Source organism: Pieris napi, chromosome 4 (genome assembly GCF_905475465.1).
Source record: "Pieris napi chromosome 4, ilPieNapi1.2, whole genome shotgun sequence".
Classification (NCBI taxonomy): Eukaryota; Metazoa; Arthropoda; class Insecta; order Lepidoptera; family Pieridae; genus Pieris; species Pieris napi.
In genome coordinates this window covers 8,061,937-8,179,218 of record NC_062237.1, presented here as the reverse complement: position 1 = coordinate 8,179,218, position 117,282 = coordinate 8,061,937, and the positions used below count along the sequence as shown (strand labels likewise).

The following is a 117,282-nucleotide window of genomic DNA, read 5'->3' as shown; positions in this document are numbered from 1 at the left end:
ATCAAATTTGTACGTGATTGTACTCACTATTAAATCAATGCACAATATTTATCGCGTTCTTCAAAACATGAAATTGTGAACGAATAGCTTTTATTAATTTTATTCTACTTACGAAACACTTTTATCGTAGTGACTATAGCTATTTTTTTATATAATATATCTGACAAATATAATTTAACAATAAAGTACTCTCTGAATATTTAACTCTGATTGTTCCTATTTGAAGGAAACTATGAATAACGCAAAGTTGTATACAATTTAATAATATTACATTGTATACCACGCACTATAATCGTTCTATAAGAAAGGTAAAATAACAAAAGATATTGTGTGTCGACTGTCGCAATTTTTAAATTGGCTTTGATTTTAAAAGTATGCATCCCAGAAAAAGGGTTTAAGTAAGAAATACTATAACATTTATTTATTTATTTATAATCCAAAATAAATATAAAATTATATATCTAATAATCTATATTCAAATAAGGGGTAATACATTAATAATTCAACGCTAGACGCATTGCAAAACTGAGCTGTGGAAGCGGTTTTAATTACAGATTAAAGCGAAATTAACTATAGGTAGAAATCCGTTAACTGAGTATTCCAAATTTCATTTCGTGAGAGATAGTGTTTACGTTGAGTTTCTCTAAAACAAGGCTATCCCACAATTGGCACCCGGACTAACTTCGTTATACTGTTTATAAACAACGTTTCAAAAGACAAGCGTAAGCCGTTACCATATTTTTAAAACAATATTATTGAAGTTATACTTCTTTAGGCGCGTTATGAAAAATTGATGAGAGTGAAATTTTACGATGCGCGCGCACCTGAGACACAACATTATCAGTGTGATTATAGCCGGTGCGAGCGAGATGGGAATAAGACAATCTACAAGTAAAAATAAATAGAATATGCGTGAAGTTAGCAGCTATGCCAAGAATTTTGAATGACCATGCTGACATTTACCTTTTAAACAAATAAAGGAGTTTTAATTATTTGTTCAAGTTAAAAGGTTATTACCTTGTTATTTTGTTTTGTATAGAATACAAGGATATACAAGTATAATTAATACTAATGCAATTACTAGATTCCCTGAATATCTTTTTTTAAGAACATTAGATTTGTTTTGCTCATACACTTGGCTATTTTATTAATGTCAAGCTCCTGTTTCAGTTCTCTACGTAGTTTCTGTTATTGTTTTATGTGTATACTTATGATTGTACCAATAGTAAAATATTTTCACAGTTCTTGAGCATTCATTTAAATTATTAGTATCGACATTATCCAAGCCTAAGCATAGTAGTAATTGGAGTAGAAACAAAATTGCATTTGTTTTTACTGATATTCTTCTAGCTAAAAGCACTAAGTAACTATATTTTTTCATTACGTCCACAGGAAAATGCTCACTTTTAACATCGTTATACGTAGATTTTATTTTAATATATAGTACTCGCGTCGACAAATGATAATTTTACCAATAAATAATGCTCGGCTACACCAGTTATACTTAATTAATTTGCTAATAATAAATTTGAAACACTTTTTTAATCAATATAATGCAAGATCATATCATACTACTTTATTTTTCATTTCATCCAGCTTCTAACATAAACATAGCAATAAAGTGACTTTTGCACTTAGCTATGGTTCTTACACAATTCTCATTTAATAAATTCACCAAATACCATATCAATACAATAAATTTTACAGAAAATAGCTGATATCATAAAACATCTATGTTGTCAAGGACTCGACCATATTTCTTCTAATTTATGGAGATTATTTAATACTAAGTGAATGAAAATGTTAACTCTTGTTAAGATATTAACATGCCGAAACATAACGAAATTTAAAAAAAAAAATTTTTTTTTTTTTCTTCTTTATCTTTTGTATAAAGACTAGAGTAACTTACCGTTCATTAACAAAGACCCTAAAGAAGCAAAACTAATACTTATTTAACAACCTTACCATTAATTAATTATTTTCCTACTTTTAATTTATAATTGTTTACTGAATAGAATAGAATTTCTTCTAACTTAAACCACAGTACACTTAGTGGCAACAGTTGTGGTATGTATTATTCAGCTGCACACTGCTACTCATATACTATGTATGTATATTATGACGTCATTCAATACGACTAGCCAGCCCTCTCGTAGGGGCACTTAAAGAAACTAACGAGATCTTTTCGGTAAATGATTTGTAAATCAAAAATGTAAGTTATGTTTGAATGGTCATATTAACTATTATCAAATCATTTCAAGTTTTAACAGTTGACTGGGCTCAGAAAAAAATGTGTGAAGCTGGGAAAATTTAATTGATTCAAATAAAATGTTAATTTAATTTTTAAGTAATTAAATCAAGCTCTAATTTTCTTTCATTTTTTATTTGTTGTCTTCATTAATAAAAAGGTTTCAATCATTATAATTTGTATTAAGTAAGTTTCGCACTTCTTCATAATTTTTTACGGAAGAGATTACTTAATAATTATGAGGGCGCCGTTTCAATATGTATAGTTTTTTTGGTTTCTTTTAAATAGTATTATGCAATACAGTGTAAATTAATAATATATTATTTCTCAGATTCGACAAAACATACCAATGTAAGCTTTCTCATAAAAATATATTCGAAAACAAAACTTGGCCATATTCACAAACACTGGTTAGTTACTGTGCGTATATTTTATTCAAGAAGTACACCAGCCGGCCATCTGTTTGCACACTTTGTGGCCAGTGCGTGACGATTTCGTTATGTTTCGGAATGTTAATATGTGAAACTTGGTACGCTTACGTGGTAATGGGTAGCTAAGGAGTTGTGGAAGTTTGAAAGAAATCCTACAACTTCCTACGTGTAGGTATAATTCTGTACACATTGAAGAATGTTTACGCTAAACAATGGTGTCTTAGTGATATATAACGCACGCAAGCCATTAACGGACTAGTAAGCCAAGGTGTTTCAGGTGTCCATGGGCAATAATTCTGACTATTAATTCTGACCCCTGCTCGTTTGCCTTCTTTCTCATAAAAATTTACATTTTGGTATCAAGTACTGTCATGTCAAAAAGCAAATGATGTGGTTGTTGTTAAAGTTCTCCGGGCTCCGGCGGATTTGTTTTTTTTTTTTTTTTCATTGAGACTATGCAAGACATATATTCGGGCACTATTTGTTATAATATTAGCAATAAAGCATGAAACCTTAGTATATTGTAGTAATGTTATTTTTTCGTATAAATCATTACAATTCATAATTTTTTTTAACTTTTTCACTTATAATACCACAAGAGCTTCACCGTCCGAGCTTCTTCGTCATGACGACTATATTTGTTTGCAGGGAACCTTGAGGGAAATGCCCGATAATTTTGAAGCTCGTGTGGTATTCGGGGGATTATTTTTCCGACCCAAATGTCGGCCAATAGAATTGCACCATGAGACGAAATGTACAGTTAACAAATAAGAATTTCATAATGAATAAAACAACTACTTAATACTTTTCTTGAAGCAACGACCAGAGAAAATTTTCACAAAAAATTATCAGTATAATACCATGTAGGTTGTACCACGTGACGTCGAATGGTGCAATTCTATTGGCCGATATTTGGGTCGGAAAAATAATCGTGATTATTTATTTTTCTTATCAAATTAAACACATGCCGGTTTCCTCAATACATTTTCTTTCACCGGACTAGCGAGTGATAAATGCGAATCTACGACATTAGGACTGAGAATTTCTCGTAGAAACCTAGGCCAAAACTGCTCGCAAAGAGTAAAGTAGTTTCATAAAAGTTGCTTACATCATACTCAAAATACAAATAGTTATTTGCGACAACAGACCAAATAAACAAGAATAAACATCCTAGGTCCTAAAATCATAACTCTGCCTTTGTTTCATGAATTTTTATTTAGGCCGTCTTGCTGAACTCATTTAGGAGGAAAATAATATTTTTCCTGAATATTATATCGTTTCACCGCAGACGAGAAAATTTCATTATTCTGCGTTATGTGTTCCTTGATAAGGTTCTTTATGTATTCAATAAATGTAAAATTATTTAGTGCTTTTGATAAGGCATTTTGTTTTGTTGCAAATTCTTTTTGTTTCAAGTCATGTAATCGTCCAGTTATACTCGTAATAAGCAGTAGCGTGTAGCGCTTTTTTGTCTGATCCTCAGATGTCTGTATCTGTTTCGTAATCATATGTCTTTTCTATTATGCAAGGAGGTGGTCAGCCTTCTCTGCCTGACACACGCTGTCAACTTTTTGGGTCTAAGGCATGCCAGTTTCCACACACCTTCCTTCACCATATGAGCGATTGATGACAGCCAGAGATCGAACCTATGGCCTGAGGGATGATAGTCTCCAGTTGGGCATAGCGCAAAAACATTTCTGCGTATGTCTCCTTTGTCTCGTCATAATTTGGCGTATGTATGCTGTAAATAAATAAATACTTGACGATCTATGACTCTACACACACTACCACAACAACCTACAAACTATTTCTGACTCTACATGGTTGTTGTGCCATATGGAACCAGACATTGTGCGTAAATTATGCCACAGAAGTTCTAACATTCAAGTATCCATCGCGGGTATGCGTGTTATCGAATACACCTGTAACTGCGCAGACACTTGTAGACTATAATCTTCAGTATCAGGTCGGACATTAATGATTCACCTCACCTCAGCCTTATCGATCGCTTTGTTTTTAATTTTAATTTTGAAAATAATAGATTTGAGGTAAAATAAAGACTTTGTTAATTCATTTGGTGCACCTGACTAGAATTAAAACGTGTGTAAATTAAATTAAATCTCTCAGTGAACACAGCATTAGAATAAACAATTCGATTTTACTGTTCAGTTGTAGTAAAAACCCGTGAATCGAGCAATTATCCATCCAATAAATAAACGGTTAATAGGACTATTTCAATGCACATTCCAAATACGGTGTTAGTACATAAATATTGAATATTTTTTTAGGTCTGGGCCTCACATTTTATCTGTGTCATGATCATTTATTTTTCTTAATAGACAAGTAGGTGATCACGCCGTCGACTTTTCGGGTCTCGGGCAAGTCGGTTTCCTCACGATGTATTCCTTCGTTCGAGCGAATGTTAAATTAACACATAGTCCATTTTTGCACAGCCGGGGATCGAACCTACGACCTCAGAGATGAGAGCCGCACGCTATTGCCAATACTACTCATATATTATTATAGTTTAATATTATATTAATTACGATAAGACAATAAAATAATAATACAGTAATATTATAACTATTACGTAATGTACTTTCAGTCCAGAACTGTCTACGTAAACTATAAAACCTAATACGCGGATAGAATAAAGTCTCGCCGTATATTTTCGAACGCCCCACTCAATAACTGGACTTGGGAAGCTTTTTCAAATATACCTAAGATATTTATCTTCAGATTATAGGCGATCCCGTTTTCCGATTCTGGATAGGTCACATTCGAATCGAAGCTAGTTTTTTTATTAGAAAGATGAGTAATGAATAGTGTTTGAAATTAATTGGTATAATTATTTGTTAGCAAATTTAAAAACAGCCCAGCACACTTACTTCGTTATCAAATATCCACCCATCTTGTGATATTGACACAGTAATGTTTTATTGACAAAACTATAAATAATGTGTGAAATACATACAATGGACTTGTCTAAAATGCCATTAATTTAGTCCTGTGGAATATTATTATATACATTGATAAGTTTAGTATAAATCTTAAATATTTATTTTGTAGATAATTTAATAAATCTATATTATATAAAAATGAAACCCGTTTTCCGTTGTCACGACATAACATGAAAACGGCTTGACCGATTTGTCTGATTTTTTTTTATAATATACCTTGAAGTACGAGGATGGTTCTTACGGAGAGAAATTAAAAAAAAAGTTTTTAAAAGTCTAAAAACAACACTTTTCTATATTCCCATACAAAATATTCGTAATAATACTTAAAAGTCAATTTGAACTTTAATACCATACTATAAAGTTCAAGTGTTAGCCTCCAGGGTTCCGGGAAGGTAAATTTTTATTTTTTGACATAATGTATTTGCTGTATTATCAATTTTCTTTTTTTTATCTTACTAGCTAGACCGGTGTCCCGAATAGCAGAATAAGTATTTTAAACAAATAAAGAATCGACTGTTAGGCGGTACGATGTTCGCCAGGCCAGCTAGTTACTTAATAATATTATAATCCATAGTATTATTATGTAATACATAAGACATACAAGGTATGAATTGGGCGCGGCAAGTTAACTTAAACCCACGCCAACCGTACCCTCAAAGTTCATGAAACAATGCTGGCTTTATTAGGCCTCCAGCTAAGCAAGGAACTTTCACCCTTTACTTAAACTACATTCCAGAGGCTAGACCAACTTAAGTAATTTAACTTCATTCCCTTATTAAAATGTCATCCTTGCTTGAAAATGATTTAGTTAAAATTGCATGATACTGCACTCGCGATCGCATAAATTTCAATTTCGCTAACACGGCAGAAAAACTTTTATAAAAACTTGCTGCTTTTCTGCGAAGTTTAAATTTCGAACCTTACCTACATTCGTATCATAAGGTGCCTCTAAAATTTGTTTTAGGAATGCTACTTTCACATTCATATTACATTTATATACGTTTTTCTAGACTAAAAAACCTACACTCTGACGCTGTTAAGTTTAGCAGTCATCGCATTTTCATCGCTCTTTCATTTTATCGCATTCAACAAAGACAAAAAGTATGTTTTGGTATTTCCTTTAAGCGTGTAAAAAAATATTCTGTTAGCTTAAATGTAAGGTCTAAAAACTTTCCATTATCGTTTGATTATCAACGACCCATTTTCTCGGCTCAACAAAGGCTTATAAAAACGTGCTCCAGGTTAAACGATTCCCCAAGCAAAGACCTTTAAGATATACCATTAAATTCAACAGTGAGGTAGGTAACGTTGATATTGGCTTTTCGCCAGAGCAGAGATCTTGAGCTGTCTAACACGTTGAGATAGATTGCCGTAAACAGGTGGACGTGAAAGCCAACCTGACACTTTTGGTATAAACTTATAAGTAAGTTATGGCACTTTTGTTGACATTAAAGTTAGTCACGAAAGCTTTTAAAATGAGATTTAGATCTATTTTCGTAAATATGAAAAATTTTATAATTGTATTATTTTGTCCTAGATACAGATAAAGGCCGGCAACGCACCCACTAAAAATGGGTGTCTACACTCCGACTGCCCTTTTTGGTCGTCCCGCAAGCTCGTTTGCCCCCCTATTATATAAAAAAAAATATTTGAAACACTCCCTCTAAAAATCTTAGCAACAATCCTGTGAAACTATTAAATGATAAAGTTTTAGGAATGTTATATGAATATGTGTTTTCTTTTTCTTAGCAATAAAATCCATTGCAAGACAAGGTATTTATGAAGTACAGAGCATAACATAGTATATGACGTATCCTTGTTAGGTAACTGCAAGGTGGACTGGCAAGTCGCCAGTTTTAACAGTTATTGTGCGGGAAACAAATGTTCGAATCCACTTGACCGATTCTGACGATTGTTTTGGAAGACAGCCTATTAATTTGAGGCTTAAACTGAACCGGTGCCAGAGGCGAAAGCTGATTAGAAATGCACTCCTATTTCATAAATTGTGAAGTGCATTTTTCCAATCCGTCTGACGCTTGTTTGGAGAAATGAGCTTTTTTGACATTAATACTAACCTATTCGCTTTGGCACGGAAATGTTATTTATAACATTTTATTAATGAATTGTAAAATTGGTATGTAAGTACTGCAATTAATTAATTAATATACATGTGAGTTAAGACATTTCGTTCAATCGATCGACACTAATGACTTATACATGACATTGTTATAATCAAAGTATATCTAATAATAAGACAGAAACAATGTTATGGTTAATTTAAAAGAAATTAGTGTTGCGTACAAATGCAAAGCCAAATTTTAATATTAAAGATGCGTGAGCAAACAAAATACGTAAAACCAACAAATATTACAGCAAAAAATTTACTGTCTGAGTAAAAAATGTAAAATTCATGAAATCCAGTAGCCGTCAGAAGCAGTTACGCTATAAAAATGGCGATATGAATAAAAAATCGAATTATCGGTTGAAATCATGCGCTCTGTATGGGGTATAAGTCAGCAACCAACGCCATTCAAAAGCCAGGCACGGTCATTTCACCCTAACAATTAGGGGCTGCCATTGACATATATACGTATAAAGAGAAATTATTTGAGCCAATAAAATAATTTTCAGCCATAATCATCTTTCATGGCGATATCGAGTCAGTTCTGTGAATGAAGGTTCAATTTAAATAATAATACAATACAGATAAAAGATTAATTATTACATTAAAAATATAAGGATGTTAATTTATTATGTATAAACAATATATTATTTAAAATAGCCTACTATAATGAATTATTTGCAGTCCTTATTATTTTGTACCAGTGTTATACTAACAAGACCTTCATCGGCCAACCAGGGTTTATCTATTTATTTATTATAGGAAATAATATTTATTATATAAATAATATTTATTTATTACTAGCTGGCCTGGCGAACATCGTACCGCCTAACAGTCGATTCTTTAATTTTTTTAAATACTCATTCTGCTATTCGGGACACCGGTCTAGCTAGAAAGAAAAAAAAAAGAGAATTGGTAAGACAACAAATACATTATGTCAAAAAATAAAAATTTACCTTCCCGGAACCCCTCCACTAATATTTGAACTTTATAATATGGTATTAAAGTTTAAATTTACTTTTAAGTATTATTACGGATCTTTTGTATGGGAATATAGAAAAGTGTTGTTTTTAGACGTTTTCACTCGATTTTTTAAAAAAATTCTCCGTAAGAACCATCCTCGTACTTCAAGGTATATTATTTAAAAAAAAACAGACAAATCGGTCAAGCCGTTTTCTTGTTATGTCGTGACAACGGAAAACGGGTTTCATTTTTATATATATACATAGGAAGCAATAAATCTTTAATCAAATGGGAACTCTCTTCACTACTAAGTAGCATAATTCTAAGCTGTGTATTTAGCTGCACATTACGTGTTCTCCACTCTCACCCGATGTTATCTAAGAGATAGTGGCAAGAACACAAGGTATGCCACCTGAGCTCTGTGGACCATAAACAAGTGACTGTTGCGTGCACTTGAATGCTATAAGCAATGGGAGGTAGCGAGTTTTCATAAACCAGATTAAATTTGTTCAAAATTTAATGAATTATAGGGCATCTAATAAAGACGTACGAAATGTGTGAGATGTCAAGCTTAAATAAAATAATATAAAGATTATTTTTTTTGCTTTTTACGGGGATGTTACGTTTATGTAATACGTTGCTTACATGAAATTAAATCAGTTATAATTGAATCAGTTTCTTATATAATATTATCTATTTTTTTATAATAATATATGATAGTAACACTATAATATAACATTTTGTCTAGGACTAAATAACTAAATAATTCCATTGATTATGCAATTCACAATTGTGACCAGCACAATGTGTAGCCTGTTTCTTTCGCCCAATCAATCGTTTACTAATTTAACAAACTGCTTAATAATAGTTAAGCTTCATGTCTGACACAAAAACTCCTTTAACATAAATTCCCAGTTGATTTATTGCAATTTATATAAAAAAGCTCATACGGTGCAAGGACGGTCGCCATTCGCTAACCACTTTCGCCTCAATTTAATTGGCGCAATTCCAATCTGAAAACAAAACACTGGCGTGCTCTCTGATAGTGGCGAGAAAGCCCAACGCTGTGAATTAGTGTCCAATTCTTCTATAGTTAAAACCTATATTGAAAAAGTAATTAGAGCTTCTTAAAAGCTCTGTTATTATCAGAGACGACATTGAAATATTAATATAAATATCCATTGTGAATTTAGTTAAATAAAATTAACTCGAGGTTCCTCAGTTCATTTCCCGGCAAACTGTTGCAGATTGGATGGAATAATAATAATTAAGGGAAGGAATCTTTGGTAGATACTTTGAAAGGAAAAGAAACGAACGGCTACTAGGCAATCCTAATTTACAATTTTTTATTATTCCGGTTACCACACGCTGGCAACGCAGCAATATGAATTTAAATAGTACCTATCACTATCGACTGTTTATTTGTATTCAGAATAACTATTTATTTTTGTACATTATGATGTTGTGGTGTTCTATGCTATGTCTATTAATAAATGTAATTTATTCTATCATTGCTTATATTTAATGTATTGTCAATACAAAAACACCACGGTTAGTCTTGTTTTAGCTGCAATATAGAGGTTTTTACAAACACTATACAAAATGGGATTTTGCTCGCGTATTTCTCTGTTATTCTTAATTGTTGCTTACGGCACTTAAGCTTGCGTTAAGCGTTGTACGTCATTGTTAACATTTAGATTTAAAATTGCACCTTTAACATTTCCCCCGTGTATTTTAAACGGTGATTATAATTTTTCCAGCTGCGCTCATTGTGACTTTATCCAACCTTACTAATTTTGCTACGTGGGTAAGTTTCGAAAGAATTGTGACCCAAATAACTTGAGATAACTTTTTTATCAATGCTTTTAAAGTAGGTAAGTTAACTCAAAACAAACATCTTTGTACCATTTTAGTTTTTCTTATATCTATGAACTCCATTCGATACGTTCGTAATATAGAAATAACTTTGGAAAAGAATAACTCTGTTTCTCTTTATGACAAGAAAAGCATTTCAAAAGTGGAATTTTGATATGTAATTTCCGATAACCGATGTTCTTCGGTCCTGAACTTTCGAAACTTTTAGAAGTATATACAAGTTATTTTAATGATTGCTCAAACGGCGACTTCGTGTAACTGTCCCAAATAGTCTAAAATATAGACAAATTGCATTCCAAAATAAAACGAAGCAGCGTCTTTAATTAAAATAATTTAACGACGTAAAAAGTTGAAATCAATCGAACGACAGAATAAAAACGTAAGCTCGCATAAATGTGACGCCCCAATTAGTGGTCGCTCCCAAAACTTAATTGGTAGATTCATTTGTTTATTCATCAGTTTGCAGCGACGGTCAACAGTCATCTGTTTATGTTGAGTGCAAAGTTAATGGAATTTTTGTTACAACACTAATTGTGGACTAGATTGATTGCATTTTTAATACACTGAATTTAAATGCGGTAACAACGCAAACGACCGATCGACCGAATTTCGTTAACATTTGTATAAATCCGAAAATTGTTCACATTTTAATACATTAACAAGATTCCATTGCTCTTAATGGTAATGAAATACACTAGTACATTCCAGCGACATGTCCGTATTTTTTTGATTTAAATTGTGTTTGATGTGCTTAATACAAAAAGCGGCTTAGGCAAGTTCAGGCAAAAATAAAAACATAATCTTGTGTGATGTTTCTTTCATTCATAAATTTTTACTACAATAATTCGCGTCGGTATTTTATTTAGAACAGAATGCAGGCGAGCAGAGCACTTACCTGATGTTAGGTGATACTGCCCCCCATGGACGTTTACGCTGCCAGAAGGCTTTTTAAGATGGTAGGTATAATGAAAATGAAAAGTTACGACACCATATATCCTTTTTAATTAAACTTGTCCAGTATCAGCAACTAACATCTAAATAGTTGCTGATATTACTTTTTACCAAAACAGAGTTTCCTTAGTAACGTACGTTCCAAAGACTAGTACAATCTCAAGGTAAATAATTACGTAAATAAATATCGGTTGTCTGTAAAGTCGGTTTAATGACGATAGTTGCACGTGACAACGTCATAAGAAAATACTGATGGAATGGTTGCATTATTCAAAAGAAAATTTTAATTTTATTTGTTAGTTAGATATTTTGTATGGATATAGAGAAGTAAATGGAAATCACAATTGAATTGATCAAGTTACATTTATTTGTACGCATAAATACAATTATGTCATTTTTGTGTGCAAGCGAGAGTGCGAAATGAGTGCTCTCGCTTGCACTTCAAGCCTTAAATGGAATGCCTCAGAGGTAACGCCGCATGAGTCATGTTTTTTCGTGCGTGCAGCCGGCTCCATCGAATTATAAGACGTTGTCACGTCAAAAAAGAAAACAAATAGTACTATAAACCATCAAATAAACCAATGAGTAGAGGAAGTATATCGAGACCCGAGGCACTGATTTAATAATACATCCCCATAAAAATTCCTTTCCCCAATATAAATAATAAAAAAAGGTTAAAAGTAGACAAACATAGAATATGTAAAACGAGGAAACGCAATTTAACGAGCTCAATAAACAAAAGGAAAATGTGAACAAGCGGAAATTAGCTTAGAATAAAATAAAACATGTCACGGAGAATGGTGTTTACACATTACGGAGATAAACCATAAAGATATATATATAGGAGTTTAGATGAACACTAATAAAAAATCTAGGCATGGATTCTATTACAAAAACAAACGTTATGAAAAGACATTAGAACGGGTTTTAAATTATAAATCTACGACCCGTAGTATTTGAATTTAGAACGCGTTTTTTAGAGGCAACCAAACGCTGCTATTTGAAGAACGTTCTTCCCAAATTGATTGATTTACGAAATAGATTTAGCTTCACGGATTTATTTCTCAGGTCAAAGAAAATCACGAGTAATCCCCAGTGACATTTACTAAGATGTACATAAGCTTTGACTTATAAAGCTTCTGAGATCCTCTATCGTAGTTTTTCTGGCAGTAAAATGAAATTTTTGTCGTAATTTCTTAGATAAAAATATTTTCTTATCTTACTTTTAACGTTAAAACAAATGACTCGTGGTGGAATATTACTTTGGCGATATATTACACTTCTCATCGCTTTCAAGTCCTGGCTTAATCATAATAATTATATTATAACTGACAGTTACTTTATTTTGCGTATAAAAAATGGTGTATAACTACGACAAAAGTAAGGACAGACTAGTCTTTTAATTTTAAATTTCAAAGAGTTGTAAAATTGTAATACAACATGAATTCATTTGATTTATACTATTGAATAATCATATATTATATAGACCAATTGCTAAAAGAAATCTTCAATATAGAGGAAATAAGCTTGAACGAATAAACAGCGATATGTATGAAGACCTTTATAAAACACAAAAAGAGGTATTGCAAACGAGCGCCGACAGTCTGCAAACAGGTGCGTCTCGGAGCCGTGTTGATGTTCCGATTTACATTAATACTGAATGATATTAACTCGATTATAATATTTAATGTTATAGCTTTGCATTGAGTAGGGTAAAAGGGATATAGTGATCAATGTAAGTTCTATGTCTGTATTATAAAAATAACTTCTATTTAATAGGAACGAAACGTCCGGATAGTTTTGTGATTGTAAAAATACAACTATATGTAAAATATCGTGACTTACTTGTTAACATAAGTATAAAATTCAGAGACCTATCCGACCGACCGATTCCGGCGAAATAATAACTGTTTCATAATAGTACAAAAGAATATTACTACCTACTTGTCCAAAATCCCAATAAAATAGACGCAGAAATTTGCCATTTTTCGATCAATTATTAGTAATTAAATACAACGTAAATCGCTACGTAACACTCAATGGTTTTACCAATAAGCTGCAAACTTGACTAATTTTAATCATATACGAAGCGTCGTCGTAACAGAGCCTTCGTTTAAGCCTTAATTCTTGACAAAGGCTCGATCGATATAATGTTATTTAGACTGCAACCTGCTGATTTTCACAGTACAATAGATACCCTAAGACAGGTCTATTTTGCGTGCAAAGGCTTAGCTTAAACATAGACAATATTTTAAAGATATTTTTCCTTTTTCAACAAATGAGATTTGTTGGAATTGCACTCAAAATGTTTAGTGATATTACTTACAACAATATAAATAAATATTTTTGTAAACTATGGAGAGCCTTGGTTAGATACAAATGTGTGACAGACCAAGTATTCGAGTATAACCATCGAGCAACTTTTTAATAGTCTAGTCGACAAGTTGAAAATGGAACAAAATAGAGATACTGCTCTTAAAATTATGTGCGATAGCTCATTGGATCCGGAATGACGTCTAGAAAAATGTGCTAAAAGCGTGTATTAGCACATAAAAAATTGCAAAAGTTATAGACCATTAAAGATGAAAAAAAAATGGCATTTAGTTTTTTGCCGATATTTAATAAACTATTAATATAATAAAAGTAATATTCATGATAATCAAAAATTTTTTTTTTTCTTTTTTTTTCTATACTTTGTTATATATGGTTGTTTTTGTTAATTTTAGAAGTTTTAGAAAAAAAATAAACAAAAGTTGAATATTTGTTTATAACAAATTGGTAAGTTAATAAACAATAGAATTGTTGATTAAAAAAAATGTTTTTTCTGTTACTTTATAGAGGACTGTCAATTATGATTTTTAGAAAAAAAAAAATTCTTAACTAATTATTTAAATAATAGAAAATTTAAAAAAACGATTATAAACAATTAAAAATTGTTAATAAGGAAAAAATTTTTTTTTAAATCATAAAATTTTTAATGTAATAAAGTTGTGTTAAAATTTTTTTTTAAAATATTGATTTAATCAATTTGTTTAAAAAAAATTTATCAACAAATGGCGGGATTTTTTTTTTTTGCAAATCAATAAATATCTTGTATTAATAAAAAAACGATTATATGATGATTTAGAAAAAAAAAAATTTTTTAACATCATTACATGGATTTTTAAGTTTTTGTTTAAGTAAAAAAATTGTTATAAACAAAGTATAAATATTTTTTTAACTTTTATGGCACGATCTTGTTAAGTATGTATGTAAGAAAGGCTCTACGAAGCGAAATATTTTTACGACCATTATTTAAACATTTTTTTTCACTTACAATTAAGACGGTCGTTCGAGAAAATTTCGTTTGTTAACAATTATTTAACTTGTTGAAAAATTAACTTTAAGTAAAATTTTCAACGGGAATAAATTAATTATAGTGTTCAGAACACACCATAATTTTTTCAAATTTAAAAAAAAATATTCGATACCTTAAATAAATTAATTAATGTGCCGTAGTCGCTTTTGACGCCACGCGCGAATCCTAAAAATGTCACCCGCAGACTTATTTTCAGCGTTAAATTAACATTATAAATAATGGAGATAGAGTTCTGGAAGTCAGGAGTTTTTTATTGGAAATTTCCTCCTCTTTCAGAATCTTTATTTGAAATTTCTTAAATATTAATAGTTTATTAAATATTGGCAAAAAACTAAATGCCATTTTTTTTTCATCTTTAATGGTCTATAACTTTTGCAATTTTTTATGTGCTAATACACGCTTTTAGCACATTTTTCTAGACGTCATTCCGGATCCAATGAGCTATCGCACATAATTTTAAGAGCAGTATCTCTAATTTGTTCCATTTTCAACTTGTCGACTAGACTATAAAGAGATTTATTAAGTTGTAAGCCTTTATCTAAAAAAAAAAAAATTAAGTTAGTAGCCGAATTTTATTTTCATTCGACTCCAACTGGATTAGCAAACCTGTCTAAATATAGTATATTATTTGTTAGTATTGCTACATGACTTTCAAAGCAATTATGTTTATAAAACGTATATAAGATGATCCTAATCCTTGGGATTGATTTGCTCCAGTTCAAACAATTTGTATTGCAGTACTTGGCGATTAAAAAGAGTAGCGGAAAGTTTCTTGCTAGTTTCTACCCGCTTAGTCTTCTTACCCGCTCTACGCCCTTGACTTGCGAACTGGTAGTAAATGTAAATTTACAATTAATTTAACTTGACAATTCATAAGTTCTTTATCTAAATGAATACAGATATTTTGAGTTTGAGATTAATATATATTACGTTATTATAGTCAAACTGACATAGTTTTACTTACCTCAGTACCTTGAACCTTCAATTTCATGTGATCTTCTCGGGTTGTCTTTCCGTCTTTCCGTTTCTTCCAGCAGTATCCATCGCGCCTGTACCGGACCTTCTTTCGACTGTACAGTAGCATGGAGCCGCTTTTTGGCCTGTAACAAAGAAATTATGTTTCTTAAGATCTGTAATTACAAGTGTAGCAACACTTAAGAGTTTTAAGTAATTAATAAGTTTTTTGACTATAGAACAGTGAGGCTGGTAGAAGGCTCAGGTAATGATAAGTCATACTGCCGGTCACGGACACTCACACTGCGATAGCGGGTGCGTTACGGCCTTTATAAACATTGCAAAGCATTATAAAAGTTTACGGTTAGTATGTTTTTGAAGTTTACTTTAAATTTTAGTATTTAAAATAATGCATAGAAAATCGAAAATCGAATCGCGTGACTTAATCAGGGCAGCATTAATCAAGATAATTAAAAAAAAATTACATCAGAACCAAGTTCTGTTATTAATAGTGCGGTTTATTTCGAAGTGTTAAGCTGGAAACGAAATGAGGTAATAGACAAGTACAGATGGGGGCTATCGCTCCGTTTTGATTTGGCGTTGTTTCAGCTCCCCTATCAGTTAGATTGTGAATTTTTCTAGCACATTCGTTGCCAACTCGATTCCCCTATAATCCATTCAGCCGTGAGGCTTTGTTTCTGAATGAACCGCTTTAAATCCGATTAGAACATTTGGTTTGGAAATTTTTGTTACGATGAAATTAATCCTTGTTATCTTAATGAGAATTAAAAAAAATACTATTTAAAACACTACAAAGACGTTCTCTTATTCGATCACAAGCAAGAAAAATCTTTAAAATGTGGGTGGTAATAAAAATCCAAATAAAACGTAATTACTACTGGACAAAAGTTATTGCTCAATACACCGATAAAATTTTTACACCAACCAGTTAATACTTTTATTTAAAGGAAAAAGTACAACCTTTTGGCAATTACCTATTTTACCACAGTTAAATTTTGCGAATACAATACAATTATAAAGAAGTAATGTTTGTGAGGTTGTAGGGGCCTGTAATCTCTGGATCTACTGAACCGGTTTTGTAAATTCATTCACCAATGGGCACGTTATTTGTATTTATCATTGGCTATGTATTAACACGAAACCAGAAAAGTCGTGGTAGTCAGAATTGCAAGGAAGTAGGTAAAAAAACGGTTGAAGAAAAACGTTTCTTACGAGGGTTGCCTTAACGGTGAGAGTTGTAGAACTTGATAATGCTTACAAAGAAGTCAGCGACATGATGTGTCTAATTTTGGTATATAAAAACAAGTACTCCGCCGCGTCTAACCCGAAAAATAGATCATTAATGAGGTGATCATTTTTCAAGATTTACTAATAGATCACTTATCGTGTTGCCCTGGCCGGATTGTTAGTAAATTATAAACTGAATCTGTTGAAAAAATGTTTAAGAGAAATTATTAAAATTGTTCGAACGCGCAACAAAAATATATGTATAAATATATTTACTTCCTTCCTGTTATTGCTTGCTTATATTTACTGTAACAATTATCTGTATACAAAAAGCAATTAATAAAGAAATCGTTTAGAAAGAAACGATACATAAACGATAACATCTACATCACCCTATACCTCCCTAATGACCGCGACCCATTTTCCCGAGGTTTACCGCGATCTCTATTAATGGATGATACGTTACTTTTACACTCATTTTTCACTTTTGAAAAGTAGGTTAGTTATTAATATTAAAGTGATCACGGTAGATAAATAGCTAATAAAGACTCTTAAGGCATCGTCGTGGGATGAACAATATACTAAGCAATAGATCATACTTTTAAATAGTTTGGAAAATCCAAAAGTGCACGCCTCATAGCGGTCAAAAAAAAATCATTCGTTTACATTTTTTTTTACCTCTTACTACTTACTTAATATTATAAAAAAATATATAGTGGCGCCATAACTGTAAGGTGAGGAAAAAATATACTAAAATTCGTATTTTAGTTTTTTACAAATTATAATTAAACGACAGTACTTAGAACGCTAATATTAACTAAGAATCAGCCCAGGGTATAACTTTATATAATAAGAAAAAAAGTATTCTGGTACGATAAATTTTTCGACCAATTTCTCTGCCACATACATGGATCCATAAACACAGACTGAGGGACGTCCCAGAATGATTTTTTTAATGTTATTATTTACTATGTTAAACAAAATAATTGTTCATAAAAAATACCATATGTGCTTGATAGATTATTTAACTCGATTTTAGTGCACTCATATTATCCTGTAAATGTTATATTAGTGAGAAAAATGTAAATCAAGTTTCGAAAGACTGGGTTTTTTGACATGTCGAGAGTAGAGCACTGCGAGGCGTGCAATACATGTGAATATGCTCAGTCAAATGTAAATTTTTAAAAATTCAAAATACCTATGTAAGTAATTGTACGTTTATTGATAAATGAACAAAAGAATTGGAACAGGAATTGCTTTAACTCTATACATTGAGTTAATCTAAAAGACGTTAAATTCAGTTAGCTTCCAAAGGAGCCTTTAATTTTCTCCACACATTAAGTGCAGAGTGCATATTATGCGACGCGTGTACCAGGCTTACTCCTAACAAAATAATTCGATTAGCCGCTCGTGAGCCAATTACTAATCATATTTCACATTAATTTCGCTTGCGTTTCACGGCTAATCGTGTGCATCACACTAAACGAAGCTCCGTTGCCAAAAGGCTGGGATAATCTGACCGGGTAAATAAAACTCTTAATGCGAAATAATTAAAGTCTATTTTTCGACAGCATATTTTCGTTATAGCTAATAAAATTACGCTTAACGATTCTTGTGGGCGTTCAATTGAGCAATAAGGATGAAGGTAGTTTCTTTGAGTGTTAATAACTTTTGTTTCTTGTGTTTTTTTGAAAACGTTTCACTTTATAATTACTTATCGTAATTTAGAAAACATTATTGTATCTTTAATAAGAGATTTAAAGATACAACAAAGTTAAATACTTTAAATTGAAAGATTAATATAATAAAAACAACAACGGGAAAAAAGGTGGATGTGAAATCTCTTAAACAATTTTTAACAATTCAAAATTTTGTATTTTTTATATTTGGTATTTTCGTGACGAAAAATTTATTAAACGGTTTTTATGAATAGAATCTAAAAGTTTTTGTTTAGGAGCTATCTATTTCGAAATAGTTTAACTGTCGCAGTGAGACGTGAGAACGGGCAATAAAAACTAAAACTGCGTGCTATGAAATTGAAAGAGTTTTACAAATTATTTATAAAGTGTAGTAGTTTGAAGATATTTTATGTTGTATTCACTTTTAGTGATTAAATTGCATAAATCATTGCATTGTGTTAAATCCAAAATAAATTTACAAACATTTAAGGTTTTTAAATAGATATATAGTGTAATATTAATTAATTACCAGTCCAAAATGTGATTAAGAAGAATTTATGTAAAAATCTATTTTAAGTAACATTTTCGTACGCGATTGATATTTAATGCTCTTGGCAAGTCCATAGTATCCTTTTTTGTTTTGAAATTACTACTGTTTTTTTTTATAATTTCTTTATAATATTTTATTATTTCTCTTGAACGTAGAGTTGGGATATTCTTACATCTTATTAAATTTGTATTACTTGCATGCTTATCCCATGATAACCGTGTAAAACTAAATGAATAATCTCAGCTCGCTTTTCATCCGCACACAAGTGACGTACCACAATAATAACGTGCATCTATCACTCATCCGCACTTTACGCGCCATATAGCATCCACAACGCAATATTTTCCTCCATGTCGTTATATCTGAACGGCGGCGTCGGATACATGGCTTTTCGCCGACTAATAAATCGCGTATTGAACGAATAAATCAAGCCAATGTTAGTTTTTTTTCGATGCGTCAATGGACGTTTGTTCAGTGTAATTGCATTCTTGTGAAGGTTTTTATCTGTTGAAAGTTTAATACAGTTTAATTATATTTAAAATGTATTAAAGAGAAGAATTTAAATATAATACTATATGTATTATATATAATAATAATCAGTGGCGCTATAACCTCTATCGGTCTGGGCCTCAGATTTCTGAATCTGATTCTGATTTCAATCCAATAGGCAAGTCGGTGATCAGCCTCCAGTGCCGGACACACGCCGTCGACTTTATGGGTCTAAGACATGTCCGTTTCCTCAGGATCGAGCAAATGTTAAATGTGCACATAGAAAGAAAATCCATTGGTGCACAGCCGGGGATCGAACCTACGACCTCAGGGGTGAGAGTCGCACGCTGAAGCTACTATGGTAACACTACTCTCATGTATTATATATAGTATACGATATATAAAAATGTAAATCGCAGACCTGCAAAACAAGTAAATGTAAGCCCAACCTTACTGATATGGACCCATTTTTAATTTCTTGGTAATAGTTTATCATCTAACTATTATTCACATAAGGAATATTCGAGGTCTAAAATACAGGTTTCTGGATTAGTAATTATAACTTCAGCCCATATCTTATATTTTATTAAAATGCGAATTAAAGAAATTCCATAAGAAATTTACCAATATTGGAGAACCCTTAATTGACCTTGAATTGGCCAAGGTTAAAAGCCGTTCATTACAAAAAATCAAAGTGGGTTGAGTTGACGGATCGTTCGGTAAGGCGCCTTTACGAGCGGCTATTTGTTCAGTGTGAAGAGATTAAACCGACTTATGTTTCACCATAGACATATATGGCTAGGAAAATGGAAAATACGTATAAGGTTTATTTAATTCTACGCGTATAAATTATAAGGACTGGGTATCCCTAACATAGATATTACTAAGCATATAATATACATTTTATTCTTGTCTTAAAGAAATATGAAACAGCCAAAAGGTTCTTTAATTAATAACTGTTAAAATACTGAAACCTCTGTACCGATTTGTTCTATCTTCTGATTTAATATCTTTTACATAAATCGTAATTCCGATACGACAATGTATCATCATTACATTCTTGCATAAGATACCCATACTTCGTGTATAGATACGTACTCCAAAGAAAAAGCACTTGTACAAGAATAACTATTGATAATTCGTATTAATAGGGCATTTAAAACCATATCTAAAAACACACGAAACAGTATCGTAACGCTAAATCCAAACAAATTTATGTCCGTTATACCTAAACATACTAAAATGCAAATAGCCGAACTAATGAGGCCGCCGAGAACATTAACAAAAACTTAGTAAAGCATGCGAAACGCTATAATCGCATGATCAAACACCAATAAATCCTTGATTCCTAACAATTTCGCATTTCGGCTCAGTATTTATCGTTTAAAAACGAAAATTACAGCGTAAACCCGCGGAACTTGTGAAATACTGAATATCTCAATCGGTAGAGTAAATTATGTGAGGCCTACACGGAATGGCTGAATTTTTATACCGTTTAATTATCGAATTTTTATCGAAGGCTTTTGTTTGTTTGAAGTGGACTTGTATATTCAAAAAATAAATTAATTAAATACCTAGGCGGCCTGCAAAATTTTTGTATTAAACAAAAAGTCAGCCACTGTTGTCACTATAGGTGAAAATTATACAACTAAATAAAAAGGAACATAATTTAAAAAAAAGGAAAGGGAGCGCTGGACGATTCCTGGAAGAGAGAGAAGAAGCCACTTTTTGGGTCGCAGAGTCAGAATTTAAAAAAATAGAATAAGTTTATTTTAACAGTAAAAATTAAATGTCAACTTATTTATGTTCTAAGCTATTAAATTTAAGTTCCTAATCATAACGTTACTAAGATTTAAGCTATATGTAAAGTTCTGAATGAAACTTTATCAGTTTTATATGTAAAACACGTTTTAAAAAAGGTTTCTTAAAAGATTCCTTGCGCTTAGCTAACTGGATTTCCACCAATTCTCACGGGGAAAGCATGAAAATAAGCATAAACTTATGATGCTACGGAGTTTGAGCTAGTTTAATAGTCAACAAGAGTTTAAAAAATTCAAGATTCTGGTTCAGCATTTTAAAAATTTTCACACCCAATGAAATCAGTTTTATTCTTCGCTATTATGAATTTTAGTATGCTAATTTTATGCTTTGCAAAAATAAACTATCTAATTACAAATCAATTCAGCAAGACAATAAGAATATTTGTATGAAGTCACATAACCGTCGAATGGGTCCAATGGTCCAAATAATTCCCATAAAGCAGTCCCTATTTTGCGTCTATTTCTTTTTCAGTACAAGATGATCAGTGTTCTATTAATTTTGTTTGTCTTGACAATTAATGTTTTAGCTATAAGGTATACCGTTTTTGTAAGAATGAAAAATTAAATTTATTTGATAAAAGCAAAATTATATAAAGAACAATACAAACACAATCACTTTGTGCCCAACTCAGACTTAAGTTGCTGTCAACATTGATTTTCAGTGGGCCCATACTGTCTCGACGGGCACACACACTGAACAATACAAAATTGTTAACAGTTCAAATGGGACTATGCAACAAAATTTCCAACCCAGGCGACAGACCTTCTTAAAGATAACTTTATCTTGAAAGATGACGCGGATTGGAGATGGCAGGTTGTTCCAAAATTTTGTACCGTTGTATTGAAAACTACCGCGAAAAGAAGCGGTTCTATATGTACAAGTTCTTACCCCAAGTGTTTTCACAAAAAAACTGCTGGTGCACATCATGTTGAAAGCACGACGATTTGAGTTCCGCTCACCACAAGCCTAACACGCTACGGAGACCGTAGTAGTAGGAGTTATGACATACTGGTTGCTCGCAATCAAACGCAATATTTATAGAATATAACCAACAATAACTAACAGTATTGTGTGAGAGATTTAAGTATCACCGTAGTTACATTTTGACGATGACATATATATAATATTATTTATGAAACATTCAGCGATCATAGAAAATAACCTCCATACATTTATTGGGTTAAAAGTTATTATCAAAAACATCGCATCAAGTGCATTTAAACTTCAAATTTTCGGTTGAAAGTTTGAACATGAAAATGGAACTCAAATTCACTGACACTAATAATTGCATTCGTGCGATGCGGTTTTCCAAAACAAAAAATGATAATTATGAAGATTATCAGAAAGTTAGATCGAATTTTCTATAAATCCGTGAATGGTTTGCTTTCGCGTGCGATGCAATTAGCTTAGATGATATAACCGTGTCATTGGTAAGCTTTTTACCTTCTTAAATTTATAACAATGTTACACGGATTAACATCTTATGTTAGTACCCGCATTATGCGTACTCAACCGGCACAATAATGAAGGAAATCGAATTATTACCTATGATGAAAAGTTATTCATCACCACAATTATTAATTTTCAAGTAGGTTGGTAAGCCTTTAGTGTGTTTAGGCTACCAACCCGAAACAATTGTTTCTACACAGATAATATAAATCTACTGGTTATACATGCTTTATAAACTTATCCACGGAAGCTGAATATAGTCCTTATTTTATATAAATATTTGGCTAAAAGACATGTCTTTTGTATTTTAATTGTATCTGTAAGTACCTTTATATAAATTTAGTCTAAACTTCAATCAGACATTAATATATACGTAGTTGATACTCATTTTATATTGCTATATGCATTAATATTTGTAGTGTTAGCAAATAAATCCTAAATTCATAGAACATTATATCAGAGGTATAAAGCATAACCACAGTGCCGCGAAGAAAATGTTAAAGTTCCTGAAAATTCGTGAGGGCTGTTTTCACCTGTCAGACAACCTGTAATTGGCTTGCAAGCTTACGTAATCATGTAACTGGCACACAGTGGACCTGTTGTTTTTTGACAGCTGATGTGTTTAAATTTTTCGCCGAATTCGATTCTTTTCGAAGAAGTGATTTATGTGTCATATTGTTTTTTTAAACAATCGAGAAAATTAACTGCCAGTAACTTTTTTGTGTATACTGTATATATTTAAAAAATACATTCTCTCTAGAATAAAAGCAATTATAGAAAAACAAGATTTTTAGATAATTATTAAAATAATTTAATACTTCGATTGATATCAATAATATTATAAAGAAGAAAAGATTAGTCTTTTGAAACTACTGGCTCGATTTCAAACATTCTTTCATCATTATAATGCTCAATAATGCTCTTTTTTGTTCATGTAAGTAACATAAAAATAATACAATAAATAGTGTTAAGCCGGGATAGACCTATCAGTTATCTAAAAATCCCACACAGATGGTTTAATAAAATACCATTTAAGATGCGCCCTCCATACTTTAAAGGTAAGAAGGTGATATTATATATAACGTACAGTATGATAAACAAACTAAGATGATAAACAACTAAAACTTCCCCATCAAAAGAACTTTCAAAAACTTCAAAATTGTTTATTTTATACCATAAGATAGTAACTAAAATTATATGCAATGTTTTGGACTCTTTCAAATAATACAAATTACTTGTGCCAGAAACTTGGCATAAACGAAAATTTCAAAAAACCATTGAAAACTGTTTTCATAATAAAAAGCTCAGTAAAATGATTCTATGTGGCTTAAATAATGATTGCACGCAGATAGTCATCGTAGGTATTACATGGTCATCCATGTACTTGCCATGTAGAATAATGATTATGACCAATTACGGTAACAAAGCCTGACAGGGCTTAGCTTAAGTAATGGAATATTAGCATGTTACACTGACTTATGGGTGAAGTATTAAAATGTATGTGCTAAGTGACGTAATTTATTATTAACGTCATTCCGTAATTAACTATGACGTCGCAGTATTATGAAAAATGGTGAATGCCGAAGACAGTTTTCATAAAAAGACATTTCACCCTATATATTTATACTTTGAATAAGCCTAGAGTTTTGTGCCAGTTATTCTTGTCCGTTCTGCACCTTTGTTGTAAGAAATTCTAGTAAATGAATATTCGATATTATTTTTATTAACCCTTGTATACTTCGTACATAACGTTAAATCTTTGATAGAGTAAGTTTTTGTAAAACATAGGCACAAAACATTCAACATTTATATGATAGGATAGACTGAAAAACAGTTCCTTTCCGATGGTTTTATTATAGACAAGCCGTTGCATATTGCAACCAATTTTTCGTGATTTGTCTAAATCATCATCTATAGTATACACCGATGATGCTAAAGAAGGCAAAAACCAACCTTAAATTTGAGAACTTTTAGTCCGTCAATATAGGTGTTTTTTCTAAAACATTTCCTAATCCAATTATTGAAATCATCCTATATTATTATTAAATTTACATTGCTTAAGGGATTTATTGATGTAGAAGCATTAGATTTCTAAACTGTATGCTGGTTTTGGAAAATCTATTTTTTTTTACATTATGGTATCGATAAAGATTTGCTTTAGTTTCTTGTGTCACAAACATCCTACCGCCGTCTTATTGTGAAGGCATTCTGGCTTAATTATTAAAAATACTAAGCGTGACCCACGTGACGTCAATTAAAAAACACTTGTCAAAGGAGAAATTTCAAAGTAAGGCCCGTTTAATTATAAATTAGGCCTGCGATAATTACGCGCCGAATGAAAATGCAATGCCGTGAGCTTGTGACAAATGACTTTCCTCGACTAATCACCTTATTTTTCTTACTTCGGAAAATTTGCAATTTTCTTACAGTAAGTGATGTTATAATTAAAAACGAAATTAAGAGCCTTTAAATTACCTATTAATTCGGCCTTTGATCCTATACGTGAGTGTTAATGTATAATGATAAACACGTTTTTTTTAATTAAAAGTTTAAACAATAAACGGGTATATACAATTGTCAAACACGTTACGATCACATAAGTAAATATTATGACAGAAATGTTAGTTTGATCTTAAGCAAATCGACAAAACACCGAGATCAGAGATTAAGCCTCAATTAAACCGTTCGACCCTAATCCAAGCCATCGGTAATAGAAAGCAATCTAGCGACAAACCACAGCTACGATATAAATCAAGCTACACAAATAAGCCACGGCCGTCAACGAATAATGCTTTGGATCCGAGCTGTCCCACAAATTATAGAGGGCCAATTCAGGGGATAGAAAAGAGTTTATTACCATTTTTCCTGAAATATATACCATGTGCTGTTTAAAAGTGACAGCTGTCATTAGCAGACAGCAGTCACAATGACGATAACAGCTGTTACTTGTAAAAGATTTTATCATATATTGGTCATCACAAATCATAGCCTATTCAAGTTAGTCTTTACGAAATTGTGTAAAAAATTCTTTACAAGGCATAATCAAATTTCTACTAAGTATAATTATGGCTTAGTATTAAACGCTGTATAAAATATTTCTACGTAAATTGTTCGTTTGTCCATAAAACGCACTGTTAGATATTTCATACATATGTTTTACATAGTGTTAAAAATCGTCAGTCTGCATAAAACATTTAAAATTGTTGTCTATGTAATCGGCGACTAATGAATTCAATTCAAATTGTCCAATAAATTATAGACCGGCGCATCACGAGAAAAGAGCGCTTTAAAACTTTAATTGCAGCTGTAGTTTTTGTTTTTTGTACTATTTTATTGTTTAACTCATGCATTAACTCAAAAGTCACCTAACTTTTATCTTGCATATAAAATTCTCTAGAATTACCTGAATAAATTGTAGAAATAGTAAAGGTGGGTTTAAACGGTTGTCAAGCAATGATTTGGAGCGTTCCACAGATTATAGACTCCGGAAGTACGACGAACGTGTTTTCCGGGATACCGGAAGTGCCGAGATCGTGTGATTGTGGTCGCTTGAAATAAAATTTAAGTCTAGCCAGCAAAGTAGCTGAGGCACGCAAAGTAGAAGTTTAAATAATACATCATTTATCGAATATTAAAGTTCGGTTTTAAAATCCACTATTTAATCCATTATTTTACATTTCGTCCGCCTAAACCTATCGTATTTTACTAGTAGTTTTTTATTTAGAAAAGTTACAATGATTTTTATTTCAAATTTTCTCTGATATCCTATAAGTTTCGAGCTCTATGTTAGGGAAGGGCATAGTAAGACAGTAATAATTAGAATAAATGATAAGTTTCAGGTACATGTTTTACATACGATTAAGTATTTAATTCACCAAATATTATTACTTCTGTGTATTTCAGTTATTATTAAATTATGTCTATTTTATTCTAGTACATAATTATCTAGGTGTAGCGTACCCTGCACTGATAACATTATACTGAGAATAGCATCCTAACAACGCAACACCTAGAGCGAGCTTAATTCAAACTGTGCAGAATTATGCACTTGTGATAAACCTTTAATACCAGACAACAATTTACATCTAAATTATGATGTTTCGAGTTCAGTACCCGTATAACAAGACAAATTTAAATTCAGTTAAGCTCGTTGCACACATTTGCTGAATTGCAATATTCAAAGTCATGAGCCGGCTTCGGAAGCTTTTAATTAATAAGTTGAGCTACTGTTGAGTAAATACTGTACGAATCAATGAAAATCAAATGAATTCAATTTAACTTAATTTTTAATAAAATAAAAGCAAAACTGAAACGCTCCAAATTTAGTTCAACAATATAATTATTTTCTGTAGTAAAAAAGGAATAAACGTGTATCAGATATTTCGATATTAGATCTACTAAGTGGAAGAGCCAGTTATTAAAATTTACTTAATAGATTCAGTGCTCCATACCATAAATCAGGCGTTGACTAAAAGGCTGCAAATGTTCTAGGTGCACTCTTTCGGTTTAGATTTATCGTTATTAATGTAATATTAGAAATTTATATACTTGCAAAGTAACTCACAATCTGTTTTTTTGCCTACGCGGCATAGATGGCGTTAATATGACAACATTTTAATAGACTCTAAATCATAATATCAAATAGTTAACTGTAATATAGCAGTATCACGTTGACCGCGATTGCAATATAGGCGACTTACGTAAATAATGTAATTGTTGCGGTTGTTTTAGTAAAAGAGGTTTTATTTAAATTTAAATCAAAACTGTCCTGGAATACATCCGATGGTGTAAATAACATAAACACATATTCACATGCTAAATACCCAATTTCTGTCCGCCCTTAATCTTGTCAACGTTTCACTAAACTGTTGTTCAAAAGAGCTCCATACATCAGTTGTAATGCGGGAGTTTCATCTCCATCAGAGTAATCGTTGCGATAAATACAGCACGAGATTGGCCGTGATTCCAGTGATTTAAGGCATTTAGGACAAATTAGTGTTCACGTCCAAATATCACGATATTTACAAGGGCGATATTTTAGTGGCAGGATGGACGCTAGTCGCAAGCGGTTTCATAGGCGTGGTGGTTTTTGAATTTAGAACCATTTGGAATACCAACTCGATTTCTAAAGCATATGCAAAAGAATTGCGTTAAGTCAACATTATAATAGCAAGGTTTTTATGAACGCAGCTACAGAGTTTAAAATTAGAACCATTTGGATAACGAATATTATAGAACAATCGTATCTACGAGTATATGCAATACTATACAGTTAAGTCAACATTTTAGTAACAAGTTGATTGCCAGACATTTTATTGATCGTAGGGTTTTTGAATTTGGAACAATCGCAAATACGTTTTTAAAGAGGCAAAAATAAACGCAAGTTGTAAAGGCAGCCTCCATTGTTAAATTGGCATTTTAAGAGAAATTATATATTACAAAGCACATAGTATAAATAATGTTTCTTCTATATATTAAAAGTTTTATAAAATTGATTAAAAAAAACACAGTGTAAAAACTCAAGAAAAATATTAAATCGAGAACTACAATCATAGAATTCATTAACATCACAACCACAAAGCGTGAACGTATAAAATTTATACAATCAATAAAAACAATTTTTGACCGACATTATGTGTGAAAATATTATTTACTAAAACTATTTTACAGAAATTAATTTTAAAATTGTTGTCTTGAATCCTTGTAAATACTTCATTTCAATTCACGTAAACATACGCGAAACTTTACAAATAAATTTGATCCCCGACCTTCGCGATCTCATAAAAGCTATTAAGATGTATTACATTTCCTGAGTTAGGAAGTTAAATAAGTTTACGAACTCGTTTACTTTGTACCCAGTTTGAGACTATCGTGTCGATAAAAGACAAGTTGTGTCCGCGGTATAACAAAGTCGGAAAAATAAGAGGAAAATTGAAATATAAAGAATCTCTATACATATAAATCTTCATTTAGTAAAATCCTTAGATATCCATGTGGATATATTATGTCTACGTAGACATTACAAGATCGGAAGACAGATTTAGGTGCAGTTATGTAGTGTGTTTTTAGTTATAAGATAATTTTCCTTTAAGAAAAAGGATTATTAAATGTGTTAATTTTTTTTTATCTAAATGGGATTATTAAAATATTAGTTATTTCTGCTTAATAACGTTGTATTTTCGCAGAAAAGTATTGCAGAATAGGGTTAATTTATTTTATTTTAACACACATTTTGATTTTATTAATAAATTACATGTTAGAATAATAGTAATAAGTGTAACATTTTTCTCAAATAAGTACCTTTTAAATAATGAAACTCTTTATGAAAAACCTAGAACAAATCACCACAATGAAGTATAATTAAAATTCATGTATATCTTAAATGAGCAGTGTGACATTCCGATAGCTTTACATAATTTCAAATGATTGGTTTTCATAAGCGATGATAATAACGGGAACACAATAACGCAGGGGTTTCGAATTGATGACTCCAATTCACTGGATTATTAATGTGAGTTGACACGTTCATATTGAATCATGTCAATGGCCAATAACTATCATTGGTTAAAATGATCATCAATATCTACCATACAGAGGCGGTGAAACACTTTATGGCTTTTGTCTCAAATCGCTGCATTTCTCTATCATTGTAATTTCATGCAAGTGGGCAGTCTCTGTCATCTATTTTTTGGTCAGATTTCAAAAAAATAAATGAAATGTAATAACAATATATACATATTAGGAACCATGTTAACAGATGTAGAAGACCACTGGAGTTTGCTGAAATCACGTTAATACCTATTTCTAACACCCTTCACTTTTGTTGTGAACATAGAGGACTATTTATATATTTTACTTTTATAATATAAAGCTAAAGCGTTTTTTGGTTTCTGGATTAACTACATATGGACTGAACATTCAAATTGTAAATTTTTTTTTGTGTTTGATAATCCATTTACCGAGGAAGGTTTTACCCTATATTATATCATCGCATATATACCTTTTGCCATACATTACTAGCATTTCTTTAACTACTCTTTGAATGTCTACTTTATGATAAAATTATTAGCATTTTAGAGGTGTCTTAAAAATGGCAATACATTTGTACATCAAACGATTATTTACGTTTCTTTCAATAAAACTGACACTCAAGTAATACTCGTAACGTTTTAATAGAGCTAATTGCAAAAACAATATCTTTGGAGATAAAATTACAAATTAAGCTTGTTTATTTTGCAATTAACTTTGTCAACGATATATATATTGCCTCAAAATCGTATTCTCTATTAATTCCTGTAACGCCCGTGGGGATAGAGGCACACACTCGGTGTTTGCTTTACTAAGATTTTTTCTATAGATGATGTAGGATTTGTTTAATTCTCAAACGCACACAAATGATACTGAGCCGGATCCGAACGGACGGCCTTAGGGGTAATTTTTTTACAATTTTGCTACCAAAGTTTCATAATTTCCCTAGAAAATTTATTTAAACATCCCGAGTTTTTAATATAAGTGGTGAAAAATCGGCAGTTGATAAATATGAATTTAATAATTAAATAACGTAGCATAAAATGTAGAGATAAATTCAAATAATTTTTACATAAATATTACGGCAAAAGTTTCCAATAGAAAACGAAATAAGTTGGAAGTATTGAAATAAAGATATTTTTTCGAGCACGAAGCTTTGATAAACAGTTTACATTAACGGAAAATAACACTTAATCGTCGGTAAAAAGTCGAGTTTAACTCTTATATTTTTTTCCAACTAGGTTCGTTTGAATTATATTCTTTTTCGAAGTTCGCAAACAATTTAATTGGCTTGACTTAGCCTCAAAGAAAATAATCGTAAATTTAAACAATTTACTGCTATACTTATAAACGTCTTTTAATTTCAAAAGGCTGTTGCTAAAAATATAGTTTGCATATTAATGTTTTTGGCAGTATGTCATTATTTCTTTTAGCTTAGATACGAGTAGCTATCTAGATTTAATATACCTTGCAAAGCGGCAATAGAAGAAAATTTATAAGATTAAAAACTATATATATGAGGTTGTCTGCTCCTCAGGAAAACGATATATTTTAAGTACTTTACATATATTTGTTACTTTAGCACTTTAGTGTGTTTTCCTATGTCTAAAAGTTATGTCAGTAAAAGACAATACTATGGGTATTTATACCTAAACATAACATAAAAGCCAACTTTTTCATAGACAGATTTGATAATAAAAACACCAAAACATAGAAAATGATTAACAAGGTCTTCGTTTTGATTATAATGTTTTATTAAAATCACATCCATTGTCCGGATAACTGACGGCACAATAACGAAAAACTTTCATTCCGCAAACCCGAATAATCCGATGACAAAGACAACGGAAACTATCTTTTACACACAGGGATCCGTATTAAATTTTAAACTAACGACTCGGATCTGCGGGCACATCGAAATTCCAAAAGTACACTACGTCCTCATAAAGACTTAATATTTCAACAGAACAGACTAAGAGAGCAGTAGTCACGGCGCAACTTTTAATTTGCTTAAAGTTGTTACAACTTGGAACGGGTCCCTCGTTGGGCGCCAAATTAGGTACAGTCAGAGACTACAGCATAAAAGTGGTAGACATAAGTCTACTGATAGTTTAATTCATGTTCCTTGGGATAAAAAATCCCCTCTGATTTAGCAATACTTTTTTCTTTTCGTAAGACCCGTTCGAAATGGTCATTAAAATTCATGATCGGTTGTCTCTTACCTGCCTTTGGTCGAGTTTAAGAGTTCGTTTCAAAGGATAGCGTAGGTTTAAAAGTCTATTTAGATTTGAAACTGAAACGAATGTCTCTGGGATATTTCTCGTGCCCGAACCAATTTCTCTTGCTTTGCTTTGAGTCTGGAGTGTGACATTAAAGAGTGCTTTATGTATTATACTCGAGAGATTTTCGGTTTTCGTGGATCGCATGCAAGTATATACGATGTCATTTCAGTAATGGAAAATCAACTAACAGATTTTCCTACTTTAGTTGGATATTATTGGTATAACCTTGATTTATTTAGCCTTCAACCTAACAGTATAATCAATTCCGTTTGTCTGACATTATTTCAATAAGTTTTATCTGAGTTTATTTATTGTTTGTTAAACTTGAGCAATACTAAAAACTCACCGTATTTTGACTTCCTTCGACTGCCATTCCGTGTGCTTGTCAAAGCTAATGAGTATAGCCGCAATTTCCTGAAACAAAACAGATCGTTTTAAAGAAAATATACAAGTATATCCCCAACTTAAAATAGAGCATCGCTTAAAATAGACCATTGTTGACATTTTCGGACTGTGAGTAAAAGTGAGCTTTCAAGGGCTTTATGGTTCAACTTTATCATGTTTGTGTTACAGTTTCTTTCAACCAAAAATATTAATTTTGACGTTTATAATTCGAACACGGATTCGCAATTCATTCTAAATGAAACCGAATTCGGGATACATCAACAAATCCCCAAACAATCACCCGCAGACAAGCGAGCAGGCGTTTCCTCGTTGTTCTAACGAATTCCAGCTACTTAACTATGCCTCGCTCGGCCCAGATTACTCCGGGGTAATAAATCTAGGGTCATGTGGTCCCACGGTGTTTATAAATTTAACGGAGCAATTTGAACGCTATCTCGATCTTACAAGTTTGCGAAGGACGATATTGTGCGTTGTGGGATTTAACTTTTTTAATGTGTTGGTGATACCAAGTTGCTCTAATTGGTGCGTTAGTATGAGTTAGTTTTTCGCGACGTTTTTAGCTTTAAGATTCTTTAAGATGAGTTATATTAGAAATAATATCAATGTAACACATTTAAATAATGATACCAAGTTAGTATATAATAAAAAATATTTAAAAATTAAACAGTCAGTTTCTATAAGTAGCTATTAGAATTCCTAAAATAGTAAATAAAATAGACAGTTTACCCCGTTAAACTAATATCATAAAGCCCTAAATACGAAACAAGGCCGCAAAACAGCTCTAACATTTTGATATCCCCCATAAAGGTCGGTACACGACTCATTTGCATACGATAATAAATGACACATGTGTACACTGTACATCCTATATCCGCGCTTCCTCATTTTTCTGTAATTTTCCGTAAAAATGTTTTTATATTCCCGTATTATGACCGCTTATTGTCGGCTCTGAAATATCGCGAACGTAAAATTCGGCCTGAGGCCTCGTTGACATAAAACTCAAAAATCGGCCCAACTTATCTTTAATAATAATGAATAAATTATACTTTTATTACACTTGGAGGAGCCCTTTTATTTAACGATTGATCGGATAAATTGCGTTCATGCGGCTGAATAAAATTTTAACGCGTCCATTTCAAATGAATGTTATAAAATGTAGATACTGATTTGCTGCAGTCTCTGAATAAAAATACCTTCATTGCGAGTATAATAACTTGATGGTAACAATAGTTCTTTGTTCGGCGATATGGTTTATTAAATTGACTTTATATTACCTTCTCAACACAGTTAATATGAACTCGAAACAATTATTTAAATATTTAATTATCGTTATGAAATAATGGCAATAAGTATGTTTTAAATTAAGTGCTAATCTTTACATACACAATAACAAAATACATATAACGGCATATATTTAATTCAGTATGATATCTGTTTTGATCAGTATTTTCCAAAAAACGAAAGGAACGTTAACCTACAAATTGTAACAATAAATCGTACTTCCGTGCCCAATTTTTACTTTCTATATCGTATTGTTGACTTATGAAACAGTTAATAAGGGCATATTTTCTAAAACATTACTCGAAAATAAGGGAAAAGTCATTAGAATTTTCGCCCTCAGGGAGTCGACATTCTCCGAGTAATAATTGATAAGGGTGTGGTTTAATTAATGCTAGATGAGCGTTTTAATACACTTAAATCAATATTTGTTTCTTAATTAAATTAAGATTGTGCTAGGGCATTATCTTTCTCTTTTATTAATTAAACCAAATCTACGCCGGTGCAATGTAAATACTTAATATGTCACATACACAGAAATATGTTTCTTATCCTATTCTTATCATTTCATTCAATAAAATACAATATTTACAGTTTTTACAAAACATTAAAGAATGCGCAAAACGCAATGCCATCACCAAACAAATTTTTCTGCCCATCAAACACTCCACTAAGCCACTCCACTGTTAAAGTCTAGCATACACCAGTACGGATCTGAGATTTTGTAAGGCTCCTAGAAACACTATAATCCCATAAGAAAGTAAATTGAATGCTGAAGAGAAAGCTGCTAGTCAAACTCTTCCTCCGATGAATGTGCTCGCAACATTAGACGACTGAAACATCGAATAAACCCCATTGAAATTTTATTGCCAGACCTACACCGCCCTTCAGTTACGTTAATGACGCAATAAGGCCTGACGAGTGACGTCTGCTATCATGACAATTCACTAACTTTCGGTAGAGTTATTTGGGATCTGCAATAATTTACTTTAAATTCATGTTTCCTTCAAAAGAGCCCTTTAAAGATGTGAATGTAATGAAATGTGAATAAATACACTTTCAAATTCTTAAGTAAGTAAATGGGAAATACTAGAGAGAATAATGAAATAATACAAAATGTAATTTTCTTTTCTGACTTATTTTTATCAGACTAACCTCCTTAGACCCTATTCTTAAAACCTAAATACTTTTTCATTCTGTCAAATTAAATTTTCTAATAAATATTACTTTATTAAAATGGTGCACTTAACTGATTTAGTTTTTATGAATATGAGTGTCAGTTTTTAAGAGAGGCTTGTGGATTGTGTAGTATAAATGATTTTGAAACAATCATTATATATATGGAAACAACTAAACCGAAACTTACACATAGAATATGCCAGATTCCACACGCGCCTCCAAACTCTCATCAAATGAAACTAAGTTACATCTCTGATAATTACCCAAGTTATTCTTAACTTAGATAAAAGCTCGAAGAAACAAAATTAATCTGAAAGTTCTAGTAATTAGTAAGGTGGGATTAAGTTGCAACGTTAGTAAGCGTCGGTTTAACTGAGGCGCCTAACTCTCAGTTAAAGTGCTTGGTTTAAAACTCGGTTAGCTCACGGCCGGTACGACTAAATTGTTTACAAATACCGGACAAAATTTATTGTTTATTAGATTAATGCTCAAAGATAAATCTAAACTAAACTCTTTTGCGTTACATTTCAATATTTCTTTGCATTTACTTTAGCATTTCATAACATTATTATAATTTACCAATTACTTAAGATATACTAATGCCATGCTTGGTTTTACTATGAAATCTGTATAGAGTTAAAATTAAATATACAATTTTTATAATCATAGTAATAGTAAACACGTTATTTACATTATAAACATACTACTTTAGTTCACACAACGCAGATAACAATATAAATCAATATATCAAAAGATGTTGAACCGGCGATGTAGACCTAAGATTCTACTGTAGTTTGTTAAAGACGACCGAAACGGAGATTGTTTAACAGGAAATATTTACAATAGTAAACAAATAATATACACTATACCATTAAAATAACAATTTTTTTTTTGTTATTATTGTTATTTTTTCTTTAGATTTTACTTTATTTTACTTTAGTTATAGTAAGGTGTTATTTTGAGTTTTTTTGTTTGTTAATAATTTTTGCATTACTTGTACTCTACCCTCTGTAGGTGTTTCTTTTTCATTGTTCCACTTTAGGGCTGCCTGGAAGAAATCGCTTGTTAGCGATAAGGCCGCCCTTATAACTTTGGTAACCTGCTTTTTTTATTTTAGTTGTGTGTATGTTTTTGATTAAGGTAATAAAGTATAAATAAAATACTATATGTTATATAAAAGTTATACTGAATTACAAATATAAGCATGAGATACAATAAAATTATAACAAATATATGCGTTTAAAAACAAGACATTTACAAAAATCCAATCCAATATTTAAATCGTAAAACAAACTCTTTTTTATGATAAAACATTTAAACACAGCCGTCTAATGATAAGGATAGCTTCTCAATCTCGTGAGACAAATGTGTTCAAAAACAAGTACTAAACAATATAAAAACTTTGTGGTATATCGCTAAATGACAACGAAGGAAGGCTCTATCGGAGCGATAAGAGTAACAAACGTTGGTTTCCGGTTCGGCGCAAAAAGCCTAGGCTTTCTCGATAACGACTGCCTCTATTTCGTTACCTGTTTATAAATTTAAATACAAGTACATGCTTGGATTAAGTTAATGCTATATTTCGTTCGTGTAGGATTTTTATAACTATATGTTTGTCTACATTAACAAGTACAGCCTTGAACTATTAAAGATCTACTTCAATTGGAACCGAAGTTGTTTTCTTCATACAACGAATAAATATTTTTTTTTTTTTATTGGACAATTCACACCAATTGACCTAGTCCCATGCTAAGCTGGTGAAGCTTGTGTTATGGATACTAGGCAACGGATATACATACATATTATAGATAGATAGATATATAAATACATATTTAAATACTCAAGACCTAAGAACAACACCAAATGCACATCACATCGATGTTTGTCTCAGCCGGGGATCGAACCCGCGACCCATGGATTCGCAGTCAGGGGTACTAACCACTAGACCAATGAGCCGTCAAATAAAATGCTATACAAAATTAAGAATCAAATTAATAATGTATTAGTTTTTCTTAATAATTATTAAATTAAGATCTACCATTACTTTAAATAATGTAACAGTAGTGTAGTTAACTTTACAATACTCGCCTTCGGTATTTTCGTATGTGCTTTCAAGACGAATAGTGAAATAGTTTATATTGAGGCCTGGCCTTGCCTTATTAGTATGCATACATATCTATATTAATAGTAATGAGAGATTAGGATGTAGAACGGTTAGACAAACAGTTATATAACAAAGGGATAGATTTCCCCAAACAGTTGTTCAATGCGTAATAATAGTTGCGAAGCTTCTCCATCATTAGTCGACCTGCAGAATTGCCGCATTTAATGTACCATTTTTGTGTAAATAAACTCTTCTAAGTGGTCTAAGATCCCGCTATACAACGACCTTCACCGAGATGCTTATTTAATGAAACTTATTTTATATATAATTTAATATGTCAATAAATATAATCCATATGGGTTGCCTAGCAAATTTCAGTCCAGAGTATTTTTAATTAATTTAAAAAAAAAATATTTTTTTAAACATTTCACCGGTATGATTATTAGATAAATTCTATACCAATCGAAAGTATGAAGCCCATAGAATATGCAAAAGTTAGGTTGTTTTTAATCAATTAATTATTTATGTGTATATTTTTTATGTGACACTAAAGTATATATACATCTTTAGTATAAAAGAAGGTTATAGTGATACATATATAATACTACCCTGATTAAAAATATTGATTGAAAAAAGTTCAAAAAATTTACTACATGCAAATTATAAAAAAAAATTTTTTTTTAAATATTAATTAAACATACTCTGGACTGAAATTTGCTAGGCAACCCATATGGATTATATTTATTGACATATTAAATTAAATATAAAATATTAAGTTTCATTAAATAAGCATCTCGGTGAAGGTCGTTGTATAGCGGGATCTTATACTAAAGGTAAGATTTAAAAGAAATCTATAACACACCACCACCAGAACAAACTTAACTTAAAAATATATGTTGTCGTAAACATGTTTCACATATCAAAATCTAAAAATGTTATAAAAATATTATGAAATACATCTGTTTTTAATTTATAAGTTTATAAGATTTATAATTTTTTGTTATTTCAAAATTTGTTTCATTTGATGGTTTAAAAGCCACCTCCTTCATAGGAAATCTTTTGTTGGGCAACTCTAGACAACAGAAGTATTTTCATTAATTTCATTTCTATACATATTATGCCAGTTTGTACAAATTATATTATACGATCAGGAAGTCCTCCTTCTCCTCATTATATAAATATAAGATAAGAAAAATACAGAAAACAAAATATTATGAAAATCTGTGTACGTTCTTACCTACTTATGTATTAGTACAAAGGACAGGTTTTTACTACAATTAACAAACATTGACTTCAGAATATTAATGAAACTTTGTATAATATTTAAAAATCGAACAAAGGTAAACTGTCGAGTTTAATTTCCGTTCCAATATGGCGGCATTTCCTCATAAATTTAATTACAACCTGTTTCCGCTTGCTTTATTGCTTAGCATTATTTAAGATAACTTTCTTTCAACTTAAATTGTTGTCTGAGTTCTCTAGTTGATAACTCCGTAGCAATTAAACGGTAGCTTTTTGAAAAGTTCCTCTTTAGCATCTTGAAAACTTTCATAGTTGAGTGTATAATTAAAATCATTTCATTTAATGCATTCTTCACGAGCATATCAACATGTATATTTTAATGTACCTAACTACTAACTACATTAAGCCGTGCAATTATTATATCTTTAAAAGCTAGATCTAACCAGAATAAAGTTTAGACAAGATCCTGGAATTAAAGAACATAACACATAGTCTCTTTAAAAATCACGTGAAAATTTAAAACACGGTTTTTATTTATTTATTTAGTTATCAAGCTTACGACATCACACACAGTCCTAAATTTACTAATTATTTTACAAAATCTTACATCTAAAACGTGTAACAATTAATGCAAGCATAAGTTTCTCAAAAAAAAAAAAAAATACAACTAAAACCCAATAACACAATTCGTGAATAATTAACAACACTTTAACCAAACATCTCGATTTCCTCGCTTTTTTTATATTGTATTTAGGCTTTATTAAAAAGTGACAAATGATTATTATTTATAACAGAGTAATAAGACGGAATTGGTTTCAATAGATAATAAACTAAGATAAATCATCACTTGTGTACACGCGAAACCCACTTAATTATAATTGATGTTCTAATATCTAAAGTGCTTTACATATTTACAAATCTTATCTCTGGCAACATTAATAAAAGACGGTCTAAACAATATACCATTAAAATTACATTAATCACAGCGGAGGCTTTCAGGGCGAAGTTTCGCCTAAAATGCCGCTAAGCGATCCAAGTTGGGTGTGGACTCAAATGTCATGATGGTATTTAGGCCTCGAACACTTGCGTGTAATATTAAGTTTATAAGAACAATAGTTTTCCCGGGCATAAACTGTTTACGGTTGTCGGTAAACATCCAGAACAAATGGGAAATGTGTTGTCCAGTGAGTTTTTCTTTCACTAGTTAAAACCTCCATTTTCATTACCAAATCTAACATAAATGTTTATGCATTTTTTTAACAAAGGAATGATGATTTTAAGCATGACAAAATATATTGAATTCACTTATTGTATGTTGTTTTAAAAACCAATACTTATTCAGGGGTAATGAAAAAATTATAACCTATTTAACACAATGCAACATTTTACCGTCACAAAGTATCAAAGTATTTGGTTACGCATCTTTCCGCCATACATCAAAAGGCCTTAGATCTTTGATATAAGGCTGTTTTACATACAGTGTGAGCTACGGAAATGGGACATGTAATCTACGGCATATAGAGATATTGTTCATAACGATTTTGTACTTTCATATATATACCTATAATATAATTTACAAGAAAATGATTATTATTTATTATACAATAGTTTATAAGAACAAAATTTCAAATCACCTAGAAATAAAGGAGCGCGTTATGACTGAACATTATTGCTATCGGAAAAATATGCAGGAATAAAAACAAATTGTGTTTGTAACTACGAAAGAACGCTGTGGGTATCTTGGGGCTATTAATTATTTATAAGAATTGACTTATTTGACGTAGAAAAATATCAAAATCGGTACATGAAGGTATTATTATCAATGATGTTTCTGGGACATTACATGGATGAAAAATGGTTATTACGTGTCACTTCGTAGCGGGTCAAATTTGAGGTAGATTGATTATTTTTTATACGAATAATAAAAAGCAAATATTTTCACAAACAGTGTTTATTACAGTTTGTTAAACTTTATAAAGAATGCTTGTGATTACATTCCCGCTTCAGAAACACCGAAATGTACAAAAATGTTACTCCAAACGGATTCATGTTCTCAAAAAATGCCTGACACCGTTATATCAATATCTGACACACATGAAAACAATAAAAGTAGCGACTAAAGTCAGAAACCCTTCAGGATAAAATGATTTATGAAGGTTTTACGGCTTGTAGCTGCCGTTACAATGCTGTTTCAACTTTACATAGAACGATTTCAAATAGACCATGAACTATATTATTTATAAAAATACTTGTTGCGCTTCAATATTACGATTTAACGTAATTTAAAGCTATAAAAACCAATACTTATTCAGGTGTAGTAAAAGAATTATAACCTATTTAACACAATGCAACATTTTACCGTCACAAAGTATCAAAGTATTTGGTTACGCATCTTTCCGCCATACATCAAAAGGCCTTAGATTTTTGATATAAGGCTGTGTGTATATATATTTAATAAGTGTTTAATTTGCAGCCTATATTAATTATACATTTTCTAAATATCGTGTTTGAAACGAGTAGTATAATTTTCTTCAAAAAACGCTGCCATTCAACCTCCGTAAAACATATGACTCGTAAAAATCACGGCTGGTAACTTTGATATAGGAACCGGGCTTAAGGCATTTCTAGCTATTAATTACCATTTGTAACCCACATGTTTTCAGGGTAATTACTATGGTTCGTTAAATTAGATCAAAATATTTTTCTATACATTACGTTCGTTTAGAACTTTAGAGGGTAAACGAGACGTTTTTGGAAACCTGTAATGTAGAGTGTTAAATGCAGTTTGATCCAGTAAAAGTTAAACCCAAGTGGGTAACTAGTTAACACATATTTCGTAGGTGTTATTGGGAGCCCTCATGATCGATACTGAGCGAAACAATCATTTGTGAGGTATAATATCAGGCAGATTACCTACGTATCTTAAACACGCATAATGTCTGCAGGACTTCGAACGAAAAACATTATAAGCTGCTCGCTACTAAAACTAATAAGCGCCCTCAATTTTATTTTAAAATTAGAAACCCTTTTAACACGCCAACAACTTCAAATAAAGGATTATGAGATCGCTAAATGAAAGTAAAAAAGCATGCCTATTGACACAATTTCGTAAATGAGGGATCGGCTAGTCGATCTCTTTGGAACGTAACAATAAAACGGAGCCGAGAGCCTGTAAAGTGCCGATGCTATGTACGCTAGTGCGGGGATAGTGTCGATACAATTTAGTAAGAAACTATTTCCTTCACTATCATGTTATAAATTGAAGTCCCCCGCCACAACAGTCCGTTTGATAGCTTTCAACTGAAAATTAACTGAGATAAAGAAAGATAGCTTATAATTATATATTGGTTTTAAACCTTCATATATAACGAATGTTGCCAAAACAAACGGTCGAATCTGCTGGCGGAAGCTTGTAAACGCTTTACATCTTTTCTCAATATTTTTCTGCAATGAGATGAAGAAGTTTATTTCATTTATGTTCAGACTTATATACCTCAACCCGAAACAGAGATTAATTCAGCGGGAATTGAACCCAGAATCTTCGGCTTATACACGATGCTTGAAAACGATGTTAATATCCTTTATGAGTACTATTTCATTTTAATTTATTTTGACAACTTGAAAACGCTATTAGCAGAATTATTTTTTTGTTTACGAAACGGTATGTAACAATTCAATCTGTAACATACGGCGTAGTATTTTGTACACATAATTCCGTTAGTTTAGTATTCCTAGGATTTTACAACAAAACTTATTAACCGTATTCCGAGAATCAGATAATATTTGTAACAAGCATCTGATTCCCTGGCCTATGCCCGTTTCTATCTCTCACTGATTGTCATGGCCTATTAAATCCAGAATTTATTTTTCCATTTCCAGAATAGTACTTACTTTACCACGTCTAGTTCTAACGAGGTAAGAGAGACCAAATTGAAGTCTTCGTGTTTATTGATTTACATTTTACTTACTATGTAGGTTATATACGCAAAAGGAGGTTTTATACATTTTCATGTGTAATGTACAACCGTTTTAGGTTACTGAATCTTTAGATACGTTTTCAGCATTCTGTAAATAACCTACGTCAACTGTTCTGACTGTTCTAAGATACTGGCGTCACTGTTTTCACAAGCAAAAGCAATTAATTGGACACTTGGAAAGAAAAATTCATTAGTGGAGGCCTCAACGCACACGTTTGAAAATCAAACGCTTAGCTAACACTGCTCTATATATATTATACCATGCAATAAGAACGTGCATAGTGCCTAATTTAAAATCGTCAAAACTGTATTTACTATATACTTTAACTTACTACTACTTTTTTAAGACTTCATTACTTACACTGATAACTTTTACTAATATTATTTTTTTCTACTAAGTATTATTATTATTTTTTCTTTTTTGATTGATCGAGACGCAAACTAGCTGCTGTGGTCTCTGGCAGAATGACCAGCGCTTTGGATCAGTCTACTTCTCAGCATAATGCTGAGCCAGGGCTAATTACGACCCCAACACAAACACATAACACACTTAAAACGTACTTTGTTCTTTAAAAGAAACAAAAATGTTATATTACATTCTTTTTTTTTTTATTGTTGTTATTTTGTGTGTGTTTTGTTGGTAATAAATGTAATGGTTATGTCTATGTCTATTCCTGTGAAACTCAAAGTATTTAAAAGCAAAGCAAGTGAGAATGCCTGCTTAAGAAAAGTGAGACACAAACAATTACAGAAAGCGTAGGTTCACTTTAAGTGGTTTAAAGTTAGTCTCGGAACTTAGAACTCTTCTTAGTGATAAAATTGCAGTACTTAGTGTAAGGTGCACAATAATTACGGCTCGGCTTAGCTATCTTCACATGACATTTCATTAATGTATATTTCGTTTACAAACCCATTTTGTTTGGAAAAAAATGTTTTTGTTTGCTCTTATTATCTATAGTGGTCTATTCACAGTATTCCGTTTCATTAATATCGAAATAAAATACAACTGAATTCTCGATGAAGACCTTAATTTTATAATTCCTTATAATTATTAAAGTTCCTGATCATTTTGTGTCAATTATTGTGTTATATTAAATTAAAATAATAATTAATATAAAAAATTTGAGATGTAAGATAAAGGGTGTACGATTAAAGGTGCGAGCGAAGCTGGGAGCAAGGTTGATGGCTAAGTTCTACCAAGAAAGTAATCCAATTTTATTAACTTTCCATATTAAATTTAGTCTATAGTCGCGTTTAATTTTACTCAAGAGTCTAAAGTTACTTGTTGTTGAACATTAAGTTACTTCGGTATCAATTTAGAAGTTTTAAAATCAGCAGATTTTAACGACTTTGGCTAAATACAATTATCATTATATATAATTTTCTGAAAATTTCATGCATATCATTATAATTACAATGTTTTAAATATAGTGCTTACATATTGCAATCCTATGGATCCGACTATTCACAAAAGTTCTTAATATTCTATTAATTTTTATCCAACATTTTTTTTCTAAAGAACCTGGAGAGTACAGCCGTATCTCTTTTCTAGGTTCCAGGTTCACTGAACATAGACATTTATGTAATTAATATTGAACTTTAAAATTTTATTTAATTGGTATTTATGATATTCATAGTAAAGGAAGTCTTATAGTCCCAGATTCTGGTGCCTATTACGTATTTATAGTATACAAATACTTTCCTTAAACAGTTTCTTAGTTTGAGTCATAAAAAAAACACTTAATGTTATATTATTGTAATATTTTTATTAACCAGAAATGTACTGCTAAAAAACTTACAATCACCTCAACTGCGAGCTATTTAACGCAAGAAGATGATAATAAGGTCTTACAAATCCACCACAAAAACACGGACTTCAGAAGTGTCCAAGTTTCATAGACAACTCCATCTTATCTTGTTGTTACTTGTTGAAAGTTGTCTGTCTTGTCTTACCTTTACAACTCACACAGTGAATTAAATTTACAACTAAACTAAGAACATTCGCTGTCATTATCAAAGCCCTTATGGTCCTTGTGATCTAAACTAATCTTAGGATAATTAAAATATACATATCTACCTAAAATAATATAATTTGATAGAAATAATATTAAAAGGTAACTCTGTTATTTATAGAGGACTCTCGTATAATGAAGGGTAAAAATGACCCTGTTTTAACACCGTTCTGTGTGAAGGTTCTTAAAGCTGTCAGAGTGTTTGAGCACCCCATTGTTACACGGGTGTGTTTTTCAAAATATCTTTGTCTCATTATAACGGCAAAAAATATTTTTAGGATAAGAAAATAAAATTTAAGTTTGTAAAGTATACAAAAATGATGTTGAGATATTATTAAGTAAACTTGTGCCCAAGGTACAATTAAAAGAAAAAAGGAAGGCAATTTAAAAGGTGGATATACCAGATTAAGGAGACAGCGGGAGGCAAATGGTAGGTGCAGACAGAAACGGCGAGCTTTGGAGGAGGAATTTCACAAAAAAGGGCCCACAGATACATAGGGGTGAACAGCGTTACATAGATGATAGAATATCAAATTTATTGATACTTGCACGTATGATGCACACATATTTAGCGTTACCATTTCGCGCATTTATTATTATTAGCAAGATATTTTTTCAAGTAAACTTACTGAAAAATCTTTACTAACTCTATCTATCTAACTCTTTCTGGGTTCGCTTAAAATTGTAGATTTCCTTTTTTATAAGCGCTTAACTGCTATAGCGTTGCAAGACATTGAAATATTTACACTCACTTTAATTTGTGAAAAATTAAAAAGGGGTTATAAAATGGTGGGTTGTGTCTATGGTTCGGTTGCTAGTGTGGATTAGATATATAGTGTGGCATATATAACCATAGCCAACGTCAATCGCACGTCTGTCCACCAAACATTCGTTAATTTGACACTTGCAGTCAGCCATAAAAAGTACAAAATCGTGAAGTACGTGGTTCGTTTAAAAAGAAATAAATCCAAGCCGTCCCTTTGAGCGCGCGTGCTTGAGTACTCGCCGGGCGACACTAGGCGACTCGATAGCGTTTGCTTAGATTACAAATATCTCACGCTTGAAAAAAACAGGTCAGGTTTCTAACTATTTATTGTCTTTCACGCATGTAAAACTTATTCAATGTTAACTTGTATATTGTGGCATATTACAAGGTAAACGTTTGAGTAATCGTAACTAGCTAATTTATTGACTATCCGAGCCTCTATTATTAATTCTACGTGAAATTACAAGTTGATGTTTTTACTGTAACGGCAATGAATTTATAGATGCACTTAATATAATTTCATTCGACCTAACTATATGAGGTTACAAGTTTGGTTTAAAATTTAGTTAATCAAAACAGACGTTATGAAGTAATTACGATGTAATGTTATGAACACAGGCGCGGCAATGGACTAGTTATTTTATAAAACACTTCTTTCTACGCCATGTGTCTGAATAATATATTTTTAATTATTCATATTTAAGTAAATAATAAAAGTAATTTATTAAACTCTGTGTCAAATACAACAAAACTGTCATACAATCAATACATAGGAAATTAAAAGATTTTGTCACTCAAAAAGACTATTTTGGGAGAAATATCTTTTTGGATGGCAAATACTTGATCGCCGTGTTATGGTTACGATTACGGTAAAAAAAATAGAGTTTAAAACCCCAAGTTGGGTTAAAACCTAAAATTAACAATTAGAGCCACTTGCTTTGTGACTAAGACAATTGATTAAAAAAAGAGCAACTATAGAGGCTCCTAGATAAGGGTAATCCGTCGATTCCCTTTGATCGGACGTGTTTAAGGGCCACTTAGTGGGGTAATAAAAGAACTTCAGCTAATAAGGGCCATTGACGAATTAACCGCTTACCTTGTAATCTTTTACGACGCCTCCGTATCTCTCTGAATCCAGCATCATTTTATTTACTTAGTTTTAATTTCGAACTAGCACTGGTAAATGCCAGTAGTTGATTTTTCCCCTTAAAGCATTTTATATGACTTCGTTTAACATCACATACCACGACCGTTAACACGTATATGCTTAAAAGTTAGAAAAGTTAATGAGGACAGACACATAAATTAATTAACTCTTAATATGTCAGATACGCGGTTCCTAATTTGAAAATTTGGAAGCATTATTTCGATCAATTTATTTAAAGTTTATAATATCAGACATCGAATGTCTGCTTTATTGCATGTTATTTAAAATATTACAGAAATAAACAACCATTATAAATATTAAAAATGGCTTTGTAAAAATTTACAAGTTTTCATGTAATTTAGCAATAGGCGCGTTCCCGCAACTGCCCACTTACAATACTTCTCATGTTATTATTAATAACCCGAAAATTTGCATATAATGATCGGTTAAATCGAAATATTTTGCTCCATACACACGCCACCCTGCAATTGTTCTAAGGCTGTGTTTAAAGGGTGTTTAGTTTCGGCTGTTTGCTTATAATGGCAATATACTTAAATGTTCGTTGTTCAGCACGTTATGTTGTTGATTTATTGTGCCTATTTCCGTAGCAAGAGGCTTTATGGACTAATATTATAAATACTGACAATTCCTTAAAACGTAGACACTATTATTATTTAAAAAGCTATTGTTGTTACTAAAACTATTACAATAATGATTAAATTATGCTGTGGCCGTGCTGACTAGGAATTCATTCAAGAAATAACTAAAACGATTCAAGCCGTAAGCCTTCGTTTTATTTTATTTTTATGTTTGCTTTAATTTAACTTTTTTTTTATTTCTCCTTTTAGCTCCGCCTCGAACAAGCTGCTCTTAGCAGTTACACCGCTCTTTTACACCTAGTTACCTTTTATTATAGCCTGATTTTGTGAAAATCTTTGTTATGTAAATATGGTATTAATTATTAATAGAATCATAAATCCATTGTATATGTAAGACTCATATATAACAAACTATAAATATGTTTTTGAATAGTTATAAAATTGAAAAACACCCTTCCTATAAATCACGCAAAAAATCAGAGCAGTTATCAGTTTAGTTTTAAATTAAAATAAATAATTGTGGTATAGTTTGAGAAATTACAAGAAAAGTTCTTATGAATAGTACCTACTCGTGCCAATAATAACAGATTTTCAAAAACGTAGTATGGATCTTCAATCCAGAAACATTCCATGAGGCCTAACTTATATTGTCACTATATTTATTTAGAGTATAACTATCAAAATAGTATAACTGTGAAAATATCTGGTACTAAAGATTATATAGTGTATGGCATTGATTCTTTTCTTTATTCAAAACACCGGGTGAAAATTCAAAAGGATTTCAACGTTTAGACAATAATGTTTCCGAAGGTTTTTACTACATTTGAAATAGACAAGCTTTAAGCTTTTAATCACCACAAGAGTTTTTCAATACTATGTGCTTCAAATGTGTCATTATTAAATTTCCTAACTATAGAATGCATGTACATGTAATTATAATCATTAACCTACCTTAATTTAATGGATAACTGTGAGCACGGCTTTAAGTGAAGATTCTAAACTACTATGGCATTAGTTATAACATTTCTGTGGGTTATTTCCAAAGGGATTGGAGGCAGACTCTTGTTAGTCTTGTTAGGCTCTTGTACAATAATTAGAACAGCTTTAAATGATACAGAACACACGTTTAACAAGCTCTACCGGTAACTATTTGAGAATAACCAGGGGCGCTACAATCTTTTAAGTCTTGGCCTCAGGTGTGTGTAGCTGTTTCTGGTGATCAGCTTTCTATGCCTGACACTCGTCGTCGACTTTTTAGATCTAGGAAATGCTGGTTTAATTACAGTGCTTTCTTGCACCGTAAGAGTACGAGTAAGTGTTTAATGAAATTCCATTGGTGCACAGCCAGGAATCAAACCTACGACTGCAAAGATAAGAGTCGCACTCTAAAACAACTAGGCCGAAACTGTTCAAATTAAAAAAATGTTTAGATGTGTAACTTCTTATTTTATTTCGCAGACCAATCAAAACGAGCACTTTTGAGCTTTGTAAGATGCTGGCTGGTACAGCGTCATAAAATGTGGACGTTCATTTCGCTGTCCAGAATTTCTATTCAACAGTCCTATCATAAAATCTATTCTAAATGCGTCTATTTGTTTTCAATTTTAATAGGTTTGATTATGAGTTATGAAATTGGTTTAGTATAAATATGTTTCCAAATCCGATCCGAGACTTCTTTCTGTATTTGTTCTATATTTACTGTAAGCTTAGATTAAATAAAAAAATAATTAAAAGGAATATCCTTTAAAAAGTAGATAATAATGTTATTCCATATTGTTATAATAGTAACTAACTTATGAAGTAAAAAAATATATTCTATATTCAGAATCTAAAAAAGTTATACTAATATTTTGTTGGGGTTAAATCGTGTCCTTATTTATACAACACATTGTGTACAGCTGTCGATAGAAAGGTTTCTGGAATCGGGAACGGCCGAGGTAACTGCCCTATTAGGGTATATACACACAGTTTTATTTCCGGTTTACTAGCCCACATACAATATTTAAACAATTGGAAGGATTTTCAGTAATTCTTTTTCATTGTACAGAATTTCATTCCGAAATTGGCATAAATAATCATATGATCCCCAAACAAAGAGGAATTTATTATTTTTGTATTTTAACTCTTTAAGAATTACACATACACAAAGCCGCGATTTAGTCATACAATTAATAAAGGCGATAGTTCATTTTATTAAGATTCACTCTGCTATACTATCGATGACTAGATAAGTATTACTTTATATGTTGTGCATTGAGTCCTGCACCAGTACTTTGTAAGACCAACTTCTTCGTATACAAATTCGATGTAGTTCTTTCAATATCCGTAGCGCTGATGTCGCAACATTGGAATGCGCGTTACATACACTCATAATTGGGATCGGGATCAGGCTATTGGAATTTATAGAGAGGTTCTGAGCTTTAATGTAAATTACACTTGGTTGAAGTGCACGTCAATGAGTTCCGGGCCTTATAAAATTGCAATAGGGCTTAATCCAATAGAGTATGCCTATTTACACCCGTGTTACATTGATTGCTGCATTAGTTACCTACGCGGTCCATTGCGTGTCTCTTTACTAGTTTATATAACAAGTATTTTTTAGTATCAGTTAAAACTTCCATAAGTAAATCGTTTTATTATATATAAGTATATATGCAAAAACCTTTCGGAATTTCTATAAAAGTTGTATAATTCTATAAACATACGCATTTCAATAAAAAATTGTTAATGGGGTTATATTACAATTTGTGAGTGTGGGAAAAATTAAAGGGCTCATTTTGGCTTCATTTCGATGATTGTTAGCATTTGGTTTGCGCTTCTAATTATTAACTAAAATATATAAATGTAACTTAACTAATGTTAGATTACATAACTCGGGTATAAATGCAATTTTATTGACCAGTTAAAGAACGCGAAATAATATAACAGGCATTTAGTAGTAGGTATAAATATTCTTATGTAAAATGTAAATAGAATAGTGAATTATAAAAGATTATATATCTTTACTCCGTTGAAATCAAGTGTGAAAGGACTACAATACAAGAAAAGCGGTCTACGGAACCACTATACAACCGTTTTTTTAAATAAAATCAATGTAAACCCGGCCTTAGGGTCGGCGTATACATATTAGACCTTGAATACATTAAATTCTTCAATAGATCGTTCTTTCTAATGCCTTCAAGATAAAGTTACCACGTTCAACGTCGGGTCAGTTGACGATCGATTAACTTCACATTACTGGCGGTGACAAACGGCTTTTTTAATGTCTGCAAAAATCGTGTCGATGGGCTTTTGTGGACGCTTAAAGAAATTTGGGGCAAATGCTACATTGATTGAATCGTTTGACGTATTAGATCACAGTACGTGGTGTTCATAAGGCTTCGTAGCGTAACATATACATTTATATACCCATTGAACAAATAAGCGCAATCATCCGACATAGGTGTTCAATCAGTTTCGGTAAAATAGATACAATAAATAAAATACGTAGTTATAATAACAAAATTAATTGAAAACACTTCATATATTCTATGCGTAATAATAATAATCAAAAATGGTGGACACAATCTAAAGAATATATTATGTATTATATTTTTTACGTAGGTTTAAATCGAAATAAAAAACTTAACCTACAAATTGCATACTATGGAAAACATGAATTGTGTATATATAATCTCTTATGATTACTACATAAATGAAAACGTTATTTTATAATTAATTCTGAATATGTTTAATGTCAATCAATACTGCAGTTTTCAACCCTCTTTTGTTTTTCCGTTTTGTTAGAGTCGTTTTCGGCAAATTATTAGTTTGTTTAAGGCCACGAGTTCGTAGCTCGACACGATAAAACCTCCAACAAAAATAAAAGGCAAAAAGTTTAAACTATTCAAATGTAAGTTTTAACAACGACATGGTTATCAAAATTGAATCTAAATTGTTGTCTTAGCCAATTTGGAAGCAAAGCCTTGCCTAGACAAAGTTTTATTGCGAACGGAGAGTCGCCGAATTTCATATTAGTTTGAGGTGGTGACACACTGGGCAATGAACCGAATAACTTTTGTGTGGGACTTTGGCAACTATCTGAAATATTATATGATTTAAGTATGCTGGTTATATTACCGGATTGGTATTTCTGCAGTGCTTACCATCTTCCATGGTATAATACATTATATGGTATTTCATATCAGAACAGGTATTTTATTAAACTTCCGCCCGCGTAGAATTCGTGTGTTTGGGAAGGGTTCTGCAGCCAACAATAAACGTTATATTTCGCTCATAACCACAAAAATGTTCGTTGCGTTCATTCAAACGTGACCGGGGGACTTAATTTTATAATAGTACGGATTAAAACTTCATGACTACGTTACATATTATTAGATTATAAGTTTCGTGATTGTTATTCGGTGTCCTCCTAAATATACCCGGGCAACCTTATCTCTAAAACTAGTCTCCTCCACGTCTTCATAGTACGAGTATATATGTCGTAGACAATTAGCAATTATTATACAATAACCTCGTAACTCGCCTCGTACTTGATACTGTTCAACTAGTACTAGTTACTAGTACTAATTCAACAGTACGCATGACATTCAGCTGTAGTACTTAATGTTAAATAAATTAGCTAGGTAATTTATACATTAGAATACAATGACTATAAAGCCAGTGTTGCAAAACGTGAGCAAACGCATATTGCAATATCTTCTCTATACCTTTCAAACGTTCTTCTCTATGAAATGTGACAGTTTGGACAATTCCGTTTGTGAATTGACTATTGTAAATAGAATCAGAATATGTATTGAAAACTTTAAATGCGCTCTCCTCCAATCACTCTAATTATCTTTAATAATAAGCATCGCAAAGATATGCGTTGTTTTTTATAATAATGTTTTATTGCTTGTGATGAATAAATCGTGACTCAAACTCAAAACTCAAACTCAAAATATCTTTATTAATGTAAGTAAACAAGAACACTTACGAATTGTCAGAAAGAAGTTAAATTAATTGTAAATTTAAATTTACTACCAGTTCGCAAGTCAAGGGCGTAGAGCGGGTAAGAAGAACTGGCAAGTAACTTTCCGCCAATCTTTTTAATCGCCAAGTATTGTCATAAAAATTGTTTAAACTGGAGCAAATCAATCATTTTATTCCTAATGTATAAAAAGCTTTATTGATTAATTTTCGTTTAACGAGGACTCCGAAGACATAAGATTTACTTCAGCGATAATCAATTCCCACAACTTCGTCCCACTATGCCTCAAGACCTGGACTTCGCCTGTATACGGGACATTAACTAAGCCCATACATTTCGTGTCCAAAGCACTTTAATCTGATGGCCTACATACTGAACTAATTGAGCGGAATTCTATGTGCGTTTATTGTATGTCATCTGAACTCGTATAGTCGGAACTCAGAACTGCGTAACAAACGCTTGGAGACGAATTCGTTACATAAATGTGTCAAGAATGATCTCTAGGTTATATATGGAGGGTACTATACGTAACAAAGCCCTGTGAACTGATTTGAGATTAGAGCACAGGCTCTAATCTAAAAGAGATCTTTATGAATGACAAACAAGCATTTTATATACATTTTACTAGTCAAATCTAATTCAGATTTTTTTGTATTAAGAACACACATACCGATTTTTATTTTTAAAGAAGATTAAACTAAACCTTTTTTTAATTGTAATAGGTGGCAATTGGGCAGGAGGCTCATGTGATGTTAAATGATACCGCCCCGCCGCCTATGGACAATCATAATGCCAGTAGACTAGCAAATGCGTTGCCGGCCTTTTTAGGGCTTGAATGAAATATTATGATAATTATATGTATATTTATTATATGGGTTACTTACAATATTCTCATAATATATATAAAGGCGCTTAGAATACATTACCTACCGATAATACTAAATGTAGGTAAATATGTTTATTTTAGTTAAGTAATTGAACAAATGTGTATTTTCCCTTAGTATTTTTTTTCCTTATACCTATGTATTGTTAATGCAACGACGTGTTAAGAAATAGTAAATTAATATTGTCTTACTTACCAATATGCATTTTAAAATCAACAGTTTTAAATCAATGTTTTAAAACCATTAGACTTTGCTTTTTTTATGCGCAACTACCACTTGCTCGTAAAGTAAAGGAAATATAAAAAAAATATGAAATTTATACTAAGTAAAGAAAAATAAACAAAAACACAATTGGCAGAAATTAGAGGCCAAAAGTTACAGCGCCTGCTATAAAAAAATCTACATACAACATTGTGTTGTCTGTTGTATGTAATAATACTTCTCCAATCAAAAATGTAATTTCCTAATGCACACATAAAATTTAATTCTAACGCTCAACGGCTCGTTGATTTTTAAGTCTATATAATTTCCTCGTTACATAATTAACGTCTATTATCACGGTTGTGGTAAGTACCGGCAAGTTTGCGCTTAGTTTTCGTGTTTTCTTATTTCCGTTTCCTTTATCTTTAAGTTATTACCTTTATCTTTTCGTGGTAACGTTTAACATTTCGTGCTAAAAATTTAATTGACTCTGAAACCTTCGTGTGAAGGATGAGTTCACATTATTATATTTTTACACTGTGAGGGTAATACCAAATAATTTCTTTCCATATTAGCTAATTTTACAGATAAATGTCAGTAGTGAAGTTACCAAAATATGAAATAGTTTGCATTCTTGTATATATGTAATATATACAATTATACATGCTATATAAACAATTAAGACGGTATTTTTTTTATGTACTTCTTCAATATTTAATATAATTTGACCCAGTCTACGAACACGGTTTTTAGAATTACCCGCATAAAACATACAAATAAAAATAAAAATTATAACTTTCTTAACCGCTCGACTGTGCCTATGTAAGGAATCGTACTGTATACATGAAATTCCTTATTGACATGTAAATAAATTATTTAAGAGTTATTTAAAGCGATTCCTTTAATAAATTGCATCAGTGGCGTGTATGACTTTAAAACATTGTCGTGACTGTAATCGCTGTTGTTTCAAATTGTATTATGTTTATTGCATTCTGATAATATTAATTGCTTAATATATACTGATAATAATCTAGTGGCACTACATCTGTTGTATTGGACTAAGACCTCTTTCATAATTTTTCTTTTTAACGCAAGTAGGTGACTTGCCTCCTAACTCCTGACACAGAGTTGAGACACGAAGTATGACTCCTGTTTGTCAGAATCCATTACGTAAAAGATCTTATCCTACACAATGTTTACCTTTACCGTACGAAGTGTTAATTACCCACTAAAAAGGTAGTGCCGAGGTAACGCACAACATAGATGATAACGTCATGAAAGTAGTTTATATATACTTGAGTAATAATATAGTTAAACAAATCGAAAACAAGCCGTAAATACGCAATAAAGAGAATTAAATCGATATAAACCCGTGTAGTGCAAATTGCACATGTTATGTATGAAATTCCCAATGCTCGCTAATATTAATAAAGCATTATATGAAGATTGAAATCCAGTTACCATCCAATACCCGAAAATTATAGTTACTCGCTGCTAGCGGGGTCTAGCTACACCCAATTTTCTTCAAAGTCCTTTGGGGAGTAATACCCACCTAGGGTACATTTAGTGCGACTACATTCAATAACCCCTGATAGGGCTTTTGCATCCTATTGGGGCTAACAACAATCGAATGTTACTTTAATACGTAAATATTGCTGTTATTACCGGTTTTAAGATGATGGTGTTTATATATATATATATATATATGTTATGACCAGGTTTAAATTTAAAACACATTATCAAGCTCCTAATAGCGGACGCAGAAGATTGTTTACGCATAGAATAAAACTATTCACAATTTATAAACGTTCCCGTACGTATCAGTCTAACTTATGGTACTATACCTCGAAGGAAGCGCATATTCCTTTACGAATTTCCCTTTTTGCACTTAGGCCTCAAATTTTGCCATATAAAAACATCTGTCGCTTAGACTTATCTCAAACACTTGCTATTCATGAAATAACTTGAGGTAGAAGTAAAAATTTCCGATTTTCTCGGCAGCAATAATTCTCTGTGATAAACGTAAAAACTTCTTAAGGCTTACATTTGTATTCCAGATTTTTTAAAGTATTCCTTTAAATGCGAGGTATTTGTAGACAAAACTTTATTCAACATTTTCTTTCAAAACTATTTAATAACAATCTGCCATTGCATTGCATTTTATGTGTACCTACTGTGTGTTAGGTTTAGTTCTAGTTGGCATAATACCTCAATATATATAGTTGATACTTGCTTAGGGTCTGTTTCACAATGTACGGATAAGTTCTACATAAGTTCCAAATTAGCTATTTATTACTTATTGGTAGGATAAACACTATTGTTGCGTTTCACGACTGTCAGATAGCGCTATTCGTCACATAAAGTCCATCATAAGCTATGAGTCCGATGAATGTCAAATAGCACAATTTATCTTACAAATAATTTATGTGTTGCATAGCTATTTGGTACTTTATCTATACATTGTGAAACAGACCCTTATAGTAAGACATTTTATATTTTTAAATTGATTTGATTACTACTAATTTCATCGCAGCCTTCTTTTCAGTAATTTTCACCTGATTTGTCATCTAAACTAAGATTTTTTTATATATAGAACTTAACTAATTCAAATCAATCAATACTAAATAAGTTTGAAGTGAGTAATATTTGTAAAAAATTAAATTTATTTTATTTTAACAAAGAACTTGTCGTTAATAAGTTTTTTAAATAGGTACTCGTGAAAAATGTAAACGGTTTAAATATACGGCCATAATCAAATCAATCAAATTTATCTAATCATATCTAGATAAAAGCAAAAATAATGTTATCATTTACTGAACTACTAAAAAGTAGGGTTACTAACAATTAGCACACCCAACCCAGTCACAAAACTAATGTAATATTATAACATTAAACGTTTTTAAACTTATTTTTATTATAATGCAATTAGTTTACTATGAATACATCAAGAAATATTTTTTTTTCTTATCTTGTAGCTGTTCTTAGTCAAGCATTTATACATTTCTGTAGATCGGAATATATATGGGAATCACATATGCACGTTAGCTTAGTGGATTTGGCGACTGTTAAGCATAAAGTCGTAAGTTCAATCCCCGACCACATGCACCAATGGACTTCTATGTGCACATCTAACACTGAATTCATTTCTCTGTCTCAAATTTAAAACGTCGACATTTGTCAGATTGAAATTTACGAGAAATTATGTGCGTGCTCCATGCCTCCTGCTGATAGAGGACAAATCTTTGTTTTGTTTCGTTTTTATTATTAATTAACCATCAATTACTTAAGATGTCATGTGGAACATGGTGCAATAATTGCAGCTCCTTACAAACATTATGTAAAACAAAAACTTGATTAAAAGAGTGGTGGAGAGTTTATTGCCAGTTCTTCTCTTCCGTTCTACGCCCTTGATTTGAGAACTGGCAGTAAATGTAAAATTCGAAGCATTTAGTCATATATATCAGGTCGTATTGCTAGAACGCGAGATAGAAGATGGACGTTGGAAATAACAGAATGGACTGGACCTAATGGAAAAAGATGTATAGGACGACAAAAGATGAGATGGACAGATGACATTATAGAATTAGCAGGGAAAAACTGGATGAATGTTGCTCAAGACAAACGGAAATTTAAAAATATGGAGGAGACTTTTACCCTAAAAGGGGCCATACAACAAATAGACCACTAAAAAAATAAATTTATACTAACACAACTAATACTAATATTAAGGAATGCAAACTAACCAATTGTTGTATGGATTAATAAAGCTTTAATAATAATGTATTTCTTTATTGACGTTCATAAGTGTGCATACTATAAAATAATAATGATCTAAGAAACTATCTGAGGCTACAGACATTTGGTGTGGTAACGCTACTGGCTTATTATTATTAATTTAAATAAATAATGAAAACGTTAGGAAAAACTTTGTTGTTATCTTAAAGGTGCCTCTCAAGCCTTTATACATTTCCGTATCTCAGAATATACATGAGAATCACAGATGCAAGTCGTTGAATCTCATTCAGGGGGATATATGCCAAATATTTGTCTTCGGCCGCCTATTGTGCCGTCTTGGGAAAATATAGTGTACTTAGACATAATGTTTTTAAAAGTACTTGAAAATATATCGAGTTTATTTTGCAGAAAGGTAAGGTTTTCTTGTATAATACTTTTTGTAATTGTAATTTACTTGGCATAAACTAAAATCAGTTGCATGAATGAATGCATTTTTCTTTACAGTTACGGACAAGTCTTATTTTGTATTTATTGATTTATAAAGTAGAAAAAACCGATACATCACTTTAATATAAACAAAAAAACGAAATAAAATATCGATATAGTATGAGTATTGGCTGTATTCTAGGAAGAATTCAAATAAAAATAAATATTTAAAAACAATCACATAATGACAGCAGAACGGTAGACAAGTCTACAATACAATAATAAGGAGATCACACATAAGCCCACATAAATACTAACAATAATAACAATGAAAAAGCTTAAGAATATAATACTAAGAAAAGTATAGGAAATGTTTTAATATTGTTTTAACAATTCTTTTAAGAATAATAATGGTTAAACCCTGAATCGATCCCAGGACCTCTCATTATAAAAAAAACTAAACGCCAACTTCGCTTTCAACCAATAGTGCCGAGAGTATTCACATTAGTTTTTGCTACTTAATTAAAAGTAAGTTATAATTGTAGCGTTTATTTACATGCGTCTATTGTTAAACATCATTGACGCTCTGAATTAGGTAATATATGTTTATTTGTGCTCTGTGTATCTTTATACATTTTACAAAAGTCCGGACCCTAACTATATCAAGGAAGTACTCGTAGTAATGGCTACGCCCAAATTCTTTAAACATCGTATGTCTGCGTGAATAATGAAACGAGCAATTTTCACCCTAAGAATATTTATCTATGCGTAAATAAGGTTTACAACTGTATGAAATGTTGAAAAGTTTCTTTAGGTTAATGTTAATATTGTTTAATCGTCTCGATGATTTCCAAGAAAGTTTGCAAAAATACTACTAACATCCGTTATTTTTTGAGAAGCAACAGATTTCAAATATCTAATATTTATCCACACAATAACCCTGACATACAAGAATCCTTCATACAATTCTAAGGGCTATATTTCCACAAACAAAATGCCTAACAAAAACACTTAACCTAAACAAAATTGTGTCCTCATTCCGTCCGACTCCGTATACTTTATTGAAATCTCAGCTATACTAGAGAGAAAATAGAGTCGATTATCGAAAAGTTTACCTTTTTCTTTTGCAAGGTCTTTTTGGAGGCAGCGCGTCTAATGAGGCATATAGAATAAAAAAGCTGTATGTCTTTCGTTTCTTTAAGGCTTTGGGTGTCTTCAGGGCCATTTAATTTTAGACTGGCCACTCTTGTGATGAAGCCATTTCTGAATATCGTTTGATAATTTTAGACCGCTTTTAAGGCTAAGAAATGTGCGACTTTGTTTACGTGTCTTTGGTGATTCTTAACTTTTTGCAAAGTATTACTTTTTAAGTTTTTTTTAAATTAAAAACTGTACAAGGTATGTCTTCACTATGTTATACATTACTAGCAAACCCGGCGAACTCCGTTTCGCCACCAGATGGCTTCGTTTTATGTATCATTTCGTTTGGTGATTAAAAGATGAAGAATTTTTTTTTTGTAAGACTTTCCCGATTTTCTGTTGAAATTTTTCTTGAATTTTCTTAGCTGTAAACCTCACGGAGCCCGAGACCTTTCCAACGAATGCAAAACCGTGGAAATCAGTTCGTGCGTTCTGGAGTTATAGCGTCAGGAAGGAAAACCCGACTTATTTTTATATAGTAGAAGATATACAGAATACTGTGTTATGCTGACATATAATAGTCTTATTTTTATTTTGCATAATTGAATCTATAAAAAATACCGTAAAAAATATAGCATAAACGAATACTACCTTTAAGTTTTTGTTTTACAAATTATGTAGGGCATACATTTATCGCAAAAAATAAAACACACAATAAGAAAAAAGCAATGTAAGTAACGTTTCTGTCAGAAAAACGCAAATGAAAAGCTTCGTAAAGTAACATTAAATAACTCTAAATTTTGTATGTAAATGGCACGCAAGGGTTTGTAGGTTACGCTAATAGAGATTTCGAGACTATCAATCAAAAGAGAGAGCTTATGGAAATTTGTCTAATATTAACAGCCATAAAAATGAATGTTATCTTTATACGAATAACTTAATTTTTTTTTTTATTTCGTCTAATGGTTCAAATAACGCCAAATAAGACAAAGAAAGCTTTAGTTTTAATGGTGTTTTCTTTCATTACTTTGTCACGCTCCTAGAAAATGGTAGTAACTGTCTCCGTATTGGGATTCCAGAAAATAATTTAGACCTAACTTCCTTAATCAATATTAGTACGATTGTTTTATTATCACACACAAAAACAAGGCAATTTTGTACCATTCATGGCTTATTTCAGATTGATTGTGCAGAGTTAGTCGAAAAAATCCATCTAAACCTCACACATAAAAATAAGAAATATTTATTTAGAATTAAAACCCCTTGGCACAAACTAAGATAGTATAAACTAGTTAGAACCGGTGACATCGCACATCAATCCATCCGCCACCGGTTACCGTGACGTACGCCATTAATATCACAAAACATGGCGGATTTGTTTTGGCGCGCTGAAATACAATTAATTGATTCGCCGCACGCAATATGTCACGTGTTAGGGTTACCAGTTGCAAAAATATATCGTAGGCTAAACCAAAATCTCCTAACCTATATTCATCTATGAAGCAAATTCTACAATTTTAGATGATTTTTATTATGAACGAAATTTTTGAATCTGGTAACTCTACAAAGCCGGCTTACCCTTAATTTTGTATTCTAAACTAATAGTACAGAGGCGTACATTACGCACCGACTAATTGCGCTGACTGTACTGATTTACTACTAATTGCTTAGCTAATTTTAGGTCGTTGTACACGGTACAATTTAGACAACTTTGAATTTTACGTACATTTTGATACGACTTCTAGCTAATGGGGTAATTAATTACTCTTTGTAGAAAAATTTATATATTATAGTTATTTTATTACGCTACACGATTAGCTGCAAGGTTTTTCCACGATTATTATTATATTTGAAAATAATATTTAGGATTCCAAATACTAATCTAATGAAATAACTCCTTTATATTTAGGTGCTAGGCAAAGAGTAGTAAAATCTTACACAGAAGTAAATATTTGCACGACTAAATCACTTGTGACGATAAGATCCACACGTTCCTTAATGTAAAAGGTATGTAAGTATATTATAATGATATAAGTTCGCATAAATTATTTCGTATTATACCTTTTATAAACTTACTCAAAACTTTATAAAAGGTAATGATGAGATTAAACTCAGTGATCTGTGAAACACATCACAAGGCAGCTTATAACTTTTACTTTACAATTTACCTTTGAAAGAACCTTTTTGCTTTTTGTAAAGAGTCAATGAATTGTAAATAATTTGCATTACTTTTCGTATATTTATAAAAAGCTGAAAGCTTAAGAATTACTGTACCATCATGCATAGAGACTACCGCGTCTTTACAATTGAGATAATGTTAATATTTGACGTGATCTTAGTGAAGGAAGGAACTTCTACTCTTCCTCCAAAACTCAAGAGAAGATCCTCGATCAGTCAAACCACTAACTGGCAAGTTGGTCATGATGACAACATCATATATATTCAAATATATACTCAGCACTGACAGATAAGTCTATTGATTGTAGTTTTGGATTGCAGATATCACCACATCTATTACGGATATGGAAATCGGCAATTTTCTACCTTCTACGAATATATTTAATTATATGCAAGTTTATCGAATCATATTTAGTAGAATTGTACAATTTGCAACATTTTCTCAATTTCATGCATTAACTCGTGACAAAAATGAGCTTTGTAAACAAAATCATTTGAGTGGCGTCGGGAAAGCGGCCATCTTAGCTAGACCATTCATTAACAATAATGTGTTTGCTGTGTAACGTTATTAAGCTCGTTCTGCTTTAATATGACGCTTTATTTACTTGGTAATATTTTTTTAGAATACCTTTACGCAAATTTTGTATTAAAACTTCAGTGAAAATGTAGATGAAAATAGCAGACTGCATCATCAGATTAGTGAACTATTTAATACGAGTCTTATTCCGATTGTAATTTATAATTTAATTGTTAGCATTTAAAGGACTAAAGGTCGTCAACTCCTTACTAATTCGTAAAATTGATAATGAAAAACTGACAAATGTGTTAAGGCGGAAACATACTACGAAAACGCGACGCGACGTGTCGTGTCGACACCCGATGTCCATCGTGCACATTACCAACACGCGACACCACGACACGCTTGCAAATTCAAAAGTCATTTAGCTGATTTATTCCCCGCGCAATGTGCCAGCAAGTTTTTACCAATTTGAGATTCAGATTCGAGGAATGTTTGCAGCGCAATGGTGCACACCTGGATGATGTTATTTTTAAGAAATAAATTTCCCAGATGTCTATTTTAATTGAAATAAAAAATTTTGTGTATTATATTTAGTTTTTTTATTATATTTTTTTTCAATTTTGCAAATCTTTCTGTATTTTTCTAATAAACTGAATTGATTAGCAGGTTATTTGTATTAAACTAACAACATCCTAACTCCCTGTTTTTGTCCTTGTATTGAGGTAATCTCATGTCATATAAATCAGAATATTGTTTCACCAACTCAATTAATTGTTCGTCGTTCATTTCGCCAAATAAATCCAAAAATATCTAAGTATATAAATTGACATTCGTGTTAAAAACTCGAAAGCATTGACGCATGACGTCATCATCACAACATCCACAACACGCCGATCCAAATCGATTGGATGTTACCGCGTGTGATCACATGGCGTGTTGTCTATGTGCATCTGACCATATTTAATATATGGGATTGATAAGTACTGACATGCGTCGGATGGCGTGGTGTGGCGTCGCGTTTTGGTAGTATGTTTCCGCCTTTACCCATTCCTCAGCGTGGGGCAATACGGCTTTACTTTCTTACTGAGAGTACGAAATTAGAGACGTATTTTAATTATGTATTTAGACCGTATAATCTAACCATTCAAGCAAAATTCTTTTAAATAAATTAAATGTTTAATATATCAAACTCACAAATGTCTGCAAGTAACAGAAATTAATTCCAAATCACAACGACAAGTCCTCGAAGGCTTGATACTCAGTACGAATCTTTTTTCACTGCTTTAGTGCAACGGAAAAAGGAAAGGAAAAATGCCTTTCACTACAAAAGCTATCTTTTATACCTATCTTGTTTCACTAATTAAATTTTGCCTTGAGTTTTTATGACAATATTGGTTACAGACAGTAATAACTAATACTACTTAGACATAATTTAAACGTTTTGCGGTAATTAAATTATTTTAATACTTTTGTCACACACGATTTGTTCATTTGAAGTTTAGTATTACTTTTGTATAATTTGAAAATAGAATGCCATGTTCAACAAAGATTTTTATATTAACGCTGTTCATTTATTTGCAGTAGCCGTACTAATATGTTTTTGTGTGTTTGTGTGCGATGTATACCTCGATACCCTCGTGATCACCAAACAAGGTTGGATACGTGGTTTCAGAGCTAGTGATGGAAATTATGTCAAGTATATGGGTATACCATACGCAACGGTTAGCAAAGAGAATCCTTTTGGTGTAAGTATACAAGATCTTTTGGTGTCTTTACAAGATCCAACAGGAAGGTATTTCTATGTAGTCACTCCCCCACGTTCTGTTGTTAAAGTATAATTTCTAATACATATATTATATTACATACTTTTAGGCAGGTTTAAGTTTCGTTCTAAAATACATCTTTTTGAGGCGTTAAAATAATATCAATACAAATTTGAATAATTTTAGGTATCCAAACCGTTTCCGAAATTAAAGGGAGTTTTCCAAGCAAATAATAACAGGATAATGTGCCCACAAGTAGATATGTTATCACTGCAATATGTAGGAACGCTAAACTGCCTTCGTTTAAACGTATTTGTTCCATACACTAAAGTATCGAAACCTGTGATGGTTTTTATTCATGGCGGAAGATTTACCCTAGGATTTACTGGAACATTTCAAGGCACACACTTCCATGGACCAAGGTATTTCATGAAACACGATGTCATCTTAGTAACTATAAGCTATCGTCTTGGGCCATACGGTTTCTTTTGTTTAGATTCACCAGAAGTTCCAGGTAATCAAGGAATAAATGATGTTATTAAAGCCTTAATGTGGGTAAAGGAGAACATACACGCATTTGGTGGTGATACTAATAAAATCACTGTGTTTGGCCATAGTGCTGGATCAATGATAACGGATTTGTTACTGTACACCAAAGCCGAGAAATATATAGATCAAGCTATTCTACAGAGTGGCACTGCTCACGCGGCTGATGTTTTGTGGAACGTAAATAATAGTGTTCCACTGATAATTTCTAAACATTTGGGCCTTGAAACAAATGATTTAAAAGAGGCCCTAAGTTTTTTGAAAAGTCGGTCAACACAAGACGTTGTTGTTGCTGCCAAAAATCTGTCAATAGAATTCAGACCATGCATTGAAAAAAGATTTGAAACCTATGATGGTTTAATCAACAAAGATCCTTTTAATACTAAGCCAAGTGTAAAGAATAAAAGAATAATTTTAGGACACACAACTGAGGAATATAATATGAAACTTCAGAAACCAATACAATATTTTAAGGACAATGATGTTTTTGATAATATGCTGGAATACGAGTTTGATTTCAATAACGAGAAAGGAAAAGAGGCAGTCTCATCAGTACGTCATTTCTATATTGGTGATAATGAAGTTAACGAAGATCTGAAATGGAAAATAGTTAACTTTACTTCGGACATTACATTCAATTACCCTGCTTATAGAGATATGGATAAATTTATACAAAATGGCGCTGAAAAGGTCTTATTTTTATTAACTCATAGTACAATACTTAAGTAGTTAAAACATATTTCTGGTCATATAGAAGATGATTAAAATAGTAATAATAATGTTTTTATAAGTTTAAATTTAGAATACCTACAAGATTAATTATATTTAATATATTCAAAATATAAGTCGTACTACTATAATTATTAATAATTTTAACCTTTAAATTTTCTAGGTCTACTACTACATATTTGCGTACACGAGCTCGTCAAATTTATATAAGAAACTATTAAATATATCTGTTGGAAGATCTATTCATGGGGATGAATTGGCGTACCTTTTTGAAACCAACAAAATACCACCTCTATCTGCTCCAGATAGAATTATAATGGAAAGGATGACGACTATGTGGACGAATTTTGCAAAATACGGGTAAATTTTTATTTTTCAAGTATTACAAATTTCTATAAGCAGCTGTTAAAACGTGAATTACATAGTAGTTGATTTTCAGGAATCCAACCCCTAACAAAACTGAAATGTTACCAGTGCAATGGCTTCCAATAAGCAAAGATAGTAGAAATTACCTCCTCATTGATCTAGACGAAGAAATGGGTGAAGATCTGTACAAAGATCGCATCGATTTCTGGGATACATTTTATGAAACCTACAAACAGTATATGAGGCCGAATAAGACCTTTGTTAATTTATTACTATAAAAAAGCAAATTCAGGTTCATGAAATATTAAAGAAGACTTTTCTTGGACTACACGATTAATGTACATTTCAATATCGCATTAAAATTCGTTACAAACGCGAATTTATTTAAAAAAATTCACGATTTAAGTGCTTTATATGTTGTGGTTATCGAGAGATTGTTGCAGAAATTCGTCAAATAACAGTTTGATATTTATATATGATATATGATTAGATTATAGCTAAAATATGATAATGTAATAAATACGAGTTATTTCCGATAATGTATTCAGCACTAAGTCAAAGTTAATTAAACTAATAAATTACATGAATATAGAATCACTTAAAAGAAGCTTCAAAATCTAAAATGACCCAAATAAACGGAATGACCGAAACACTACATCATAACTAACAAATTACAGACATATCTTAATCCGGCGAAATTCTTCATTTGCAGCCAAAAAGGCCAAAATTCCACAGTCGAAATAGCCAACCGGGCTATCAAATGTGGCATAGCGGTATAAATTAGCTATTTCATGTATTATGCAAAACGATGTCCCCTCATATAGTCATATCTCGGCACGGCAATGCTTTACCCTACTTAACCTGCTGATTAGCTGAACCTCACTAAACAGACAATGAGGATGCATGTTAATATACATCACAGGTGTGACAGCATCTAATGTGTACGTAAGTCGCATCATTTTTAATTAACCTTTAAGAGAATTTTCAGCACGCAAAATCTTGACCGGCTGTTTCATCGTTGCATGCTAATCAAACAAAGCTATCCTTTTATGCAATAGATTACTAAAATATTAACAATTTTGATCGTCACACTTAATTATTTTAATTCAATAATTATTCTATACTGGATTAATATTTTCAATACGCAAAAAGGAATATGGTTCGTAATATTTCAACCTAAACAAGTCTCTTCTCAATTAACTACGTACATGCATTAGGGTAATTATACTGCAACGACAATACGTAGGGATTTGGAGCATTAGGAACATAGTGAGGTCATCTTGACTGGGGGTTAACAGGCGTCTGCTTAATATGGGCGCTTAATATCTTAATTGTTCTCCAGGATTTATTCGAGTTAACCTAAAATCATTACAATACAAATTCTTTTGAAAACTGTAATCAATTTCGAATGCACTAATAAGTAAGTACTTTCAATTTAATTTTGAACAGTTTATCCAGAGTCATAAGATCATGCAACCTAGAAAGTCTTAATCGATACCGATCCGGTTTTCTTGTACCTGCACAGTGATATAATCAAAAGTGACCTATGTTATTTACTAAGCGTATTCAGCGTGCATGTGGAATAGACTTTAGAATGTTATGAATACGCAAACAACACTCAAATGTAGGTGATACTTTAAAAGGTTGTCCATTTCGCTACATAGAGACAATTTTAATCGGTTCCGAATTTGAAATGTCCTAACCAAAGAGTAACTAGGAATTTTGAAACCTTTTTAAACGGAAATATTTTATTAGGAAGTTAATAGTATTCTGGCAGTTTAAAATATGTATGAAAATACAAGATAAATTATATTTATCCTAACTTATTACGATTATGTTAAAAAATATAATAAACGTCCTTTTTCTAACACTCCCCAATTCTTTCGAGATAGGTCCAAGAGCAAGGTGTCATCACGCGCCAGTCCCGCGGGCACTACGGACATTAATAATTCAGATGACACTCGCGAGTGAAATAGCCGTGATTTACGAGTGGAAATGTCAATTGCACTACTTTAGATTTGGTGTGGGACGTTCAGTTTTGAATTCTCATCGATATTACTTTTGAGTAGCTAGATTTTATTTTCCGTAGTTCATTTGTTTGTTCCGCTTTATGTTCAGTCTTGTTTGTACTGAATTAATTTTAAGTTGTTAAGTTGTGAGATAAAAAAAAACAGAATAGCGCTTAAATTTTTAGGTAATCAATATATTCCCGCCTCGAATATACTATTAATCAACTATTTACCTACATCAATTTTCATAAATATATCTTGTTAATTACAACAATGTAACAAACTATTTTGTACGTAACTGTACTACAATAATGTATCATTAAAAAGTTTCATAGTATCTAGTTAAGTAATTCTATACACCTATAACCAATATTCATTAAGCTTTAATTGGGGAACCTACTCGTAAACCTAACGATCCGTTGTTAAAACTTTGTATACACCCTTCCATAATTACGGCTTCTGACATGTCTGTATAACATGTCATCGCGTAGAAATAAGAATCATTTATTTGTATAGTTGATGATGAATTATATTAGAAATCAAATTTTAATAAAGGTATAACATGTATAAGAGTATAAACAGTATATGAGTAGTCATTTGACTTGGTTTAATTTAATTTTTATGTCAAAAATTAACTGTTTAATTTAATTATATATATTGTGTGTAGAATAGAATTAATAAGAGGTCTAGAGAAGTTATATCTTGTATGTATAGAAAATAAAAAATGAGCTTTATATAGTAATTACTTTTATAGTAATTCAATCCTACCTCATTGGTGTTCCAGCGATGTCTTTGAGCGGCAAAATGTTCCGCTCGCGGCAAGCTTTCTAGATTTTCCGGCAGCTTGATTGGTTCACCGTCTGAAAAAGAAGATAAGGTAATTGTTATTAATATGACAGCTTCAAAATATTATAGGATTTTTCATTTTATCGGTTTGGTAATTCGACATCAACCGCTAATCGCCGATAATAATCTAATTTAATTTCAATCAATTGTTATTAAGTTATTAAAATCGAATTAAATTATTTATAAATAAAAATATTAATTACAAAAAGGAAAAGCAATTATTGTAAATTGTAAACCATATAACAGATGCCCATTTTAATTTCCTTCAAACGGATTTCATTTTATTTAAGTCTAAAGCAACTGTACATGGTCAAAAGTCCATAAATTATGTCGGAACAGCGACAAAGCGCAACCACGCCGTAAATATTCTAGTCTATTCTGTTAAAAAAATAAAAGGCCCAGAAAGAATTACAAGAGGCTAAAAATGTGTCTCACACGTTATCTGGGAACCACGATTGGACAAAATTAGTGGGCACTCGAGCAAAAGCTTAGCTGGCGAAATTTCTTCCTTCTACACAAACGACCAATTTATTTCTCCGGCCCCTTAACTGAAAAACGAGGGAAAATCTTCTTAATTTCAACTGTATAAGAGCTTATATTTGGGCCCGGTTTAGAACATTAAATTGGAAACTACGTACACCGGACGGCGACGGAATTTCAACAAGTTGGTCCATAGATTATTGCAAATTTAAACTCGCTGCTGCTCCGTCACTATCTCTAGGTGAATAAGGTTAATTTTAGTGTATCAGGTTGGGAGAACTATTTGTCGTATATAAGGCAACTCCGCTAGCAGCGCAGACATTCTTGACGAATGTTGCCAAAAACCTCGTTTTCACCCCGTTCTCGACTTCCATTATTGTTTCCCCGGTGTTGAGATTGTAGTTATATAAATGGCAATTCTAAGATGTGTAAAGGCAATCATTAGTCATTTTAACAATAATTTTTTTCACAATTCTTTTAACTTCTTTATTCTATTCGCTTTTGTTTGTTAAGTTTAGCATTTCCAAGCCATTTCATTTTCCTTTTTAGTTATGATTTATTGGACATATAAAGCTTTAGTTAAGATTTACATTATCTAAAAACAAAAGCGCTACCGTTAGATAACCTATTATCTTTGATGACGTTCAATTATCTAACCAACAACGACACCAACAACGTATCGTGTCAAAAAATTCAGGGCGTCTAGGATAATAGATATTTAATTGTGCAAAATATGATTTAACTAATAATGTATGGTATCCGAACATTATCGACTTTAACACAATCTTATCTGAAGCACGTCATCAAAACGGCCTGATTTAAAAACTGTGTCAATTTTGCGATTCAAGTTTTAATTGCTTTTTATTTGGTTTTAGTTGCGCTCGACAAATTATTAAATGTTTTTATTTATACAACACCTAGGTACTTACAATTCTGAATTTTTCATGTGTTTTATACTTACGTATTTAGTTAATAAAAATGTATTTCCGAAAGAGATTTAATTAGTAGTTGTGTTAAATAATATCTTATAGATTTCTATTTTTATGCAGTTTTATATGTATTTAAATGCAAGACATTTTTACTATATTTCTACATTAATATTTTATCTTCATATATATTTATTAATCCAAATATTGTATCGTTAAACTTTAAACCCCGTCATTCCTATAATACCTCCAACGACTATTAAATACTATTAATATTCTAGATTTAGTTACCGACTAATGAAACGAAAACGTCAGTTGCTTAAATTAGAAGTAAGACAGGAACATAAAATTAAATGTATTGTCATTAACAAAAATCAAAGTACATACTACTAAGTACTAATTACGCTCAAAAACTTCGCTAGCAAAGGCAAAGTAAAAAGACAAAATGGAGTCAAAAATCAGACACAAAAGATATATTATTCGTAACTCGACGTCGCTAGGTACATAACTAATGACCCACTACTCCTAACGAACAAGCGAAACTTCTTTGTAGCCACCCCTACGAGTAGGGTTGTAGCAATTTAGACAGCATACATTTTGCATTTTATGGAGTTAAGACTATTTACTGTATGCAAATGGATTTCCTTCAAAAGAGAACAAGACTAGTTAATGACAAGGAAATGGAATTTTCAAATGAAAAACCATAATCCGTAAGTAAGGTGTATTCTACAGTTTTCAAAGACAAAACATAACAAACATACAAATTATAATTGAAACGTATGGGCGGACCCATTACGGTTTAGTAACCGTTGTGTTAGTTTTTTATAAAACTTACCAAGATTAAGACATGACAATCAGTTTGAAATATATGGCTTTTTAATATCACATCTCCATTCAATATTTGTTTTCTTTATTTTTGCAGCCCTGTAAAGCTCTCGAGCCGTCCTTTGTTCTACTGGCCTTAACACGAGTCGATTTAGAGGGTTCAGGGTGTGGAAAAATTCTTTTTATTATTTCACATCTGGCGCCATGTTATATCGACCATTATATTGTTACTTCTTCTTTTGCAAACCGCTATATTAGTATGTAGTACAAATATTTAAACTAATAAAACACGTGGTTAATACAGCTGTTATGTTAAAACGTAAGTAGGTACTGAAGTATTATTCATAGGATATTTTCGGGACCTCTATTTTTAAGTTTTATGCACTTAATACATTAAGATGTTTTGATGAGAATGTATTAAGATACATTCTCATTACAAAATGATATTTTTTACATCAGACAGCCGTATTAATTTTAGTCTTCAGGCCTTATTCTGATTTGTATCAGTAATGCCTTTATAAATTGATTAAACACACAATTGATTTTGGACGGTAATTTATCAAATAATTGCACACCATCATACTGAATAGACCATTTCAAATAATTTGTACGCGGATTCGTAAAGATAAGATAGAAGTTTGGTACTCGTTTTTCGAAAGAATCATGCTTTCACAATTGAACATTTAAATTTCGTTTTATATATAAGGATAGATCTAAATTAGATGCGTTTTAGATTTTTGGCAAGGATCAAGGTTAGAAAAGTCACTATGGAAAGTGTTCATACATTTTAAACGACCATAAAACAAAGTTCAAGTATTTGTTAAAAGTTTATTGTTCATTTTAATTATTACTCACTGATATAAATAGAACTGTGCAGATTTGTCAATTGCTTTCTTTAAACAAGTATCAAATTACTGAAAAAATTAAAGCCAACAGGATTACTAACCATTTATACATCGCTAGCCTTAACAAAGCTGGTAAAACAGAATGTTAACAAGTCGGTTGGTAAACAATTAAAAAATCTGACATAAAAATCATATTAAATAAATAAGTAGATAAAGCAGCCACACTGAAATATTTAGGCCAATAGATTTAAATCTTTCATTTCATAAGTACAATTGCTTCTCTTATAAAACATTACATCTGAAAAGGCAAACATCGAAAGAAATATTGAAATAGGCAGTAACTACGATAAAATACATAATTTTCCACTAGTTTATACAATTTACAATATTATAGTTTATTATAAAGATGTATTCCACAAGTCTAAACAATAAATATGGCCGCTTGACATAAAAAATGCTTGTAATTACAACACTATAAATTATTTAATTAATCGTTACTCGTCACATTTTATCTCGCATTTAACGCTCAAGGTAAAATAATTGTTTTTATCTAATAATTATTAAATTATTATCATCTTGAGTAAATTATAGCTAAGTATATATTTTTACTACCTTATAAAATAATAAATACAGACATTTTAATACAATAGAAAATCTTATTGAAATATACATAATACAAGTTACTGTTGATAAAATAAATATTGAAACTAATTTAAATATAAATATTCAGAATAATAAATATAAATATCATTGAAAAGTCTTATATAATATGTTTGTTTGAACTTTAGGATTATTAAACATAGTCATCGTTTACTATAATATCCATCTATCACGTATTAATGACACAGCAGTTTTTATGCCTTACCACTATACAACAGATATCCTTATCATAATGCAACTCATATAAACCACTTATAAAATATAAAATTAACTATTGCATTTACGAATGTTTCTAATTTACTGCACTTTCTTCTTCCCCTTAGGTATAAACAAAGCGATTGATTTCTGTAATATCTCTGTGAATATCATAGTTCCAATAAAGACTAATAAAGTACCGGTCCAATGACCAAGTGTGAAGGGATTTTTGAAATACAGAATAGAAAATATAAGTGATACGAACTTTCGTAGTGTAACCGTCAAAGTCACAACTAGGGATGCACATTCCGTAGTCAATACATACACGGCGCTGATACACAGACCTTGTGTTAACACATACAAAATTAGCCATAGGACTTGGCGCGGTAGAGTAAACCCAAGGAAATCCACAACTGGTGTATCTAACGCTATGCTAACATGGTTTGTCAAATTAGTAGCTGTCGGTAGCCAAAATACCAGAGGCAGTAAATGCGTGTAGTAAAGCGCCTCCCACGGATGTTTTCCGAATTTAGAATACAGGGATTCTTGGAAGATACCCATTCTCGCTGATACGAATAGAGCGAAGGTCAAAATTCCTATTCCCAAACACCACCAGAGCCAATCTATGAATTTTAGTTTCTCCTCCTCGGCAGCATCTTCATGCGTTTCTCTAGGTGCTTTTACATCCCCGCTCGATTGTATTGTACATATGGCAATACCAGCGGATATCATGAATATAGCTAAGTATTTTAATACTGGGTAGCGTTTCTTCAAGATCCAGACGCCCATAGCCATATTTGCCATGAGGGAACCGGCTCGGAATATCATATGTAGTGGCATAGATATGTTAAAATCAAACGCGTAATTGTTGGCAACACTGCTTGTCCAGAAAAATCCTACTAATAGCAAGTATTGTTTAAATGGTATATTTCGTTTAGCTGTACCAAATTTTCCAACGGTACAGAAACCAATACAAGCTATAAATAAGAATTGCAGGAATGTTGCCAGATTTCCCGCGCCTGGGTCTTCCTTAACGACGAATTCCAAAAACACAACATTGGAACAACATCCCACAAACACCATACAAATGGCTAATGCAGCTTTGAGGTTCATTCTGAATCTGAAAAAAATTAAAAAGATTATTCCGATACCGGGAATCGAACCCGAGCCTCCTGGGTGAGAGCCAGGTATCCTAGCCACTAGACCATATCGGATGATATGAGATCGGTTAAATTTGAAGTTTATACCTAATATGATATTAAAATAACGAATAATTCTATGACATAATATAATATTAAACTCACATCTGTTACAAATTTATTATTATTTATACTAATAAAATGAACATATCTTATCAAATTGTTACGAAAAATCACATCGATCCTTGTAAATTCTACGGTTAGCAACAGCTACTTATTAATAATTATTCGTGTCAAGAACTATTACACAGCAAGTTGTAAAAGCGTTTAATGCGTAAATGGTAATAAAATACTTACAATTTTAGCTCCCTTTCATAAAAATCATAAATAAACACGGGAATCACGAAACTAAACACATTCTGACAAGCAGTACACGTTTGACAGCGACAGACCAAAGTCGCTGCATGACGTAAAACGTGTCTTGATTGGTCGAGCCGGTGGCCCTGGCCTCGAACGATAACACGCATGCGTAGATAATAACTCGTCTTCCACTATTTTATTCACCAGTAGATGGCGCTTTTACAAATTTATTATATTCCAAGGTGAAGTTACGTACGTAGGTGATAATGTTTTAACTAAGTTTTTCTAAGAAACAATTTTAGTAGATTTGTTTACGTAAATTAAGATTTCTATAATTTACATTATATATCAATTATATTTATATAAATGACGCGCGCTTTGTTATTTGTTTCTTTCTAACCAGAAGCGCTTCTATCTTCGCTGGAAAGAATGTCGTAATTTAAATTGCATCCATTGTATTGCTGAATGTAAGCTTCCATTCTTCCACAGTATGTCACACCTAATGAGTGTTTGCTCGGCAAACTGTTCCACTGACTTCAATCTTCAAATTAAAAAACTAAAAATAATAACCCGTATAATGACCCAGTTGTGATTTTTACCATTGCTGTTGTTCAGTTTAGTACAAAGATCCAGGACACAAACTCTAAAGAAAGAAGCTTTTAGCACATAGCTGAAACGTATCGAAATAAATGTATTGAAAATAATTTATCTGTACGAATGTTATTGATACTTACATAACTGTGGTTCTTCACTAGTTAAAAAGAGGTTTCTTACTTTTACAAAAAAAAATATAATGTTGTTACAGGTTATAGATAACTAACATACGATTTATATTATTATTATTTAATCTAAACATGCAATTTAGAGCAGTTGACCAAGTGGCTCAAGCGTGCGCTTTTCAACTCGGAGATCGTTCGAATCACAGCTGTACACTTATGGAGTTTTCTTTCTATATGCGCAATTAACATGAAGGATAACGTCATGGGGAAAGCTGACGAAAACAGTCTCCAGTGCGCCAGTGTTTTCTTTTCTGTTGTAATTTTTGGCAAAAATTACGCTCATTGGTAAATGTGGATCGGGGAATCTTGAAAACTTTTCTAAATGTCACCTAATACCTTATATTGTCCTTAAATACAGGGTAAAAATAGTCAATATATCATTGAATAGGGAACGTATCTGATATTAAGGGGCGGTACAACCGATAAACGTAGATTTATAGAGGTTTTATTATCATAACAATAAGTTGCCTGGCCCGACTTCAGAAATGGGCCCATTATAGCTAAAGTTAGTGGGATGCTTAAGCACAATTTGTTTTTAGAATTTCCGGTTAATTTTTATTTTATCTTTTCGGCTAGACGTGCCTAGCTCAAGGCTCCCTTAAAACATTTATAAGTTAGAAATTGGGTATAAAAAGCAGGCAGCATAAATACAAACTAGCATGTATGTAATCTAGCATGATGTAAACCTCTTCCCGATATCCTATTCAAAAACATTCCGAAATACAGAATCCGATAATACGAGTATTAAGTTCAAAAATGGAATAGGAATGGAACATACAAGTACAAAGAACTGAATTTAGAATGCTTGAAAGCTTATCGATTGTTTTTCTTTATTTCTTAACTTTCAAAAATAAGAAGATTTTCAAGAAAAAAAAACTGTCTAGAATCTAAATGTTAGGCGCAGCGACGCATCACAAGCACGTGGTTCAACCCATCAATCATGTCTAATCTATCTAAAATTAAACGTTCAACCTTTGTAGCTTTTAAAGATATTTTAATTAAATCTAAAATTGCTAGTATGGTTTACGGCAGTAATGGCAGGGAGATTCATAATCGTAGAGTTAAAAAGTGCGGAGGCTCATTATAGACGGTAAGAACAAGACCGTTGTCTTGTTGACAAATTTTAATTGACCCTCAAACCTAGGCAATTGTAAAATCAATGTACCTACATGTGTACTACATCTTAACTAAAAGAAAATTCGATATTATAACAAAATAATCTTGCTTAATGTTATTGTATAGGCTCTTGAAATGTTAGAAATAGTGACCGGACAACGTTTTGCCTCATAAAATAATGTAGGAAAACGAAAAGTATAGATACCTATTTTGCTATTACCTAGACAGTAGGTATTACAAACAACTGACATGTCTAAGAACACTTAGAAAAACTCTGTCAAAAGTTAAGGTGATTTCAGTTATCTCACGTTAAGTTTAACAGTTATCACGTATACTTTATAACACAAATATTATAAACGCTATTTGGTATTTATAACATTTACTTCAGTACTTCTTCTGTGTTTCAACTTCATTCAGAAGTTTCAAATTTATCAGAATCTTTATTAAGGTATAAAACTTAGACATTGAATGATCTTTATAATTATTATCGTTCAAAATAAATAATAGCTCATATTTATTAGTTAGGCGCAAATTATTAATCACAATTATCAATTGAAAAGCAAAAAACACAATGTTACATTTTTGTATGGCTTTACGAAAATGATTTTAGTTTAAATATAGTAAAACGAGGCGTTTTAATTTTTGTTAAAAAATCATATGTATAAGTATTACTTTATAGCAATATTTACTCTTCGATCAAATACATTTTCCAATCCAGTGGTCACAATAGAATACACAATTTTAGAAGTTGCTGAAAATTTGGAATAAAGTTTTCATCAACATTAAAGCATTCAAATATTCCCTATAGGAAAAACGGAAAGTGGCTTCTTATAAATTAGAATTCAATAATTCTAATAACATTATAGCTAAGTACTTAAATATACAAAAATTTGTATGTATTTTTGAGTTATGATCTTAATAAAGTAGTTAACTTAATATTTATTTATTATTAATTGTATTACTTTTATAAAATCATAAACTTAATTCGGCTAATTTGTAATACGATATTCATTGTTAGGCGGTACGAAGGTCGCCGGGTCAGCTAATAGCCTAAAATCTTCGCACTAACCCTATGTCAAGTTAGAAAACCTCGACATTCAATTGGTGAAGAAGCCCCTTCTGATCCACTTTGCCCAGTCTTTAATTTCTTCAAAGACTCCTTCGTCGACAAAATATATAATACACTAGTGGACCCGACAGACGTTGTCCTGCATGATATTTCAAGCGATTAGTAAAGCAAAGTATGAAAGTACCGACTGCAGCGCCATCTGGCGGGCTGATTTGTGAATCTAAACCATTCCCAGATCCCCTTGAACACACACAAAAAATTTCATCAAAATCGGTCCAGTCGTTTGAGAGAAGTTCAGTGACATACACACTCACAGAAGAATTATATATATAAAGATTAGAAAATAATTTAAATATGGAAACGTTCATGTCCAGTTGATATCAGTGTCACTTAGCATAATATTATGTATGTTACCGTGCACACATATATCATTTGTAACACTGCAAGGGTGTTAGAACGATGACTGTGTTCGTGTTGAAATTCTTGGTACATTTTATGCTTTAATTTAAATATCATATTTTTAAAGTAAATGTTGACATAAGACAATTGTTATACAATAACTAGTTGTTAGGTAAATTGTTTCATTATTACCTAAATTTTTAATCAATTAACCTATTTTTGTTTTATTTTATGGTCTATGCCCAAATCTTAGTAATGTATGAACATAGTGACCACAGAGGACTTATGACTCAATTTCTAGTGCATGGTGTATAGCTTATAGTGTTCCTCAATAAAAAGGACTCTCCATATATGGAATTTATAAAGTCTGTTTTTTTTAACTTATATCAACTTTGTTCTGAAAAGAAAATATAACCAATGGTATGCGTTCATAACAGCGATTATTTCATATATAATAAAGAGATGAAATCAAATTTCTTTTTTAGATTTTTAATATCGTGAGTTTTAATTCTTCTGTGTCCCCTTTACTGATTGTAATGACAGCCATAATTAGAGTCTTATACACTACAGTTAAACTAATAACTTATCGTAATTGCAACATAGTTAATTAGTCAGTTTACCCCACAATTACTTAGCGAATATTAATTACGGGCGCTTTTAGACAGAACTAAGTTTGATCTCAATCTAGACAGTTTCCAACACCTAATGTTTCAAGGTAATTCATTATGCAACATTTGAGTATTGCTACATCACTCCTTTTCCGCAAATAAACTTTCCAATCGCATTAAAACTTATTTTGATTAATAATATTCAAACTTTCCGTGCATTGAACATTGATTTCAATTTAATACAGTGATAGATAAAATTTAAGTGAGCTAAAGTATCTTTTACAATTATTAATACACAAACTGGACCAAATTAGTTAACCTTTTAAGTAAGCTCAAAAGCGACCTAAATAATCTAAAATCGTACATTTCCTATAAAATCACAACTTAATCAAAGCTACTATAAATGGAACTCACGTTGCTGACTGTAGAGATAAGTTAATGGGAAGGTATTATTTTCACTTTTTACACATAAGGGCGGGATTGGCTTGCATCGTTACATAACCGTCACACCGGCGGTATAGCCGTGTGTAATTCAATTATTCCGGCCCGGTGCACGGGACTAACGACCTTTTGGACGTGTTAACCCTATTGAGGGAAATATTGCGAGTGAATTTAAATACTTGAAACGCCTTCATAATAATTTTATTTAAGGTTGCCTGATTTCTAGCAAAGATTTGTGCCTTCCCGAATGTAAATGTCGAACATTTTATAAAGTTTACATTTCTATTGGATTGTAGATTTCTAAATATGTGAGGTAAATAAGATGAACGAAAGAATGTCTGACTATTTTCTCAACCTTTAACAAACTTCTTTTCACCGGAAAAACAAGAATAAAAAGGATTTTTTTTAATTAAATACAGGCTCACTGTAAGCCAATCTAACACAGGAATACTGTAGCACTGCAATTATGAAATAATTTTTGAAATCGGTTCAAAAATGGTCCAAAAATACAATTCCTCTTTATAAAATAATTTAGAATGGTTCTCTTTTATATACCGCAAAACGTAAAGGAGTTTGTGTCAATTCTAAACATTGAAGGCCACTATAGTTCACTTAATAAAAGGGTGCGTTTTTCCATGTAGATAAGTAATTCGTTTCACAAAAAATTCCATTGCAATAGGGTCAAGGCCATTTCGCCCCTTCAGACAAAGTTAAAGAGAAATGTGAAAATGACACTTACTCTTTCTTATGGGTCATACGTGTCTCTAGTATAATTTTAAATATTGCTCTTTAAAAAGATCAGTGGCGCTAAAACCCCTGGTTTGCTTTGTTTTTGCTAATAGGCAAGTAGGTGATTAGGCTTCTATGCCTGCCATAAGCCGTTGCCGTCGGGTCAAAGGTATGCCATGCCGGTTTCCTAACGTGTGAGTGTTACATGCTCACAGTAATTTATTAGGCGGGGTTACCTACGACCTCAGAAAAGAGACACATAAACAAGCCACAACACAGCTCCCTCTTTTCTAAAAACGGTCCTATTACCCTATGTTTTAAACTGCTATACAGTAATAATATTTTAATATGAATTAAGATATTTAGCCCTAATTTTCGGGGGAGTCCACGTCTTTTTATTAATAAGCCAACGTATTTGAATTGAATCCGCTATTGAAGTTACGCTCCTCCTTGCTTTTCGTTGCTTATAAACATACAAAATAGTACCTAAAAGTATTGCAACTCAATCTATCATCTCAACAATAGGTCAATAAACTGTGTATTCCAAGGCAATTCAATTTGCACTTAACACTATTGTATTAGAGTTCAATTTCCATTGAAACAATAACGAATCGAAACGTGCCTTGCAAGAAAAGACAAGAATAATATTATTTGAATATTTTCGATTCGAGAAGAACGAGACATCAATCAATATTGAACTCTCTTCCAACATGATAGAGTTGAATTCCATTTTCAGCAAGGAAATCAAGATGATGTTGATTTCAGCTGAAAGAATAAACAGGGGTTGTTTAAGTTAAACATAAGTATTATTGAATTCTCAAAGATTCCTTAAATTAATATTGGTATTATACTCGTATATTAATTAGTTTTTTTTATGCCAAAGAGTAATAACTAAATTGTATATATTTCAAAATTAATAAAATTTACTTTGTCTTGAAATTTTAATTAAATGATCAAAATCAGAGTCTATAAAAATCCTAATCAGGACAGAAAGACAAACATTTTTGTTGTTCACTCATAGGTGGCTTAGTGGTTATGGTGGATAGAGTATAACAAAAGGTTCTGGGTATGTTTCCCAGCGCAACAATAATAAACGTTCTTAGTTATAATGGTACCTACCTAAACGTAGCGTACGCGTCTTAAAAGAAAAAAATCATTGGGGGTTGAGGGACTTCAAAAAAACGTTTGTTTACCAGCCGTCACTTTAGAACAATAAAGCTAGTATAGAACCAGCATTATAATATTACCTTCCAAAGATACACCTGACATATTCCCTTGTATAGGAAAATTAATTACTGTATAGTGTAATAACTTTATATTAGGTTAGGAAAATTTCGGAATATGCAAATACATGCTAAACGGGTTCACAAACTAATAAACTTGGTTAAAATTACTTTTCTACAAACTAATTTGATAAAAGTCTATTGAAAACTAGCTTATTCGTACTTTCGTGATTACTATGTCAAACATACAGACAAAAGTACAAGTAATGTGAACGAGTTTGTATGAAAAAGTTATTTATTTAACTTAAATTAAATCATATAGAACCTTATCTTAGTTAACCTAAGTAAGAAGAATTGTGTTATTCATGTATGTATAATATAAGTGTAAATAAATACATTTAATTTTAATCTTTGAAACTGGGTTGAGTTATATTATTTTAAGTTATATAGACATGTTTCATTATGATGAATATTTGTTTTCCCGTTACCAACGGGCAAGCTGGTTGCTGACTTTTGAATCTATCAAAAACAACTATAGAAATTGACCAAAACTAACACTATCTTAGATCTGTAATTACACCCAAAACGCAACAATAAATATCGTATGCCATGAACGATTATTCAGAGAATTCGGAATATTCCGTACAATTTAACGTCTGTTCAAGTGTGCAATAGTGTTAAGGGAATGTAATATTGCATACTAAAGTCTCTGTAGGTCTTGGTTAGATTAATGGCGACCAATAGAACTCTATTGGTATCAATATCGTAGTAAAAATTACAATCTTGGAGGCTTTAGAATTATTTGTGCACCTCGACGTAGGTAAGTAAGGCGAAATATTTGAGGAATATAATTAGACGTATTTCTCTGTAAATATTTTAAGACTTGCAACTTAAAACGACGTTATGTAAACAATGTATTTTTCGAATTAAAGTTTTTATTTTAAACTTGAATTTATCTACTACATTTTCACCCTGCCCAATTGAATTTGATTTTTTTTAAATTTTAGATTGTTTCCTTTCAATATCCGGATGCGAGGATGAGAAACTAATGAATTTGAAGGATCAAATTCATTTGTTTCTCATCTTCACTCCGTCGGAGGTCGTGTACTAATATTAAATATAAAAACATGAACTTAATGTAATCCATTATACAGGCTATTTATATAAACCATGTAAATACTGTATTGCATGCTTATAATAAAACCTAACGACTCACACACAAGCACACGAGATGAAATAACTGATAGTCATTCATACAACAAAACCACAGAAATTGATTCAGTGAGCAAACATCGCCTTCGCGCAAAACAATAAATCAACGGTGGATGAAACATTAATATTCTATTTATGGCATTTCAAATCAAACGCTATATGGGTCATTCACTTTCATAGAAGTGACGTGTGAACTGACAGATTAGTCCACAATGTACCGTCAACATAATCATAAGTCACCTTATGAAGTCCTTCCTCTAGTAACTAATTCAACGCATTTAATTCTATTAAAATCACTAATGTACTTTCTAAAAATCTACATTAACACAAAAACTTATTCGTGATTCTTTAATCTTATTTTTTGAGCTAAAAATAAAACTACCTGACGTTTTGGCTTGGGTGTGGTCTTTTTTATAAACACTAATATCTTTTTAAGCGACAAAATACTCGACTCTTATAGTTTGAGTTATAAATCTATATGGAACATATTTGCTGTCGCTACACAACATTAGCCAATACATTAGAACAAAGCTTCGAACGGTCAATTGTCTATTATGATTATTGCTATAACAAGTTATTTGGTAATTAATGGACGAGTTAATTAGTCCCATAACAACATTATCGGCAAATAATATAGCTATTTATATTTGTTTACAACTTCTGTTCATTATAAAACCGATAACTGTGTAATAGTTAATTTAGTTTGTAAAGTATTGTTTTAGTACATTTTTGATATATTTTTATATGAACGTTCGTCCGTCTACTCCTCCTTATTTAGAAATCAAATTTTGTAGTACTAACTACTGGTATTTAGGATTATTTTAAGAAGAAATAAGACTTGCCGTTACCTATAAACTTCATCTGTCTTCATTGCTTTTAAAAATAATTACTTTCTAATAGTAATATGTAGTTGTGTTTTTGGTCCATTTAATTTTTTTTTTCTTAATAACAAATGTAATTTTTGCCTACCTTATCTTAATTAATACATTTTTTTTTTCTTTTCTCACAGTGGTTGCCTGGAAGAGATCGCTCGCCGTTTGCCATCCTTTACATTTAATATGTTCAATTTTTATATTGTAATGCAACGAACTGTTAATAAATAAATATGTATAAGATTGTTATAATACTTACTCGCATTGAGGGGTACAGCGGGCGAGCGCGCATGGTAGGTGCTTGCGCTGCCCGCGTACACAGCATGGCGCGTATACCCCGCCACCGTGGATGAGGGATGTAATACTTGTGTTTACCCCACGCACCACATTACTTTTAACCAGTAAGGGACACGATCTGAAAAATAAATAATGCTTAAGACTGGTTTGGGCTGGCTTTACAAAATAATTATCCCCTTTTAAAAAATATTTCGCAAATTGACTAAAAGTAAAAAATAAAAATTGATTAGTAATTAGGTTAATTTTATTTCAATGGTATGAAGATCCCATAAAACTGATTCTGGGATGACTGGTCCAGATCCAACCGGCAGCCAAGGCAATGCTGCTACGCTGAATTATTAGACATTGTAAACGTAATTAAACGCTAGCGAATTAAATTCAGCTAGCGAAGAAGTAGCGTATCATAACAAAGGTAACGTAGACATTAAAAGCGCGCAGAAGCGGCGCACGAACAAAAATGCACGCGCGCAGCTCGCAGACTGCTCGCGAGCTGCACATTCGCGGCATATTCGCCAGATGTGGACGCACACGTCGATTTGATAACCTCCTCATTCATGTCATGTGTTAAATAATTTTTCTTTTAATATGGAGATAATCAAAATATATTGTAAACTCTTTATCCAGTCACCTATACGTGACTAAACATGTACGTTTTAATTTTATAAATAGAGAGAGAGATCTAAGACAGTATATATTAAAATCTACTTGAGTACGTACAGTAATTGCATTTTAAATTCCGTCTATTTGTCGCAACAAATCTGTCTTCAAGCATTCAGCTTCAATCGTCTTTGAGCCTTTAGTAATTTCGAATTCAACTTGTTTCTTATATAATCTATATCGTTTATATATTACCTCTTTGTCTCGTTCTTTCTTGTTACCGCTTTATATTTTTAGTTACGTTTTATATAAAAAGGAATATAAATTATTTATTAGATAACGGATAAACCTTGCATTTATCAAACTATAAAGACTATATGTGTATTTGTTAGTTCTTCCTTAATTATATTTATTTTATATGAACTACTTAAACGTACGTTTTAATCTTAAACAAAAAAATAAATATACATTTATACCTTCAAATCGGCAACGTCCCAGAAAACAAGTTAGTTAGTTAGTTTTAGAGGGCTAACAACAAACCAAACCAACCTAGTTCAATATAAACTAAACAAGTCAATTGACCCGGATATAAATCCTTTATAGATTTATACCAGCATACCTACTTTTACACGAATTCACAATTATTTAGCCGGTAGCTAGCATGGCTTTCAATCCACCACTTGAGAACGCATACACGTTATCGCCACGTTTGACTTAGCGCATTAAAACAACCCTTTTGAGGTTACCGAGTCAGAAAGCCAGATTGAATGGCACCATTTGAAATAGCTTAGTTGGAAATTGACCCGATTTCTCTCGTATCAAAAAACGCTGAAATATGCTTAAATTTTACGTTTAAATAAATTGAAAAGTGTGTGTTGAAATATATGCCCTAATAATGGTATAACAACTAATAGTAGATTTTACGAAAAACACTCAAACATTTCGAGGTGTTCCAGATATGATCTTTAAAGTAAGGTCCAGAAGTAAGATCAAATGAGAATAACGTCTGGTATCTTGATAATGGTACTCTGGGTAACGCAGATGTTGTACGAGTACTTTCAGATCTATCTAAAATAATATCAGATTTTAATTCAAAAAAGTTAGACCAAGTTTAACTTTGATAAATGTGAAATATCTCTATGTTGAGAATTTGGACATCGACGCCAAAATAAAAAAAATACCTTAGATTTTTAAAGAAGCTTTTGAAGAATACATTATTTCACCAATATCCACATTTAAATATCTTTCTCTCCGTCTTCTGAATATTACCGCCTGCTCGGCTCTGTTTATATTAAAATTCTGTCTTTTTATTCCCAACTTAACTTATGTAGAGACTCTTGGGCCGTGGGGTTCAAGGCGCTAATTAAAGATTTCAGTTGGCGCCTGGTAGATCGTACCGGTGACCCAAGAGCTGGTGCTTTCCTCGCTCAATGAATAAGTATTGTAATACAGCGAGGAAATGCTGCCAGCATTAAAGGTTCACTACCACAGGGAACAAAGTTCGTTTTAATATTACATTTTCAAATTTTTAGTTTGTATAACATGTATGTATGTTAAAATTTTTTTAAATATTGTATGTGTGTTGGAAATAAATATTTATAAGATGTATTACGCAATAAAAATATATTTATCATTTCTAGAACAAAGGAGTCATATTTGCAATCAAATATACGGCGGAATGACTTAACGTTAACACATAATGCTTTGCATTTGCTTGTTTGGATAGTACTTTAATAACAAAATACGAAGCGAAGCAGTTTCGTTACTTCCCATATTGATAATATTATAAAGTGCCTTTACATTTTCATAAAATGACACGGTCATTGGTGACATGTGCTTCTCTCGTGCTCTGTCGGGAATCTCTGAATCGCTGCAATTCTGAATACAGAATTACTTGCATTAACAATAGTTATCAAAATTGCTCAAGTTTGTTTCAGTTTTACCACGTACGTCGCAACAATGTGTTGGGACAACTTCGCAGGACAAATATTGTATGCAGCAGAAATATTTACAAGTTAAATGGTATTAATGTTTGTTAATAAGTAAATATATATTATATATAGATTCATAGATCTGACCAGTGACCAAAACATTGTCAAATATCCTAAGTGACATCAATAGCAAAAAGATGCGAAATATGCTCGGACCGCTTCATATGTAACAATTGTGGCAGTATGAAAAGCTCATTCGGATTGCCTACAAGTTAAAAGCAACTCAAAAAGAGCCAAATTCGGAAACTATTCGCTACCCGTACACGCCACGCGGCATCGCGCCTACCGCACGACAATAAAATGCATATTAGATAACAATGTTTTGTTGTCTGTACGTGTTGCGGCGTACGTGCGAACCCCGTATTAGTTAGACCGTTCGAAAGGCCTGTATGACTGGATATTGAGAATTGTTAGTTTAGTGCCAGAAGCTGACTGGAAATTGGCTATTTTCGTGAGAAATGTCATTGACTTTCGGTTGGCACAATTTGGGGTTATGTTCTGGCGGAAATATTGTTTCGGTAATGGTTTTATTGGGACATCAACTTGGATTATATTGAACAGAATATTGACGATATTTTGTATATAAAACACTTAGTGTGAGATTTATATCATTTTTACGTGACAAAACAAAACGAATTAGGTAAAAAAAAATTTGTAGCAATATGTTCAGTGTTCGTAACAGTCTAGTCGTAGCTCCGGCCTTGTAGCGCTACGGCTGGGAGACTGCTACGAAGTATAATCTATTAAATTACTGAACTGGGACTGGTAACGCTGAAAGCCCAGAACTTAAATCACTGATATTTATTTTGATTAAGGTTGATAATTTCGTACACAAAATATATACGTAATACGTTTACGCGATGATGTAGATAAATACGTTAATTATAAACTTTGTTTCCAGCTTAGCCCTTAACCATTTAACCATTTAAAACCTGACTATTTGATAATTAGAGCTGTGTAACTAAATAAGTACTTTAGTTCCATAATAAGTCTCAGAAAGACTTTACCTTACAACTAATTTAATTAAGATAATATGTATTTATTCAATATCAATTCTCAAACAAACTCTAAATTCCTACAAATCAAAACAAAATGAAAAACGAGGTATATTTCGTTTTCATATTATGAATGTTCCTTTTTAAAAAAAAAACGACTCAATAAAGGGAATTAATAATTTTGTATTTATTCTTTGAACGTAAAATTACTATGAACTTTTACATAAATGAAAATATTTTTATGGATATTTTAGTATGAAAATTAAACACAATACGAACAAAGTTCGGCAAAGTGTGCCCTGAAAGTAGATTTGGCAAGCATTCCGCATGAAGGGCAAAATAATTGAGATACACCGCGTAATGGCCACCGCTGAAAATTGTTTTCATTACAAACGCTTAATTGGAAAATCGTTATTCTATTTGTATTGGATTATTTAGTCGCTGTTTTAAGTAGAGTAACGTCACAATACTTAATACTAAGGAATATTCTTTGCGTAGAATATAATAGGATAAAGATCAGAAAATATATTGAAAAAGGGAAAAATATGTTCTAGAAAAATAATTCAACTTTTTACTATACCTTTGCAATTCCAGCACTGATATTGATCTAATTTGATTAAAAGGTAGCATATGCATATTTAGCCATGAGAGTAGAAAATGCTATGATATTTCTATACTATCTAAAGAATGATCGAGACGACATCTATGCAATAAAATTTATAATATAAACCTTAAATTGCTAGGCCCCAAATATCCGTACATAAAGTATTGTAAGAAATGACTATAATTTACCATGAATGTGTATGGCAACACCAACACATAATCAATTTGCGTAATGGCGAGATCTTTCACTCATCTTTTGTTACTTTGATGTCAGCGATCGAAGGCCACAGATAATGAAATGGATTACGATTGAACGGAAAAGCCTAAATTGCCGACAATTGGAACAGTTGTAATTTTTCACACTGGCAACCTTTAGAACTTTTTATATTGCTATCAATGGGTAGGAATAAAAGTTCTTTTTCAACGAATTTTTGATGAAATGAAAATGTATTATGAAGTATTTTTAAACGCAATTTACAATCAACAATGCTGAATATTACCATCCAATTTTACTTTGGAACTTATTTTTATATGCGCTATTAGTATAAAGTTTCTAATACGAAATTACTAAAACTAATTTACTACTAAGTCTACGGAGAATTTAAGAAAGCATTGCCATATAGGCAATATTTACGTTGAATTCTCCAAAGGCAATTTTAATTATCTTTTCCTTTATTTAGGTTTAATTGAGAATGAAAAAAGAAAACCTACTTTCATTTACACCAATAACATTAGATACAAAATTATATAATATCATAATTTCATTTGAAATATTATTATTGGCTTAATTTTACAATAAATATTGTGGAAAATCAATCCCTAACCCTTCCTATTATGTAGTTATAATCGGTTCATTACCGACAAACTTTATAATACCAAGAGATATTAAACTGGTAACGTAGTTTTGATTTAACATTAATTATTTATTATCAATATGAATTCTACTTATTGATCTACCCTTTTTAAAATATATCAATCAAAGTGCCAGTTGGTACTTTAAAGACAAATTTGGCGTTCTTTAAGACTATAGAATATAGATTTATATGTTTTATTAATTATAAGTCTGTGTAAAAAATTATTATAAAATGAGAGTAGAAATAAAGATTCTAGAACCCCAATGTAATGTATTTTACACACACGTGTATTATCTATTACAAGCCGAGCCTACAGGCGGTGCGCTCCCCCGGGGAATCGTGACATCGACAATATTATACCTTCGTAAATTACTTATGTAAACAAAGGTGGACACAATTTATGCTTTATTACCCTCATAAAGTGTACGTTTCGGTAAGTGGATATCTGCTTTGAATGGGGAATCCCCTGAGATAATTGTGATAAATAGATGCTGGAAAATTAACGAGATTCAGTTTCTATAAAGGGCGTTACCATAATATTTACACCATTTGTTTTATTAAGCTTATCATCATTTTAATAAATCGTTTGATTTGAATTGTACTAACCTACTGTTACTATATCTTTCTATAAATTAAGGCCGAGGGTTAAATGAAAATAGGAATACGAAAATGACGTATTAATTAAAAAGCCTGTTTATATTTATGTGTAGAGTTCGTGTGTTTATATATATATATAAATAACAATCTCATTCTTTTAATCTCACTCATATATATAATATGGGTTACTCGCACCAATTCAAATCTGGTATATATTTAGAAACAAAATAACCTTTCGTAACATGTAAACAATAAAGCAACTATATTAACAATGAACAAAGAGATATACCTAAAATAAACATTCATGGCGATATTTTCAATTTGAATGAACGATTTGGCCGGAACAACGAGTTACCTGTAGAGGGAATATCAAGTATATTTATTTGTATCACCTCTTACCCCGATCATTTCCCTATGGGCCTTACCTCACTATATCAATACACAATCGACTATTTGTCTAAACATTATACATTTTATATGATGTTTTCTGTCTTATATAGTTGAAGCTATAACATATAGTATATGTGTCCTTCGTAAAATGAAGGCTAATTTAACCACTGTACTAAAAATGACTTATATTACTTTAAATCGTGACTGGAAGTCCATCATAATGTTAAAAAATGTATATAACCTTTTGAAAGATGATTCCTATTCAGATAAAAACATCTTTTAATAGGTTTGAATAAAATAAGATAAAAATGTTAATTTTCAAAGTCAAATGCCTAAATTGGGCGCACTCAAGAACAAGTAAATAAAAATCATAATGTTCAAAAACACTCAAGCGTAAACTTCAAGTAATTTTAAGATACCTAGTGAGTGCTTAAGTACAAAAGATAACATAAGTAACGTTGCGCAAAATGTCTACGAAGAAAATAAGCAGAATCGTGTTTAGAACACTACACTTCAACCTTTCATAAAAAAATTAAAACCGTTCATGCGCTACAAACAAGCGACTGTCGCCAGCCACTGTAACCACACGTTTCAGGAATTCGGGACACCGGGAAAGTCAGCGTTCAAAATTTCGGGGAATTCAAAGCTTTCTGAAGTGGAATTCGAGAGTTGGTTTTATTACTTTTATATCAGGGAGGAAGTGCACTGTCGCTTTGTCTATGAGAGATATTGGTTGCGAAAGTTGTTAAAGTCTTGAAAAGAATTCGTAATAGGAACGTATCTGAACTATTTACAAATATCTACGTTTACAATCTTGTAGCGTAAGTTTGAAACTCGGATACAAGTTTGTGATTGGATTTTGAACGGATATATTTACTTGTGAGGCTTAGATACGATATGTGGGTGAAAACCAAAATATCTGACACAGTAAATAAGTTGTTAATAATTTTTGACTTACTCCATGTAGAGGATATTGATTGTAAGGTATGTCAAATGAGAAATCGTAGCTATTCATCTTAACTATAACGTTAATAGCATGCATTTACTATTATATTGAATGATAAGTCAAATAGTTAATTTAATATCTAAATAATTATTACTCAATACGAAATTCTATTTGTATAGAAAGCGGTTGAAGTATTTATCTTTCAAGTACTGAAATCAGCAGACGGTAATAATCAGAACGAATCGATTACCCTCCCAGACGATTCCTAGACAAATACCTCTAACACTTGATTGACCTCTAACCTAAGCTAAAATCTACCAAACCCTTGCCCCTTCGGCTATGCTAGCAAAAATTGAATTGCCCCTAACGAGAACATTTAATATTACCACAGATACACTACTATTATAGAATAATTACTACTTTTTGAGCTAGTGTTATTTTATATTTAAGTTGTAACATATTCTTTCTGCTTTGTTTTAGAATTTTAAAAATATATTTTAAAAACTAAAATGTATTTTCATCGATTCACTATCGCCTGATCACGCTATCCAAAAAGACCCCGTAAAATAATTGTGCAGGAAGTAACACAAAGTCAAAATGACAAGCGCCATGTATCAAGTTGTTTAGCTCAGCGGAAATACGAAGCATCTAAGGCTTGTTACAGACATTGCGATATATTGCTCTTTTTACTACAAATACCATTTGGTTTAAAACAGTATTAAACTTTTTGTTATCAAATATAATCAATTATTGAATTAAACAAATCACGAAGCAAACACCTCAATCTAGCATTTTTTTTCCTTAAAGTAACCAATTTATTATATAATTATATATTTTATAATGTTTTATTTGAAAATCTTGAATATCGCTTGAATTCGAATTCTACGTTTAAATTCAAACTATAAAAGCTAAATGACAGTAAGAACTATAGCAGTTTTCCCGTGAGTCCATAGACTCTAGAGTTCTTATCAAGATGGCGACCTCCGTTCGTGTTTCGGCGGGAACGTGAACGTTTTGCTAGCTAGCACTTGGATGGAGTTGCTGTTTTATCTCGACTTTGATTTCTTAAAACAATAATTCATTTGTCAAAATTTTTCGTGAGACGTGCCCTGGAAAGGAGTCAAGAAAGTTTTCACTTTTACGTTGCTAATTTTAAAACAGCTGATTTATAAAAGCAGTTTGGGAATTGAGAGATATAAAGTTTAACTTAGTGATTTCTGGTTTTTAAATAATCTTAAAGCACTCGATATTGGGATGTTTAATTATTTCCAAAGTAAATACTTGTCCATTCTCAACATTAAATATCATATTTCAATAGTAGTATAATGTTTGTTTTCTATAAATCTTGGACAGTAACTAATTGATTTATGACTTTAGCTTAGTCAGCTCATACATAGCGGACGTTATTGAAATTTCGTTCATTTAAAATTAAAATTTAATTTATTAATGTACATTGCGATGCTCTGGTATAAATCATATGCAAAACGGATGCATTTCCTTAAATTTGGAACGAACAGCATCTAATATTTTCTGAACATTGAGAATGTTTATTATAGTAAAATTATTTATATATTTAGAATTTATGATTTGTTCGATCTTTGTTGGCTTTGTTGTTTTTTCAAATCAAGCTTAAAATTAGTTCGTTCATAATTTTTTAACACTCTTTTCCTTTCAGAGTTGGTTTTCCATTTTTATATTACAGAAGGAAAGAAAAGTCAACACAATCATTGTCTAAAATACAATAATATAGCTTTTTAGGAAATTACTTAATCGTAATCAAATATTTTAATTATCGATATAAATATATTAAATGCATAAAATATAGTTCATAAGATATCATTTTAATATCCTTAGTAGATATTGACTACATTCAAAGACATAAAGGAATCCATAAATTTACGATAAGGCCCACAATATTATGCGTTTTATTAGTGAACGAATGAACGAGTTATGATTCGCCATTTGTCAGAAATGGGGACCGGATCCCGAGTCCCAACGCGCTTCCTCCAGCTATTAACCTACATTAATTAACGATGATAAATTGTTCTATATAAAAATAGTTTGTTTAAACAATTGTATGTTCGGATATATAAATAATACAATCCTAATGTGCTAAGTATTATAACGTATGTTTCATGTACTTTTTAAAATTCTCAAGAGTAATTAGGGCATATAGTTAAATAGCTAGTTTAGGCGGTTTTAATTTAAAACCTTTTGTAATATATATTTCAAATCATACCAACTGGAGTATGAGAAATATAAAAATCGCCGAGTGTCAAAAGTATGAAAACCAACAGAAATTATTGATGTTTACAAATCGTGAGTAAATAACGCGGAAACAGAAACCTAGTCAAGAGCCAAGTTTTGACAAAAAAATCAAAGCTGTAAATCCTCTCATACACAGTGCCAAATACATATTGTTAAAAATGAAAATATGCGTGAATATTGAAACGATAAAGTATAAAAGATTTACGTTATAGAGTGAACACGGTTAATTCGCAACAAGTGGAAATTGGCACTTCGTGACTAGATAGCTGTGAAAATAACATTTTTTTAGAATTTTTAATAAAATATTTTTACTGGTCGCCGCTATTGAATTGCATTTCAGTAAAATCACCGAGTTTTAAAGATTTCTTTGAAGACGACAAAGTTTGTTAGCTCACACCCTTTTTATATCAACATATCTATTTATTAGGCAGGTTTCTTCAATAGAAATGTGAGATGTAGGGTCCCTCTTCATCTTCTACCGCATTTACCATGGAGAGTGTTCAGAGGAGTTGTTCGGATTAATTCCTGCAGCTGAGTTTCATCATCGGACGTCAAGGCAAAATACAAAATACCATCCGTATCACCACGTCCGTCGTTCCACAACTGAGCGTTTTCTAAGGCAGTTTTTGCCGCGCACCACCACTATGTGGAACCAGCTGCCCACTGAAGTATTTCCGAACCATTACGACTTAGGGTCCTTCAAGAAAAGAGCGTACCAATTCTTCAAAGGCCGGCAACGCACTTGCGAGCCTTCTGGCATTGTGAGTGTCCATGGACGGCGGTATCACATAACATCAGGTGAGCCTCCAGCTCGTTTGCCTCCTACTTCATAAAAAAAATTATATATAATCCACAAACCCTGTGAAACACTGTATGTACAGTACATATAAGTTACAGTTTGATTTGGTAGATCAGTTTAAATTGTCAGTTTCAGCAACAATAAAAACGCTAAAACAAATTGTCAGCGATTCCCTTAGATACAAAAGCGGAATTCCCTGTGTACAACACTGGGATGACACTATAAAAATACCGATTTCCGACACCTGAAAGCCAGACAATCAACGGCCAAAAAATACTATGACAACGCGGTTACACTGACGAGTATAGTTTTTATAGCTTTATTTGCTGACGAGTAGCAATCGTAGGCTACAGTGCACTGATTTGTGCAGTCTCTCATACATTTCAAACAACAGTAACTGGAATCTCTATCTGTGGGATGTTAAAAATAATTAATTGTCACTGTTAAGTTTGTAACATACGAATAGGCATAATTAAACTATATACAGGTTATAGGTAAGTGTTTGTAGAAGCTGTGTCCTTATTTATTGGTAAAACCAGACTCGATAAAATCTATACTATTCAGACTTTATTAAATCAATAAAATAAAAAACTTATATTTTCAGAGGTGTTGAACCACTGTTGAAACTGTATAGGAGTCGAGAACATGTAAAAAGGGGCCTTAAAAAGCAAGATGACAGATCATTTATTCTATCAACTAAAACCCTCGACATCTTCACTCGATAAGGGGTTATGAGGCGATTTAGGGGTTAGAGAAACAGGGGTCTGGGGGTTTAGGTAGGCAGGCGACAATTACTCACAGGTGTCGCTGGCCTGATTAATGCGAGGGAACGCTCACCGTGACAAAAAGGTCCAGGGAAACAAATGTCAACGTTTTTGGCCTGTTTCAAATGGTTTTTATCGTGTCGTATTATAGGTGAATCTTTATTTGTAGATTTTTTCGCAAATCCAACAGTTTTGTTAGCAATTTAGATTTGGTGAATATATTGTTTGTTCTTATTTGGTTTATTTTGTTCGAAGTTTATTGAATAACATATTTGTATATTTATTGGGTCACTACTAAAATATTGTACGTAGCCCATCAATCATTGCTTTATTCAATGCCTACGAACTAAGATCATTTTTTCAGTGAATTTATTAATATTAAGACGATTAAGGCTTTCGCCATGTATAGCTTTCTACTAACGAGTGTTAACTCAAAATATTACATATTAATTCACCGATACTAGCTAGAATCTCTTTAGGTTTTATAAATTCTCAATGAAGCCTGGGGGAGACACATTTACATATGTTTTATTAAAGCAATGTGCTTATTTCGCTTAGGTCGAACCTAGGTCCCCTGTGCTGTTAAGATATGTCCCCGCAAATGTATGTAATAACAGTAAAACCACTTACAAGTAGCTCTGTATAATTACTTGTAAAGTAATAATAGTAAGAAACTTTACCGAACTTTATACTCTTATAAACAGTTAATTAAAAACTCCTAAGTCTTTTTAAATAACACGAATAAACAAAAGAAAATCCCGGACCAGCAAGGAATAAACGATTAAAACGGTTTTGTCTTAATCTTTATAAACGCGTTCACTTTTTACACTTAAGCCCGGACTCTCAATCCCACCCACAGGATATATTGTTTTCATTTTACCTAACATTTATTGTGAAAAAAAGTTTTGAAAATCCAACCTTTTTTTTTTGTCTTTCAAATTATGCTATTTAACTTAATAAAGGTTTATTCAGAAAAACTAAAACAATGTAATTACGCAAGTAACAAAAACTAATGTATTTTTACAGTTCAACTGGCACCTTTCTGTGCCAATTATTGTTACGCCAAGAATCGCACCCAAGACCTCCGTCAATTACCAACTAAGCAGAGGCGGTATTTTCTTAATTATGTTGTACGGAAGAGAAATTAAAAAAAAGTAACATTAAACTAGTAACTAAATTCATCCCATTTTATAGATACATTAGAATATCATGAAAACAGATATTTTAAAGAAAATGCAACAGTTGTGCTAAGAATTTCAACTGGCGTAAGCTGCTTAGAAGCCTCAAGGATCATAATACAATCACTTTATTTTGCGTTTTCCTTTTGATTTTAAAGTACGAGTTTTCTCTTTTACGGATTGAAATTTTATGATCTACCCAGTCTATGTTTGTCTGTGGATTTAATTTAAATAATTATACGGCTGAATACTAATATTATTTTATTTATATTGTTAGTGGAATACCCACGAGTGTCATATCGATAGTTATAGGCGCAACAGAAATAGTATCTATTATTACTAAATACATTCAACAATTAAATGCCTCTATAGGCATCACCAACATGGTGCCATTCACTCCACAACCATAACCAATAAAGTTCTTGGAGATACAGTATCCCTACATCGAACCACTACACTATAGGACTAGACCAATACATATACTACAATCTAGTAAGTACTGCAAAAGTTCTAATTTAACTTACTTTTTAGTAACATCCTTTTTTTTATAAGCTACACATCAACATAATATATAAAAATGGCTGTTTCAAACTATTCTCAAGTACAAATAAGATAAACGAGAGGCTTAAATAAAGAAAAAGTCGCAAATAAAAGCTAGTGTTCGATATTTGAACAACATTTTAAGAAATAAATTCAAAAGCTCTCACAAAATGCATTGGTATTCACGGACAGTGTGCAGAAATTGGGGCAGCACGATCTGGGTACCGTACCGCGCTGCTAAATGTCACCTGCGTCGAGCCTTTTCGATTTTCTCATTTTTTCTACTGCTAGTTTTTCGAGTGGCATATTGTGAAAATCTTTATATGAATAACCATTTAAAAGGAACGCTGTTAATTCATTCTGAGAATACAAGTTACACTCGAGACCTAGAGAATAAAATTTAAGTCATTTTGGATAGACTATAACAATTTTCTTAGCAACTACCACGGATAACTCAAAGTAGTTTTAATCCGTTTTTACATATTTACAATCTTACATACTTATCTAACAATTCTAAGCTCTTCTGAGCTGAATTGCCATAAATAAATAAGGTCTTGTAGTTATAATTTATCAAGTTATTTGATCGAAAAATGTACCAACAGCGTCGGGGAGATGTGGTAATACCGTGACGGTCAATACTGAACTATTAAGAAATAACTGATTGAAAGAATAGAGTTGTTTCGATTTCGAAAATGTGATATTTTTGGATGACATGAATTTAAATAGTTACTTAATAATAATCTTTTTAAAATAAAGTAATGATCATATAAATAATAGTATTATTTATGGTCGTATCTATTCTATTATACAGATTCACATCTGCTAGTCTTCCCATGGCGGCGCACATTTTTGTGTTATGTTAAACGTCAAGTTAATAAAAAAACAAAGTCCGCCTTAATTATTATTGCCTGAGGTGCTAAATTTATTTTTTAAAGGATCACTAGCGAACTTAATTTTCAAATTGTCTATATACACAGTATTTTCGTACAATAATTAAAAACATTCCGAATAATTTAAATTAACACAAACGATGATCTAAGCCTAAAAAAATAAATTAAACCAACGTAAAACTGTTGCACTCTGTTCCGACATTTTGTTTCCCGCCATTTTTTCCTCAAAGCTCCACAGATAATTAATTATACTTTCCTTTTTCGAGTTTTCGTGCTTATCTCGTATTTTCTAGCGAAATATGATGAGGTTCCACTAATATAGATAACTAATTTTAGATATAGTCCACATAAATATATATATATATTTATGTGGACTATAAAATTAAAGATATTGTATATATAATTCATATTATATATTAAGTTTTGCAAAATAAAATAAAAGAAAAAATATTTGAAACATATTTTATATGTTTTTTTTTACAAATAATAATCTAAACAGTTCTAGAACACGTACTCTAATAACGCTTTTTCCCATACTGTTCATAGTTTTTGATTATCTACAAAAGCTTCCACAGTATAATATAAAGATTTGAAACTATTTTAAAGAGAAATTACACAAAGAAACAACAAAAAAGCGGCACATTTGTAGAACAATTAAGTGCACATACAAAAGGTGATGAAAACAGAGCATGTGCGAATGATTCCAGATTTCAACCTACTTGTTACAGGGATGTCAGGAAAATTAATTAATCGTCTCTAATGAAAGCCTGTGAGGGCCTTTGATGCCCAAAATACCGTACGTTAATCAAACCAGACTATACTCATATATGCGAACTGCGAACAGCTTACGCTGAATTAAGAACTTTTTTATAAATGAAATTGACGATCTCCACTCAGGGTTGAGCCACTTTTAAGGTATTTAAAGAAAACACTTTTTTACTGGATTCAAGTTATGTATTATTATGAATTTACAATTATTTTGCTTAATTTTAAATTTTTCCGACGTTTCGCGTGCTTTACAGCGTGCGTGGTCACGGTGACTGAAGACAAAAGGTGTTAAATGTCAAAAAGTATTGTAAGTATCTACAGCTGTAGAAAAAGTTGTGTTATCTGTATTTATTTCTCCGGAGTTGGTATCGACTAAAAGATGGAGGGTTTTAGTATAAGATCCCGCTATACAACGACCTTCACCGAGATGCTTATTTAATGAAACTTATTTTATATTTAATTTAATATGTCAATAAATATAATCCATATGGTTGCTAATTTCAGTCCAGAGTATGTTTAATTAATATTTAAAAAAAAAAGTTATTTATAATTTGCATGTAGTAAATTTTTTGAACTTTTTTCAATCAATATTTTTAATCAGGGTAGTATTATATATGTATCACTATAACCTTCTTTAAAACTAAAGATGTATATGTTAACGTAAAATTGTAAAAACCGTTAGATTGTAATCTATCGGTTATCGGTTATCGGTATTCGGTAGATTGTACTACACTAACTTAGTTATCATTCAAACTTCTTTGGTCAATTACAGATTAATTTTACTTCCCAACAATTTCATATAACTACCGAATAATAATACGTTAAATTGCAAGCAGTATGTTGAGTTGACAATCTTTCGACAGTTTACAATCTCGCGAGATAGATTACAATCTAACGGTTTTTACAATTTTACGGTGACATATATATAATTTAGTGTCACATAAAAAATATACACATAAATAATTAATTGATTAAAAACAACCTAACGTTTGCATATTCTATGGGCTTCATACTTTCGATTGGTATAGAATTTATCTAATAATCATACCGATGAAATGTTTAAAAAAAAATTATTTTTTTAATATTAATTAAAATACTCTGGACTGAAATTTGCTAGGCAACCCATATGGATTATATTTATTGACATATTAAATTAAATATAAAATAAGATTCATTAAATAAGCATCTCGGTGAAGGTCGTTGTATAGCGGGATCTTAGACCATTTTGGCAGAAATGGCTCACGGTGTCCTCTTTTTTCGCGGATTGTTTATCTTGGGATTTTAATTTGGATATTATTGGATCCCAGGTGTTTGACAATTTTAGGCCGTCTTCTCTATTGAAATTGGGGTGTTTTTTGATTTAAATGGCTTCGCGTACCAATCTTGTGAAGAATCTTATTTCTTTCGCAAGTAAATAACTTCAATCCGGTAAAAAAGTGTTTTCTTTAAATGTAAAATGTGTGAAATTTATGTCAATAAAAGACAACACTTTTAAGGTGCTCACTATATACCAGCCAATTCAGGCCTTGCAAAGAACGGTTTTTTTATTTATCTTACTTTCTGTGCCTTAGAAAGTGCAACGCAGTACCTAATATTTACGAGATAAACGCGTTTGAAATACTTTCTATTATTTTTCCTATTATTGCTATCTTTCAATTTATTGCTAATAAAAAATATAATGTTATAGTATTAACAAAAAAGCACATCTTGAAGTATTGAGTTCGTAAACATTTTCATAATCTTTTGCCGTTGTGTAGTACATATTTTTGATCTCAACCAAACTTTAATTCATATTCACCTTAAAAACTAAAAACAAAAGTGCAACTTGACGATATAAGCGGTCCTCCGGTGTTACTATTGTTAACATAAACACCTATTTAATGTACAAAAGCCCGAGTATCGTGAATTACAAGCTGAGGATTATTCAGTTAACAAAGCCGCCGTGACAGCGCGCCTCCGTTTATTACTAGATACCATTATCTGCTGAGCTCGCTTCTAAATAATATGAATGAATTATTTGTTCACACTTCACTGGAGATATTGCTGGGTATGCATCTAACAGTAATAAATGCAATGGCACGGCAAAATCATTGAACCTCTCATATAGGTCGTTTAAGATGAGTTTTCTATTGCTTTATATGCAATATATGATGTGCACTGTCTGTCTATTTTTAGTTTTAGTTTTTAGTTATTAGTTGTGTTTTAGTTTTTTTTTTTTTAGTTTTTGTAGAAGAGAGGGCAAACGGGTAGGAGGCTTATCTGATGTTAAGTGATATATCCCATGGATATACTCAATGCCAGTGGGCCCACGAGTCCGTTGCGATTAACGAATTGGTACGCTCTTTTATTTAGAACCCATATGTATCTTTATATATATAATTCTTCTGTGAGTGTGTATGTTACTGAACTTCTCTCAAACGACTGGACCGATTTTGATGAAATTTTTTGTGTGTGTTCAAGGGGATCTGGGAATGGTTTAGATTCACAAATCAGCCCGGCAGGTGGCGCTGCAGTCGGTAATTTCATACTTTAATATCCTAATACATGAAATATCATGCAGGACGTCTGTGGGGTCCACTAGTTTTAGTTATATAATTAATTCAAAAAATAATTGTAGATCTGAAAAACATACACATTGAATTGTAAGCCTACTTTGGATTTTTGCTATCGATTAATAAGGATACGATAAATGCAGTTTTGTACTAGTAAATTGATATTAATGATATAATGCCTTTGATTCCAACACAGCCAATAAGAAATTTATTTTTAAATTTCGAACTCTTTAGTCTTTTTCGGTTTCACTCATTGGCCAATCTCGCTTTGAAACTCGCCTTGCAGATGGATAAAACGAATAAACCATTCGATCAAGGCCCGATTTGAACGTCATCAATGACGTTTAATTTGCAGCGTTACTGAGCGCTATTTTTTACCTCGTTTGCCTTTCGAATAATGTTCGTACGTGTATTTGACAACGAGTTATAAATCCGTTGAATTTATTTCTTTAAATCTTTAATTATACTCAACATTATTACAAAGTGAAAGTAGTAAGACTTGGATACCAGTGAGACGTGTATTAGTTTCTTAAGCATACAAGTTTGTATATTTTTGTTATATAATATGCAGGAAATAAAAATAATATTTGTATGCTACTTTTAACAACAACGTTTTAGTGGTGTTCAAGTAACATTACTAACCAATTTCTAATCAAGGTTTTTATAAACTTCTAATTACAATTACAATAACATATTTATTTAAGCTTGTTATTTCGGTGTCGAGACCCTTGGTCCGTGGGGTCCTAGCGCTTTAAGGCTTTTTAAAGAAATAAAGGGACTCCTTTTAATAATATATTTTAGTTATTATATAATAAGGTTAGTTATTTATTTCAATGTATATGTGAATTATAACTTTTATAAGTAACTAAAGTAATTTTGAAATTGTATTAAATAGATATAGAATGATATTATAATGTAATATTTAGATTGTTAACAAGCAAATTGTTTAAACAATACTAACATTTTGGTTTTGATTACATTTTTATTACTGTATCTTTTTCAAACAACACCATAAGTTCTTACAATAGCCACATAAAAACTAACGTCGGTTTTAATGTTTTCAAATATCTTAAACTACATGTATCTTTGAGATAACAGTTAACTGGATACTTTAATACATCCAGTACTAATAATTTTGTAAAAAAACTTCACTTCGCTTTGCGTTCACATTTTTAAGTCCAATTTATTGTTTTACCTATAGTATAAGATCCCGCTATACAACGACCTTCACCGAGATGCTTATTTAATGAAACTTATTTTATATTTAATTTAATATGTCAATAAATATAATCCATATGGGTTGCCTAGCAAATTTCAGTCCAGAGTATGTTAAATTAATATTTTATTATTATAATTTGCATGTAGTAAATTTTTTGAACTTTTTTCAATCAATATTTTTAATCAGGGTAGTATTATATATGTATCACTATAACCTTCTTTTATACTAAAGATGTATATATACTTTAGTGTCACATAAAAAATATACACTTAAATAATTAATTGATTAAAAACTACCTAACGTTTGCATATTCTATGGGCTTCATACTTTCGATTGGTATATAATTTATCTAATAATCATACCGGTGAAATGTTTAAAAAAATATTTTTTTTTTAAATTAATTAAACATACTCTGGACTGAAATTTGCTAGGCAACCCATATGGATTATATTTATTGACATATTAAATTATATATAAAATAAGTTTCATTAAATAAGCATCTCGGTGAAGGTCGTTGTATAGCGGGATCTTAGACCACTAGAAATATTTTAGTATTTATAGACTTGCCTTAAATACCTTTGATTTCGTGAATTCGGAACCCAGCTTTTTATTCTATTTTATTTATCAATTTTTTTTTAACTTATTCATTTCACAAAATAATACAATTTAAATCATGGTATATTACAGTTAAAGCCACTGTGGTTTGTATTAATGTAACAATAGCAGTCTTGTCAGGAACGCGACAAAGCATATAAAAATAATTATTCAACTCGTTTTTTGTGTTGTTAACCTTAAGCTATTTAATAACTGACCGGGTAGTCCATTTATTAGCCGCAGCAGTAAATACTTTATCGTTCTTAATTAAAACTTGCTCGTACGGTGATGGAAACCAATACTTCTTAGACACAAGCTTCGTCTATTGACCGTTAGCGTGCATCAATCATCAAACAATCACTTATAAATAAATAAAAAGAACAAAACGAAATTTGAACCCGAGACCCATATAAAACGTACGAGTGTGTTGTGTAATAAATAAGGAGGGTTTTTAAAAGAACGTTTATAGAAAGAAGATAAAAATAACTTTTAATAGGATTTATAATAAACATTACCTTATTGTTGAGACATTTCATTACTTAGCAAACGCAAACGGTTGTGGAACGCTTCGACAGATTTAACCTCAATCTATGCTCAGTTATCTTTTCTCCGAACCTCTTACAATTGTTTCTGAATGGCAATTTTAAAAGAATTTAACCAGTTTGAAATGTTTGTTGCAACTTGCATAATATTCGATTAGAATTTAAATTTAAATTTTTTGTATAAAAATTAAATTGTTTTACCAACACAAACGGGACTTAACAAATCTAAGTGAAATTTTTGAGTGCGTTGGTAAAATTTTAAGCAGTACGAACGAATTTCTGAGAAATATTATTTGGCCAAAATTTCAATTAATGTTTTTTGAAATACTTTTAGTTGTTGTTTCCTAAGTAATTTAAAGAATATTGTAAATACATATATCATAAATAATTTTTAGTGCCCGTTTTATTTTTTATTATTAGCAAAAGTGCTGAAACGTTCAACAGCGAATTTTATCAATTTGACAGAATATTTCACGAAAACAAAAACTGAAAACATAATTCACATATTGCAAAGGTCAGTCAGTTTGGGTCAAAGTCGTAACTAATGAAAACACTAACTTTTCCCGTTGAAAAACTTCCAAAATTCCATTCAAAATACACAATATCGGAGCACCATTTTAAAAGATAAATAACACAATTCGGGCCAACATTTACACTTGCTTTTTGTAAAAAAATCTTTATATCTGGCAATACGAACGAGGTAGCCATCCCATCCTTTCATTACACTAGCAACATTTAACATTATTTAGATAATATTGCTCAGGGAAATTTCGAGTATTCTCATAGGGTTGTCAATCTTTGTATATTTTCTTTATGAGAAAATTCGTTGGTCCAAATCTTATTACGAATAATTGATGAATGCATATTTATTTTTCACTAGAAAATTTATTTGTATTTTTATAAATGTTAATAACACAAAAAAAATATATTACAAAACAAACTATCATTATATTATAAACAATATCAGTGAATTGTAATAATGTGTTATGTAATAATGTTATTGCTTCCAATAAACATGACCGTACTACATACTCTGATGCTCATCAATTATCAACAAGTTTGTATTGATCATACTTGCCGAAAAATAGACGGCATAATGTACCATGCTCGCCAAGAAAAGATTGGTGGTGGACATATACCATCGAGTTTCTAAGACATGCCATATTTTCTCTTTAGTGTATGAACAAGACTTCATTGGCCAAGTAGCAGGGGTTTGAACTCATGCACCCTAAGGGTTACGCACGAACCTTCCTAATAAGCTAAGGGAGAACAACGGGTTAAATAAAGAGTTTTATATTGAGCATTTAAAATTTGTTTAAAATAAGTTGGCAACCCTACGCTTGGATCTCATTTACATACAAACAGTTTCTTTTGGGTTTCGTTATTCGTGTCTACGATCTGCATCGTTTTAGGAATATACAAAAGATTGGGTTGAAATTCTTATAAGCGTTATTAGGGTCTCAAATATCTTGCTTTAGTATTTTTAGACAGATTTTTGTGGAACAATTTAACACTATATTAAGTTTATTTTCTTAGAAATGTCTCAATATTAAAGTGAAAATGCAAGTAATGCTTGCAAATTGTAATCTAAGCTAAAAGGGTATCTAAGTGATAAGCAAGTGTGGGTTTGGGAACACAAATTCGACAATACGAGATTTCACCTTTCGACACTTCTTCTGTTACACGTTTAATAAGACACACACGAGAGCTTTGTGAAATTTAAGTTCGATAAAAAGGTTACACATTTCACACAATCTTTATAAAAAACATATGACTTGTCAAGTTGTCAAATGTCATAAAGACAAATAGTTTATCAGCTCATTATAGCAGGCTTCAATTGAAAAATTAGTCTCATAGATAAATAGATTTAAGTCTCATAGTTTGTAGAAAGTTCGTACTTAGACTATATAGGAATAACAATATTTGAAATCCTATATAGGTAAATAAAATACGCAATAAAACAAGGTTCATAATTAAATTAACACTCCCAAATTGATTTTAATAAAAACAAATCGTAAATCACATTATTCATTATTTAAACAAAATTAATAGAAATGCGATAAAGCAATCATTTGATACCGGTATCTATTTGAGTTTTAAATTAATAATTACTGGTGTTTCATTTATTTTATAATACCGAGGTCGTGTTCCATTCAATATATAATAATTGAACGTGCCCGACATAAACGTTTATGAAAACTTTAGCAAAATACTCACTTTGATGTTATTTTCGAGGGCTTTTTGACATGATGATAGTTGACAAAGTTTTTAGTGGAAATTGGAAGGGTTTAATTTCTGGAAAAGCAGGTTTTTACTTTTTATACATAAATTGGTATATATATATCACCCGTAAAATAGATTTTTAGGTGGAGTAATTAAATATATGTTGGTTCTATTACTATAAGCCATTGTTTAAAATTGAATGTAAAAAGAGCAAAGACAACCTCAAAACAACACACACAAAAATTCCATTTGACTATTTATAGAATTAAAACGTATAATTAATATTATTTCTGTTATGGAAAAGCTGGAAACTTTGATACAGGATTTTTTACTTAATATGCATACTAAATATAATGAATAAACACTTTTTTATTTTTAATTATTTATGGTAGAATTTTTAAAGTATTATGTATATAGATATATTCATAGATTTATGAAAAGCAAAAGAAAGCTAAAACCTGTTTTTTAATTTCAAATTATAGTTTACAAAAACATAACTGTTACAAGAAATGTTAACATGTCCTATTTAAAAGAGCAACGATTATACATAACTCGTTTCACAAAGACCTAAGAGCTACAAAAAATGATTGCAGTCTCGTCTTACGGACGATATGAAGCCATACTAAGTAAGTGCAAATTATTGGATCGACGCGACCTTGTCTATGATAACATATCACTCACACACACAACAAGCACACACGCAGGTCGGAACATAATAAAGCGAGCGTAATTTTTTATCGTCTGAAAATAGGGGTTTACGGCTCCTGAAATATGGGGTATAACGGAGGTGATCGAATCTATATAAAATTTAAGGACAATGAAATGTACTTTTATATCTAAAGATAAAGATCTAATGGATAAATGAATAAATTCTGAAATAAGATTTTACTATCGTAATATATACATTGATGTTAATAGGTTAGTAATAGAAGCAAATGGTGGCAAGCTATTTAAAGTGTTCGAATTTTCAACATCAACAAGACTACTGTGCACTATGTTAAGTCGTTTTTGTTACCAAAGAACTTATTAGAAGGCATGACTTTAATTTTTCGTCATTAACATTCAAACAATATAATTTATATTCTACTCCAGCCAAACTGTTGGCAGTAGTCTTGCGTTAATTTCCGTGTATTTCTTGGCATTACTCAATTTGACGTTGTTGTGGTATTGTCAGTGTCAACAAGAGCAAATTGCTCTCCAGTTGGCTTTACTGGAAACTACACCCGAACCGCAGTAGAAGGCTAGTATGACAAGTAAAATATAGCCATAAAAGTTTTACAATTGCTTTTAATTTGATGACATAAAAAGGGCCTCGAATTCAATTTTTTCGAAACAACATGACAGATGGTATCGCTCAAGAAACGCTACAATTCCTTGCCTACTTCAGGCCGATTGAGTCTGTATTGGACACATGACAATCTACAAGAAACTACATATTAGTTCAAGACCGCAATAAAACCTCTGTAAGTAAAAGAATTCTTTCATTTGTTTGACACTTGCTTGGTTACGTAATAATCTTGTTACTAAGTTTCTGCCGATTAAAGATAATCTTACTGTCAACAAGTGTGAAACTATAAAAGTATAAATTATAAATTGTTCACGACATGACTCGTGAAATACACAATACAAATAATTTAGTAATTAAAGAAGCATGCAAATTGGCGGATTTCTTAATTAGAATAAAAATTACAAACTTAAGGTTTGTATAAAGTTTATTATTTAAAGCTAAAGTACCTGCAAAGACCGACTTCGAAAACGAAATGCCCTAAAGCACTCAAGACATTATAACGCAAAACACGAACGCGTTCCAAAAAATACACATAATTTATTAAGAAAACACAAGCATTTCTCAAAAGGAAACTGGTTTATTCCATTTACCGCTTTGCCACGCCATTATCAAACTCGGAACTTAAAAGAAACGGTACACAATTCGTCTAAACAAAAGGATGGGGATGCGCGTGGCAACTGTGCCCCGTCAGGGGTTATATAAAGTTCAAAAATAGAAATTCGACGTCGCGAGCGGTTTTACGAGCGGCCTCATAAAACGGGGTGTATCGGGCGGCGACGCGGGGTGAACCACATTTTCACTTCGAAGAAAATTCGCAAATTCAACCAATTTCAAAATTTTTATGCTTTTGTAACTTGACCATGCTATATAGGACCTAGCTTTTAAAAATTTATATACAAATACTAAACATGAGTAGGTAAGTTTACGATAATGTTCAAGTTCTGGAATCTTATGCGTCTAGCTGTAGCAGCCCTGCGATTCTGTAACTCACTTTTCGAACTCACACAGCGGTTTTCGCATCGGCGGTCGCTCTCAAATCAGTCGTGAAGCATTTTATGATTTGGCATTCTAATAAACAATAAACTACAAGCTCCCACCTTTTCAGAAAGCCAAATAAAATGACTGCTTCACGACTGATTTGAGAGCGACCGCCGATGCGAAAACCGCTGTGTGAGTTCGAAAAGTGAGTTACAGAATCGCAGGGCAGATCTGTATTTTTTCCACACATCCATATACCTATAAAAATGACACATTCTAAAATAAATTATTAGTATAATTATCTCTAACCATACACAAAGAACTTACTTTCATGAGTTTCTCTAAATTAATATGTTAAATGTAATTAGGTATTTAGGTATAAATGAATAAATATTTAATTTTTGTGACAAGCAGGCAATAAATTAGTAAATTAAGTTTCGAGTAATTAAGCCGAGTGAGTTATGGCACAGAATGGCCGTAGGTCCGTTACGGCGACCACTAAATGGCTAACTAACTGTAATTTATTCTTTGTATCTCCGAAGCTTCGTATGAAATTTTATCTTGTTGAATAAACAATGATAATTTTATCATTTACAGTGTTTATCACTTTTTAATGGAATATAAAAGAGTTAGTATCATCAAAATGTATGAAAATTCACTTTTCTAAATTTTGCGAGAAGTCGGTGTGATGTTCGATTTAAATTAATATTTAAGTTTTAACAAAGCGGAAACAAATTCTATAATTAAATTTTCGACTAGCTATATCTTTGCATTGCATATAATAGTTATTGATTTTAAAATTTGTTTCTGATTGTAATTTATTAAGATACTATGCCCAACGATTTAACCCTCGTTTCGTAGCGTTAAACTATGTTATATCTTAATATATCCCTATTTCTTATCGGGGTATCAAAGAATAATACTTTTCATACCCACCATATCCATCGATAGATACATTTCGATTGACCAACAGCGTGACACGAGACAATTATTAATCGAAGATGAAATGTTATTTAGTTTATGATAAATGTTTTTCACTCTCAAAAAATGAAACAAAGAATATAACTTTTCCACAGGCGGTTCCCGATCTTTTTCGTAACCAGAGCAAGTAGACAGATCGTTTATCACTCGGGCTAATGTTCTGATATTTTTAGCGGCTATCCGTTATCCGGGCAATCGATTGAATCTATCTTTTTGACGAATTCGCTCTGACATCGAAGTAATTTTATATTTTGAGTTTCATTTTCTTTATACTATGCGATTATTGATAGTCCATTACAATTTTCTTTATTGGTCGGTTTTCATAGTGCAATTGATATAATAAGCAAAAAAACTTCAGTATAACTCTTCAGCTTTATAAAATTAAAAAAATCACGTAGGTGACAAAAATGCAATTTGCAAAAATATATTCATATGTGCTCATTTTATACAGACAAAGTAGTTAAATTTTTATATAGTGACGTTTAAGCCTACAATGTGTTGTGACCGCAATTTGAATTATTCGCGCTTCGTGTGATATGTTTTATTAATTTATTTTGTTTGTCGGCTGATAATTAAACTATTTAATTAATAATCACGATAACTGTTTTCCAATTATTTCATTATAATTTAATATGTATTTTGCTAGTCAAATATCAGTTTGGTTTTAATAAAGGAAATTGATTAAAATTTGTTTGAACCATATTTGTTTCTATACGTCTTCTCGTCTAATAGACCAGTGCCGATAATTTTTGAAACCAAAAAAAATTACAGTAGGATGAAACCCATTAGAAAAGCAGGGGAATATGATCAAAATGAAAGGAAAAATAAATTACGGTCGATCTGAGGGTCTGAGAGAAGTAGGGAAGGGGATGACGGGTCTGGGCGTTACTGCGTACGATTTTTTGCATTTTCTGAGAAGATTTACTATGGTAATATATATATTTTTTTTACCATAGGAAAGTAGAGATTTCAACGAACTGAAATCACACCAACTTTTTGAAAAAAGCTGAAATTTTGACGTCAGAATTTTCGATTGAAAATTAGGGTGTTTTTTCGATATTAATTCAAAATAAGGTGAAAAAATAAATATTTTTAATCAAATAAATAACAGTATATTTGGGACATAATAAGGTAAGTTTTCACCAAATTTCGTTAAAAAAAAAAGAAATTTGTAAAAGATAAAAATTAAAAACCAAAAAGTTGGTTTTTTGAATTTTTCACATAAATTTTGAGGTTATGTGAAAAATGTGTGAATACAAAAGTTTTAGATCTTTTTATTACCTACAACTTTGCCATTTAACTTTCCTCGATAGGACTTTTAGTTTTGCCGGAAATCGAGATAAACCGTTTTTTAACCTTAAACCTCCCCCCCTTCCCCTTCCCGACCTCAGATCGACCGTAATTTATTTTTCCTTTCATTTTGATCATATTCCCCTGCTTTTCTAATGGGTTTCATCCTACTGTAATTTTTTTCACTTTTTATTTATTTTGAAGGCTATCTGCACTGGTCTATAAGAGAATTATTGAAGTTATACTTCCTTAGGCGCGTTATGAAAAATTGATGAGAGTGAAATTTTACGATGCGCGCGCACCGTGACACAAAATTAACAGAAATAAGTTGCCCACGGAAGATGCTACGGCATTGGACATAATTTAAAAACAACATTCGAATAATAATAATAGAATTTATGTTACACTTAATGTAATAGAGAGAATAATAATAAATATTTAATTTTTCAAATGCAAACTGAACTTTCTTTACTCCTTTCCAGTCTTTGATTATTTAATTGTAATTAATTATTTGCAAGCAAACAAAAACTATTTTTAATAATGCCAAAGAAGTATAACTTCTTACGCGCGTACATAAGTACACGCACCCTTTTTTTTATTAGATTCAAACATTATGACCTTTGCTGTGATCTTGTGGTGTTTGAGTAAATAAAACACCGTTTATATGTTACTTGTTACCAAAAATGTTTTAAGTTTTCATTAAAATTTCAGAATTAATTCGTCGTATGAATGTAATCTAGCACAAGTTAATCTCGTCTTTACCCCAGTTTAAACCCCAATCAAAATGTAACAGCCAGTTAATGACGCCATTATGTGCAATAGCCACATTAATCTAATACCATATTGATGATAGGAATATTAATTGCAACCACCAATGTATGGTTTGTTACATTCCACAATAAAATACAATAAATTTACTTGTACTTGTATGAGTCGTGTTAGTGGTAAAGTATTCGATACTCAACTCTGAGAATCAAGTCGCCGACACCAATGCTTTTTTTTTCTGCGAATCTGAATCTATTTAAAACTTGTACGATGAACAGTCTTCGGGAAACCAACATAAAACATTAACGATGTGTGTTCGAGAAGCATGATCACCTCCTTAGTCGCGAACTGTTATATAATTGTAATGGAAAAGTAAACATCGTTTTTCTTAATAAAATTTTCGTGCAGTATAAAGCTTAATTAAGAATATAAGGCTAGACTTAACTTATGAGATTATCCAAAATTTTTGCGAGCTTTACAATCTGTATTTTTACACCAGTAAAAAATAATATATAATAAGATATCCTTGTGATTAGTAGGTATGCACTGCTATTGTAGCACTAAAACTACTTAGTCTATGCTTTTGGTTCGTACCGTACGTACGAAAGTAAAAGTTTCTATAATCAAAAAGTTATACGTATGCATTTAGTGTACAATTACCGCTATAACACTGCACGGGTCTAACAAAGTGACTAAAACATACCACAATCATAAAATCAATATCCAAGCATAACATCTGTTTTATATAAAATAATCAGGTTTATGAAGTATTGATCTCACAAGCGAAACCTTAATAACATCCAGTTTAAAAAGAACTAAAAAAACAGTCAATTACATTAGCTTACGGTTCTATTGCAAATGCGAAATGCTGAAAGGCCCAAATGTGTAGCATTGAATACGCTTAATGGTGAATAGGCTGAGTGTAAAGAATCTTTCTGCTATGTTTTCTGTTCTTTTGATATGTTTAAATGAATGTCGAATTCAAACGTGAGTGATTACGTATGTTTTGTGGTGCTATAATATAGTAATTGTTCGTTTTTAAAATAATAATAATATATATTCTGTGATAAAGTAGTGTCTAGATTAGATGCCTAACTCTGTAAGGAGTTTTACAAGAGATTTCATAAAGTTCTGTGTCCCTCATGATTATATACCAACTTCCGTCTATCTGTACCAAAACTTGTACCTTGGCATGAACCCTATCAAACTAATCACCGTAAGATCAAATGATCATAAACGTTTACTCTTATTGTGATTTATCACTGTTTGATAGAACTTAAACAATTTATTTAAAATACCCTATTTATAATAAATGACTTGTAAAGAATTAAATACGTCTTACGTCATACAAACGATATAAATAAAAAGTAGGAACGTGTTATCGCTGGGCGGCTAACAAAATGAATTCATATCGACTCTGTTCCACTGTATGACACTATCAGCGCTCGCTTGACACGCGCTGGGAATAAGGCCAAGGAATCCAGCTATACATCATACGAACCGGCCAAATATAGGAAGTATAAAACAATATAAATTATTTTCCAAACTTCGCCCGCAACGAATGAGCACAACTTTTCGAATTTCTCAGCATATTATGTCAGATATCGATGCAAAAAGTTCGCGTTTGATTAGTGCGCTCGTTTTCAGTTCAACTCTTTGTTACAATGGCTATAAAGTAGGGAACTTTTGTAGCAAAGCAACGCCGTAGCGCTACGATGCTACGTTACAACTAATACCCTACGATATTAAAATTCGTCTATGTACATGATTACATTTTAATGAAATAAATAGAATAAATTTGTATTCAAACCAAAAGTACGTTTTTGTTCTACACGTTTGCATACTATAAAATGGCCTCCTATGAATTTCAAGAAACCCTAGGCAAGGCATAGTAAGACATAGTGAGAGAGACACTTTTTTAAAAGTGCCAGCGTATAAACAGAAAGGTCAGCGTAAAATAAGAAGCTAGTTAGTCGGCGCACGGGAACTGGTTTTACTTATTTTGATCACGTTTTCCGATAAAAATAATACACTTGTCTCTCATGCGACGTTTTCCACGAGTGAACTTTTGTACACCTTAAATCTTATATTTTTAAACGAAGAATTATTTTATATGTGCTACTGTTGATTTATTATGAAATTTTTACTTGGAATTCTGCAGATGTGTGATATTTTTATTTAGATAGGTAAAGGTTAGGTTAGCCTTAACTTTTTTGTACTAAAGCATGTTGGGACTTAACGCATGAGTACTTATTTATTTATTCAAACATTTATTTGTATATTAGCGATGTCATTCCAATATATGCAAAGTACATATACTATCATGATATATAAATCAAAGCAATTTCCTCGAAGCCGGATATTACGGGTCTAAAAGGCTGAACCGATCGTTATGTGCCTAATTCAGGTTATACTAAATAAGGTCGCCTCACAATAGACTTTTAGGTTAAATTTTCTATCCAATTATTTATTACAAGAGCATTAGTTTTTTTTTCAAAGTTCAATGTTGACAGGTGACAGGTTTTATGTTCTTGTATTTTTGTTTGTATAGGAAAAGTATTCTCATTTTAATTCAAACTAAAATCACATAGCATACTATTAATTTTTCTGTGTTGCTAATTATTGAATTAGTTAGCCTAGATAACGCAACGCTTTTCAGGGAACTAGATTTCTTTCAGGAGCTGTCTTGCATTAATGTAAAAAGTAGATTTAAATAAATTACCATCCTTATACTTTACAATATAGTAAAATATTAATAAAAAAGTAGAAAACCAGCTTTATTATAAGAAAACCAAATGGACCTTACCTTACTGAGGGGATGAGTATATTTTAAAAAATAGAAATATACTAAGAAACTCTTTTACCTCTGAGCGGAAGAGGTTCAATTTGCGCTGTAGCAAGCAACGACGCGACGGCCGGGTATAAGTGTTATTTTTTAAGATTTTCATAAATAATAAAAGCATTACTTAATTAAAATTTTCCATACACATAAACTATGAATGCGAATATCTTGAAGTCCATCATCAGAATGAAAGCCCGGTTAACGCGAATAAACAAAATTTATTATTAACCCTTGCACATCGCGTTTTTAATTTAGTAATTTTCATGAACACGCAAGGCCCAAAATCATAACGTACTCATAGTAAATGCTATGTGAAATTAAATTGCCCATGTCGTTGCATTCGCCAACAAATGTGGCATTACACTTGAGTTATGTGAATGAACTCAAAAATCCAGATATTGTTATAATATTTTTTCCTTATATCTTCTTGGTGAATTTGAATTTGTGAATTTTTCGGAGCAACAACAAAAATTACTGGATATGAAAAACACTTTATGGAAAATTTAACTTTTGTAATATTTGAATGCGTTTTCCTAAAAAAGACGTCGAAATTCGTGTCTGGTTTGAAGTTTTTTTACGCGTTTTCTGCTATAAATTATTAAAATAAAAATTAATATTCCCTTATTACAAAAATTATTAACTCAATTATATAATTACGAAAAAAATTTACTTATGTTAAGCTTAATTATATTAAGTAAGTTTTATATACAATAATAATAATTTTGCAATAAAGTTTCTTCTATGCAAAGTTGATATTTGGTTAGGCTCTACTAAAGCCAAAAGACATATAAATGATACATATAATTATGCAAATGATGAGAGGAATAAACGTTAATCACTCGTTTCAGAGGTCAAGGTTGGATCGAAACGTTTAGTTAAATGTTATGTGTGCTTTAAATCTACCATGTAAAGCTTATTTATAGGCCTCGTTTATAACGAGCTATTACTCTTATATACAGACTCGTAGCTTTAGGATAAAAAATGTGTGCGTGTACTAGGTGTACACACGTAAGAAGTGAAACTTATATAAAACCTTTATTGTACGCAGAGCCATAATTGGTTTGTTTTAAGTTTAGAGGTCCGAAACTATTTCTTTAAACACAGTAAATTTTGATACACTGCCTAGCATACAATTTACAAATTAATAGCTGCAAGTCGAAAATGTAATCCGTTGTCAAACTTCAAAGTCAAAAACATACTATATGACATATTTTAACGCCGATTAAGAAGTTTGACTTCAAAAAGCAACATGGCGCGTAACGGAAAAATGTGACGCGTAACGCAAAAATGTTACACTACATTTTTTTCCAACCCCGATAAAGAAGTTTCACTTCAAAAAGTAATTTTTACGCAATTTTTACACATTTCCAACAAGTAGTTTATCAGAGTTATGAATCGTACAATTTGAGTTTTGGGCTTAAAATATTTACTTTATATATACTTACTTGTTTCGAGTCGTCGAAAACAAGTTGGTTGTTTTATTTTAGACTGCAAATACTACTATGATACTATTCGTTCTGATATGAACGAATAATTAATAGTTTTATAAAAATGGTAGAATGGACCAATAAGTTTATTTGGGGTAAACTGTTCGAAATTAATATTAAAATAAATCGGAATAGCGGTTACACCGGTAGACAGCAACAATTGAGGTTACACTTATGAAATTCATTGGTATGTTATTTGTATGTTGATGTTTTCGATGTAATGATTACGTACAATCAATGACATTGTGGTCAATAGTGTTTGTGATGGTCTGTTTATTGTGTACAGTTTGATGGAAAAGTTATTTGTATTGTCAAATTATTGAAAATTATTAACGAATCTTCATTTACGTTAACTTGGTTTAAACTATTAGTTCTAATAAATATTTTCTTCAAAGCAATTGCGAGCCTTCTGGCAATGTGAGTGTCCATGGGTATCACTTAACATCAGGTGAGCCTCCTGCCCGTTTGCCTCCTATTACATAAGAAAACTTTTGTTTTAAATATATATGAATATGGATTATGTATATAATATGAAGCCAACTTTTGTATTGATATAATTGAATATTTGAAAGTACAGATTGTACAATCAAATCGTAATATTTAACAATTTGGTCAAATGGATAAATTTATAGTGTAAACCAGCTCTGTTTTTCAATAAACAAAGTGGTCTCAACATTATATCAAGCTACGCACGAATATGATCTACGGCGTAGCGGTACGAGCGAGAAGCGCAAAATATTACTACGCTGATTACAATCTATGAAACATAATTAATCAGGTACAATTATGAATTGAATCAGGCTTTGTTTTTTAATATAAACCTTATGTGAAAATATAACATATATATAATATTCTTTTAAGTCAATCATGTTGAAAATGTTCATTAATGTTTTAAATGTAGCATTGTAAAAATATTCAGTAAACCTGTACAAAATAATACGTTTAAACTTATGCTACATTCAAATATATAAAAACAATTTCACTTTCCAAATGTTAATTATTTAACTTCTGATGTTACAAAACCTTTTGAAGCTCATAATGTTGACAGATACAGGAAGAATTAAATTTTCCTGTAACGAGTCCTTTCTGATAATATTTTCGCTACCGAATTTGTAATATTCTATTAATTTGATAATAATATTGTAATTTAAAAAAGACAATTTGATTGTCAAATGGAATGAGATTTATACCGCATAAATACAATGGCACTGAGAAGAATGTTTTTACCATTCCGAAAAAATAAAAAATAAATATTCTGTGATCTTACTTTTGATGGTTTTAGTTAAATAATCTATTACTTAATTTAAAAATCTCATTTCGACAACCGACATTATTGACACGTGACCATCTTACGTTTTTTTTAGTATTACATAATCTTTCATGTTCAAGTTCTGTTCTTATCACTATTAACAGTGGTTACCTGAGCCTTCTATCGCACAAAAAACTAGACCTTTCCATGATTATGTTTTTTTAACCCGGAGTTAACGGAGAAAGCTGGAAGTGCAACTCTTTTTAATTTGTAGTTCTATAAATTATTTATTTGAACATTCTAAAATAAATTTAGTATCAAGTATTTGTTCCATACTATGACTAGATTAATATTTTTTCGCTTCAATTCCTAGTTAGTGAAATAATCTGAATTATGCAGTTTTTCTTTCGACAAAGTCTGGTTTTTCCTCCTAACCTTCTGTTACCTGTCATAGATTAAGATGACGTATATTTATGTAGATTAAAATATTTCGTTACACTTCACTTAAAAAATATATACTGTATATGTTTTAACTTTTACGCTCAATCGTCAATTAATGAGTGTCAATTTACTTGGAAATCATTGCTCACCATCAACAATCTAGTATATAATTCCTTATAACATGAAAATGGAAAGTTTAGGAGGAATTTAAAAATTATGTAGCTTTAATAAAAACAATAATCCTGTGTTAACCAGAAGATGAGGAAAAGCTCTCTTTGCTACGAGAATTTAAGTAACTTTTCACGACCCAATCTTTCTCCTGAAGTTGCGTTTCAAAACTTTCAAGAAGTTTAAAGCAGTTTAGTTTCACCGTAATATCTTAGATGGCCACACGATAAGAGTTTACATTTTAGGCAAAAGTGAATTTTAAAATAGAAAGTACTTTATGTACCTGTGATCTTCATAGAAAAGAAATAGCGGAACGACTGTTTAAAAGCTTCTATATTACGATTGTAAGATTTTTCTAGCTTAGCGATAATATGCAGAAACCTTGATTAGCTTTTTGTCTTAGCAAGGCTTATCAATATTCAAATATGTACTAAAAATTTCAACGTAATGGAGAATGGAGAATATTTTAGATAAATCTTATGATGTAAATTTTCAAACCCTCTTTTTTCTTTATATCACAATTTTTGTTAATATTATAATTAATATATTTATGTGAAGGTACCCGTGATCCCCCAAAGGCATTACAATATTTAAGTTATTTTTATAGCATTAAATGCATTTAATTAATAATATTGAATCCTTGCATCACAGAGACCTAACTGTACAAAAATCTATTGTAAATGATGAAATATGGAAGAAAGTTAAAACAATATGTAATTCGTATTATATAATACGAATAACATATTGAATATATAGCTAAGGCATTGATATGGTTTATTATAGCATACACATAATTTGACACTAAGAGAAGTATGAGTTCTTTAGTTTAAACACTATTTATATGAATGATCTTATTTACATATGAATTATTTCAGATTTGTACATGAATTGATAAGAACCACTGCAGAATGTGTTTCAGAATAAACATTTTATTAATTTATGATTTATTTTCCTTTATACTCTATAAAAATAGGACTTTGATAAAAAAAAGTAGCGCCGGTACCAGTAGGAAATGAGATAAAATAATTGACGTAAATAACAGTGATATCAAAATAATATTATCAGTTTATCATCAACTCACCAATTCGATGTTTGCACATGAGACTTGGTCGACATATATTTACACTCGGCATTTACCTACAGCAAAAATATGACGGGCCATTATCATTACAGGAATTAAAAATGGAATAAATTTATTATCTATATTTGACCGTACATTGTATTGTTGATGTACATTGCCCAAAAGACCCCAGACGTGAAACGGTTTTTCAGTATAACTGGTATTGTTTCTTATAACACATACTACGACGAATATAAAATATAACTTGAATTTATTAAATTGATAGTAAGACAACATTGTTTTGCTATATATTTTAGTTTACGTTCCATAATAATATGTACATTATATGGACAAATATAAACACTTATAGCATATTATTTTGTGTTCAAATTATGTAATGGGAAACTACCCATACTAAACTTAGTATTTTTAAACATATACCAGATAATCTTAGGTAAATAATACATTTGAGATAACAATGCATGAAAATAATTGTGTGAATTCTTTTTAATCATCGTTTTCTTTTCAAACAGGTTTCATATGAGACCGGTATATTATAGAGTTTTAAATAACATAGTACAATATAATAAATATAATCAATATCTTCACACAATAATTTTGAGATTGGTATGAGAGATTTCTTTACTGTTTAAACATATTTTATAAGAAGTTTTAGTGAGGTATACGTTAGGTACGGTATACTTTTTATTTATCTATAAACATTAGTATTATTGCTTATTATCTAATCAATGACAATAAGTATTGGCATTTCAATTTATGTATTATATGTAAGAATTTAATTTAAACTATATTTATTAAATTAAATATCTTCTTTAGAATAAATTATTTCAATCGCAGTCAACGTGTGTATGCTAGTTGTACGCAAAAAGTCAGGACAGTGACTACATTTTTCAACAAAATATATTTTATAGAATTATGTATAAATAATTGTGGGAAATAGAAGCGTTTGACCGCGATTAATTAAACACTTTTTAAGAGACATTTCAACTGTCAGTATTATACGAATTATAATAAAACTAAGCGCCGTCGGTATTTTAAAAAAAGTTTAATAAGTAATAAACGTTCAACGAAATTTTACACACTCGTCGAGTTATCCTATTACTTATTCAGCAAAAATCTATACATAACTGTAGAGCACGGACTACGGCTGTGTAAAATTAGGACAAATATTTGTCTGAAGTACATAACAATTGATTTCTTCATAACTCTTGGCGTAATGTAATCATTTTTTAAAATTCATAATGTAATCTACAGCATTTTATCAGACATCTTAACATTACATTAAACATACAATCCTCGAGCAATTAACCACTAACAGAGATAAAGAAAACGTGAATAATCTTGGCAATATTCTTTGGTGATTCAACACTAACTAGATCAGTATTAAGAAGTTGTTATAGAAAGATTTTTTAGCGTAAAATAATACCCAAGAGTTTTTGCCTTCAGAAGTATTAAATAAAAAAATATAACCTAAGCGTACTGTCACACGCATGTCAGCTCGACGTTAAATAAGGTTAAGTCTTAATAAAATTCTCTCAAGGGTATAAAAATGGTGTGGATAAAAATAAATAAAATTATTATTACGGTTTTTAAACAACATAACATTTTAGTATTTTTTATGTCCGCTCAACCAGCTGTGAAAGCATGAATGACTGAAAAGACATACGTTACTTTTGCAAATCGAATGGTAGTCATCAATATAGAATCAACGATAATAGACTTACTAATAAAATCGATTCATAATCGCATCAAAACTTATAAGACACGTGGAAAATGCAAAACGATTTTCATATGCCGTGAAATTGACGTACCTGTTGTGAGATTAGTTGAGTCGCTGTTCGATTTCTGTTTAGCCACTGTCCGTCATTATATTTGTGAGCACGTGATGATAAATAGTAAACAAATCGCATTAGTTATTATCGGTTTTGGGAGGTCCGGGCAGGGACAGACGCGCGTTCGGAGCGCGGTGCGAAACACGACTGGCTTCTAGTGCCGCTCATAACTGAACAAGTTTTTATCGATTATTTACTTACAGTTCCGAATTTCAGGAAGCGAATTTAATCGAGATTATATCGTGTTATTAATAAGTTAAGACTCCTTTGTACTAAGTTGGATGTTGGGGTCCAACTAATTGGATGTAAGAACAGAATTTATTCGTTGTTTTTGTTTGATGTAGACTTATAAACTAAATGTGTTATTAATAAAATGTGTATGGAAATGGATATATTTCATTCCCATGTTATAGGTATAGAAAATAGCATAATAAGAAGTAGTATAATTATTGTCACCCATTGAAAT

General features: G+C 31.4%; 2 protein-coding genes, 1 long non-coding RNA gene and 1 other non-coding gene across 4 annotated transcripts; 1 reads left to right on the top strand and 3 right to left on the bottom strand.

Moving 5' to 3' along the window:
* Positions 1-15,878: 15,878 nt before the first annotated feature.
* Positions 15,879-116,963, bottom strand: LOC125048713. Its single transcript, XR_007116864.1, has 5 exons — positions 116,796-116,963; positions 81,067-81,222; positions 66,852-66,943; positions 32,255-32,322; positions 15,879-16,008 (listed from the first exon to the last, which is right to left on the bottom strand). It is a non-coding gene; the product is annotated as an uncharacterized LOC125048713 (long non-coding RNA).
* On the top strand, positions 61,973-64,661 carry LOC125048711 (carboxylesterase 4A-like). Its single transcript, XM_047647546.1, has 4 exons — positions 61,973-62,415; positions 62,620-63,669; positions 63,872-64,068; positions 64,148-64,661. The coding sequence occupies exons 1-4, from the start codon at positions 62,206-62,208 to the stop codon at positions 64,350-64,352; spliced, it is 1,662 nt and encodes a 553-aa protein (XP_047503502.1). The 5' UTR covers positions 61,973-62,205; the 3' UTR covers positions 64,353-64,661.
* Positions 70,720-72,490, bottom strand: LOC125048712 (UDP-xylose and UDP-N-acetylglucosamine transporter). The gene is made up of 2 exons (XM_047647547.1): positions 72,357-72,490; positions 70,720-71,980 (listed from the first exon to the last, which is right to left on the bottom strand). The coding sequence occupies exon 2, from the start codon at positions 71,971-71,973 to the stop codon at positions 70,963-70,965; it is 1,011 nt and encodes a 336-aa protein (XP_047503503.1). The 5' UTR covers positions 71,974-71,980; positions 72,357-72,490; the 3' UTR covers positions 70,720-70,962.
* On the bottom strand, positions 72,003-72,074 carry Trnae-cuc. The gene has a single exon. It is a non-coding gene; the product is annotated as a tRNA-Glu (tRNA).
* Positions 116,964-117,282: the final 319 nt, after the last annotated feature.

What these genes read in the sequence shown, in the direction of transcription:
- LOC125048711 (XM_047647546.1), top strand. Translation starts at nt 62,206, where the DNA reads ATGTTCAACAAAGATTTTTATATTAACGCTGTTCATTTATTTGCAGTA. An exon ending in TACAAAATGGCGCTGAAAAG is followed by an intron (nt 63,670 to 63,871) that starts GTCTTATTTTTA and finishes TAAATTTTCTAG; the next exon opens with GTCTACTACTACATATTTGC. An exon ending in ACGAATTTTGCAAAATACGG is followed by an intron (nt 64,069 to 64,147) that starts GTAAATTTTTAT and finishes GTTGATTTTCAG; the next exon opens with GAATCCAACCCCTAACAAAA.
- LOC125048712 (XM_047647547.1), bottom strand. Translation starts at nt 71,973, where the DNA reads ATGAACCTCAAAGCTGCATTAGCCATTTGTATGGTGTTTGTGGGATGT.